Raw genomic sequence first — 122,342 nt, 5'->3', positions numbered from 1 at the left:
AATTTACTTTTAACTTAGTGGTGTACAATGTTCTGCAGGTAGCCTACAGTTGTCATAAGGACTGTGTTGTAAGAGCATGAATGAACATGATGATGTAGCGTCTAGACCAGACCAATCAGACACACACAAATTATTCATTTATTTAATGAATAATCCAGCAAACTCACTCTCCCAACAAAGGTTTATGAAACTTCCCCCAAAACTAACATCCCAAATGAAGCTAACACACTGGCAGAACCCAGTGTCCTGTTACAGGATCATTAAGATTGATAAGACCTTTTACGACCCCAAAAAGGAATTTGCAGAGGGCTGTGACGCTCACTTAATTCTTACTGAGGAAGAGAAATAAACCCTGTTAATCCTATATATTCTATTTATAAACACTTGATAAATGTGTAAACATGTATCTAATTTTCCCATCTAATGATTTTGGCCTTTGTATTCTTGTAAACTTTTGGGATTAATGTTTCAGACTTCGTAGCATACTATGGTTTACCAAAATCATATGTGTGGCATGTTTAGTCTCTATAAACTCCAATCTTCGTCCCCCATTTGTTAATTTACATTACATTTCGCTAACTTTGAGACGCATTAGTATTATAAGCATCTTAAAGATTCTTGTGTTAAACATCCAATCAAATTACATGTTCAAAGGCCTGCTTGAACAATGGGTCGTAAAGAAATTTCCCTCCAAAGGAAAACACTTCTTATTGGCTCACACACCTCCAGAGGGTGTGACATCTTTACACTTTAAAAATCACTGATCACAAGACCAGCCCTTTTTTACTCTCTTAGTCCCTTTCTGAAATCCTCATGTGAAGATGATGCTGAACTAGAAGTTTTCTAAGGACCCCCAAGCTTGTGCCAGGCTGTGGCCTTGTCTTTCCATTCACCAAAGATCCTCTGACTCACACTGGTTCTCTCTCATCAAGACCACATCAGCAAAGATCAACTGGAGCCTCAACAAATTGCATCAGGACAGTTTAACTCAAATGGGCGAGACATGCAAGTATCAAACTTAGTCTCATTATTGAATACATTAAGTATCCTAACCCCTTTTAAAGAAGGGTGTGCTCAAGGCTGTTGACCTGCTGAATTTCAAACAATGCTATAACTTCTTGCTTTCCTGTATTCTGCTTCAGCTCTCTTTCTCTTGGTAAACTGTATGCATGTATGTATGTGTATGCTAGAGTAGTTTAAGTGTTTAGTCTAGTTAATAAAATCTTGTTCATGTCACACGTAAAGTTGTCTGTGTCTCAAGCTCATAACTGGAGTCTCTAATCATAGTTTTTGTCTACTTGCTCTTAGTACTGTAAATTAAGAAAGACATTTCCCATGACATTTCCTCAATTAATCCTGAGTGTTCACGGGACAAACAGGTTAGTTGATTGTAATATTAATTTACGACATTAAGTTAATTATATTAACTGATCCAAATATTCATAATCAATTATAACCAGTTATTATTGATTATTAATATTTCATAGAGCTAATTTGCTACAATGATGAAAGCAAAGGTAATCTTTAATAAATCCACAGGCAGGTAAATCCAAACAGAGAGAATGGCTTTCAACACATGAACAAGACTTGACAACAATGAACAGAAGTAGAGGAACTTAAGTATACATGAAAATGAGGATAATTAACAACACACACCTGGACTAAATGAAAAAATCAAATCAATAACCATGACAACCAACTCAACTCAGGAAAATGGTGAAAACTGAAAAACAATGTCCAATGTACAGTGTGACTGTGACAACAGTATAGGACATTATGTTTTGTAAAAAAAAATATATATATATGCTGCTATGAATCTAAGCAGAACCTATAACCTCTAACCATAGACGCCGATTTAGCTCCGGAAGCCCTCTCTGTGGATGCTTCGCGAGCATATTAAGTGCCGTGTCTAGTTCTGAGGAATTAGATTTGGAGAGAGAGTTGAGGCATCCCCCTCCTCTGCTGCCCCGCAAAAAGTCTGTGAGCCTTTCATTCCTCCCAGATTTCCAGCTCTTGAGCGATTGTAATCGGATTACTAGCACAATCGGAAGTAACCATGTCAATCGGAATGAATTGGCCGAATCCAGTTAAAATTTCATTTGGTTTGTAAGGGGTGGTTTAAACCTTCTGTAATACAATCGAGAGGACATGTGAACACTTGTTCGGACTGCAAACCGAAACTGGAAAAGTTTGCACAAGCATGTGCAATGATGTAGAAATGGCGTAATGACGTATGATGCAAGGACCAAGCTGTTGTTGTTGTTGAATGAAGTGTCATAAATGACTGTCGTGTCATTTTAAATCTGTCCTTCCACTCATCGTCTGTGAAGTGGAGTAGGACAACGTCCCACCAGTCCTTGTTTTGGACTCCCATACACAGATGTTTTGTTTTGGGTGCAGGAATGGGTGTTTACTGCCTGATTAATATAAGCAGCACAACACAACGGTTCATGTGCTCGTTGTCTCCTAATTAGGACCCGAAATTAAAGCAAAGAAGCAATTTAGGAGAATAGTATGCGCAAACAGTGGGAAACTCTGTATATTCGTGCAGTGTGCACATCATAAAAAACAATTCTGATTTGAAGCTTGTGACATATAAATGCGCACAAGTAAACACTATGTTCGGATTCATTGAGTTCATCACATGAATTCTTTCCGACTGAAACAAAAGGTGTCCATGTAAAGGCCCCGATATACTTCATGTAAAATTGAATAACAAACAAAATCAGACCAAACCAAGTTCGTTTGGAGTTCATAACAGCTTGCCAAAGCGAACTCTCCAGAAAAGTTTGCTACGGCTGGTAAACATCTTTGTACAGCCATTGCTCCGTGGCGATTACGTAATAGGTAGGTGTGTGCGGATGCTCCGCCTTCTTTCACGTTGAAATCTTTTCTGGTTCATTTCTTCTGTTGAGTCCCTTGAGGTCAGACGTCCATGCAAAAACATGAACACACTGGAGAGCCGCTTTATAGTAGAAAATTAAGTTGTACTTCTGATGAAACGAGACATTGACACTGTTTTTCATGTTTAATATGGTAAAGCTGCTTGATTTGAAGCCATCTATTGTATAAAGAGCTATATAAATAAACGTGATTTTACTATAGTGCCAAATTGCGGAGCTCATGCAAACATATACACGTTGCTATGATCAAATGCTTTTCTTAAGCTTTATTAAAAGTTTATTAAGTTTATTTTGTTATTGAGAGGAAAGTGAGCGTAACAGGTAGCGCTATGTAGTGCGCCGTAGCTACCCTTTTTCTGTGTGTATCATCTGTATGTCAGGATACACGCTATGGACCAGAACTCTAGGTTCGCTACAGAGGGCAAAAATGAGGTAAGACACTTTAACACAAAAATCAGACAGACCAGGAAAATGACTTTTACGAAGATGGTTTCCTTTTACTTTGCAGACAAATTGAAAATGCATGTAAAATTAAAGCTACAATATGCAAGAATTTTTTGCCGCTAGAGGGCGCTACATTCCAAACAACAACAACGGCGTAGCTTGATGACGATGTGAAGGAGCGTGGAATGATGGGAACTGTCGTTTTAAACTCCACCGTGGATGTAAATCAGTCAGACGGGAATCGAAAAATCATGTTCATGGATGAGGCTAAGTTCTTTTTTTTATAATGACATGCTTTTTGTGGCGAGGGGGGCATGGTTCAGCGCGGTCTGTAATGGGAGAGAGAAGAGACGAGCGTCCCGCAAGTAGGTCAAGAGCAAATGACGAACACCTGTGTCTTATTGCAGTGATCGGCGTGGAGAGACCGCTTATAAGCCGCGCGCTGGAACGAGAGAGAGACTGAAGAGAAAATTGGACGCAGAGAAAGAAAACCGGTGGATCCGAGCTCTCATTTTTGAACTGTTTTGTGCCGTCGCGGTTGCCACGGTGAATGCGCGTTGTGCGCGACTTTTGTTTGTTTTGCTTTATTTTAATAAAGTACGAGTCCCAGTCACGCCGACCCCTGTCTTCTTCCTTCCTGACTCTTGAACCTCATCACACTTTTATTTCATTAAAATTAATTAACCGCAAGAAAAGTAAGGTTTAATACTACATTGGTTATCATAGATGTTAATTCATTGTTGTGATAACGCGGCGCAGTTTTACGTGTTCTAAACAATTGTTGTAAAAGTACATTCGAACATACCCACATCATTTGCCAAAATACTGATTAATCTTTATGTATAACACATGCTATATTTATTTACATGGCCATAAACACCAGACGTGATAAACAATGTCAATAAACCAGGGTTATTATAGTTTTGCATTTTTCATTAGTTTTTATTTTTATTTCGTTTTGACTTTTTGTTTTCAAATTAAGTTTAGTTTTAATTAGTTTTTAAAGTGGGTTTGCTAGTTTAGTTTATTTTTTATTTTTTGAAAATGCTTAGTTTTTGTTTAGTTTTTATTAGTTTTAGTGTTAGTTTTAGTCTTTTTTTGTAATTTGGGTTATTTGTCAGGGGCAAGATTCAAAAAGGCCGGAAAAAGTATTGTGTAATAATAACTCAACAAAAACATCATACAATTTTAGAAAAAAATTCACACCCCATTGAAATTATTTTACCTCTTACAAAATCCACACGCCATACCAAAAATCTACACATCTTCTATACAGAATTCACACACTATACAAATACCACAGCTGTACAATTTTCACACCCTATACACTAAATTTACCCTATACAGCCAGTCATCTGGATTGAAGCAGCAAACATTCAGTGTAAAAGTAAAAAAATGACATAACATTATTTAATATTTGAATCACAGCTTATAGTGTTTTGACATCGACAACCACAACCAAAAAGTGCATTTTACCTCAAACTTGCGACTAGTTAACTTTCTAAAGAAGGTGCAATCGCTTCTTCGACATTAACACACTGACAAAATTATATTCAGAATTTAAAATATTTTTATACCACTTTTTAATGTGTGATTGTGTAAAGGTGTTCACGAGATAGACATACCAACCTTTCGCGAACTTGCTTTCAACGTCGAACGAACACTCGTTCTCAAAGCCGTGCTTTGTCTCTTTTTTTTCTTGTGTGCTGACTGCTGAGGGGGCCGCTGTGTCTTGGTGAAACAGTGTTTGTACATTTGTATTTGATTGTCGTTGCAAGTGTAGTGGGGTTGGTAAAAATGAATGTGCTTAATGTATGTGTATATGTGTAGAGGAAAAAAAGACACCTCTTAAAATGTTGTATGGCATTTGTGCGTTAAAAACATAATTTTTCAGAATATAAATTGGTGTGAATTCATCATTTTCATTTTCATTCAGCAGTTCATTGTGTAGAAAAGAATGCTTTGTTGCTGTTTATGCTTGCTTCCTGTAGAGGGCGCTGAACGCTATTGTTTCAAGCTAATGCACCGGGCGAGTCAGAGTCAATTAAATATTGTCGAAGACTGCAGCCAGTACTCCAGTTTTACAGCGTCTCTTGTTATTATTTTACAGTGCTGGCCAGTGTTGTACATTCAGCTTACTCTCTCAGGCTTCCAAGACTTGAGGAGGGTAACACAAGTAGGGTTGCAAAGGGGCGGAACATTTTCGGTAAATTTCCGGAAAGTTTCCGGTAAATTTCCATGGGAAGTTAAGCTGGGGAATTTGGGAAATATTCATTACCACGGCAACCGCTTGCGCGTCCACTCTGAAAGTAACTGTACACATAAGAGACGGATAGATACATTATTTAAGGTTATTTCTATTCGTTAGAATATTGATACATGAACTTGTTGTCAAGTAAGCCCCGTTGCGAGCAAGAGCAAAGGCTCTCTAAACTTTCAGTGTGCTGCACTGCTCTAGTTGACTTCTGCGCCTTCCCACCCCCGAAAATATCACGTTAATTTTGAAAACATAATTCCTTTTGTGGATCCTCTTGGTCTTTCTTCATGTTTCTTTGACAAATATCAGTGTCTCAGTCTCACGCACGCTGCACGTGAGTTAACCACGCCTACTTATTTACATGTTGCGGTATACACGGAATAAAAAAATCTGTTACGGTTGACATTTTCTTTCGCGGTAACGATATATACCGTCATACCGCCCAGCCCTACTTATGTGGTAAATAGTTATGCTAGCTTATTTAGCATCTAACTTATCAGCTTACTATCTACTAGATGAATACATTTGTATGTGATATTTGCAATTTAAACATTTAATAAATATATTTCACCATAATATCATCAAAACTTACTTCACTTTGTTTAGTCCACAGTCTCAAATGTGTGCCTTCAATAGTCTTGTGCTTTGGGCTTCTGTACATGTGATGGAGGCATGCACAGTGCCAGTAGGGGGTGTGGTCTCAATAGCCATGCAGTAAGCAGTGTGCTATGTGCATGTGATTGAGGAATGGCATGGATATTCAAGTGTATTTGAATGGCATCTGTTTGTTTTAGTCAAGATTATGCTAAAATATACTTTCCTCAACTATATTTAAGTTCCCTATGAGGAGCCAACCTTCAAATTTGAAAATTCCCAGTTTATTCCCGTTTATTCCCATAAATTCCTGTTAATTCCCATTAATTCCCATGGAAAGTTTCCATCTTTGAAAATTCCCAGAATTGTGCAACCCTAAACACAAGCAATCATAAAATACAGCATATTGAAAAAAACAAACAAACAGGTATTTACTGTGAGAAACGGACCTCGGGTTCGGGCTTAAAATATAACTGTAATAGTCAGGTTGGTTCGGGTCTGGTTAAATGATTTCAGGTACGGGCCAGGTTCGGGGTTCTGTTTAAAGTCCGTGCAGACCTCTAATTCTAATGTCCCCATAGCGTCAGCAACTGACACAGCATCGAGTTCCCTCAAAAGGGAACGTCTTGGTTGCGTATGTAACTCGGTTCCTTAAGAAGGGAACAAGACGCTGCGTCACGTTGCCATGCTTTGGACATGCCTGCACGTCTTCCTTCAGAAAATTCAAATATGATGACGTGTAATGCAGACATGTAATAGACACTCGGGTGTTCGGTCCATATGATGTCATCAATCTGCCGTTGGTCAATAAGATTGGTTTGATATCATACGTGTTTCAGACACCAAGTTCCACGGGACGCATCCCCATAGCATCAGCAAATGACGCAGTGTCTTGTTCCTTTCTCAGGGAACATTTATTACTGTGAAGCTGCTTTGAAACAATCTGTATTGTATAAAGCACTATATAAATGAAGGTAACTTGACGTGGCTTGACTGTTCCACTGTGCCTCAGTATCACATATCATTTACTATTTGTCACATCCTGAATGGCAGTTCCTCATTCACACACAGACATTCAATTATAGATACCATGATGAAAACAGCCTCAATATCCAGCAGGTTGAAGTGACTGGAACAGAAGTTATATATTATAATGAAATATTTGAACAAAACAAAAACTTAAAACTTAAAACAATAAACCTTAGTATGGTTAGGTGCCATATACTGAATTTAACACATGAAAACAAGGCTGTGAGGGATGTGGATAGTATTTACAATGACACACTGTAGGTCCTACATCACGTCATTTTCACAACTCGCAGCCTTTAAAACTGCTAGATGGAGTTTTTGTCTACTTAAATTTAGTCAGCCGAACAATTGGATTGTTAAATTAAATTAATTAACATCATTTACAATTACACAAAGGAACTGAACAAGTAAATTGCCACAAGACGATGCAAATGAACTTGGTGTTATTGCATATTTCTAACTGATCAACAGATGGCGTAGTAGTTCCGTTTATGCAGTTGAATGCTATGGAGACAAAAATTGTATTGGGCCAATAAAATGTGTCGTGGACAAACTTAGAAATATAGAAATATATATATATATATATAACAACCTATATAAAACATATATCATTATGGCCTTAAGCTATGACAGTATATAAATACATTTAGAAATAATTCTGAGTGCATCAGAGGATTTATTGATAACTACAGCATGTGGGTATGTAAAAGAGATCCTCTAGCAAATATGCTTTTGAGATTCAGGCTGAACGTGACTTAAGCAATTAAACCATCATTTTAATTATCTCACAATGATCAGCACAAATTTGTAATATGTCCAGCTGCAATGCTTAATTTAAGGATGAGAGCTGCTGCAGAGTTTAATGAGATGATGGGAGAACAGCTGGTTGACTGTAAACACTGTACAGTGAAGAGAAGAGTTCAATGATGAAAGTCATATATGAGATGTGTTGTAGCGACTCACTGGCAGTGAGTTACATAATAACTGCAGTGCTGAGTGTGAGGAAGAAAGAGCAGGCAAACGTTGCAGTCTGACATCAGGGTGTGGTCATGCATGGATTTTACCATGCACACTCAGTGTGTGTGTGTGTGTGTGTGTGTGCATGTGTGTGGGGGGGAAGGGTGTGAATACTCTCAACTGTTTCCTTGAGGATGGACAATCCATTGTTTACACCCATATTCTATTAAAGTTATTATAATATAAGTCCTGATAATTTCCTTCACCATTTCAATACGACACTAATCAGATAAGCATCTTTTCACTCAATCGTTATGCTAAAAATATAGTTTTTGTACAACTTTATAATTACAATTATTTATTTATGTATTTTTCTATTGAACCAGAAACAAAATAGAAGCATTTTCACTAGTTATTTCAGACCTTCAGTTGTGCCTGTGCATGGGTTTGAGTCTCACCACAGACCTCAGGTTATTGGGTTTTAGACCACTTCCTTTGTTTTGATCTTTAATCAATTGTAATTAAAAGAAAGAGTCAGCCTATGGCGATCTGCAGTCATTACTGCTGCATCTTCCACCTGCCCGTTGTCTATTGCTGACCTGAGATCAGTACAGTTCTCTACCTTGCAATACTTCAAACTGCCCTAGCTTAATTACTATGTTTTTCAATCAGATGCTGTGAAAACATGAATGGGAACGCATTTTATTAAGTATTAAATTATTATAAAGGTCCCACCATAAGCAGATCTGAAAGTGTCTGAAAGAAAGTGTCAGACATATCTGAAAGGGAAGGATGTGAAAAATGCTTAATTTAGCACTAGACACAATAATGGTGCAATATTGCACTGTGTTTGTGCAGGCTGGAAAGGTATTTTGGGACTCATATATGCGTTAAGGTTTATATATATACATATGTGTGTGTGTGTGTGTGTGTGTGTGTGTGTGTGTGTGTGTGTGTGTGTGTGTGTGTGTGTGTGTGTGTGTGTGTGTGTGTGTGTGTGTGTGTGTGTGTGTGTGTGTGTGTGTGTGTGTGTGTGTGTGTGTGTCTGTGTGTGTGTGTATTTTTTGTTTGTCACCTCTCTGGGTTATGATGTGTTAGGTGTCAGGGCAAACATCCTCATCCTCCTCTCTCTCTCTCTTTGTCCTTCTGTGAGCAGAGACCTCCTGCTGAGCTTGCAGGGTGTGGCTCCCAGCAGCTCTGAATATTTTTGCTAGACACCATACGTACTCCACAGACAGATCTTCATGCAGCACAAGCTTTCCCCCTTTTATTTTTATTATTGTAATTTGATCATATCTAACTCATTTCGAGCGCAGCCTTTTTTAACTGTAGTTGTGCTGCTTGATACTGTGAACTATGTATTTGTTATGATGTTAGTTTATTTGACAGTTTTTTACAATTGCTAAGACACATTTCTTGAAACCTTCACCCATTTTCTTACAACATTAAACACAAATCCAAATTTATAAACTAAACTCACAAAACCATCGACTCTTCTGGCAAAGTCAAACAATTGCTTCAAAACCATTTCACCTCTATTTAAAATCAAACAATGCTTTCAGATCATACACAATAAAATGAGCTATCATTAATTAGACACTACATCAAAAAATGAAGAACAGCATCCAGAATGTTACAGAAAAAAAAAAAAATTGTGTACAGTAAACAATTTTTGACATTACTTAAAAAATATAGTTATAGTAATTTCAACTGAGTAAGGTGAATATATTACTGTATGCACTACAAGTATAGTATTGTACTGAATATTGAATAGTAGGCCTATTGAATGTCTGTATATTCAGCACTTGCATAGTGTAAAAATACTGTAAGTCCAAATGCAAAAGCCAAAAAGGTCAAATAAAACTCTAAATGCAAATCATGTTACAGTACACTCAAATACTGTATGTTGTGCATCGGCAAAATCAAGGTCAATGAGAGATTGATTCTGCTTCAACATCATGTCTTCCTGCTGGCTCTGGCCTAAGGACTTTGTCCACATCACAGACAATGTTGTCTCTTGCCAGACGAAGGAAAAAACCTTCTAGTGTGACACATCCAGCATTGACAACACTGTCCACACCTTGCTCTTTCTCGTCCTCATCCTCTTCCTCCTCTCCCTCTCAGATTGTTTACATCTATTGTTCATATCATCAGTGCACCTGTGTCACCAGGACACTCTGAACTGGCTCATATTTCATACAGTTGGTGGGATCACATCATTAGAAATAAGTGTGAACAATTTTGAATTGTTGTGTGTTAACGATGACAGTAGTTGTGTTTATCTTTTGCCTCTTGTGTTTAGTGTTTTGCAAAACAAATGTATCACAGTGCGAAATGTGTTTTAATGAGTGAGAATGTTAAGAGTTTTGCAAAAAGAGTGCATGAGATTTGCAAACAGTGTCTAACTGCCTGAACTTGATTAAGGTTTTGCAGAAATATTGATTTATTCGACAAATTGGTTTAGGGTATTGAAAATTCGGTTCAGAGAATGGAGTTTAGTGTTTTAGCAATTAAGAAAAACTGTAATAATCATAAATAAGCTAATCTCCCGCCAATAGGTCGCTGAACGAGTGGTGCCTTGTGGTGCCAACCTTCACCTGAACTGCTGAGAAAGAAGCATTTAGATTATGCATTTATCAGATGCTTTTATCCACAGAGAAGAACAAAAGCAATTAGTCAAGGAGCCAACAATATTCATAATATACAATGCCAGGTTTATTTGACAACTGTGAAGGAACACAATGCTCATTCATTCAGTGACCTTAGCTGACAGGAGGAAGTATAAACTTGAGGTATACTTTACTTTACTTTACTTACTTCGCATACCATTTACTTTCTTTGTTTACCAGTTCTGTCTAACAAAGTATTAAATATGACTGACAGAGCTCGTAAATTAATGAAGACGGAGAATGTGAGTGAGCGCTGTGTGATCTAAAGCCTGTTTTATGCTTCTGCGTCGAACTGCCGCCGTAGCTACGTCGTAGGCTGTGTGTAGCGCGCGTACCCTACGGTGTACCCTGACGTGCACCTCTCCAAAAATGTAACAACGCGTCAATTCTACGCGGACACAAGCGCTGTGATTGGTCTGCCAGAACCCCTCCCTCGGGGTTTCACACGCTCCATAGGTGCGCGTCAACGCGGACAACGACACAGAAGTATAAATTAAAACCAACACGTTGCCTACGGCGTATAGGCTCCGGCGTATGTCCGACGCAGAAGTATAATGAGGCCTTAAGAGCTGCCGTTGCCGTTCTCTTCTGGCGCTGGTGTTCTCAGCGCCGCCCGTCAAAATAAAAGTCCGGAGCGGCGTCGAAATAAAAGTCCCGCTTCCAACACATCGGCCAATCAGAAAAACGTATCGGCCGATGGCGATATTTCAAAAATGCCAAATTATATTGGCGATATATCGGTCGACCACTAGTTTGCATTTTGATTATTTCGAAAACCGTTCATCCAGTCGACTTCACAAGGGAGTGCAGTGTCGCATTTGGTGCAATATGGACACGCGAGACGCGACACATTCAGAATTAATAAACTTTTAGTAAACTACAGAACAGCGCGAGCACGAAGCGGCGCGCCTCACGCGGGCAGGGCTATTATGCTCCGAGAACGGACACTGCACTAGTGATATAAAACGCACACACACAGGTCTGTTAAATTAAGCAATACTTTTAAGGTAGTCTAATATTTTTCTGACTAACAAATTACTGACACAGTAAAGGGTGGATTTAAATAAAGAAAAACGAAATTTAAATAAAGAAAAACGAAATTTAAATAAAGAAAAACGAAATTAAGTTAAATTAAAAACGAGATTAATTTAGATTGATAATGACGGGTAAAAAGGCTAATACATTTTGTTTCTTTTATTCTATTTTCCACAATGTCAAAGCAACGCAGCTTAACCCAAAACACAAGCTCAGGCATGCACTTCGGTCCATAGAAAATCAGCTGTTCTGCGCTCTAGCCAGAGAACACTGTTGCTGGAACACTTAAGCCTTGTTTATACTTTCGCCTGGCTCCGCAGCGCGAGTCTCCGCAGACTGCGCGCGCACCTCCCCAAACGGACGAGGCGTTTATACTTGACGCGCTCGCCGTTGTACTATTCTTTGAAACGACAGGGGGCGACTCGAGTAATTGTCCTCTAGTCTAAACCATCAGGAATCAGCAGTGAGAAGAAGAAAGCTATACACACGTGACAATGTTTATTTTAGTAGACACCACTGTTACCACACTAAAAAAAGAATCGTGTAAAACCCAGTAAACCCTGAGATTATTACTCGTGACAATAAAACAAAATATATGGATATGAGAATGTGTACAATATAAATAAATTAACGATCTCTTACATATTTTCTAATTTCACTAAACATTTCATTGTTTCATGAACATTTTTATTAAACATGGACTTTTATGTTCATTAAAAATACTTTTTATGCTATTGTATGCTCATTTTTTAAATGTAAGCAACTCATTTAGACGTGCAAACTGGGTGCCGGTGTGGTGAGAAGTTCGAGCTCGGCCAGATTCGGCTCTAAGTCGTTCATCTTCGGATGCGGCGCCGCGCGCGTTGTTACAAAAAATGTCGCGCACACCGCCAGGCGAAATTGGGTCTTGCGAACCCAACGCGCACGACCGCCCACACCGCAATGACGTCACTTTTGCCGCGCGCACCTTCGCGCTCGTGCGGACGCGTCGAGTATAAACCAGGCTTTAAGGCTGCTTTATACTTCTGCGTCGGACCTACGCCGGAGCCTCTACGCTGTAGGCAACGCGTTGGTTTTCATTTATACTTCTGCGTCGTTGTCCGCGTTCACACGCGCAGAGGGAGCATGTGAAACCCGAGGGAGCGGTCCTAGCAGACCAATCACAGCGCTTGCGTCCGCGTAGAGTTGACGCGTTGTTACATTTTTGGAGAGGTGCACGTCAGGGTACGCCGAAGGGTACGCGCGCTACACACAGCCTACGACGTAGCTACGGCGTAAATTCGACGCAGAAGTATAAATTGGGCTTTAGGCGTCGGTTCTATTTCTAGCATGCACGCGTTTTCCGCGTGGCTCGAGCCGCGTGTCTCACGCAGGCAGTGTGCAAACTCCAACCTGTTAACATGGGAGCCGAAATAAAAACGGACACACCACGCAGCTGAGACGCACGCTCACGCCACGCAGCCAGTGTGTCGCCGGCGTTATTCAAGCGCGAATGAGAACCGTTTCGCGGGGGATCCCAGGTGTGAAAAAAAAAAAAAAAAAAAAAAAAACTTTTCAAATGTCACATTTTCAAATCGAATACCAACCCACCGAACGGGTCCAGCCCTAAGAGTAATATAAGGTAAATGAAAGCTTATTCACTTATCACCTTATCACGTCACTTATTACCTTCTCATCTATCCAATCATGTTCTAATACTAATCGGTACTTACACATGTCTGAGTTCGCAGATGCTGACACTTTCATTCACCTCCATCCTCCCCACCACCACCAGGATGGTTCCTTCCACTTCATCCTCCCCACCACCACCAGGATGGTCCCATTCTATACCTCCCAGGGGGTCGGCTGCGCCCCTGCCTTCGTCTTCAGGCAGGAAATGCAGATTCCGTACCCTCGGATTACGGGCTACAGACATGCCAAAGAACTTTATATCATAATATTTGCTTGCTGGGCTGTTAATAAATGTATACTTGTTACGGTATTTTGCCTCCCGAGTCTTTCTGGTAGAACTACAAGGGATAAGGTTTGGTTTAGGGGTAGGTTCAAGGTTATTACCTATTACCCAGTTATTGTTATTACTATAATAAGTACATAGTATGTACATGCAGAACAGGACTGTAAAATAAAGTACTACCCAAATTGCTCATGTTCCTCTATTGTCCATAATCACTTTGGTTAACCCTTGTGCATCCTTGAGGACATTTTTGGCTTTTTCAGTTTTGTTTTTTTGATCACTTTGCCTGTGTTAATGCTAACTGCATAAAATTTGGCACGGGTGTGTATTTTTATTGGAATTTTACTATTTCATCATCATTTTCTTTAAAAAATCTATTTTGCACTAGTTACACAAAATACTTCCTCTTAGGACCTTAAGGACAAAAATGTCCCCATTGAAACCCATTAAAACTGCATTTTTTAATCCCTGTGCCGTTTAACTATAAAATGATGCAATCTTTTTTAATAGGCTTTCATTCTGTTGGCAAGGCTTCAAAATTGACATTTTTACAATTTTTTATCAGATGGTGCCATTTTTTCAGGTTAGGCCTATAAAGCAAATACTCGCTTTATTCCTGTTTTCTGCTTCGGCATATTATAGAGCCAACTGGATAAATTATGCAACGATAATTGTGTGGGTTTGTTGGTATGGATGTCTAAGTGTGGTTGGTATGTGTGTTATAAAAAAAAAATGTGTTTGTGTGCATGTGTGTGCTTGTAATATTTGAGAGAGAAAAACTCAACTGCAAATCGAAAATTCAATCACTGTGTTCACCAGTGGAGTTTTGCTGGCATCCAATGGGGAAAGTCTGGTACTGCGCCCAAACAAAATCTTACTGAAAGCTCATTTTTTGAGATATCATCCTCAAATTCGGAACACAACCTGTTTAGATTTATGGCTTTGAATTTATATCAGTTTTAGAGTTCCAAATGTTTCATAAAATATATATTTTATATAAAATATTGATTATAATGTTCATAAATATTTTTCATAAACTTAAACTTCTATAACATTTTTTTGGTTGCACTTTTTTCCAATTGTTTCACTTCAACAACAATCTGCCAAGGGTCTTCTTTAAAATGAGACCAAACTTAAGTATTTGCTCCCAAGCATAACATTTTTATGAGAGTTTTTTGACTTGGACATTTTTGTCCCTTTTGGACCTATGAGTAAGTTTTTTTTTTTTTTTTTATGTTAACTGCATTAATTTTGGCACAGGTGTCTATTTTTATTGTAATTTTACTATTTCACCCCCATTTCATTTGAAAAAAAAATGTTGCACTAGTTACACAAAATACTTATATATATTTTATATAAAATATTGATTATAATGTTCATAAATATTTTTCATAAACTTAAACTTCTATAAAAAAAATTTGGTTGCACGTTTTTCACTTTTTTCACTTCAACAACAATCTGCCAAGGGTCTTCTTTAAAATGAGACCAAACTTAAGTATTTGCTCCCAAGCATAACATTTTTATGAGAGTTTTTTGACTTGGACATTTTTGTCCCTTTTGGACCTATGAGTAAGTTTTTGTTTTTTTGTTACTGTTAACTGCATGAATTTTGAGCTATTATAGAGCCAGTTGGATAAATTATGCAATGATAATTGTGTGGGTGTGCTGGTATGGATGTCAGAGTGTGGTTGGTATGTGTGTTATAAAAAAAAAAAGGTGTTTGTGTGCATGTGTGTGTTTGTAGTATTGAGAGAGAAAAACTCAACTGCAAATAACAAAGCCAATCACTGTGTGACCAGAGGAGTTTTGCTGGGATCCAATGGGGACAGTTTGGTACTGCGCCCAAACAAAATATTACTGAAAGCTCATTTTTTGAGATATCAACCTCAAATTTGGAACACAACTTATTTAGATTTATGGCTTTGATTTTCTAGCCGTTTTAGAGTTCAACTTGTTTCATAAAATATATATTTTATATAAAATAATATTCATAAATAATTTTCATAAACTTAAACCTATATAACTTTTTTTGGGATTTACTTATAAAAAAAATTTAACTTCAGCAATAATCTGGCAAGGGTATTCTTTAAAATGATACCAAAGTTAAGTCTGTGCTCCCAAGCTTCACCTTTTTATGACCGTTTTTTGACATGGACATTTTTGTCCTCTTTGGACCTATGAGTAACTTTTTTAAATTGATGCACAAGGGTTAAAAGCCCTAAACATGGTATAAACATGCATGCTAAATGCATAAATGTAAATGTAATCATAAACACGCTGGAAGTGCAAATAGTTTTATTGTTTACTGCACTTTTTTTTGTTTGATTATTTTTCTTTTTGGGTAGAGCATCCCTTTAAACATTAGCTAACTTAATCTTTGTCAACATTAATATAGTGGATAAGTGTATGTTGTCAAGTCAGATGGACTGGCTGATGATAACATTTTTGATGAAAAGCGTTTTAAATCTGTCAGCATTAAACCTGCTCTTAATCCTGTTCCTGCAGTTTCATTATCTGGAAGTGTTATGGCTTCATTCCATCCAGTGATCTGACATGCACTGGGACATTTTATGACTCTATGTGTGCTAAAACTGTTATGGTGGCATTTTTATTTGTGAAAATAAATTGGACTGCAGGTGGAAGGAGGTGCAAGGCAGGGGTTTGGGTTTTGGTTTTGGGGTGTGTGTGTGTGTGTGTGTGTGTGTGTGCACACGCACTTTTCAGTAACTAGAATGTGTTTGTATGCGTGTTCACGTCTTGTAATGAAGACTTGCTACAAGGCAACAGCAGAGCTGACTGAGTTTAATTACTGTCAGTCTGAACATCCATTAATCTTATGTCAGATCAATAGTGCTTCCTCTACCAATCAAATATTCCCACAATTCACCCTTTTTTTGCCTTTGCCATGTGCACTCTTACAAAGGTCTGTAAAAATAGAGACAAATATACTGTAACTATTATGAATAAATTGTCAGTGTTGTTTTTTTTTTCACAAGGGGGTTTTACCCGTATTTTGAATTGTGCATTATATTGTGTTGTTTTTGGGTTCAAGCCTTTTTAGGGTAACACATAAAGTCCTGTCAGTAAATGATCAGTACCTTTTTATTTATTTTTAACAGTGTGTGTGTCTGAGTGATACATTTGTGTTCTAAAGAATGAATAAATCAAATTAAAAGTATAAGAATTTCCTTTTCCAAATACTGTCATAAGTTATGCAACATGATCCACATGCATTGACAATTACATTATAAAAAAAGACATACAGTTATGTGTCTAAACTGTGAATTACGAGTGAGTTGTGGTTTGCGTGTATTCAATTACCCAGACACATTAAGATGACAAATAGATCCTACTTTAACCATGGATGCATAATTCATTACATCTAGATAAATTGCTGACCTGCCTAAGACTTCACTTGCACCACAAGTAAAGCCACACAGATATAAATCAAAATATACAATCATTTACATTTGTTATTTTGCTGCTGTTATATTCAGAACAGCTTTCAAAAATTGGGTAACATCATCCGGATCAACATTATCATGATCCGAGGTTTCTTGGAATATATGTTCACTTCAAAAGCCTTGAGGAGCTTTAATGTTTCCCCTCCAGAATTTTTTATTTTTTATTTTTTTTGGCAAGAAACAATTTTAGAATGTTTGGAAATTTGAACAATAGAAAACATCTCTCACTGTGGAGGTGTTTTCAGGTTCATATGTTCAACCTAGCACCTTAATTATTCAGATGAGCATAACTACAGAAAGCGAAACTGTTCTACAGTCAAGTCAAGTACAATACTAGTGAGATAAAGGAAATAGACAGAGGGAATGTGGCACTTGAGAAAGATTTTAAGTCTAATAAACAACATGATGTGAAATAATGAATAAATGAAAAAAAGTGAGTGAAAACAAGCCTTGAGGAAAATGGAGGAACATAATCCTATTTCATCTGATGTTAACAGACAAAAGGATTTTTTGATTCACTGGTTTCCACTTACTAATGAGGCATATTAATCCAACAGATACATATTCAACACTGTAACAATGAAACAATACTAGAGACACCATTTGAGTTCCCACAGGTTATTTATTGACATCTGTGAATCCATGGAGCCTTTCCATTGCAAAAAAAAATATTTATAGTGAAAAGAGGTTCTTTAGATTATTCTAAAGAGGTTCTTTAGAGGTTCTTCACATTAAAAAAAAGAAATTGTTATAAATGGTTCTTTGGGGAACCCAAAATAGTAAAAAAAAAAAAAAAAGAAGAAGTTATTAGAACCATTGTGCTAGAACCCTTTGGAGAACTTTAAAGGTAGTTTTTTGAGGAACCTTTTTTTTTTTTTTTTTTTATGTAATGTATAATTTCCTGCAAGAACTCTAAACACTGTCAATGGTTCCTTTGACACTGTCTAAAGTATCCCAAAAGGGTGCCTCAAGTAACTTTTCATTCTGACAGTCAATACTGATCCTAATGCGCTTGTAACATTGTGTTACTGATCATTTAGTACATTGGTTTAAAAAAGTTTGGACTGAAATCATTGTAGGTACTGCATCAACTTCTGGGTTGAAGTAACTTTTGAGTTCAACATTTCTTTTTCTTGTTGACACATGATTATTTATAATTTGTGACTTTATAATTTGCCAGTACAGTAAGTGGAATCACGAGGACTAATGTTGGCAGCATGTACAGTATCTGATGTTTCAACAGTTAGGCAATGCATACCTAATTGTGTATTTTGCTTTTTATGTTATAATTATTAGTTATCTTTCTATGTCATTAGTTTGAGATATTTGTTTGGTTATGGTTTTTTGTATATGTAATCATGGGGGTTGATGATGTTAGGAAATATCTAAGACGGGGTGGGATGTGTTTTAACACACTGTGAAAGGCCTGCATGCCAAAATGTCTGTTGTATAACTTATATATGGTATTATGACACTACTTGTGTAAGGATCATTGTCTACTTAATAATGTCATATGGATATACCATGCTCCTGAACTTAAAGTGCCCCAATTATGCTATTTTAAAGGTTCCTAATTTTGTTGTCTCCTACAACAGGTTTACATCCATTAAAGGTAAAAAAAAACACTTTAATATCCTCATAATATACGTTGCACATCACCTCATTTCTCAAAGACTTTAAAGCCTGCTCTGCTCTGATTGGTTTTGGATTGATTCAGTTCACAGGGTCGCACGGTCGCAGTTTGCACGGTCTCCTCCCCGGAACTGAATCGCATAGCCAAGCCTGAAGGTTCTCGCGACCCAGTGGGACAGGTTGGGAAGCTCTAACCAAGCTCCCAAGAACTGTACCAGCGGGGTCATGCGAACCACAGACGTACCCTCGATGGGGCAGCGAGGTGTAATGACCGGCCCGGACGTGGGTAGTGTAGCGTCCTGGTGTGGGGGCATGGTCATTTGCCGCGTCCTGACAGAGGAGGCCAGGGAAGGACCAGCGTTCCACGGGGGCCTGCTCTGCCAGGGGTCTGGCGACAGAGGGGGACGAGAGTGGCGAGGCGAGGCGCATGAGCGGCGCGCACTGTCATCCAAGACCTCTGATGGCTCGCCGAGGGGCGAGCAGCGGGGAGTGGAGAACAAAAGATTCTACCCTGGCCCTCCACCGGGAGAAGGAGTGGTCCTGCTACCATCTCCTAGAAAGAACTGAGTGCCATCTCTAAGCAGCCCGTCTCAGGGGCGCCGCTTAGCCTGGCGTTTAGCGGGCTGTGGGGCCTTCCTGCGGCTACCTCCACAGTGCGGTCCAGATGAAGGCTGCTGCTGGGGCCGGGCGGGAGGGGCGGGAGCCGCAGGAGGGCGCCCTCGGCGGTGATCAGGCTGAGGATTATGTGCCGATGGCTGGGTGGAGGCAGCAGCAGGCCGTCAGGGCAGAATATGCTTTTTAGCCTCAGTCTGCCTCTGGGCGGTCGAGAACTGTTGGGCGAAGTCCTCGACCGCGCCGCTGAAGAGGCCAGCCTGGAATATGGGAGAGTCGAGGAAACGGGTTCACTCGGCGTCTCTCATATCAGCCAGGTTGAGCCAAAGGTGTCTCTACTGGACCACATTCGTGGACATCACCTGGCCCAAGGACCGTGCATTCATCTTCATTGCCTGGAGAGCGAGGTCGGTGGCGGCACGCAGCTCAAAGAGCCCTGGGTCAGTCCTGCCCTCGTGCATGTCCCTGAGCATCCGTGCCTGGTAAACCTGCAGGATGGTCATGGCATGGAAAGAGGTGTCAGCCTGTCCCGCAGCTCTATAGGATTTCGCAAGAGAGTCGACGAAAACCTACAGGCTTTGGAGGGGTGCTTTGGGTCACCACAAGAAGAAGCGCTCTGAGGACACAGCTGAATCGCAACAGAGCGTTCAACCGGGGAACCCCAGTGTAACCGTTGGCCGCGGACCCATCAAGGGGAAGAAAGGCGGAGAAGGTCTGAGAAAGGCAGAGAAGATCTGACTCAGACAATGCTTGCACGCCCGAAGGCAGCATCACAGCCGAATCATCATCTCCCGAGGACTCCAGCCCATCTTGTGATGCAGCGATGGACATAGTTTTCTCGTCTGGAGCGCCACCGAATGAAACGGAGGACGCCCTCAGGTCACCATTTCTACCAGCCAAAGTACCACCTCTCGAACAGGGGGTAGACCGGGGTGTGGATGAGTGGACTCTCACTCTAGTGAGGTCATTGAGTCTCGACCGCAGTGTCACGATGGTCATGTTCCCGGCATGCAAATTCCACAGACCCAAGGCATTTTCAATGCCATTGGTTCGTTTTCTAAAACTCGTCCAATATCTCATCCTTTGGAAGTGTATACAAAACTAATTTACTTCTGCAGCGCAGAAAACAACGACATTTACACAACATGAACCAGCTACAGTGTGTTTGAGGGAGGGTCAAAGTAGACGATGTTCGCCGGCAGCCAAAGACCATAAGCGGGCATTATGCAAATGTGTTACATCGTTACATATGAATGTAAGGCAAGGCAAGGCAAGGCTCGTTTCGGCAGTTCATAATCAATTCTTTGTTTTGGGAGACAGTAACCCCATTTACCACTTTGACCTTTAAAACTTTGCAGACCTTTTGCATTCAAAAACAGCTATATTACCCACTACATGGTAATATCTGAAAAAGCATAATAGGTGCACTTAAAAAAAAAAAAAAAATTAGAAAGCTTATTGTGAAACAACGTCCCGCATCCACTTCAAACATACAGTTGAAGCTTTCATTTGAGGGGGTGGTGGACTTTCAGCAATGATGTGAGTCTCTCCCTCTCTCTAAGTCCCTTCCTTTCACTCTTGCTCTCCAGTGAGTTGGGGGGTTGGATGCTTGTTACCTTTAGTCCAGTGAGGCGTAATAATGGCAAGCTGATGCTTGCTGGAGCACTAGGATCTTGAATCACTGTGCTCTGAGAAAATGTTAGTCTGAATTATTGAACAAGGCCTTGCCGAATTTACAAAGAAGAGCATCACGCAAGCTCTGTACAACAGCTTTCTTTCCCAAAATGAAGAGGGAGACAGCATGACGGTGCAAAAATGAATCAAAGAACCTACAAAACCTTCAAAGTGTGACACTAGACAGGGTTACAATTTATCAACTAGTCAATAGAATTCAGTTAAATCAATTGCATTTGTCATTTTTATATATTTATACAATTTATTTATACAAACCATTGGTGAGCATGCAGTTTAAGTTGATATTGTTTATGTATATTCTTCAAACCCTATTGACTGTTTCTCTACACATGTGTAAGTGCTACTGAGTAAGAATGATAATCATGTGCTCATCATCAGAATGAGACTTTCTATTAATTTTGCCTTATTGAATAATTCAACAACAACTTGCAGGAGCGTCCATGGGAAACATATTTAGCATAAATCTGAAAGAGATTTTGGCCAAAAACAGGGATGTGTAGACTTTTTATATCCACTTTAGCTACGCCAAATAACAGCAGGACTACAAACGAGGCATTTCAGGCAAGTGCTTTCTGTTGGAGAGATTCACTCTCTTTGGCGTGGACTTATTGCTTTGTATCTTTGCAGATTGTTTATGTTTACAAGCACAAACATCTACATTGCACATTAAAGGAAAGGTAAAAGATTATATATAGATATATAGATATAAAGATTTAATACTATAATTTCATTGTAAAATAAAATAAAAAACAGAACACCCAAAATATTTTTCAACAACTCATGTCAATTACTAATTATAATCACATACATCAAGCGTAGCATCAGTTCTGGCAGGTCATGTTAGTCAAGCTTGCATCAGCTGACTCTCAGCTGATCCAGGTCTACCTATAGGAATACGACACCTATCACATATATACGCTCCTTTAGTATTATCAAAGAGTATAGAAGCCCAAGAGGCGAAACTCTGTTGTGTTATGGGTAACAGTCTGTAGATGGCGCTGTGGAGGCGCGTCCGCCATTATGGACTGAAAGCTGCTGAAATCGTTAGCGCCAGTCAATGGCAAAATCCATTTTAGAACTGTTTATAGTTCATGTGTGCACTTGCTAGATTGCACATCTTTTTTGTACCTTTCCGCCTGTAATAGGACATTCACAGATTGTTTTTTTTCTTGCCATTGAAACGTTCCCGGTGTGCACTTTCACTGAAGATGTTGAAAAAACAAGTTGTTAATATTTTTGTGATATTCTATGTAAAATATTAACTGTCTTTAGAAATGTTCATTTATAATTTTATTTATTTATTTATTTTTCCAAATCATATATATGGTGATGTTCACTAATTTCAAAATCAACATTTGAATAAATATCGTATTACTTATCTTATTACTGTGTGTCTGCCTATAGCCTATATTATTTCATGAATTTCTGTTAGTCATATAACAAGGAAAATGCATAATAGAACATAAATATTGATAGATTAAAGTTTTGCAGTCATTTTATAATTGTATCTTTGCAAACCGTAAGTGGTAGGCTAATGAAGCCGATTCAGTGGGGGACATACCCTTACTAAAAAGTACTATAGGAATCTTATAGTATTTTGGGACAAAATATTATAGTAATCTTATAGGAATACTATAGTAATTTGGGACATACTACAGAAGTACGATAAGACTACTATATAAATACTGTTACAGTGTTAGTTCAGTAAATACATTGTTCGTTACGGTTTTTTTACTAGTATACGTAATGTGTTCTTATTAGCCAATCAGATGTGGCTACGTCATTACGTAGGGATTAGTTGACTGCTTGTTTACGTTTAGCATGAGATGCTCGTAGGCTCCGGTGCGGATGGTTGTAGATAAACCCATCAGCGCTGGGCAAGAGCATAAAACCCCCGTTGATGTAAGTTGTGACTTAATAAGTAAAGTAAAGTTCCTGAACGTACTCTCTTTGTTGTGTGCTTCTCTTCACGCCTCCACGGACACTGAGAAACCAACACGAGAAAGCACAACAAGTGGTGTCAGAAGCTGAGCGTGATTGACAGTTATCAGAGAATCGTGAGTGTTGTGAACTGCTGGGACATCTTTTGTTAATCGATGGACATCATAATCACTGCAAACGCTGTTGTGAAGTAGTATTAAAGACTGATTGATCACGTTTGGTCGTCGCATTGACCATCATAAACTCACGAAAATAAGAGCTGCACGGAGTCTCCCTTCCCCCATCGGAGAGGCGTGGCGCTGGCAGTCTGCCAAAGATAGCGCTGCTGTTGGCTGCTTGCCAACTTTCACAGACACTACAAACAGCCAACTTTCACAGACACTACTAAACAGCCCTGCAAATCTACATCGAAGCTCACAAACCAGAATATATTTCAGTATAATATATATACACAAAAAAAAGCAAAAAAAAAAAAGCAAAAAAAAAAAATAATAATATTTCCAGCTAAATTGTAATATAACATGGATGTGAGTGAGTCAGAAGTCCAACTTGGAGCGTCAGCTGCTCCAGACCCCCCACAGTGGCTACAGGCTGTGCTAGCACAACAAAATAAGCAACTTCAACATGCCATTTCACCTCTGCTCCAAAGATTGGAAGCGACGGAGGCTAATTTGTCTGCCCTCACGCAGCAGTGTCATGCCAGTAAAGTAACACGTGGTCCCCACCAACATGACGACTCTACCACACTTGCAGCTGCCCCTGATAGAACTCTTATGACAGATGGAGATGCTACAGGGCCTTCAGATGCTGAACAGCTTTTTGCGGCTGAGCTCGCGGTCATTGATAGACACGTACGGAGCCCAATTAGTCCAACTTCCTCCACACCTGGCCCCGATGTAAGACCTAGAAGCCGTGCACAGGGACCCAGCCGTTATAATGGCTCTTTCAACTTGGGCCCAAACATGCACACACCTTCAACTGCTGCAGCGCCCACCCATCACCTCACAACCCCTCGTGGTAGAGCTTCAGATGGACCTAAAGCTAAACTTGACACTTACGATGGTAAGGATGACTGGGACTCCTTCATCATTCCTTTTGAGCGCAGAGCTGTCATTTACAGATGGAGTACAGTAGAGAGAGTGGATAAACTCCATGAATGTCTACGAGGAGCTGCTGTCAGATATCTGTGCTCATTACCTGAACACATACGTGAAGATTACTTTCTGCTGAAAGAACAGCTGGCTTTCCGATTTGGCCAGAAAGAACCTCCAACCACAGCACGGAGGAGACTTGGAGAACTGCGCCAGTCTAAAGAAACTGTTTCGGAGTTCGCAGAGGAGGTTCACAGGCTGGTCATTTTAGCTTATCCTGGAGTTGACACTGAGCTCAGGGAGCAAATTGCTGCTGATGCTTTTCTCAAAGGGCTGCGCAACCAGAAAGTGGCATACGAGGTTATGAACCGTGACCCTGTATCACTGGATGAGGCACAACGGCTAGTATCATCTTATGAACACAATTTCAAAGCCACACTCGGACGAGACTTTGATCTGAAGGGGAGGACACGTAGAGTATCCTGGGCTGATCAAGACATGGACTCTGATGATGAGCCACCGGCCTTGCAGTCACGTAGAGTGCAGTCACAGCCGGGTTATGTTACACAGCACCAGTTGCAAACACTCATTGATAAAGTTGATAAGCTCCAACTAGCCATAGCCTGCCTGCCTACTTCCTCTTCTGTTGCTCTTCCTTCTTCCATAAGACCCACCCAACAAATAAATTCCAGTATGGCAGTTCAGTCAGAAAGAGGACGTGCAGCTCAGACCTCTTTCAAGTCAAGCAGATACAGACAGCAAAATACCAGCCCCACCAGAGCTTCTAGCGGGCCATGTTTCCAGTGTGGAGAGGAGGGACATTTCAAACGAAACTGCTCACGGTCCCCCAGTCCATCTACAAGTCCCCCTGCAAATACTGTGGTCAGAATGGAGCCCTCAAATCAAAATCACTCCGAACACGCAGAGCAGAGTCCGTCTATTGTACATGTGAGCAGAGCTGAGAGTCGAGGACCCAGTTTAATGATTTTGCTGACTGTTGATGGCGTACCAGTTAATGCAGTTATAGACACGGGTGCTGAGGCTACAATAATGTCTGAAGAGACGTACAGCAAATTACCCGCTAAATCACCTTCAGGACTGAAAAATGTGTGTCTCCGAAATGCAGAAACTGGAAGGGAGATGTCAGCAACAGGCGGAGTGAAAGTGGAATTCAGAATTGGCACAAAGGTGTTGGAGTGGACAGTTTGCATTGCACCAATTCGTGATGCCCTGCTCTTGGGCTTAGATTTCTTAAAAGCTGCTGATTTCACCATACATGCCTCTGTTAAAGTGTTTATGGGCTCTGAACTCATGCCAGCCTATATATCTGAAGGCAAGGGCCCAGACTATGCCATTTCGAGAGTGATGTTAGAAAGTGATGTCACTGTGCCGCCAGAGTGTGAATGTTTAGTTTGGGGTGTGGTAGACGACCCAAAACCAGAACTCCCGGCTGTTCTAGAGCCTGTTAGCCTGGCTGATGGAGTGTCTTCAGGCAGCATCATGATTAACATGGAACAGAGGATCCCAGTCAGGCTATGCAATGTCACAGCTTCCAGTAGACCCTTATTACGAGGAGTCTGTTTGGGTGTGCTCATCGAAGCATATCCTGATGCTCAAGAGGAGGGAGATAGAGCCTATTTAGTTCCAGGCGATGCTCCATTGTATGCAAAAAGTGGGAACTCAGTGCCACAAGATCCTGACAATGAGCCTCCTGATGAACATGACATAAGAAGGGTGTCGTCACCAAACGCTCTTGACCTTCCAGAGCACCTCAGACAGTTGTTTACTTCTGCAAGCGAAACGCTCACTGAACAGCAACAAGAGATGTTAGTAGCTCTGCTGAGTAAATATCAAGCAGTTTTTGCAGCAACTGATGATGATCATGGGAAGTTTTCTGCTTTGCAGCACAGCATAGACACAGGAATGTCTAAGCCTGTTCGACAGCCAGTACGACGTACCCCTTTAGGGTTCTGGAATGAGGAGGAAACGCATCTCAAGAAAATGCTTGATTCAGGTATTGTTGTCCCCTCAAGCTCAGAATGGGCTTCCCCTATTGTCCTTGTAAGGAAAAAGGATGGGGGGGTCCGCTGGTGCGTAGATTATCGCCAGCTTAATGATCTTACCATCAAGGACGCATATCCCCTACCAAAAATAGAGGAATGCCTGGACGTGCTGGGTGGTGCAAAGACATTTTCAACACTTGACCTTCAGTCAGGATATTGGCAGATTGAAGTGAATAAAAAAGACAGATCCAAGACTGCTTTTGTGACGAGGTATGGACTATATGAGTACACCAGAATGCCATTTGGTCTATGTAACGCACCCAGCACATTTCAGAGGGCCATGGAGCTGGTTCTACGAGGGCTGCAGTGGGACACTTTACTAATATACCTGGATGATATAATCATCTTTGGTGAAGATGTGGAACAGTGTATGGAGCGCCTAGCAGAGGTTTTTCAGAGGTTGCAGGAATATGGACTAAAGCTGAAGCCCTCAAAATGTCAGCTGCTAAGAGACGAAGTTCTGTTTCTTGGTCACGTTGTGAGCAGCGAAGGAATTAAGACCAATCCAGCCCTCATTAGTGACGTTAGGAACTGGAAGATCCCAACCAGTGTCCAGGAACTCCAGTCTTTCCTGGGTCTGTGCAACTATTACAGGAGGTTTGTTGCCAAGTTTGCTGAAATCACTACACCCTTGACAATGCTACTCAAGAAAGGGAGTCCCTTCTCCTGGGAAGAGGAGCAGAACAAGGCCTTTGAACTTCTTAAAAGGAGCCTCACAACTGCACCCATCTTGGTGTTCCCAATTACATCTGGACAGTTTGTCCTGGACACTGATGCGTCCAACCAGAGCATCGGAGCAGTGCTCTCACAGTTACAGTGGGGGGAAGAGAAAGTTATCTCATTTGCCAGCTGTCTCCTCACACCAGCTCACCAGAGGTACTGTGTCACACGTAAAGAACTCTTAGCAGTTGTCAGGTTCACAAGACAGTTCCGCCACTATTTGCTGGGGTCTAACTTCTTACTCAGGACGGATCACAGCAGTCTAACGTGGCTATACCGGTTTAAGAGACCAGAAGGACAACTGGCTAGGTGGCTTGAAGAACTCAGTCAGTACAATTTTGTCATCGAGCATAGGCCAGGTACACACCATTCCAACGCTGACGCTCTGTCCCGAAAGACTCTGAATGAAGAACCTTGTGACTGTTATCAAGCAGGAAGAGAGCTAGATAGCTTGCCATGCAAGGGCTGTCGCTTCTGCCGAAAGCTCCACCATCAGTGGGCCAGATTCGAGGAAGATGTCGATGATGTCATCCCCTTGGCGGTAAGACGCACACACTCCCTTGACCGTCAGAATGAGGGTAGTTGCACTAACACTCCCAGTGATGTTAATGAAGTAGGTGATGACAACCCAAGTCCTTCCTCAAACTGGCTGCAACCGCTGAGTCCCGAAAGTCTCAGGGAAGAACAGTTAGCTGACCCAGACCTTTCAGTTCTCCATAAATGGATGTCTGATGGTTCTTTGCCTGCTAAGGAAGAGGTCATGATGCAGAGCCCTGCGGTTCGCAAGTACTGGCTGTGTTGGTCTCAAGTAGAGATGCGAGATGGGGTCCTCTATTACCGGTGGGATGATGTCAATGGAGGTATGTCATCTCTGCGCTTACTTCTTCCTGTTTCCCTGAAGACTGAGGTTCTCCAATCTTGTCACAATCCAGCACAAGCGGGTCATGCAGGGGAGGAAAAGACGCTTATGCGCCTCCGCAGGTGTTACCTATGGTACAATATGGGGAACGATGTACGCCTTTTCGTCAAGAAGTGCCCACAGTGTAGTTCCTGTAAAACAACCAGTCCAATGGGGAGGGCCAAGCTTCAGAACTACCAGGCTGGAGCGCCAATGGACAGACTACACCTTGATGTCCTAGGACCATTTCCAGAGTCCAAGACAGGCAACAGGTACATCCTCGTTATAATTGACCAGTTTACTCGCTGGGTAGAGGCATTCCCTGTCCCCGAACAAGGAGCTGAGACAACAGCAAAGAGGTTGGTGTTTGACTTCATCTCACGCTTTGGGGCTCCCCTTGAGATTCACACAGACCAAGGACGGAACTTCGAGAGTTTGCTCTTTACAGAGGTTTGTCGTCTGTTACAAGTAACCAAGACCCGGACCACACCATATCATCCGGCTTCGAACGGGCAAGTGGAAAGATTCAATAGAACGCTCTTGCAGATGATACGGTGTTATGTGGACCAAAGTCAGCGGAATTGGGATGAGCATCTTCCCTTACTCACTGCAGCGTACAGGAGCACTGTACATTCAGCGACAGGTTTCACACCAAATCAGCTGATGCTGGGGCGAGAAGTTTTCCAGCCACATGACATCTGGCTAAGGATGGACGAGGTTACCAGAGAAGCTAAAGGTACACCTGAGTTTGTTCAGGAACTGCAAGCTAACCTCCAGCAGGCTCATCAAGTAGCGCGCCAGAACTTACGCTCCGCTCAGACTCGCCAGAAAAAGGTCTATGACTTACGAGCCAGAGAGAAGTCCTACCAAGTAGGTGATCTTGTGTCAGTGAGGGTCAGTAGCAGGAGAAAGGGCTACAGTCCAAAACTCCAACCCCCATGGCAAGGGCCATTGGTCGTCACAGCATGCCTTGGACCAGTGCTCTACCGAGTCAGGGACAGACGAAGTGAGAAGGTACTGCATCATGATCGCTTACAACCCTATCTAAGTGACCACATACCTGCCTGGATGCAGCGTCTGCGACACAAATACACCTGCACCGAGGAAGGCTCCCTGGTTCCAATCACTGCTCAGGTACCTGTTGTCACAGGGGCAGAAGCACCAAATCCATCGTCCTCTGACAACTCTGTGTCGGAAGAACCTCTGACCCTGCTTGGAACGGACTCTAACTGTGACCCTATTCCCTGTGGAAAAGTGGGGACGAAGACAAAAAGGGGGCGACTTGTTCGAGCCCCAAGTCGTTATATGGACTAAAGAAGAAAATAGAAGACAACAAAAAGTTAACTGTTCATCCTCAGTGGTACAGAAGGGACTCTGGAGAGCTAAAAAAAAGGGGGGGTGGTGTTACAGTGTTAGTTCAGTAAATACATTGTTCGTTACGGTTTTTTTACTAGTATACGTAATGTGTTCTTATTAGCCAATCAGATGTGGCTACGTCATTACGTAGGGATTAGTTGACTGCTTGTTTACGTTTAGCATGAGATGCTCGTAGGCTCCGGTGCGGATGGTTGTAGATAAACCCATCAGCGCTGGGCAAGAGCATAAAACCCCCGTTGATGTAAGTTGTGACTTAATAAGTAAAGTAAAGTTCCTGAACGTACTCTCTTTGTTGTGTGCTTCTCTTCACGCCTCCACGGACACTGAGAAACCAACACGAGAAAGCACAACAATACTATAGCAGCTTTAAAATATTATAGAGGTATTACAGAAAATCACAGAAGTATGTTATGTTCTGTAATACCTCTATTATATCCTAGAGCCGCTATAGTATTTCTATAGTAGTCTTATAGTACTTCTATAATAATATTTTGTCCCAAAATATTATTTTCCTAAGGGTAATTAGGCCATGCATAACCAACACATAGACGTAACATTTTCTGTCATTTAGCGTCGGTCATCCTCATTAATGTATTTTAAATTGTTTTCATATTTAGATATGACGGCCAGAAAAAATTAAGTTATGTTAAGTTTTTGTTATGTTAAGTTTTTCAGTGCCATTGACTCCCATTATTTTTCGGCGTTTTCCTTCAGTTTTCAGTCCATAATGGCGGCCGCGCCGTCACGTCATGGGGGCAACTGTTGCTATGGAGCGTTCTTCTATACTCTTTGGTATTATCAGCAGCTATCACGTTTCTCAGGAGTTAATTACCCTCCTCCATCCCCAGCTCCTCCTCTCGTCAGTCAGGATTTGGCATTCTGATTACTCCTGAATCAGAATACAATTCTCTAATTATGTTGTACTTTAAAATCTTGAATTAATGATGTCTGCATACATTCATGTTGGTTCTGTTCTGTTTACCCTAAGTGGGGTTATTGCTGTCCTCCCTGCTCTTATCCATGATAGGCTCTCTCCCAGAACGGAACCATACCACCAATCCAAACTGTATGCTAATTGTCAATCGTATTTGACAATAGTGGTCCTGACCGAATTATATATTATTGATCAATATGTAAATCCGTTGACCACAACTAACTTACATGAGTTGTGGTCTCATTGGCACAAATTCATTTAGATGAGATTAGATAGAACTGTATTGATCCCACACTTGTATGTTACAGACTTTCCGAAGCTTTGTTTGGTCACATGACTTTTCTGCTCTGCTGTGATTTGTTAGATATGGTGGAGAAAACAAATCTGACCACCAGATGTCGCTTGTCTTAAAAGCTTCTAGTAATGAACCGTTTTTCGACACAATTTGATGAAAGCCTCAAACGCTTCAGAAAGCCTTGGTTTCCCATCACTACAATTCACACAATTCGCACAATTCTCAAACGCTAACTCAAAAAAGACCGGACAAACAATGAGTGAAGGTGAGGAACTTACACATGGTGATGAACTAAATGATGAACAGCTGTGATGACAATTAGTGTCCATGGAAACTGATGAGTGGTAGGAAACTCAAACAAGGAACACGTGACTAATGAATACAAACTAAAAGTCCATGAAAATGAAACTAAGATCAAACACAACTGAATAAATGTTATTGCTGCTGAATGACATGCTTTATACTATATTTACTGTTTGGAACATTAGGGCTTTATTTCTGTCATGCTTTGTTTAAGCATTTGTAAATAAGACCAGAAAGATTTAGACATGCGTTAACTGACTGCACATTGTGTGAAAACAAAATTAATTGTGTTATTGGTATAGTCACAACAGATGGATGTTGTGCTAATTGTGTTTAGAGTTTTAAAAAATGTAACTACAGATTGGACAAAAGTATGTTAGCAATTGAAACCAAAAACGTAAACCTGTAAAACGTTAAAACGTATCATATGCAGTTTCACGACTTTTGAATATATAAACCTGTTATGCCTTCACGTGTTATCAGAATTATCGTAAATACTAGTTTCCTAATTAAAACAATAGACATGCACGCCTTCTCAAGCCAAAATTTTAATACAAAGAGCTCATAACCACGACTTCAGAAGAGGGAATTACTAAATTTCCAATAGCACATGAAGGCAGGATTGAAATATAAATCGGTTCTGTCAGTTATAATTTTTTTTTGTTTTTACTAATATATTAAATATATCACATTACAGAAGTGGCTTGCGAACAGCAGTTTACATTGATTTTAAGTTTTAAATGTATTCCTAAATGTTAAATATATATTCCTCAATATTTGGCCAAATAAATAATAATATGAGAAAAAAGTAAGTTGTATTTATTTGTAGTGTTAATCTGATTGACTGAACATGGAGAACTGTTCGTCAAAAAATTTAGTCAGCTTCTTTCAGCTGCAGAAGTAATGTGGGACATACTCAGTGCATAATTGATGGGCGGGAGGAATCTGACAGAGATCGATGGATGTATAATGGATGGTTTAAGCTAAACACAGGCTACATTAACACCAGTGACCTGTGATGGAAGAGTCTTTTCTCACAAAATGATCTGTGGATGTTTATATAACCGTTATATTTAATTTTTATACAATGTATTTTATTCACTTTATGCACCTCATTCTGCAGTAGAACAAAAGAAAATCATCAACAACGAAGATATATAAAAATCACTATTAATTTGTCCAGAAACATCTCAATTATAGACTGTAGCTGGTGATTTATGTTGTGAAAAGCAGCAGCTGAACTCTTTGGAGTATCAGTTAGCAATACATACTGCAGGGAGTGTTTACAAGGGACGTCTGCCAGACTTCAACTTTACTGGCCTGCAGTTGATCCACTATGGTTCAATAGGTACAAACCCAACTAGGGTATCCCGAAGTACATTAAAAAAAACATCATCCTTTATATATCCAATACCTGTACACCAAAGGGTTTAGATGAATCAGTAATAACCTCCTTTGATCCTTTATTATACATTTCATTGAATTCATTTATCTGTTTAATTGAATTCATTTACATTTCATTGAATTAATTTAACCATTTCATCTGATTTGTTGTGACTGTATGGGGAAAGCTCAGCTGTGGGCTCAGATGTATTGGTTAAAAGAGCTCTTTGGTATATGACAGGGAAGTCCTCCCCTGAGACTGTTTTGTCACAGACAGCTCTGAGCACCCTCTGCTTTCTAGACTACTAATGATCACCAGCTTCCTGTAGGACACAATAGCATCGAAATGGCCTCATTTTAGAAAGACATGAGAACAGAACGTGGGTACAATTGCTTGTTATTTTAATTAATAGTCGAGGTAATTTGGAAATAAAAGAACGGATCTGTCAAATTATGTAATTATTTACTCACACTCATGTTGTTCCAAACCTGTGCAACTTTTTTTTTCTAAAGGAACACAAAAGAAGTGCGTAGGCAAAAGTCATGTGACAGTTTTGTATGAGAAACAGATAAGACCATTTTTGCCTGCACAGTGAGAAAACAATTAATAATTTTTTTTTTTTTTATTATTCATAAAAAAATTGGGGGAAAGTACTAGTATTTTTCAAAATTTATGGACATTACCTTTAACCATAAACACAACACAATGTTATGTGTAATTCAAAGTAAGGATAAAACACCTTTGAAAAATCAATACAGACGATTCCTTCATATTAACACCCTATTTTTATGGACATTTCTTAGAGTGTAATATTCTTCACCTGTGCTCATAAAAAACTGGTACATTTCTTAAATGGTACATTACACCAAGACAGTATCGAACATTACACAAAATTATTATTATTATTTTTTATTTTTTTTGGATGAGATTATGGTAAGTAAATAAAGACTGAATTTTCATTTTTATGTATTTCTTCATATCAGGGGTTCCCATGGAGTTCATAAGTTGATTAAAAAGGTAATAATTAATGAAATTATAAAAATGTTAAATAAATAAATGATTATAAATATTTTAAAAATACAAACAATCCGAATTAAAACCTTACTAATATATATATATATATATATATATATATATATATATATAATGTATTTTATTTGTTTATCTGCATGTCATGTGACTATAATCAACAATAAATATGTAAATGTGTTGTTATATATTATTTTAATTACATTATTGTTACAGTACGTGGTGTAGTGAAAAGCACAATGACGAGGAATAACAGTATTTATTATAAAAACTCAGGAGACACTCACTTAAACATAACATTAACGTGAACAGACGAAGACTGAGGGAGAACACATATAAATGCATGGGCAACCAAAGGGAGCTGATGAGTGAATGACAAAGAACAGGTGAATGAAATGACTAATCAAACAGACTGGGGGAAACTAGGTCACAGGACTAAACCAAAATGAAACATAATGAAGGGGGGAACACAGAACATACATGTTACAATTATATTATATGATATTATATTGTATTATATTACATTAAATTATATAAAATTATTACAGTTTTTTCCTTTGCTGACAAGCATTGGTAAACACTGAAGCCACTTTTTCAAAACTCTTCATACAGTCTAGATTACCAAAAAGAATCTTGGCCAAACATTAGGCTGCGTTCCAGTCCAAAATTGTCATGCTCTTCACTCGCTAACTTCCCTCCATCTCGTTCACTCGGATGTACGTCATTGCTTACGTTACATGAGTGCCCACTACTGGCGGAACCTTTACAATAGGCTGAATTGGAACGTGCTAAAGCTCTTGATCTAGAATCCACTATGGGGTTGATTTATTTTATTTTTAAATTCCCTTACGAAATTGTTTAATGCAGCATTCTATATGTATATAGGTGTGTTTTATAAAAAAATAAATAAAATAATAATAATATATCATAGAGTTGTTTGTGGTGGGGTAAATTAAACGCAATATGCGTTGACGTCACAATCGTGTTGCATTGTGGTATATGGAGCTGCCTGAAGTGTACATATGAAGTAGACTTGCTCCCTCGGTCAAAATCGAGAGAGCGAGGGTCTGTCCATATAAACTTCCCTCGTCCACTTCACGAAGTGGAACCCACTTCAAAATGGTGGCAGGGATTCCCCCGAGGGGAAGTGCTTAAGGAAGTTCACAAGTGTGTGTCTAAAAGTGGACTGGAACGCAGCCTTAATCTCACCTCCAAAATTCACTCTGACCAACAAAACACTTCCTATATGTCTCAAAATAAGCTTGTTCCACCATAACACTGGCAAATGAAAAACATACATTGTCATTCATAACACACTGACCTAAAAAATTGGGTCAGTGGAGCATTACAATAAGTTTAAAAAAAACTTTAATTTTTGAAGTTTGAATGATTTTTTCAAATAAATCAGTATTTCATTAGAGACCATGTGTGACAGACAGTGTGTGGTGTGTGTGTGTGTGTGTGTGTGTGTGTGTGTAGGGGTGTGTGTGTGTGTGTGTGTGTGTGTGTGTGTGTGTGTGTGCGTGTGTGTGTGTGTGTGTGTGTGTGTGTGTGTGTGTTTGAGTTTGGACTGAACAATTTAATCATGCTAGCTGTCCTTGACATGTCATTAAAAAAAAGGGCAGGTGGTCCAGACTAGTCATGCTTCTAAAAAGCTGTTTGTGTGTGTGTGTGTGTGTGTGTGTGTGTGTGTGTGTGTGTGTGTGTGTGTGTGTGTGTGTGTGTGTGTGTGTGTGTGTGTGTGTGTGTGTGTGTGTGTGTGTGTGTGTGTGTGTGTGTGTGTGTTTTAAGATGTCTATACAAATCACACCCCCACCATTAAGCTCCAGAAATCTGGCTTTAAGCCAGACCATCTGACCTCTGTAAGCTTATTAAATAGGGGTCAGCTTAAACAATGAAAAGATCACCAGTGGAGAAAACATCAGTACACCCAGGAAATAATAGATTAATGGATTTGCTGAACCATAATCTTTAGTCTTTGCATTCATGTTGTGTTTTTTTATCTTAGAATTTGGGGAATAATGTTACGATATACATTTAACAGAATAAAATGCAATGCATTACCAAACACATGCATCATCATTATGTTGCATGTGCCATTTATGTTCATGTAACATAATGTTCACTTTATAATGTTCCGTTTGTTAACATTTGTTAACTACATTAGTTGAACATGAACATGAACTATCAATGGAAAATACTTCTAAATCATTTATTTATCTTACTTAATGTTAATTTCAACGTTTACTAATACATTAAGTCAAAAGTTGTATCTGTGACCTGAGCTAACACAATCTCAATGAAAAGTTGTATTTTAAGTAAGCTTAATAAATACTGTAACAGAAGTATTGCTCATTTTTAGTTAATGTTAATTAACTAATGTTAATTAATGCTACCAAGAACCTTATTGTAAAGTGTTACATGAGTATGCCTTTTTTTTCTATTAATAAATCTATTTATTTTACCATGTAGCTTTAAATCTTGCTAGGCATTCATGTAAATACATCACAATGAAACATAATAGATAAATATTTATAAATATCTCTGTAAATGTCATCTAATAGACTTTAGTAGCATAATTTACATAGTGTCAGAGATATCTGTCAACTAGTTTGATTTGTTAAATGCCATGACATCTTTTTTCATTCCCTGTGGAAAGTATTTCAAATTGGCACAATATGTGTCAATTTTATACGTGCCTTTTGAAATAAATTCTATAAGCTTTGAAAAGAATCAAATCTTATATTAAATCTCAGTGATAAATATGATGAATACACTCAAATAATTTCACCAAAAGGATGCAGATCCTATCTGAAAATAAGAAATGTTTTGTTAGAACATTTGTTAAATACAAAACTGTTAAAATAATACCCCATCTGTTTGAAAATTTGAATATTCAAGAAGATGTATGTAAGTAATGATTTGTGTGATATCTGGGTGTCGCTCTAAATGTGCCTAGTCACAGTCAATATCATGTAATTTGCATTAGCCAGTCAAGTCAAAGGTGGAAATGTCATGTCTCTATGGAAACAATCAAAGAGAATATAGTGAAAGAATTCTGCTCACCACTTTAAAGACTGCTTCCGTGAAGAGCTGGGTGTAATATCTGATTTCATTGGAATTTCTGTAAGGTCTATGAAAAGGGTGTACACAGATACATAATCTCGGTTATACAAATGAGATCATTAACATGCAATTAACATGCACAGTATTAATGAACTGGAGGTATTCCTTATATGGCAGAGAGACATTTTCATTAAAATAGACAAATCGACTAGCAAAGACAGAACAAAGTTCTACCAACATGCAAATGGCAATGCCATAAAGACATTGACTTGATAAAATACATCAAGGTGCCCTCAACTCTGTTTTTTGTGGGGGATTTTCTCCGTGGTCATATTTTAATATTCATGTATGCATGTATAATGAGTGTGTTGCAGGTCTGTGTTTTATTGGTTATTGTCTCCCCTCTTCCCGCCCCCTACACCCCCACTTTTCCACAGCTTTACACACCCATTTCTGGGTGTGAACGGCCAGGCTAAAACAGGGGGGTTTCATGACACTATCAAAGGACTGTATAAGCTTTAGGGGTAGGGTATGGAAAATATCATTTGCTCAGTCTAAAAAAAACAGTGAATGGTGTCCCTGCATGATAGTAAAACACAGGTGTGTGCTTTTTGGAAGGGCTAGGGCAGATTTATTATGCATTTTGTATGCACAGAAGAAATCATCTCAGGTTACGGCTGTAACCATGGGTCCCTGAGAAGGGGAACAAAACACTGTGCATTGGAGTTTATGCTATATGAGAATGAAATACCCACTATGCCATACTGACCAAATTACTGCTCACTGTGCTGTGAAATTACCAGCAAGCTAATGGCGCTTTTCCACTACACAGTACCAGCTCGCCTCGGCTCGGCTCGGCTCGACTCGACTCGGCTCTGTTTGGTTTTCCACTGTATAAAAGTTGTACCTGTACCTGCTTCCAGGTACTTTTTTTCGTACCACCTCCGGCGAGGTTCTAAGCGGGCTGAGGCGAGCTGAGGCGATACTAAAATGTGACGTGAAAACACGGCAGACTGCTGATTGGTCAGAGAGAATCGTCACTATTCACTGCGTCATCATTGCACGCCCCAGACGGAGTATCCTGAATAAAAAACAGCAAAAACAAAAACAAAAACATCCAAAAACAGCATACACTCGATTTCCTCATTTGCCCTGTGTGTGTGTGTGGGTAGCGGGTGTGTCTCGCGTAAAAGATTAAGTCACGGCAGTTTCCTGCGGCGTCGCTATGACGTCCAGGTACTATTGTGGAGGTACTATCTGCAATGGAAAACGGAGCGAAAAGCGAGCCGAGCCGAGCTGAGTCGAGGCGAGTCGAGCTGGTACTGGTAATGGAAAAGCGCCATAAGTGCTCGCATACTACTCTCTCCCAAGTAGCTCTTGTCGGCTGATGGTTGCCCATTCATACATTTCCAGTGAACGGCAGAGAGTGGGTCGCTAGTTGCAATGAAGTCCACTTCTCACTATTCCTCACGAACCATTAGGAAATCACATTGACAAAGTCCCCCACTATGTCTTAGTCCACTATCACCTCCAGGTATAGACTGGATGGGCGACAAATGAACGAGTGAGACGGAGAAGCAAGAAGCTAATTTTTGCAACCTCCAACTAGAAGAATATCCAACTATTTAAATAACTGCCCTTTTCCTTGCCAAAGGAAGTGCCATAATGTGATTTCCAAAATTAATGTTAATCAATGAGAAGCAGATTAATGCCTCTCCAAGCTCCATGCCATAGAAGGTGACAGCTGTCACAGTCACGTTTAGTTTGTTTTGTTTTCATTCAGTCACATGTTTCCTTTGTCTAGTTTCCTGCCACTTATGAGTTGTCATGGTTACTGATATGATTAGTCCTCTTAGTTCAGCTGTGTCTCCTTATTAACCTTGTTTGTACCACTACTTAAGTTCCTTTGGTCCCTCAGTTCATTGTTGGTAGTTGTCTGTGCACTAGCACACTGTTATGCTCATCTGCTGATTAATCTGTGTTAGTAGTAAATCTTAAATTATATTCTATCTATGTCATCCTTGGATCTCTGTGTGACAGAACAATTGACCAGGATGGATTATGCAGCCAAACTGGCTGTGACTGCTCACGAGAGAAAATATTTTTTTTAACCTACTCCACCAATTTTTTCTGTCTAGCCATCACCTGCCCCTTTGACGATGAGACCCTGAACTCACTGTTCTGGATGGGGGCTAACTTCCATCACCCCATGGACCGCCCTGACACCACTGGACTGAGCTGGAGAGAGGTGATCAACTGGTGTCTGGAGAGCATCGCACCCCGGTCCAGAACACAGCCGGACACAGAGCCCGAATCACCTCCTTCGACCACGGAGAACGTGTGTGCACCCCCTGCAGACGGAGAGCTACCACCCGCCGAAACGAGTCAGCCAGAGCCCAAGGACAAGTGGCTAGCACAGACCCTTGCCCTGGAAGAGGAGCCCCCTAGTGAGTCTGACCAGGGGTGTGAGCCCACAACATCAGGGTCCGAGGGTATTCTGGTGGAAACAGAGACTGAGGACTGGCTGATTGACTTCAGCATGGATGTATCGTCTCCCACCCTATCCAACCCCATTTTTCAACTTTCATCGCTGTTTCTAAACATCACAGAGACCGGCATGGACTATGTATTACAAACATAGTCCTCCAAAATATACAACGGATTTTATTGATGAGTTTGCTGAGCTGTTGTGAACTAGTTACAAAATATGGCAGACTATTAATGATTTTAATATTCACGTTTGCTGTGGTACTGACTCTGTCAAAGGAATTTAAATTTGATGAAATCCTTTGATCTTTCTCAATGGGTGGATGGCCCTTCTCATGTACAGGGCCACACATTAGATTTGATTTTAACGCATGAAATATCTGTGTCTGATACAACAATCTGTGAACTTAATTTTTCTGACCACAAGCCAAAAAAAGTTCTGTACCTCTGGTTTCTCGGTTAATACCAATTCACAAGCCAGTACATTGGTCTCGAGCACTAAACCCTACCTCTGTTATTAACTTCTCTCAGATGTATAAAAACATCTGTGACATTGAATTTTTAGAAAGCCCTTTTCCTAATATTGACTTGGATGAACATTTCAACTGTTTTAGTTCTAGCTGTATTAGTATTTTAGATTATGTTGCCCCATTAAAACCTAAACACCGTAAAGAAAAATTGAGCCATGGTTAAATGAGATTGTACACTCTTTTAGACGGCTATGCAGACAAGCTGAGCGACGATGGAGATTATACAGACCAGGCTTGTGCACAATTCAGAATTGAATTGAGAATGACTCCTTAATTCCAATTCAATTCTTGAATTTGAATTGAATTTGAATTGATGTCAAAAACAGGATCTAGAATTACAATTCGAATTTGAATTAAAGGAAGCAGAATTGCAATTCAACAAAAATTCAAAGAAATTCATATACATATTTTAAGTGAAGTGTTTAACAATGAAGCTTTACAGTATATGTCAGATATGATTGCATTATAAATTATATTAGTTTGTACAGATTACTTTAAAAGGATATGTTTTCCCCTAGCAATGAATGTTAAAAGCACTAGTCACAGAACAAATAATTAAGTTTGATTTATTGTAATTGTAATTTTGTGGAACATGATGGAACATGACTCCATTTCCCAGAATGCTTTACTTTAACCAAATATTTAAAATGGTTGCTAAATAATTTGAGGTGGACATTTGTTTGAAAGCACAATTTGATGGGCAACACTGGACTTTTTAAGTTTCAGAAGTCCCTTACAACTTCACTCTGCACCTGTTGAGAGAATCTTTAGTGTTGCAGGAAAGATATTCAGACCAGAACGGTGCAGACTCAATGAAAAAACATTTGAGGAGCTATTGAGAATGAGATGCAACAGTGTTGCTCAGTAATTTTTTTGCATTTGGAATAAATGATAACTGCATTTACAACAACTTTGTGTTTGTGTGATTACTTTGAAATGAAATGAAAATTACATTGGAACAAAACTAATTAAACAACATTGAGGGGGTAATTTATTTCAAGAATTTGATCAATATCTATTTTAGAACAAAATGTATGCAGGGTTGAGGAGTAAATAGTTACGTGAAATGAAATTTCTGTTATTAAATTACAAAATTAATGTAATTGTATTTAGTTGTATTACTGACGTAAAATGTTTAATTCAATTAGTTACTAATCAACTTAAAACGAAATTGCTTTGCATTGATAAAGTTGTCCAAATAAAGTAATCCAAACCACATCTATAATGGGTAACTAATAACAGTAAGCAATAACATTTCCAAAGTAACCTTCCTAACACTGAATGCATGCAAGACTCAATACATTCTTTCTGTTGTGTGACTGTGTGGAATTGCTTTGAATTGCCATGAATTTAATTCCACTTCCTGTCATTCCAATTCAAATTCAATTCAATGTCCTGTGGGGCGGAGTAAATTCAATTCAAATTCCAATTCATGAATTGAATGGAGGCCAATTCTGAAATTCTGAATTTTGCACAAGCCTGATACAGACTTCAGGTGCACTATGAAGTCCTGAGAGATGCCTTGTCTAATTTTCTAAATGCAGTTAAGGCAAAGTGTCAATATTTATTAAATATCACTGATAAATATAGGCAAAAGCCAAAGCTACTTTTTACTACCATCGACTCAGCTTTAAATCCTAATGCTTGTCCCTTAAAGGCAGGGTAGGCAGGTTTTTTTCTAAACGTTTTCCCAAATTTGTTTAAACTGTCTTTATATACCAATACATAATACTTTTCGAATACTGTCTTCCTTTTTTTTGCCTTGTTTGCCTTTGCTGACTGTATATGCAGGTACTGGGAATTCTGACTGCTCTTTCTCTACCATAATTGTGATTCTTCTGTGCCTCTTCCCCTCCTCGAGTCAAACGGGTGTGCGCATGGGCAGCTCCTGTAGCAGCAGGGATGGTAGCGAGGGAGAGTGACAGTCACCCAGCCAATCATTTCATTCGTTCCGAATGGAAATAAGTAGCTGTGTTTATTGCAGCCCTGAGAGGACTACAGACACTCGATTTTTATACTCTCCTTTTCAGAGTACTTACATTTTAATTATGTATTGGTATATAAAGACAGTTTAAACAAATTTGGGGAAAAGTTTTTTTTGAACACCACTAACCACTCGGTGAGTTGCACAGTTTTGAAAACGAACGTTAAGGGTTGTTTTAAGGACATGTTTGTGCATGGCCATACTCCCATTCTAAAGCGGTCATGGGCAATTCTAAAAGAGTCAAAAAGTCGAGACAGGAACCATTGTCAAAATTTCTGTGTCCACCACTCTAGTTCATCCAAAACAAACTACAAAATAGACTCAATGTGTTAAATACCGGAATTATCCTTTAACAACAGAGGGAACAAACTGTATATATAAAAAGTGGGTCACGAATGTGAACACACCAACTTTACTAAAGAGCGTGATTACAAGGGAGGCACAATAATTGACTGAAAAGGTGAGGCAAATGTAGAGCCAATTATTTCATTTAAAAGTGACTGAGCTTCCGAGGCTCATTAAGATAATCAATACCACTGCGTTAGTTTGATTGTCATTCATGAAATGACAGATATATTCCTTAACCTTAGAGCTTGTGACTCTATTTCTTCAGGAAACTTGTATGATATAGGTCGCATGAGGCCCAACCCCTGCAACAGACTTATTGAATTGTCTCATCCATAACGGAAGGGACAAATATTTGCACAGGAGGGAGTAAAAACTTGACCTTGACCGCTGCTTCACTCATTTGTCCATAAAACATTTTGGACAATGTATCAGTGTCCTCCTTTATTTCCAGACTAATGCATATTACTTCCCTTAGATCCTCTTTTGGTTTCTCAAGACATTGCCTCTGTGGCAGCAAGCAAGTGAGCGGCTGATGGCACTGGCTGCCTGCTTGGTGGCACGGCGGACAAGATCGGTGGTGAGGCAGAGCCCCAGATCGAAATCCTTTAACCCTCTGGGGTCTGAGGTGTTTTCTGGGCTCTGGAGGTGTTCTGACATGCTCTGACATTTGCGCTTATTTCTGTTGCTTGTAAAATTTTCATTGCTAAAGTCTGATTACACTGTATTCAGCACAAACTCTGCTACAATAATATGTGAGCAGCATGAATGTAAATGTCTGTAGATTTGAGAAAAAAAAAAAAAAAAAAAAAAAATGAGTCACTGAAATAAGGCCATAAAACCTATACTGATAATTTGTCACAAGACTTTTGAGAATTGTATCATGTAGCCTAGGATTTTTGCTTCAAAACTATGTGAAAATCATCCTGTCCACTCATTCACATAAAACAAATACATTGATTTAAAATTTGTAAGACGTGTGTATGCGAGGAATCATCATGAATATTGATGTATTTCACGCCTGGGAAGACAAAAACCCTCCCCTAATGGCCCTATCAAGTGGGACTGTGAGGGTACTTGCACAAAGAATGTGAGGAGATGTTAACCATCTGGGGTTGGCGGTTGCGGTTGCACTGGCAAGTTTTTTTTTCTTATCAAAAGAATTTTTTTTTATTTTTAGTATATATAAATGACTTATCAGCTGCGGTACGGTGCAAGTTGCTATTATATGCTGATGATTCTGTTTTACTTGTCCCAGGGTGTAATGTTAAAGACATTGAAAATACTCTTGGCATAGAGCTCAGCCAGTGGCTGGTAGACAATAAGCTCTCTATGCATCTGGGCAAGACTGAATCAATTTTGTTTGGTACAAAAAGGAAACTGGCAAAATCAAATACTTTAAAGGTCATGTGTAATGGGTTTGAAATTGTATCCAAATCAAGTGTTACATATTTGGGTCTAACATTGGATCAATCACTTAAAGGTGAAGCCATAGCAGCCAAGGTTTTAGCCAAATGTGCCTGTAAGTTAAAGTTTTTATATCGCAAGACAAAGCTTTTTGATTCCTCTGTAAAGAAATTATTGGTATTAACTCTGATTCAATGCCATGTAGATTTTGCTTGCTCTGCATGGTTTTCTGAGTTGACTGCGAAATTTAAAAACAAATTCCAAGTGCTGCAAAACAATGTTATTCGGTACCTATTAAAAGTACCCTCCCGTACTCATATAGGTAGGGAGGAGTTTACAAGAGCTGGTCTACTACCTGTACATCTAAGAGTAGAACAACTTAAGTTAAATCATATGTTTAACATTGTTAATGGTCATGCCCCCAAATATTTATGCTCTAACGTAAACATGGTCCATACACAGCATGGCTATAATACTAGGGCCAGCATCCGCTCTTGCATAGTTCCTAGAGCTACAAATGCAATTAAAAATTATTTTTTTTATACTGGTATCATGGCATGGAATAGTTTGCCTACTGCTACAAAACTCCTATCATCAAGAGGGATTTTTAAAAAAAACATTTATGGGACAGGGTAAATTAGTTATTGATCATTTGGAGAGTTTTTATAGTGTTTTAGTTTGTTTTTACGTGATGTTTTTTACCCTCCTCTTCATATTGTATGGGTTTGTTTTTGTTTTTTGTTTATTCTTGTCCATTGTGTTTTCTGTTTATTGTTTTACTGTGTGTAACACCAAGGACCATGCTGGAAATAAGTATTTTTACTTATCCTTTTGGATTACTGTTTCTTTCTTTTTGTACCGGTTTGATCCATAAATAAAATCAATCAATCAATCAATCAATCAGTGCAAAAGAGACTCAAATAACTCCAATGATTTTTGTCATACAGGCAAGTGTTATACATCATTCAAAAAGGTTAAATGTCTACCTTTATTTGTGTACACTCATAATAAAAACTAAATGTTGTGCTTTTCGTAAAATAAAGAAAATAAACATGATGTGCGTTCTGCCGTCTCTCTCAGTTTGAAGTTCATTTTGAAACGCGACAGAAAATGATCTGTAACTCAGCTCTCTAAAGTGCTGGAAAAGAGAGAGTCAATAGCTTTTAATAATACACTGTAAAAAATGTATAACCCTCCCAAATCAAAAATTTCAAGTGACCGATAACATCTAAATTTTTCAATTGGCCCAAGTGAAATTCTGTAAATTTCAATTGGCCCAAGTGAAAATCTGTAAATTTAATTTGATAATTTACAGAATTTCACTTGGGCCAATTGAAAAATTTAGATGTTATCGGTCACTTGAAATTTTTGATTTGGGTGGGTTAGAATTTTTTTACAGTGTAACCAGTATGCGATTTATCACTTACACTAAATATTGTTACAAAAAGCACCATCACTTCAAAGAATTATACTTGAAACTAAACCTCTGAGTAATACCGAAAATATTAAATTACAGCAACACCTCCCCCTTGCCTTTCAGATGAGGCTCATGGCAGTAAAGCAGTTCATAAGTTTTCCACACAGAGCTTTTGTTACCTAGGCAGTTAAAATGTATTATACAGAATATGCAGTATAATTTGTCATGTTTTAAACAAGTCTGTTTGAAACGCTACTATAAAACATATCACAGCTGTTAGATGCAAAAATGTATCATAATATATTATTATTCATCGTATCGAAAAATAAATAAAAAATAAATGTACATCACATTTATGATCTTTAATTACCAATGTTGTGTTGTTTTACTACAGTACTGTGCAACTACTATATAGCCAAATATTGCAACTTATTTGTCATGTGTTTAAGCATTATGGGATGTGTCTGTATGCCTCCACAGTGCCCCACAGAGAATGTTCAAATGTCATGCAAATTTAAAAAACTCAAATTGTGACATGACTGATTGAATAATTAAATTCACAGTGTCGTACATGGTACAGTAACAATATAATTTATCAGATTTTTCCCTATTAGTTTAAATATGGTATATGATGTGTTTCGTCTGTCACATATCAACATAACATACTGCCCACATGTCCACTGCGGCAAATAACGCATGTCTATGTACACCTGTGATGAAGGGCAGTGTAGCATTACCCCTCTCCCCTCCTCCTCTGCAGTATGACATGTATGCAACATGGGTGGGATGTGCCTGTGTGTGCTAACCGCACTGCTCCCTTCATGCATTACATCCCCCCACCACACACACACACACACACACATTTCACAGGGTGTGGCACTCTGACACTTTTATCTCTCACCATCTTAATCCTGTTCCTTATTGCTTTTCCCAACCTTATCTTTTTCTCTGCCATTATTTTCTCACCCTCTTGATATTTAGAAATAGTCCTCACATCAAAATTAAAAATGTATATATAAGTGTGGTACTGCCTATGTTTGGTACCAAACAAAGATAAAATAATTTTGGGGAGTTCACTGTAAAAACAAATATTTAAAATAACGGTAAATTACTGGCAGCACAGTTGCCAGCAATCTACTGTCATTGTACAGTATTCATACTGTGAATTTTGGTAGCGCTTTAGATTACAGCCCAAAAAAGTACTGCGTAAGTCAAAATAATTTACAGCGTACCTTCCAGTAATTATAGTGTACCTATAAAGTACGTACTTGTAGGTATAAGGGAACAATATGTAAAGTTTGGGGAATAAAGGGGTACAGTTTATTGTACAACTTATTTCAAAACATATTTACAACACATCTCATTCATTTAAAAAAGTTTGTTTTTGTTTTTACCATTTTTAAATCCTTAAAGTCCTGACAAAAAGTTGCTTGGCGAAGGAATCTTGGAATCTTGCTTGGCTTCTTCCTCCTCTTGTTCCTCTTCTTATTTTTCTTTCTTTCCACTGATAAATCTGAAGAAGGAATCCCATGTCTCTTGCTATTCTGTATTATGTATTAAAAGAAAATCCAATGCACCCAGAAATGTTTTTATAATGTACTCATCTTTTACCCTCATGAGATGTATTTGACTTTCTTTCTTCAGATGAACACAAACAAAAGTTTTTAGAAAAATAAATCCTCTCTGGGAATACATATAATGCAAGCTCATGCTAAAAGTTGAAGCATCAAACAGGACATACAGGAATAATTATGGTAATCCATATGACCCCAATGGATGAATCAATGTCTTCTGAAGTGAAACAATAAGTGTTTGTAAGTAAAATACCAATATTTTAAACGTTTTAAACTGTATAGACTATCATATCCGACCAACTGGGCGCCAATGAGTGCATGTCTGGCACATTAGCAGGGATGTGTGTAAAGGGTGTCACAGCCACCCTGAAATATGATTGCCACCCCCCACTGGTTCTGCCAACACTATTGGGCTAGAGTACAGTCAATCTGACGATTCCTATATGCCATTGGATCAGAGAACTGTCAATTACTGTCTGACTGTTGCATGTAAAGTTTGCATTTGGAGCACTCAACAACACCATTAGATCACAGAGCTCGGTCAATTCTTTGACATGGTAACAATTTTTTTTAACCACACAATAACGCTAAATTCAAAGGCTAATTTAAAAAACAGGTACAGTAAAAAGTGGACAAATCCTTATTTTGTTAGAGCAGTATTTGTGGTAGTCAAGAAATCATACTGTGAGATGGGCAGATAGCGTAATATTGCTCAGTGTGAATTTTAGAGGCAACATAAACTGCGCCAATGCATTGTTAAAGGATAAGTGTGTTTTGTAATTGTCCTATATAAAACTTGAACAACCATAGTATAATAAAATGTGCTAATTCACAGCATTAATACATCCTTTATTAAACCGCTTTGTCGAATTTAACGCATCTTTACGGATGGTGTTGAAATGTGTTCTAATAGTGCTTAATGTGAGCAGTGTCATACAGAGGGCATAATAGTGTCGCGTTATTTAAAGGTTAATACAAAGTTAATACAAGTAGTCCTGAAATGAATTTGATTTGACTGGGGGGCGCCTATAAGGATTTTGCCTAGAGCGTCAAAATGGCTAGAAACGGCCCTGGACGTAATGGTGATGTAAGCGCGTCCCGAAACGCATTCGAAAAGTCACGCTGAAGTCAGATATCGCTTTTTTTTTTTTTTTTTTTTTTTTTACACAACAAAATACAAACAATAGCTGACAATATTAATGAGAAACAAACAATACAGGACAGAGACACCAGTTCCCTATCAGTCAGTCACTTTCGACGTGAAAGCCCAATCACCTTCGAGTGGTAACAGAACAAGCCAATGCACATAGGCGAGTGAGATCTGCATCGCAAGCCCTCCCCCGCTTCCGGGTATATAAGGCAGCATGCAAACACTCACATTAAGCTTTAGCTTCGGAGCCGAGCTGAAGTTGTTTCACTCTGCTCTTCAATCATCATTCCTGGGTAGCAGAACAAGAGAGATCCTGTACCTGTTCGAGTGTTGGTGTGATGGTGCATTCCAGAGGAGGTCGTGGTTGCTGAGTGTGCATGATCTAGTGCAGTGGCTGTTCCCCAGACCTTGCTTTTCTATGGCCAGGAGTTCCCGACTGTCCAGGCATGTTGTCAACAGTTGCCTCTAGCACGGGCTGGAGTGCTGTATGCATGAGCAAGCAGCCTCAGACTCCTGGACAGGACCTCGTCTGCAGTGGCATATCAATTGCCTCGAGTTGCTAGCAGTACAGTTGGCCTTGTGCCAGTTTCTACCATTGCTGCGGGGCAAACATGTACTGGTCCATACGGACAACACTTTGACCGTTGTGTACATCAAGTGTCAGGTGGTCTGCGTTCCAGTTGAATGAAGCAATTCGCCCTCCATCTCCTCCTATGGACTCAGGTCGCTTCGTGCCATTCACGTTCCTGGCAAGCTAAATCGTGCAGCCGATGAGCTCTAACGACAGCTTACCTCCAGGGAGGAGTGGAGACTACAACCCGGACAGTCACGTTCCCAAATCATAACATGGCTGTTTAAGAAAATTGCAGTTTAAGATTTTATTTACAGAAAATAAACAGAGGTAAATCCAGACAGAGAACACAAAATTCCAGGCAATGAAAAAGATAATCCATACAAGGGAACAACAGGAACTAAAAATAAATGCACACGATACATCCGATACATAACAAGCTAAATAAGGTAATGAGGTGGCGTGGTAAATTGACATGGGAACACACAGTAACCAAGGGAACTAACAAGACACACCTGGGGAGACTTATCAACATGAAAAACTACAAAGAACTTCAAAACATGGCACCAGACAGGAAATAACAAAAGTCCTCACACAAGATAGGGGAACACAGGCTGGGATCATGACAACTATATGGAGGAAAATCCACAAAAATCCTGGAATGTTTTCCTAAAAATCATCTTTCTTTTTTTTTCGACTGAAGAAAGAAAGACATGAACATCTTGGATGACGTGGGGGTAAGTAAATTATCAGGAAATCTTAATTCTAAAGCTAATCCTTTAATGGGGGCCTGATCAAGGGGCTCAAAAGGGGTCCCACAATGGAAGTTCAGAACTGTGGGAAGATCCCATGGTGGTGTTCCAACTAATCAGGGTGGACGTAGCCTCCTCACTCCCTTAACCCTTTCGCACGTACGATCACACAGGTGTGATCAGTCTAGGCTGGTCCCTGGAGCGTACGATCACACTGGTGTGATTAGAACGGTCAGTGCATGACGTGATCAACTGCTAAATTCAAATGTGCTTTCGCGCGTTGGCTGGCACTGAGCCAGAGACAGGCGCGCTCAGAGCTGTCATATATCACAACTTTTCAGTGTTTTCAACCACATAATGTTTATTTTAGGTTTCAGACATATAAGTACTAAAAAAACAATACATTTAGAGTTTGTAAAATACACACTGATGTCAAAGGAAGAGGCAATAGTAATCCTTTTCATTATAATTAGACACGTTTTATTCATATCAGATACACATTGTGTAAGTAACTTTAAAGTTTACTCTATTCTTTTCCCAGTTCACCAGCCACTTACTTTTATGTATTTCGGGAGAAGTGGATGAATTCACGTGTTGTAGATCCAACAGATCCGATTCTCTGAACTGCGTCTGCGGCACAAACTAAGATGGCAGCGCCCATCGCGCATACAGCTCAACTAACGCGATCGTTATAAAGGTGTTTAAACAATAAAACACTTCCATTTGCATATATTTGATAATCGGAATATCAGATATTTCAGGCCATATCTAACAAATTTGTGAATATTTTGAATAAAAAAGGAAAAATTATATAAAAGCAGATCATCATTCATTCAGCCCTGTTGTTGCTGCGGTGTGTCACGTGACAAGCAATGACGCGTCACCATGGAAACCATAAAGCGACACATTCTAAATAACGGTCGCCTTGAAAAACTCACGCTGGGGGGTCAGCCAGAATATTTTAAACTTACGTGTGAAAGGGTTAAGAAAGGCCACAGGTAAGTGGTGTGAGCCCAGTGAGGAACCATCAAGGAAGTCTCGATGACTAGAGATCGCAGCTACATAGACCTTAAGAGTGGATGCTGACCGTCCTGCTTCAAACAGCGACTGTAAGAGTGTGAGTACTGACTCAATTGAACAGGATAGTGGGTTCAGCTGGGGATTTTTACACCAGTCCTGAAATATTTTCCATCAACTATCATACATTGCCCGGGTGGAAGGGGCTCTTGCATTTAATATTGTGTGCCTGACCTCTGGAGTGCATGAAGTCAGCCTAGAACTGGTCCCAAGGGCCACAGCCACAATTGGAGAAACTCCAGCCAAGGGTGCCATATCTGCCCAGCCATCTGTGATAGGAGGTCCTTCCTTGGAGGAATCTCCAGTGGGGTCCCTCGTTTGAGTGACAGCAGAAGGATGAAATCATGTCCATGATGGCCACCGTGGAGCCACCAGGAGAATGCTGCGTTTCTCTCTCTGGACCCTGTCCAGTAGTGCATGGATGAGAGGGATTGGTGGAAAACTGTACAGCCATAGGACTGGCCAGTTGTGTGCAAAAGCATCATGTCCCAATGGGCTGTCCTGGGCGTGTTCCGAGAACCATAGATGGCAGTGAGTCGTATCTGCAGAGGCAAACAGGCCCACGTGTGCCTTGCCAAATGTTTTCCATATGACCCTTACTACCTCCGGGTGCAGCAGTGGGGATTTCTTTAAGACTGCAAGAGAAGCTCGGCTTCCCCTATAATGTCAAAAAATTTATGGTCAAATATGTACTATTGCGTTAACATTTTATTGACTAAAAATGCGTTAGAACACGTTCATCTCAAAGACGAGTCGTTCAGAATCAGTTACATATAGCAGGTCGGCTGACTCGATTTCCTTCTCATTCATTCCCGTAGCGTCACAGTACATTTCCCTGTTGAAGCCCAGCGTCCATTGACTTCAATGGGGCTGCTTTGAACAGTTTTTTTCAGTACTTCGAAACTAGACAGTCATTGGATAAATGCTGCGATTATGTCCCGCCCACGGACGCTCAGTGTCTCTGGGGGTGAATGAGGAGTGGGCTGGCCTGGACTCCGAGCTTCTGCGTGATGATTGGAGGGTCTGTCGAAAGGCTGCATCTCCTTTTGATTGACAGCGATTTCATACAATAAAAAGTCGCTGACGCTGAAGCTATTCGAGCTCAGTCCCATCGCGGATTTTGCAAGTGAAGTCAAAAGACTAACTGCTGCAACCTATTTCTTGGTATTTGCTTGTCGAAATTGCTAGCCAATTTTCATAATACATTTCACACAATTATACATTTATATCTTTATTATTATATTATTACTTATTATACTTTATTATATTATTATTTATACCTTTATTATATTATTACATTTATACAATTATACCTAACTCTGCTGGCCATTGAGAGGACACTGGTCAAGTCACTGGAAAAGATGCCTAGTTGTACGACAGGGTCACAGAGCATTTTCTTGAAAAGGAACATAGAGCAGAATTTACGTATAAATAAATGGACAATTTTTATGATGTAGGCCGAAAATGAGCTTCCCCACTTTGAAAGACCAGCAGTCGCCACTGGGGTGCAGTCTCCAGCGGCCAGGATTCAATGCATTGCGAGACATGGCATTCGCTGTGCTGTTTTTCACACCTGCCAAGTGCATTGAGAAATCTGGGGTGTGCCCATGTCCAGAGCTCCTGTGCTAGAGCAAGTAGCGCTGTTGATCTGGTGCCAGCAAAATGGTTTACATGAAACAAGGTACATAGCTTGTCCATGCGCATAAGTACATGACGACCTTGTAGGACAGGGAGGAAATGTTTTAGTTCATGCAGAACTGCGCGCATCTCGAGCAGGTATATATGCTCCTGTGTCCTCTGCATTGACCACTTGCCCCGGACTCCTCTGTGACTCCAAACTGCACCCTAACCAGTCTGGGAGGCATCTGTTGTTATTTCTTCTCTGCATGATGGAAGCTGTCCCATGGCTATTGCCAGCAGCCATATCTCCCTGTAGCCCAAGACTGGTTGCCCACTGAAGCTAAGCAGGGCTGAGCCTGGTTAGTACCTGGATGGGAGACCTCCTGAGAAAACCAGGTTGCTGCTGGAAGAGGTGTTAGTGAGGCCAGCAGGGGGTGCTCACCCTGTGGTCTGTGTGGGTCCTAACGCCCCAGTGTAGTGACGGGGACACTATACTGTCAAAGAGCACCGTCCTTCGGATGAGACGTTAAACCGAGGTCCTGACTCTCTGTGGTCATTAAAAATCCCATGGCATTTCTCGTAAAGAGTAGGGGTGTAACCCCAGTGTCATGGCCACACACCATTGGCCCTTACCAATCATGGCCTCCTAATAATCCCCTTACATTGAATTGGCTCTATCACTCTCTCTCCTCTCTCCACCTATATCCGGTGTGTGTTGAGCGCACTGGCGCCGTTGTACTGTGGCTGCCGTCGCATCATCCAAGTGGATGCTGCACACTGGTGGTGGTTGAGGAGAGATCCCCTGACATGATTGTAAAGTGCTTTGGGTGTACAGTAGTACATATGAAAGCGCTATATAAATGCCCGATTCTATTCTATTCTATTCTATTCTGGATAGGAGGAAGAGCAGCAGGATACCTCTGAAGAGCAGCAAAGCACTCTTGTGAGATATTTACTAGAAAAAGTCAAGTCACCTTTATTTATATAGCGCTTTTTACAATACAGAATGTATCAAAGCAGCTTCACAGTGATAACGTAAAAATAATACAACAAAGTTTGTTTCAAGAAGAAAATTGCATCATTATCCACCTTAAAGAAGGCAGATCAATAATATTGTTGAATATTAAATGTCCCCAACTAAACAAGCCAAAAGCCATAGCGACAGTGGCAAGGAACCAAAACTCCATCAGGTTACAGAATGGAGAAAAAAACTTAGGAGAAACCAGGCTCAGTCGTGGGCCAGTTCTCCTCTGACCAACGAACGAACAGTGTATGATTATGATTCAGGCAGCATTACAGGTCAGAAGTCAAATTGGATCAGAGCATTCAGAATATTTTTCCAGTTCCATCTGGTTGGAAGTCGGAGTTATCATGCCGGTGTGGAGACGAGTTTGTTGAGGATCAGGCACTTCAGGGATGCGTTGTGGATGGGTCCAGGCACAGGTCCACCATCTGATCTAGATACGGCCCGGATTTTTGAGATCGCAGTAGACGTGGAGGACTATAATGCGTTAAGAGCTCGCTCAAGTACTGGGGAGCTAAACCATGTTGTGCTTTGTAAGTAGTCAGCAATATTTTAAAATGTATACAATGTTTAATAGGGAGCCAATGCAGTGTTGACAGAACGGGGCTAATATGGTCATACTTTCTGGTTCTAGTGAGAACTCCAGCTGCTGCGTTTTGGACCAACTGGACTTTGTTTATTAAGTGTGCACCCAGTAGAGCATTACAATAATCTAACCTTGAGGTCATGAACGCATGAACTAACTGTTCCGTATTTTTCATTGAAAGCATATGTCGTAATTTAGATATATTTTTAAGATGGAAGAATGCGGTTTTACAGATACTTGAAACGTGGCTTTCAAATGAAAGATTGGTATCAAAGAGCACACCCAGGTTCCTAACCAACGATGAAGATTTAACAGAGCAGCCATCAAGTGTTAGACAGTATTCTAGATTATTACGTGAGGACGTTTTTTGTCCAATAATTAGAATCTCTGTTTTTTCAGAATTAAATAGTAGGAAATTACTAGTCATCCAATTTTTTTACATCAGCTATGCATTCCGTTAATTTTGTGAATTGGTAAGTTTCGTCTGGGCGTGAAGAAATATAGAGCTGAGTATCATCAGCATAACAGTGAAAACTAATGCCATGCTTCCTAATGATATCTCCCAAGGGTAGCATGTACAGAATGAACAGCAACGGTCCTAGTACTGAGCCTTGTGGTACGCCATACTGAACTTGTGAACGATAAGACATCTCTTCATTTACTACAAACTGATAATGGTCAGATAAGTATGATTTGAACCATGCTAGTGCAATTCCACTAATGCCAACATCATTTGCGAGTCTATTTAAAAGAATGTTGTGGTCGATGGTATCAAATGCAGCACTAAGATCCAGTAACACTAATAGAGAGATACAACCACGATCGGATGATAAGAGCAAATCATTTGTAACTCTAATGAGAATAGTCTCAGTACTATGATATGGTCTAAATCCTGACTGGAAATCCTCGCAGATACCATTTCTTTCTAAAAAAGGAACATAGTGGTGATGATACTGCCTTTTCTATTAATTTTGACAGAAAAGGTAGAGGGACTCTACAGCCAATTATCCAGGTATGGCAAAATCTTTAATCCCTGGAGCATCAGGGGTGTCAGGGCTGCTTGGATTTTCTTGGAGCAAGTGACAGGCCAAATGGAATGACCTTGAATTGGTATATGGTGCCCTTGAATGAGAACCGAAGAAACCTTCTGTGTTCGGGTGCTATTGGGATATGAAAGTAGGCGTCCCTTAAGTTCACTGAGGTGAACCAAGATCATTGTGTACTACAGTACAGATACGTAATACATAAACACGGTAGATTAGTGTTAAAAATGGGCCATAAATTAACAGAAATTGCCTATCGTCGTTTTTAACACCAATTTCTTACAGTGTTGTGTTTAAGGTTAGGGTTAGAGTTAGGGTTAGGTTCCTGGGGGTAAGGATTTGGGTAGGGTTAAAGGGATAGCCTAGTTCACCTCAAAATGTTTTTTTTTTTTTTTTTTTTTTTTGTCAGAAGAAAGAAATTCATACAAGTTTGGAACAACTTGAGTAAATGTAAATGATGTAAATGAACTCTGTAAATGATGACAGAATAAAAAATGTTGGGGTAAACTAACCCTTTAAAGTTAACAAAGTGATCCCTTTAAAGGAACTAAACTGTAGTATGTTAAGTCATTTACTGACTGGGCAGTGACTGACTTAGGTTTTGGACACAACTGTTGGAGACAACACAGAATGACTTTTGCAGTGTGACATGTCATTTTGAATTAGTGTCATTGTTTTTACTGCACTTTTTTTACTCTACATTTCTGGTGTTTCATAAAGGTGTTACTGTTACATTCTCTGGTTCAGCTGTGCCAACCAAGTCATGATTTGTCACCTACTTGTAAGATCTTATTAGCAGAGGTAAAGGTGCAAACTCTCTACTTATAGCTTAAAATATATACAGCCTGAGGATATGGAGGCCATCTGTTATGAGCAAATTTTCTGTAGAATGTTCACACTAAAGGAAACACCCATCAGTCATAGTGCATTTGAGGAAAAGTCTCAAAGGGAAAGGGTTGTTGTCTGGTGCCACTGCAGCCAAAATAATGAGCCTCCTCTGAATAGACAGGTACCTTTTGAATGCTATTATCTAAAAGGCTTAACAATCAAAAAATAACAACACAATTGTACAACAACTTTCGACGTTGATATACAATTACATCATAATCAGGATTATGAGGATTATCAGTGTAGTTGGACAAACAGTGCATAGAGTGAGCGTGGTGGTTTTTTTTTTTCTAACATGCCATAGGTGCGCAAGTTGTCCAATCACATACCTTAAAAGGTTTGTGCGTCACAGCCTGTGGACTGCCCGTTCTGGTATTTGTCCCCCTTCCGCTTTGCAGGTATGTGTTGTTGGGCTTAATAGTTAACATCGAGATGCGTGGATTGATGTAACCAGTTTATTCATTTGGTTTATAGCTTACTTACGGACAATGGTCATTGTGATTGGTTGGTGGCTGCCTTCCTTTCTCCTTCAGCGTTCTCCTTTTGTAATCTTGTGCTTTATTGGTGTGTTGATGTTCTTTTGTGTTTGTGGGTGCACACAATTACAACTATAGCGACAACATGGATGCATATTCTTTTATGTTTCAGTTCAGTTGTGTCTCGTTAATTAGTCTCATTAGTTCCTCTGTTTGCTATGTGTTTAAACCCTGTGTGTCTTTCAGTTCACTGTCATTTCTATGTCATTACTATGTTGGTTGTTCTGTTCATGTTCCTACGATTCCTGTGTGTTTTGTGAAGATTTGAGTTTGTTCTTGAAATTAAAGTTAAAGCTGCTGCACTTAGATCCTGCCATCATTACTCATTTCAACCAACTGTGACAGAAGAACTGACCTTAAACATGGATCTAGCAGCAGTGAAGATTCTCCCAGGGGGATCTGTCCCACGAGGCCCACACACAGAGGTATTTGGATCTGGTTCCTTTCGTTCATTACGATGACACCAGCCTCTGTGTGTTTTTCTGGGCAGCTCTCAACGCAGAGCCCAGAGCACGCCTGCCAGGAGAAGGGCCTTGGGGGAGATTGCAGGACTATGTGGAGTGGGGGCTGGTCCACAATGGATCCCTATTTAACATCGTGGAGAGTGAGAAGAAAACCAGCGTGCCAGCCATAGCCACCTTTCCAGTGAGGACAAGTCCTGAGTCCGTTCCAGAGAGAGAAATTCCCAAGTATGTTCCAATGAGAACAATTCACAATTGTTCCAGTGAGAGAAATTCCCTTCCACCCCTGTGGATGTAATGTGGTGCGAGGGACACGTCTTCCGGGATGGCGGGGTACTGTCATGTTTGTTTGTTTTCCTGTTCCGTGAATGTCTGCGTTTCTTAGGGGCTGTTTACACAACACAGTTTTCAACTAAAAACGGAAGACGTTTTATGCGTTTTTGCCATTCATTTACATGACAATGGCTTTTTGGGTGCCTGAAAACGCAAACTTTTGAAAACTGGTTTCAAAGTGCAAGTTTTTGAAAACGGTCTCTGTGTAAACAACAAAAATGCGAATATCTGAAGACGATGACGTCTTGCACATGCGTATTACGTGTTCAGTTTATAGTGTTGTAAGGGTGGATTTCCTGCAGTGGTTCAAGCTGCAAGACTGCCAAATGACTAAAGAAACGTTATTAGCAAGATGGTAGAAAACTGCACATTTCTTGTCTATTCCACCCACTGCCACTTATACCAACAATGGAAATAAGCGCATTTACAATAGCTTAATATGTGGGAGAGCATTGCTATAGAGAGTGACGATATTGTATGGCAATTTGGAGCACTTCAAAGTCAATACCAAATCAAAACCAGTTAGCACATTAGTTGTAATTGAAAAGGTTTAATGACAAAATATGGTTATGGTTACTCTTAAAATAGTTACAAAATAGGTGTATGAGATGATGATAACTTATATTAATAATTGTACCCAGCATATATGAAAAATGTTACCTGAGAGAAAAATAGAGAGAGAGAGAGAGAGAGAGAGAGAGAGAGAGAGTAAGAGGAAAGAGGAGGTAAAGGAAGAGAGCCCCAAGAAAGGGACCCAGAGAATCAGAGAGCCAGAGCATAAAAAGAGACAGAGCAACAGTTTCAATCTTCTTTTATCCTTTCCTGACCATGTGACTAAAACCCAGATGTGAGACATTCAAGCTGACCAATCAGATAATTACACTTCCCCCACCGTACTAAAGCTGTGACAATTCATCGACCCCCAAAGTACAAACATATCGGCCTACAGGCCTAGATCACTATCAGAAACCTCTGTGCCTTTAGGAACTCCAAATGGTCCTTGTGGTAGAAAGAGGGGGTGGAAAGAGTAAAGCAAATATCTTTGTTCATTTAAAATATCTTGGATTATTTTCAATCCTACAGTGTCATCGCCATCTAATGGCAGAATACAGCGTTTTTAGTTGTTTCCGCGGGTCCGCTTGACGTCTGCTTGCCGCTTGACGAGTGATCGTGTTGAGATACTAGGATATACTAGATGGAGCTGCGAGCTTGTGTATGCCATGAAATAAATGTGTTAGAAAACACAGAATCTGTCGTTTGTTTAGTAATTGTTTGCAGCGGTTTCAGTATTCACACAGTGGGGTTAACGCAGCTCATAACGGGGTTCATTTCGTTCCCAGGTTGAAAAATACGGAAATCCTTATGAATACTGTTCAGTGTATTGTAGTGTAGTGTAGGCTATGATCCTGAGTCATGTAGTGTATGATGACCAGCTTTTCTCTCTAACCATTTACAAAGTCAGCAAGTGTATGATGCCTGCTGTTTAAAGATCTGTTCAAATTTTAAAAGTAGTGTATTCCAGCCTTTAGTTAGCTTTCTAGCTTGCTATTAGTTCTGTCCTTTGCCTGTTTGTTTACATGTTTGTAACTAATTTGATTTGAGTTTCAGGTCTGGTGTGTCTCTTTAATTAGTCTCTTTAGTTCCTCTGTTTGCTGTGCATTTAAACCCTGAGTGTCTTTCTGTTCACTGTCAGTTCTACGTCATTACTATGTTGGTGGTTCTGTTCATGTTTCTGCAATTTTTGTGAGTGTTTTGTGAAGATTTGAGTTTGTTCTTGAAATTAAAGTTAAAGCTGCTGCACTTAGATCCTGCAATCATTATTAATTTCAACCAACTGTGACGATTAGCTTGTCTATATTGGTTTGCTTGGTCATATTTGTTCTTTAGTTTGTATTTGCTTTGGTTTGCTTTTCTTGTATTTTTGTTTTACTTTGCTTTATCTGTACTTTTGCTTCGATTAAATTGGCTGTTTAGTCTGTATTTACTATGTTTGTATTTATTTTCTCTTTTTGTATTTGTTTGTTTATATAAAAGTGGTTTGAACATCCACCTAGATTTGGTATTAGATTTTGAACCTCATAGCAGGTGGTGTGCCTTCTATTTTCTGGTTTAATACCTAAATATCAACCCTTTGGGCTGTTGTATTTTTCAGTTAAGTGGTAGCTTTAGTATAATTACTATCATTTTGTTTTTGTTGGTTGAAGGCTATCTTGGTTCATTATTATTATTATTATTATTATTATTATTTTCTTATTATTTTTTTGCAGGAGCCGAGGCTTCAGGGCAACTTTTGGCCCTCGTGTGCAGTAGTGGGACTCTGTCACTGAGTGTAGTGTGTTCACACTCTTATTTTGTGTGTGTGTGTGTGTGGTGTAGTGAGACCTGTGCACCTGGTGGTACATTTTTTGCGACGTAGGATCCTTGTGCTTATTAAACTATAGCTTTCCTGCCATGGATAAGCCTTGGTCTCCTTTTCCATGTTTTTTAGTGTCTTCAATGTTTGTATATCTTAGCCCCGGTCCTACAGTCTGTTAATGTTTTAAGATTCATGCTTGATTATTGTTGAAATAAACCTTTTGTATTTTGGTATCCATGTCTCAGGCCCTCCTTTTGAAACCATGCTCTTGTGTGTCCTTGTAGGACTTAACCTAATTATATATATATATATATATATATATATATATATATATATATATATCTTTTATTACAGACACAGGTCCATATAACACAACAACAGCATAAAAAAGGAGATACAAAAATACATAAAAATTCCATAATAGCCTATAGAATATACAGGCTATTACACCAGTGTCGTCTAAGCCTCGAAAAATATCTATAACAGCTTTTCAGAGGATTGACTAGGGCTTCAATTATATGGTTCACTGAATTGTCCAGTCGACACATAAAACCAAACATCAGTTGCCTTAAGAGTGCCTCACAGGTTGGCACTCTATTAGCCACAAACAAATGACTGGCACTATGCCACCTAGAGACACGGAGCAGCAACCTCATTGCATCATTGTATGCTACCTTTAGCCGCTGCATACTCTTTTTCTTATAGTTAGACCACAATTGAGCAGTATATAGCGGTGTAATATAGGTTCTAAACAGAGAGCACTTCACAGAGTCTGAACACATATAAAACTTCTTTATGAGCATATTTGCTTGAGCATAAATTTTACAGCGCTGACGATATAGGTCTTTGTCATCTGTCCAGTCATTAGATATAACATGACCTAAATATTTGACTACCTCACACACAGCAAGAGGGCTGTCTGACAAATAAAAAGTTGGAAAAGTTGATTTATTGTCCTCATTGCTTCTAACTACCATTATGTGGCTTTTCTTAGTGTTATATTTAATATCATAATCTAAGCCATATTGCGAGCAGACTTTCAGCATCTGCTGCAGCCCAACGCTGTATGGACAGAGCAGGACAAGATCGTCTGCATACATTAAATGATTAACAACAATGTTGCCCACAAGACAGCCAGTTTTTAACCTATTTAACTGGTCTGACAGATCATCCATATAAACATTAAATAAAATAGGAGACATAATTCCTCCTTGTCTCACTCCATTACTGACATGAAACGGAGCAGATACAACATTATCCCATTTAACCTGAAACGTTTGATGGGCATACCAAAACACAAAAATTCTCACTAAAAATGTAGGAGCACCTCTATCAAGCAATTTTACAAACAGTCGTTCATGATTGATTCTATCAAATGCCTTTGACGCATCAATAAAACATAAAAACATGGACGAATTCAGGCTGTTATACCTGGACACAATCTCTTTAAGAGCATAGATACACAAATCGGTTCCATGCTTTCTTTTAAACCCAAACTGATTGTCAGTAGTAAGAACATACATTTCTAACTTTGTTAGCAGTATTCTCTCCAGTACTTTCAAGACAAGATACTGGCTAATGCAATTGGTCGATAATTGTCAATACTGTTGAGCTTACCAGCCTTGTCTTTAAGCACAGGTAGTAACAAAACAGACATAATAGCGTTGGGCAGGACACCATGAACCAAACAACCATTAAAACACATGGAAAGCAAAGGACAGAGCCTATGGCTGGCATATTTTAGATGTTCAGCATTAATGTAGTCCATACCACAGGCTTTGTTATTCTCCAACATATTAATGGCATCATAGATATCTACTACCCTAACCATCATATCTGCTGAGAAATCAGTATGTTCATGATTGATTCTAACTGAGTTACTTTTGACACAATTAAATAGGTCACAGTAATGCTCTCGCCAGAGCTCAGCTATTTTTTCTTTTTTTCTTTTTGTAATTTTCTAATTATTAACATGTCCCTGTTTAACAGGTTGGTGTAATCAGCTGTAGTGTTTCCCATTCCGATTTTTCTCCCGCTACATCAGGATTATAAATATGGTATATGAGATCAGTTGATCTATTGACTCATATTAACTATTATGAGATCGGTTAATCTATTATCAGTTTTTTTAGATTGATTGATTAATTGATCTGTTAATCAATTTGTGCTTCTTTTTTTTTTTCATTGAACAAAAACAATTCATCAAAAATCAATTGCTCAATAAGAATATTCCTTATTAAGGAATTTGTGTACGGTTATGGGCATTCCTTATTATTAATAATAATCAATGATATACATTTGTATTGCATTTTTGGACTAAAATAACATTATAATAGCCCTAAACATGAATCATATTTAAATGTTGTATTATAAAAATGAATTTTAAAAGACCTATGAAACATTGATGACAGATGGTTGTGACAGGATGAGGGAAGACGGACTGAAGACAGGGTTATAAAATATCAACAAGGTTTTATTAACTAGAAGGCAGGCAGAAGTAACAGTGTGCACGAGAGCATAAACATAACACTAACACATACAACTAAAGACTGAACAAATACACAGAGGTAACAAGCTAAATGATGTGCAGGTGTGGTGGAAGATAAGTATCCATGGGAACAGATGAGTGGCGGGAAACAAAGACCAAGAAACATGTGACTGATGAAAAAAAACTGAAAGTGAAACTAAAGATGAAGGAGTCCAGATAACCATGACAATGATTGAGTAATGAATGAAATCCCATATACCTTAACACTCACGTAATAAAGTGTAACATCTCTTGTGACCATTCTTTTGTATTTTGATGTGTGTGTGTGTGTGTGTGTGTGTGTGTGTGTGTGTGTGTGTGTGTGTGTGTGTGTGTGTGTGTGTGTGTGTGTGTGTGTGTGTGTGTGTGTGTGTGTGTGTGTGTGTGTGTGTGTGTGTGTGTGTGTGTGTGTGTTTGGGGATGGTGTAGTAGTTTGTCAAGTTAAATAGTGACAGTGTCTCTCTGTATACAGAGCTTAATAACTGTCTCTCTCGCTCTGTTGTGTCTGTTTGTACTATTTTTAGCTCAGTTTCTTACTCTCTCGCACCCACACACACATACAGACAACCCAGAAAAAGACTTGAGAAGCTAGTGTGAAGCTAGCTTGAAAAGCACACTAGATAGGATCCAACGCTATCTCACACATTCCCAACACTTTCCTTTTGTAACTCCCATTATCAATGAACTATAGCTTTGCTTCTTCTTAATTTCCTCAGTTGTTTTGCATACGTCAGATATATCTGTTCAAGAACTCTTTCTCATTCCCTCTCTCCCCAGGATACCCATAAACTGATGACTCATTGTAGACTCTATGCAGTCTCATTACACAGTATCTAGTGATTTCCCTCAGGAAAGCCCCTGCAGGTTAGTAATGTTGATGAGAACTCAGTTCAGCTGCATCATGGGGGCTGTATTATTTATCATCCACATGGAAATGCCATCTAATCCAGCTATATTTGAGGACTGAGCTGTTTTCTCCATTTGAACTTGTTCACTTAAATCGACAAACGATTGTTTAATGTACAGTAATAGCAATAGCATCCATTCTGTGGATGATTGAAATGGCTCTCATCCTATTTTTAACATCTGGATAAACATTTCCAACCACATATGAAACAGTTTTTGTGGAACACATCATTAGAAGCATAATACTTTAAGAGACTTATTGAGGACATTAAAAGTCTCTTTTTTTTTTTTTTTTTTTTTTTCAGATCTTCAGGTTTCATCTTCATCTGTCTCCTTATAAATCCATTTTCTCTTGATTATTCACCATCTGAAGGGTGGGCTTCTGAAGTGTGCGTGCAGCTTCCCACAAGCATCTCTCAGTGCTGCAAGGGCACAGTGGGATGGGGCTTGGCAACAGTATCCACGGCAACAGTTGCTGCAGCAGGCTGGTTAACACTTTGCTGACAGGTAACTCCACAGCCCTGTCCTCTTCACTGATTTTCTGTTCAATCTCTCTGTCATTTTGATGGGCATTTGTGATGATCAAACTGATTGGCTCATTGTGCCTTGGGCATGACTAAAGAACTGATAGAGTAAGCATTTGTTAGTGACTGATGATTTAGAGTGTGTCTTATCATAATAGTTAGGCTACTTCTTTTTACTACTTTTTTCACCAAAGGTGATTATATTAAACGACATCAGCTGAATTATCAGTATTTTTCTCAAGACCCTTAAGAATGGATTGCCATTTTGTGCATAATGTACGGTAATAATAAGATCCCTTTTGTTTCAGAAAAGGACTCTCTCATCATCCTTCCACTCCTCTTCTGCCCATGTGCAAGATGACCGCTGTCTGAGAGGAGAAGGTCAGGGTGAGGACACTTTGAGGTGAGATTTCCCCTCTCTTGCCTCATCCAGTCATTCCAGTCTTCACACCAGCTCCAACACACCAGGAGAAAAACATGAATAATTCAGTATAGCTTCTGTGTGCATATGCATGTTTGATTATGTTAAAGGGATAGCTCACCCAAAAATGAAAATTCTGTCATCATTTTCTCACCCACGTGTTGTTCTGCGGAACACAAAAGAAGATTTAGTTTCCCACTGACTTCAGTTGTCCATAAAATGGAAGTTAACGGGAGCTGAAACTCCATGTAATTCCAAACCTTGCATTTTATTTTCTTTGGAACACAAACACAGTGATGGTTCATAATGAAAAAGGACAAAAAAAACATCATAAAAGATTAACTTTTATGCCACTTTAGAAACTATATTCCAGGTTTTCTAAACAATAGTTTAGAGCAGGAGTAGCCAGATGGTGGCCGTAAGGACGAGGGTCCCAGGTGGGGCAGAGGGAGGGAGGAGCCAAGGTGTAGCTGACAAGTCTATGAGCCGAGGTGGAGTGATGGGCTCAGCGGCTGGTGTTCGGAGCCGGGGATCCTCCTGCCAGGGCCTATCCACGCAGCATTATAAACAAAGGAGGAGCTGAAGGGAACCAGCAGAGGTGGGGCCGACGAACTGGCTGATTTTGGAAGAGGAGGCGGGAGAGGGAGTGTCTATGACAACTTGGTGCTGGGTGACGAAACGAAGAAGACTTTGAATTGGGTGGTACCACCGGCAACAGAGAAGAGTCTGAGCTGGGCAGAACCAGCGGAAACTGGAAACTCATGAAATGCCCATTTCTTAATCCTCATAAAAATTATAATTCACACAGGCCAGTCTTAGCTCACCCACAGCAGCAGGATTGTGGGCTTTCTTGCATACCCTCGAACTCCACTAGCAGTCCCACGGCGAAACATAATCAGACAGACCATAATCTGGTCAGACATTTTTGGGGGTTTGGGTTGCAGGGCGATGGTGGGCTCAGTCCTTTTTTTCCTGGCATACTCATAGAGGCAGGCTCTGGCTCTCTATCATTGGTGGGCTCTGGCATCATGTCTGTGCACCAGGGCCATGGCTGGCTGGGCTCTGGGTCTGGAGTGGTGGCAGGTGTGAGGTCGGGCTGGATGATGGAGATTATTGAAAAATAAAAATAACGGCCGCTTTTGGCCTGTGAAAACTTTTCTTCTGGGGCTATAATAATTGTGTATATATATAATAATTATTATACATGCATACTGTATATACATAGTTAAAAGTCCGTTCTTCTGTTGCACGTGTACATATAGAAGTGTTTTGTGTGAACTACAATAAAATTTCAGTCACTAATTTTAATTTAAACTTTAATTGTGTATTATATGCTCAGTAGTGAAAATGAGTTCTTAGCTTTGTTGGTTTGCAGGAGCTATTTTTTTTTTTTCCAATGGTGTCTTATCAAACTTATTTTAGTTGGGCTTTGTTTTATAATTGTATTATTTATATATTATGTAAAACAAATAATTTAAAACAAAATTGTCATTAAAAATGTCATGCATCATACATGTCACAATCTGTCTTGCACCGTAATGGCCATGTGACATGAAAGTGGATAGCTAAACATTTCAGACGCCATCTATTCCCAACTGCTATAATTTTCCTGGGTGACCTGTTGTTAATTTAACCTAATAGGTTTAACACATTCACATGCAATTAAACAGTGTCTATCATTCTGACATTAGGGTACATCTCTAAACTCTCTTTTCTCTTGAAATGCCAGTCTGCTCCGACTGGTCTATACAGAATAGCTGAAGAGGTAATTTAGAGTCTATGTGCACTGAGGTGTGGATAACACATCCAAGTAACTCCAAGTAAGTCCATTTCTATACGTTGTCACTGGAAGGAAAGGAGATACAGAGAAAGAGATATTTGTGTATAAGATAAACAACCATACAACGTATGTGTATGTCTGTCCATACTACAGAGAAATGCTGACACTATACAGTAGGAAGTTAGTCATCGATGTACAAATTACACAGTCTTTGATGATGTTAGTTGGGTGGGAACAGATGTAACAGATAATACAAAGAATGGCAAAGGAGAATAAGTCAAATAAGGTCTCTGTTTAAGCCTGGTATGTGTGAGGTGGGTCATGGTGAGCGTTTGTCACAATGGGACATTCATAGCTTGTTGGCAGCATTGCAGGGATATAAATCTTTGAAGAGCTGCAGTGTATGTAAGAGCCCACACAGCTCTCTACATCAGCTAACAGTGCAGAGGTGCATTCATGAGTGTGTTACAACACGGTATGTGGGATTGATAAAGGCAAAGGTTGTGTGTGCTTGTGTATGTGTTCACATAGCAGAGATGTAGCTTGATTCTGTGTGTCCTTTGTACAATAAATATGTTTAATTTCTGAATGCATTTCATATCCATTGCTTTTTACTAGGTGAAAAATCCACAATGGACCTGGATTTGTCCTTCCACTCCTGATCCAAAGACTCAAATAAACCAGAATATGATGGATTGTGGGGTCACTGGATCTCAAAAGGCACAAAGTTGAAGGTGGAATTCCTGCTTTGTTCTTACTCACATTGTCTGTGGATAAATCTGTGACACATTGTTTTTTATATATGTACTTTACTGTTAATATTTAATAAAATTGCATTTGTTCAGTAATGAACACAGTTCTGAGATTTTGAATTGCTTTCACATAATTTGACAATTTTACATATATAGAGTAGGCTATATAGGCATGTATAAGTCAGGATTATTATAGTTAAACAAACTTATTGATATATTTAGTAATAATAAAACAAAACAGAAAATATAAAGACAAAAACGTTCAGAATATTATTAAAAATTATAATAGTATCTCAAAATAAAGCTTAAGTGTCATACTTAGCATTAATTGCTCCTTCCTCCACACTTAGAAAATAATATATTTATATATATATAAAACAAAATCTTCAAATATGATCAATATTGACAAGCTGTAAAAAGTGATCATGATGACTCAACTTAAAAAAAGTGAGTGAGAATTGCCTTAAAATTATTAAGTAAATAAACTTAATGCGTAATTGAAAAAAAATAAGTCACGTGGAATTGTCAAGTTCACAACTTAATTTTTCAATTACGCATGAAGTTTATTAATTAATACTTTTAAGGCAAGGGGTTTCCTCACTTTTTTTTAGTTGTCAACTGATCACTGCATGTAATGCCTTGAGTTCTACTGCAACAGTGAATTATAAGTACTAAATAAGTGCAATGAAACAAAATCCCATTAAATTACCAACAACAGACACATTAAGATGGGCTTCATAATGTCAAGTCTTTATTGGTCATGTGCCATATAGCAATAAGATAATGATTAATAAATGACATTAACTACATTCGGCTTCTAAAGTTTTCAGTCATCCAGTACACAGTGGCTCCTACACACTACTAGATAGCAAACAAGGTCACATTCTTAACAGAAATCAAATATTAATGCACACCCTGCCAGATTGAGAAAGCTGCTGGTGGCTTAAGGCATTTTTTAAAAACCTAGAGCATTCATACATAAACAGTAGCATTTTAGATGGATTGTTATATATTGGTGTAAAAGTGGGTTGCCTTTTTATGGAGGAATGTTGATCGCACATGCATTACAAAAGTTTGGCAGTGCAGGTTTGAAATTCTTCTTCTTCAAACTGCATTGTGTCGTTACGCTTTCTGCAATGACCTTTGGCCCTCCCAAAAATAATGGAACAATTCCTAAAACGTTCAAATCTGATGCTGATTTTTGTGACTGGGTTACCAGGTCTAGTTAATGAGCATCTGAGAATGGAAAGACAAATTTCCAGATTTGCCTGACACTCCCTCGCAGCTAAGTATGCCAATGTCACAGTGTTTATCGGAAAAATGACATTCGACAGAAAAAGTAGTCCATTCACTTTGCTTTCTATAATACAATTCTTCAATTGAATTAAGCCCAACTATATAAATCCGTTCAAACTATCCATTGAAAGGGTGCAGCAAGTCAGGCTTAACAAAGCATGGCATAGAGGCAAGAGGTAAGTGGTATCAAAACCTGGCAGTGTAGCAGAAGTGTTATGCGGATATTTCACTAGCATTTACATTTAATATGTTATACGTTTACCAAAGGGATTTATTGTTGAGCTATGGTTTCACTATGACAGTGGCGTCTTTGCATGAGAGTACACTGAGTGTAGAGAACTAGATTCAAGTATGAAGTTTAGGTGTTCGAGATGCACTGTGATAAGTTGTGTTAGTGACGGCGTTTCCACGCTGTCGATGTGCTTCAGGCATCCATAAGTATAGAAAGATAATGTTGAGATGTTTATATATATTCTAACTTCTAAAGATAGTTAGATTTCTTAACAATTTCAAAACATTTGTTTCATCCGGCCAAACACAACCAATTCTGGACAAACTCAGAAGCAGCAGGGTATACTGAACTTAAAAAAATTCGCCATTTTTTGTTTCCCATTCAAACTTACACTTTCTTTTCACAATACCTATCTGCCTATTTCTCAAATAATTCTGACAGTTGATATGGATGAGATGCTGTTTACATACATTTAAGTGCCCTGACTTGATTGGCTTTACAGTATTTGTCAAAATGTTTATTAATCACAAGCATTTAGCAGCATGTGAAAGGCTTCAGCAGTGTTGTGTAACATTCTCGCTCCCAGTATTGCCCATTGGCTGGTGAACTAATGCAGCCTTAAGTACTGAGAGGGATGGCAGGCACACTGCTATGAAAGTATTGGTAAACTGCTATTGGACCTACATACAGTCACCATGCAAACAGCAGACACACCTCATGCAGTGAGGACTTGCTATTAGGCTCAAATCCTTGTCATTTTAAAGGGTAAGTGGGTGTGGGTTGGAAGAAATGTTTAAAAAGGAGTCTTGGAGAGGAATTTGGCTGAGTGGAGTTTGTATATTTGTATAGTTCTGGATTTTTATTTATTTATTGGCAGGAACGTATGAGCATGCCGAGAAGTTAACTGGAGTCAAGAAACAGATGCAATTGTTACAAGGGCTGGCATGATGCAAAGACTACAATAATTGCTTTGTCATTTCTTATGCTTACATTATAAGACAAGTTTTGTGATGGCTTTTGGAAAAACTGCAGCACAAAAAGCTACCTTCACTGAAGCTAAACACTTAAACATTTCCTTAACGGAGTGTGCTGAGAGAAACCCATTACAGTGCAGTTTACAGGAGCGATATGACTCTGAAACAGTGCATCCACAGAAATATATGCATCAAACAATGTGACACCTGGGGTGTCTTGAGTAGTTAATGGTTTGCTACAAAGGGACTGCTGCCCTGTGACTGAGTGTGAGGCTAATTAGTGGAGAATAAGTTGAAATACACTAGATTCCTCTCTGAGACCCACTTTGTGGAGGGGATCTGAGTTATTTGGGAAAAGGAAAGAGAGTAATGGAGAAGGCAGAGGGAGGAGAGGATGAAAGTAAGAGGGGTGAGACATTTAGTTTTTCTGGTTGGTGGGATTCAAGTCTCCAGAGTCGATCTTGTCACCCTTCTTGGAGTCGTCAGACTGGGAGGAGCCTTTGACGGATTTGCTGCTCTGCTGATGTTTGTCGTCATCATCCTTGTCCTCTTTCTTTCTGCTCACGCTAGTGCTGCTATACATACGGGACTGGTAGCTGTAGCCAGACATCGAGCCGGGGGTGGGATAGTTGATCCCAGTGCTGATACGTGTCTCCTCCCCTTCCAGCAGTTTCCTGAGACGGGCGATAAAGGAGAGGGTGAACAAAGAGAAGGTGGTGAGGCAGGGTGTGATGGAAAAGGTGGGATGAAAGAGCAATACATTTCTGTATGAAAATCACATCAGTAGGTGTCATAAGAGGAATTCTCACAATTTTCATTTTAGGTATGTTGATAAAAATAGATCAAATGACACTAGCATTCATCTACACGTCAATTGTCACATGTCACATGTCAGTTGTTTATACCTGTAAGCAGCAATTTCTATGTCAAGAGCCATCTTGACATTCAGCAAGTCTTGGTACTCCCTAAGGTGACGGGCCATCTCATTCTTAGTGCCCCTCAGCTCATTCTCCAGATGCCCAATTGAATCCTGTGTGATGTTACATGATATAGTTATAATAAAAAAGACTTAATGATTTGATTGGATGATAGACATAAATATTTACACTTAAAAAATAGAGTTTTTTTTCGCAGTGATGCCATAGAAGAACCATTTTTGAGTTCCCCAAACAACCTTTCAGTAAACAATTGTTCTTAGTGTGAAGAGCATTTTAATAATCTAAAGAACACTTTATCCACTATTAAGAATGTTTTGTGCAATGGAAAGGTTCCATGAATTTTAAAGGATCTTTATGGAACCTTCAATGCAAAGAAAGAAAGAAAGAAAGAAAGAAAGAAAGAAAGAAAGAAAGAAAGAAAGAAAGAAAGAAAGAAAGAAAGAAAGAAAGAAAGAAAGAAAGAAAGAAAGAAAGAAAGATTTTACTGGGTTCCTTTTACATAAATGAAAATGTGCTGCTTGTGGAAAAGCTTTTAGATTTTTTTTTCATGGGCTAAAGCACTCATTATTTGCATTAGTTAATAACACTTTGTTATCTTTATTTTATGATAGGCCTTTGGAAAACCTTATAAATAAAAGATCTAATACGGGCTTTTGATTTAGTTATGTCTGGGAAGTAGCTAATTTTAGCACCATGGACAGAGCAGTAACATTCACAGTCTGTGGTCACGCCCATTTCACAGGGATCTTTTGTCTGCTGTTTGGTTAACAGAAGCACAAGTTTCAAGCGCTGATATTTAATTTTTTTAAACATTTGTTTGGCTATTTATTTGTTTTGGGTTGTTTTAAGCAAGCGCCGATATCCTCAGTATTTTAATCATTTAAAAAAAGTTAAACTCTTTACATGTTTGCCTTAACTCAGACGAACACGGGTTAAATCAAAATTGAGGAAACCAACCTGGTAACCCATGACCTCAGCGTTGTGACTGTCCTCCATCTCACGAATCTGCCTTTCCATTGATTCGTTGGTTCCCTTTAAACTCTCGATTTCAATGGTCTTGGACTGCACCTGTCTCCTGAACTCGTTGAGCTCTTCCCTACTCGCGCGAATGACCTCGTTGCTCTTGTTGGCCTGTTCGCTAAGATCGGCGAACTTGGACTTGTACCACTCTTCAGCGGACTGCAAGTTCTTACTCGCAATCACCTCGTACTGGCCGCGAATCTCCTTAAGGGCGGAGGTAAGGTCGGGTTTAGCCACTTCCATCTCAACGGACACCTGGGCAGCCTGGATCATGTTCATGAGCTCAGCCACCTCCTCCTCATGCAACTTTCTCGTGAAGTTGATCTCGTCCAGGAGGGATTCGATCTTTTTCTCCAGGTCGAGGCGCACCATGGTGGCGTTGTCCACGTCCTTTTTGAAAGCTCTAAGCGTTTGCTCAGCTTCCTCGCGCATTCTCATCTCCTCCTCGAACTTCTCCTGGAGTTTCTGAAGTTCGTCCTCAATGCTGTCGCGCTCGAACATCATCTGATTCTTCTCTGCGTTGAGTTCCTCGAGTTGGGACCTCAGTTCCCGGATCTCCTGCTGGTAGAGTTCGGCCAAACGGGACGGTTCTGTCTGGCGCTGGCGCAGGGTCACGAGTTCGGCTTCCAGCACTTGGTTGTGCTGCTCCAAATTGCGAACTTTATCAATGAACATCGCGAAACGGTCATTGAGACCTTGCATCTGCTCCTTCTCGTTGGTACGGATGATTTTGAACTCATTGTTAAGCGCTGTGCTCTGGGTGAAGTCTAAGCTTTCCAGCGTCAAAGATGGATAGGCAGATCGGGTGGAGCGCTTATAGGAGCTTGGGATATTGGTGCGGGTCACGGACTGGTTCTTAAACCCGCTTCGGGAGCTGCTCATCCGGGATGGAGAGGCTGAGAAGCGGGTGGAGTCCCCGAAGATCTTCCGGTAGGAAGAGGCAGAGTAGATGTCGGATCCGTAGCTCATCTTGGCGTTTGAAGACAAGAGAGCAGAACACAGGCGGCGCCTCCTTTTATACCAGGACCGTCCCAATCAATAATTTACGGGTCCGTGCTACTCTTCGCATTCAACCTTCCCCACTGCAGATGTTTTAGATGGACAGACCCCGAATAAATCCGACAAATTAGCTGATCTATTGGTTAATTTTAACTTTTAAAAGCGCAAAGAGTGCTTTCTGCCCGTGTTCTGCTAAGTCCTTCGCTGGAAACAGGTCGGCAGCAGCGAGCGGATGGAACTGTCCGTTTTGGCGCAGTGCTGATGTCAACAAAATACCTAAATCTAGCCTATCGTTTATTTACTCACTCACACATCATAACGTCACATATGTGGAAAATACCTTATGCCATCCCATCTGTGAAAATAATCACACAGACCATACACATATCATTGTGATAAGAGCACTAACTTTTATTATTATTATCATTAGGCTTTTATTATTATTATTATTATTATTATTATTAGCCTATTTATTGTTAAAAATAATAATAATAAAATAATAATAATAATAATAATAATAATAATTGCTCAATTGTATTATGTTAATTCACAAATGTATTATAATTATGCTATTAAGAACTGTTCGTAAAATATGTTTGTATGGAAGGTCAAATAGGTCTATTAACGAGTTCATTGAGTTCAGCTTCTGCTACCTACTTCCATGGTTGGTGCTGAGACTTCTGGGAATATAGTAATAATATAAAACGATGATTTATTGCTAATGAAAACCATCACTTTTGTATGGCCAATACGTTTGATCTTTCTATTTAAATTTGTTGGTAGGCTAATTCATATTGTAGATCCAGTTTTTCACTGTGGCATTTTTATTTTTAAATTATTGTAACAAAATTATTAACATTTGTACAGTGTAGATTATAGTAAAAAAAATAAAAAATAAAAAATAAAAGTTTCCTTTTGTCCATTTTGAACCGAGTTATAAAAATATTAATGCAACAGGAAGTCGACATAAACGTAGTGCCTAGGGTTCCTCACATATCAACCAATAATTCACAGATAGCCTGTCACAGATTTAACGTGTCAGTGAGTGCCATTATGTTAAACTCGAAACGACTGTAAGTGTAAAAGTAAGATCGGACTAAACAGCCATCTCACAGCAGTTATACACTGCTGCCATCTGTTGGCTGCTTCGAGATCTCAACAGATTGAAGACAAACGAACAAGGTTAATTTTGGCAAACGTTCCATGTCTTGTGTGGCCTTCATATTTAGACAGTATTTTTTTATTTATTTTTTTTATTGTAAATTTGGGTTGACAGGAATTTTGTTTTTAATGCACCACATGAACTCACGAACTCCACAGTAAGAGTATTTTGGGGCATATATTTATTAATATAATTCAAATTAATCTTTATTAAATAACACCATACAAGATACATTTTTAGGTTATTTACAGTTTTTCTCAGTCGCTTTGGTACATTCCTTGAATCATCCTTAAGATTTGCAAACCAGTAGGTGCATTTCTCAAAACAATTTGTACAAACAGAAGCACACAATGGTTTACCTGCAAAAGCCTGTAACTTGCTCAAAATCTTTAGTCCATCTCTTAAAAGTAAGTATTTATTATGTCAATAAACATATCAGTGGCCTCAGAATGCCAAGTCCTTGTGTCATTGCTCACAAATAAGATGCTTAGTCATGTTGTCAATATAACTGTACTCATCAGTATTTTCAGATGAGAAAACTATATTGATTGCAAGAGACTGGACAGGATTCACAGTTACATTTGCATTGTTGGTCTGCCAATAAATTACCGTACAATGTCATTGCGATATAAAGAAAAAGACAATACATATATGTGACCCTGGATCACAAAACCAGTAGCACGGGTGTATTTGTGGAAATATGCCAACAATACATTGTATGGGTCAAAATTATTGATTTTTCTTTTATGCCAAAAATCATTAGGATGTTACAGTTTTTCTCAGTCACTTTGGTGCATTTCTCAGATTAGAAATGTTCTCTGAAATATTCTCAGATCAGTTCTCTGAAATAGCTCAAAGTTGCATCTCATGAACCTTCAATTGGCGAGCATATATACAGTGCTGCATGCAAAAGCAAGATCTGCCTAAGAGGTCTTTTTTTGCCTTTCTAATGTTGTATTTTCGCCTTTGTGCCCCTATTTCTTTTTCTTTTCTATCACAATAATACTGTAATGTTTTGTTTTTTTTAGACCACTAGTAAAAGTGTAACTGTGATTCCTATCCAGTCTCTTTCAATCAATAACTCACATACAGTAGTGTGTAAATTTGTACTTTTGAAATGGATATATGGCATAAAGATGAAGCGCAGCTTTGTACATTTCAATACAGTAACTGTCATCCAAACTGTTGCGTTTACATCAGGTAATACTAACAGGGTGCAGTGTTTTATTGACAACATGACTAAGCATTTTGACTATCTTGTTTGTGAACAATGACACAAGGACTTTTCATTCCGATGGCACTGATACGTTCATTGGCATAAATACTTACTTTTGAGAGATGTTGAGTAAGTTAAAGGCTTTTGCAGGTAATCCATTGTGTGGTGCTGTTTATGCGAATTGTTTTGAGAATGCACATACTTCTTTGCAAATATTAAGAATGATTTGAGAAATGCACCAAAGTGACTGAGAAAAACTGTAAGTATAAGACCATGTTCCATGAAGATATTTTGTACATTTCCTACCGTAAATATATAAAACATGTATTTCTGTGAGTGAATGCAGCACAATCGTGAGCATAAATGGACAACTTTAAAGGCGATTTTTTTGCACCCTCAGATTCCAGATTTTCAAATAGTTGTGTATCGGCCAAATATTGTCCTATCCTAACAAAGCATACATCAATGGAAATCTTATTTATGCAGCTTTCAGATGATGTATAAATCTCACTTTTAGACAATTCATGGTCCAGGGTCACATGGGTGCTGTATACTGTATATATAGTATATGTATTCTGTATATATATATATATATATACTGTACACACACACACACACTGCACACACACATATATATACTGTATATGTATGTGTGTGTGTTTGTGTGTTTCATTATGTCTCTATAAAGTATATTTACTGTATAATGTAAAATGCAATTGGACTAGTGTAATATAGCATTACAGTAAGTATACAGTGTTACAGTATAGTGAACATTGTCTGATTACATGTTCTGTCTACAAACGTTTGAATGATTGAGGAGACGGTTGTTCTCCCAACATTCAGCTGCACCTTTCAACCCGCCTCGGCCGTAAGGTCATGATTGAGAACATGGTCCACAATAGGACAATAGAAACATCTCTACAATCTTGGCCTCTTCTACCTCTTCCTCTGTTTTGCCTCCACACCCTTCCACCACACTTACTTACTCCTCTTCTTTTCCCCGACTGTTGACCCTGTTTGTTTCATTGTTGTTCTTCCATTGTCAGAATTTGTAACACTAAGTTGTCCACTGTATATATACTTGCCAAATAAAGCTTCATGAGATGCACCTCTGAGCTATTTTAGAAAACTGGTTGATCATTGGTTGATCTAATGCTTTACATTTCCCTTCATTAGTGAAATTCAAGATTCACCTGTGCAATTCATCACTTTAGGACAAAAAAGTCTGATAGAGATAGAAAATATGTATGACAGTTAATGAAAACTAGTTCAACCATTTTGCATTTAATGACTTATGCAAGGAAGTGGTACCAAGATGTCTTGAGGGGTAAGACTAAACAGAGAACCAGTATAATATATTTTGATCAACATGACATAAGCATTATTGCTAATGTAGGAAACAGCAGACAATTGTACATAATCAGTTGCATGAATGTACCAAAGCATTTGAAATTTGTTCAAAAGAATGAGAAATTGCTTTTATCATGATGTGGAGGTTCAACACAAAGTTTTGAGAATTTCAATTGTGATCTGAGAAATGTACCAAAGCAACTGAGAAAAACGTAATAAAATCTAAAACATATATATAGCATATTTCTAACAAAATTTGTTTTATAATACTATATAATAATGAATATGATTGAATCTACCTGACTAAATAGCTACACGAATAAAAAAAGTAATCATTAAATCAGATTACTCTTAAACTTTTGTTCTCCATTTTTTTCCAACTTTTATAACAGTGAGAGGTTAAAGATGATAAAGCAATTAACCCAATTAACCACCAATGTACTTAAAGGCACACTATGCAGTTTCTGTTTTTCTTAAACAGCGACCCCTAGAGTCGCTGTGGAGTACTTGTATTTACCTTTACTGTCGTAAATACCACTCACGCGGAGCACTCGTTTTCTTTTCCTTGACTCTTCCGACCGCACTTTCTTCGTCGACTGCCATGATTCACGTCTGAAATGCGTGCTAGTGTCTTTCATAGACGCTGCTTCATATGTTGTTGATGTATGTGACGTCGTGCCGTAAAGCAAGTCGTGATTCTCGCGAGATTTTTCGGGGCGCCACCTCTCAAACCTGCATTGCTGGTTTTGCCAGCGTGCCTTTAACCCTGGCTGCTCCAGGGGGTTATCAGCAGGGTCAAATCACACAATGGCCTTCAGTGGGGTCAGACTGGGGTGGGATGTGCACATTAGTAGCCTATTTCTGTAGTAATGAACGGAACTTTCAAGCACAATTGATTGATAGATATACAGTACTGTTCCCTCCATATTTCAGTGTTGTTGTTGAGGATAATTTCAGCAAACAGTTTTCATTGTACAATCAGATTGACAGCATTAAAGAGGGCAAATGTTATCATTCAACTGAACTCGTCCCCTTGGAATTATAAGGTTCTATCTGCGTTCTGAGCAGTTTTGAGATATTGAGCTTTAAAGTTTTTGCATTCCATTCGACTGTGTAGAAAGAACCTTTTTATTTTCTAAATAAAAAGTTCCAAAATGTACACAACTTAAAAAACAACATTACATAATGTAAAGAAGTGGTCACAGAATAAGAATATGTGAATAACAAAATTTTGACAAAAATGTCAGATAGAACCTTAGAATTCCAAGGGGACGAACTGTGTACACTGTAAAAAAAAGATTTTTTGGTGAAGTAAATACTACTGAAAAAAAACAATGTAATTTACATGAAAAAGTTAGTTCAGGCAAGAATTTAAAAAACGAAGTAAATTCCATATCAGTACTTAATTCAAGCGAGTAGAAATTAAAGCGTACATATCAACTCAATAAAATTAAGTAAAAATTACTCAACTTTTCTGATACTGGGGTTCCCATCATGCACTGGACCTTGAATAATTAATGAGGTAAATTTTTCACTGGTTTCCAGCTGTATTTACACTGTTTTATCATTGCTTCTGTTGTTAGGATTAGTAACTTGCCATTTTGTGACATTTTGAGTACATTTTCTGCTCAAAATGACACATTCAAACACAAAAACGATCCATCAAATGTTATCGTCATTGTGTATTGTCTACCAAGTATTGAGGTCTTTGCATTCACACGATGCTTAACATCTGACATGCTATAGTATAAATTACTTAGATAATCTAAGTAAAGCACATACTATAAATGACAGTTATAATTCAATATTATTGTTTGAGTGAAATGTAATGTAAAGGAAATTTCAACTAAATCGATATTAATCAACCTTTTACTAGCCAAGTTAAAGTTACTTATTTTCTTTGTTATGTTCACTTAACTAGGTTAAGTAAAGTTTACTTAATTCAATATTCCAAGTAAATTTTACTTAAAGATTTCTAATTAAAGCTACTGATAAATATGTTTAGGTTTTTACTTGGCAAAGCTTTGTAAATTTACTAGCATTTTCTGAGTGGAAAAAGTTGCCTAGCTTTTTTTAAGTAAATATCACTCCAAATTTTTTCCAGTGTATATGCAATTTAAACACATTATGTTATCTATGTAATAAATGCACGTCTTGAATGATCACGGTTTTAGCGTATTTAATTCCACTGCTCAGGGGTGGCCAAAATTATGATTTAAAAGACGGACGGACGGACGGACGGACGGACGGACGGACAGACACAGATAGATAGATAGATAGATAGATAGATAGATAGATAGATAGATAGATAGATAGATAGACAGACAGATAGATTGATCGATCGATCGATCCCTGGAGGGAAAGTTTTGTCTAACAACAACATTGAACAGAGACAGCACAGTATAATGACAAACAGTGTCATCATATACAATACACAGGAGACCATTTGGGAAAACATCTGACAGGTGCTGTGTGACGATAAAACACATATATAAATATATATGTGGTGAACATATGTGAAAAAGAAAGGACACTCTTTAGAACTGTATGGTTTTGCGTATCAAAACATAATAAAAATCATCTTGATGTTGTTGTTATATGGTTTGTGTTTGTTTGTTTGTTCACTTTAGAGTTTGTTTTTTATCTGTTCTGCTCATGTCTGTTTCTAGGTTGGTTTTCAGTCTGTTAATTGGTTCAGTTCTCTCCTTGTTTGTCACTATGGTTTCTAATTGATTGTTAGTTCTGTCCAGGTGAGTCTTGGTAATTAGCTCCTCAGTTTGTGTCTATTTAAGCCCTGTGTCTCGGTTCTTTGTCAGTTCTGCGTTGTGTCAAGTTGCTTGTTCTGTTCATGAGACTTTGTTTTTGAATAAAACAGCTGCACTTAGATCCTGTTTCATCTCTGCTGCAACCAGCCCGTGACAGTTAGCAGTTCTTAAATACAACCTCAGATGAACAACACATGACATATTACACAGTGTCATTATTTATTTAACAAAATTAAAAACAAAAAGACAAACTAAGTAAACCATACGATTCAATTGCTTGTAGAGTCACTTTTAGCAGCAATAAGTTGAACGAATAATTTTCTGTATGACAGTATCACTCTCTCGCATCGTTCTGGAGGAATTTTGGCCCGCTCTTCTTTACAACGGTGCTTCAGTTCAGTGAGGTTTGTGGGCAGTTGGGTTGAGGTCTGGACTTTGACTGGGTCATTGCAACAACTTGATTCTTTTCTTTTTCAGCCATTCTGTTGTAGATTTGCTTGTGATCATTGTTCTGTTGCATGACCCAATTTTGGCCAAGCTTTAGCTGTCGGACAGATGGCCTCACATTTGACTCTAAAATACATTGGTATAAAGAGTTTAATTTAGTTTAGTTTAGTTTAATTTTATTTGCACAAATGTTAAATTAGAGCAAGAAAATACAATCCAAATACTGTACAGGGAGAGGCAGAAAATCCAAAAGGGCTTATTTAAAGCCTCCCCTTAAAGGGTTAGTTCACCCAAAAATGAAAATTCTGTCAGTAATTACTCACCCTCATGTTGTTCCAATCTTCGGAACACAAATTAAGATATTTTTGATTAAATCTCCATAGGAGGAGACGGCCTCAACATATAATGACAATGCCATTCTATATTGATCAGTGAGTGTAACAGCGCAGCGCTTCTGTGTTGTACGTCACCACGTAGGCTCACGCATCACACACATGACCAGGGTCAGCCAATAGTGAGCCGACGCTGGTCATGTGTTTGATGCGTGAGCCTACGTGGTGACATACAAGTACAACACAGAAGCGCTGCGCTGTTACACTACGTGAACTCACTCAGGCCCACACGGAAGAAAATGAATAGTTGAATAAATGTAAAAAAAAATAAAAAATTGTTGCACACAAAAATTATTCTCGTCGCTTGATAAACTTATGGTTGAGCCACTGTAGTCACTTGGACTATTTTATCGATTTTTTATTTACGTCGATTTTAACGTTTCTGGGCAACACCGGCAAATTTCGATCCCATAGATATGAAGGAGTGAGACAGCTCTCAGATTTCATCAAAAGTATCTTAATTTGTGTTCCCTAAGATGAACGGAAGTCTTACGGGGTTGGAACAACATGAGGGTGAGTAATTACTGACAGAATTTTCATTTTTGGGTGAACTAACCCTTTAAACAACAAGGAAAAAAAAGAAACTTTTAAATTAAAGAAAGAGCTCAACTATAATAACAATATATAAATGTATATGACAGAATCAAATGAATTCAAACATATATCGAAACCCCCCCAAAAAATATACATACCAAAAACAAACCCTGTATGGCTCATAAATGCATAAACAACAACAACGGAAAATATAGGCTATAAGACACAATTAGGCTACAAAGCAACAATGAAATGATCCTTTATACATCTTTTATAATATATTGAAGATGAACATTTTCTTGCTAGATGGGATAAACCATTCCATAATTTAATACCCCTAAATCGTATTGAGTATTGACCTCTACAACTGAGAAATTCTGGAAGATGAAAATCTGTAGATTGATGAGTTAAGTGACAGTGAACCTGTGAATTTACTTTAAAATACATCTTAAATTGCTCTGGAATGTTACCTTCACTTGAATATATCTTATAAATAAAAAAAACATATTTGAGAAATATTGTTATCATAAATAGTAAGAAGTTGAAGTTTCTGAAATAAAGGCGCAGATTAAGTATATGCATTTGATCGGGTTGCAGTCCTAACAAAATGTTTCTGAAGGATTTTTTTTTTTTTTTGAAGAGTAGTAGGAAAAGTGCTTGCCCAAACAATATTACAATATGAGATATATGGATAAATTAAACTATAGTAAAGAGTAAGAAGACATTATGTAGTAACAAGATGCCTAACTCTCCTTATTATACCAGTAGATTTATGTATTTTTCCGCTTAGTCAGCGTGTTCCCTCCAACTCACGCTCTCGTCAACAAAAACTCCTTGGAATTTTGTAGTTGACACTTGAGGCACCTCAATGGACTCAATTGTAATTTTTGATAAATCCTTAGGATATAATTTTTTACCACTAAAAATAATAAAATTAGATTTATTAAAATTTAAAGATAATTTATTTAAATTAAACAAATTAGCATAATCAATTAAACTATAATTTACATTCTTAATCAATAAATTAAAATTTGAATGAGAGAAAACTTACGTTGTATTGTCAGCGAAATTTATTGGAGTAAGAATATTTGAAACATTTGACAAATCATTTATATAAATGAGAAATAGGAAGGGTCCAAGAATGGACCCCTGAGGAACCCCACAGAGTAATCTTTCTTTGCTAGAATAGCAAGCCTTAAAGCAAACAAACTGTCTTCTATTAAAATGTAATTTTTCAGCCATTTATATCATGAAAACCATATTTATACAGATTTTCCAATAAAATTAAATAATTAACTGTATCAAAAGCTTTTGACAGATCTATACTACATGTAAATTCATGGTTTTCAAGTGCTTGTCAATCAGGTGAAGCAAAGCCATATAAGTAGAGTGATTTTTACGGAAACCATATGAAGATATATTTAAAAACTAAAACTAAAACTTAAATTAAAACAGAAAGCATAGATATTAATGCTAATACAAACTTTAGTAGTATCTCAATGATACTAACAAAAATAAAAATATTACAAAAATTTGATAAATAAAAACAACATACCCTTTGGCAAATTTGGAAACACTTATAAGGTCTCATTTCTAGTTAAGTTAACAGGAACTAACACTATTTCAGCAGGCAGCATTTATTAGTCTTAGTTAATGTTCATTTCAACATTTACTAATTCATTTTAAAATCAAAAGTTGTAGGCCTAGGCCTATCTGTTAACCCTAGTTAATGTCCTGTGAACTAATGATAACATAAACAACCCCATAACCCTAACAGTTGTATTTTTATTAACCAACATTAACAAAGATTAGCCTGATAAATGCTGTAAAATATATTGCTCATTGTTAGTTCATATTAGATAATGCATTAACTAATATTAACATATTGTTAAGTGTTATCCAAATTTCTAATTGGCTAGTTCATTCTAATAACGATGAACAATATTTTTTATACAATTTATTAATCTTGGCTAATAAAAAATATGGGAACACTTTATTTGACTTATTTACAGATTTTTACATATTTAACATGTATTCTTGTTAATATGTTGCATGAATTTTACCATAGTAATTACAGTAAATTATGCTTAATTACATGCAACTAACCCTCAACCAAACCCTAATCCTACCCTAACCCTATAGTAATTAATATGTTAGCTGGGTACACTTTAACAATGACACCTTAAACTAATGTGTAACCAAGATTATAAATATGGTTCATAATAGGCCTATTTCTTAAAGAAATAATTGATGCTATCGTTCACAACAATTTAGGTGAGTATATAAAATATGATCATCCTTTCATGTAAAAAAAATTATTAAAGCTATGTGAAAATGATAGTTTCAATTTGAATTAATATACAAATATAGAAAATATTTAGTTTCTACTATAATTGTTTTTTTCCAAGTATAGTACTAGGTTTATTTAAATCCATTTTTTTTTAAATGTAATCAATTTTTATTTATTTAGTCAGTTCAATCTTACTTGTTGTTGTTGTGTTTTTTATTTATTTATTTATTTGTTTACATTTTGACACAGCTTTTCCTCTGACCCCCAGCACTCCCTTTTGTGGCCTCCTTTTGAAAACACCTACACATGTTTACTAGATTTAGTTAGCTCATTTAAACTATTGCGTTACACCTTAAAGTATTACCGTAAGCAATCAGGTAAACAATGATCTGCCAGTAGACCAACCATCTTCAAGAGTCTGCCTGTCCCGCCTTCGCATTTCGCCGTCTCTGATGTGTTGACAGGTTTCGCTCCTCCTCCTCTTCTGGATGTAGCACAGCGCAAGCACCGCCTCGTCCTGCCCCTCAACAACTGCTTACAACACGGTTATGAAAAGACGAGCTTTTGATTCACATTATCAGTAAGACTTGCAGCTTCACTTTGAGTAGCTACTGCAGCGATTTCTGTCTTATTTATAGGTTATTTCCTGAAGCGTTCGCGGTTTACAGCGCTGCCGGTGTGCACTTGAGCTTTTTGTGCATTGACGGAAGGTGAGTGAGCGAATCGGGTTGAACTTACAGTTGTTGATGTCAACGGTCTGTTTGTAGGCTTTGTGTGAATGTCTATTCGCTACTGTTAAAAAGATCGGTGATGTTTGATGCTCTGCGCGAAGCTCATAATGCTGTTTAGCACTGCGCTGTGTGTGCTTCAGTCAGGATTTGACGAACTCCAGTCAAAATATATTTTACCACAGCGTAAATAAACACGATACCAGACGCGATACCGAATATTATGAATGCTCAACGTTAATACATCCTTTACACATCAATACTGGTTGATTGTCAAGCTCTATTTCAGCCATTTTCGTGGGAAATTCTATAGCTGCTTGGCCTTAGCCAGCCCATAACGTCCTCGGGGGCTTTGTTCTTGTTTTTAGCTGCTGAATGTAACTTTTTGTGGTTATGATTGTGCAAAAAAGCATCTAAATAGGGCAAGCAACAAATTGGTTCAGGTTAGTTGCTTAAATTAGTAAGTTTTCATCTCCAGTGTTTTACTGCTGCTGTAAGATTGTGTAAGGAGGTAATGACTTGGCATTATAACATTTCAAAACTAAATCTGGGTCAAACTATTAGAGTTTTGGGAATACCTAAACTGTACTATTTGTGAAAAAGAGTTTAATATTGCGAAATATAGAGCTACCCGCTGCAAGGTTACCAAAACCCATCAACCTCCAACTTCTCCCATGACAGCTGAACATCCTTGCCAATATAAACAACTTTCAGAAAAAAAGGGTTTTCTTTTTTTGTGTGTGTCTATTTGGTGTTCAAGGACCAAAAGCTCTCCAAAAAGAAGAAAAACCTTCTTTCTTTTTCTGGTTTTCCCAAATATTCTTATGCAAATCCGCCTGATAGACCACACAAAGGTAGCCTACGTTTTTGCTTAATAAATGTAAGAGTTTTAACATACTTGTTTTGTAAGGAGGACTTTTTTGCATGTCTAAATATTTAAAAAAGAGAAAGAATGATAAAATGCATTTCTAAAAAGCAAGCTTTCAGCACCGCCTGGAGCTCTTTTCAAACTCTACAGTCTCAATGACATCCCCTTTTCCCTCAACATTAGGATCATAATATAGACGGCTGGTGGGAAAATCTCCTTCCTTTGCCCTTAAGGTCTCCAGCTTGTTTGTGCAAGTCAGCCTTTGTGAAGGCCACTGGCCCCAGTTTGCTGACTCAAGCTTCTATGCTGCATGTCATTCATCTTGCTTCAATAGTTTGGATGGTGCTTAATTTTCTTTTCTGAAGTGTAATTTAACGTCTTTCAAGAGAAAGAGGGTAGAACATATTAGGTTGTCTGTGTTCTGCTTGCTTGCTTGCCTTTTGCTCGCATACTTAAACTGTTTCCATACCGAAAATGAAGTATTTTAGACACATATTGTCAAACTAATTAGGAAGACACTTCTTTACCAGAAGTTGTTTAAATATAATACAAGACGTACGCTACTACCTGTCAAGCAGTAAACAAAAAAAATCGATTTCACAATGACTCTTGCTGGGTTTTTTTTTATACTTTTTTTTTAGTATGTGAGAAACAGTCAGACAAAGCATTTCAAGGCTTAATGCTTTTTATTTAAATTCCTCATATAATTAAATCAGTCAGCTGTTATTCTTGTCTTTCTTGGTTCTGATGCAATTAGATTAGAAGTTGGCACATAAGCGGGCCCAGAAGTTGTGTATTGGCTTGCTTAATAGGTGATAGAATCTACAGATAATAACTAATCCAATCAAAGAAATCTAAGTGCATTCATTCTTTAATGGAATCTTTTGGTGCCTAAGACAGATAAGAACAGAGAATCACTTAAAATGCATTGCTTGAGGTTTTTCAAATTTTCTTTTATTTTAATAGGTCTTTTAAATCTCTTTACAGACTCAGAACTGACAAATTTAATGATGACGACATCATGGAGTGATCGACTTCAGGACTATGCTGACCTTCCGGCAAACATGGATGGCCTGGCAATGAAGAAATACAGGAGAGAGGCCTACCATAGGTATGAAAGAAGAACAGACAGACTTCAAAATTGGAAGCCTAGCCTTAGTCATTATACAATACAGTATAATGACTAAGGCTAGGCTTCCAATTTTGAAGGAAATAGCATTTTGAATATTTACACAGATTTCACTTTAATTCTTTCTATTTAGAGTGTCATTTGTTTGCAATCCACTCATTTTAGAAGAGCCCATTGAGTCTCAGAGTGTATACTAGTTATATTTGTATACTGAGCATTCCATTAGCACATCCTCTATGATTTGTGTGCTGCTTTAAGAATGTAAGCAACTCTTTCAAGAAAGGATACTAGTATTTAGGCAGCAGCTCCACTGGTAATTTGGGAAATTCAGCTAAAATAAGAAAAAAGCGACCTAATTATAGGCCAAACCCTGCATCTATATTTCAAACTACATATTGGAAATGGGCATGGCGGAACACGTGACTGAGAAACATAGAGGAGCTTGCAACCCCACAAACATCCCATGCAGTGGAGTTATGCAATCTTCAATATATAAAAGGTGGGTCATTCGGTTCTTCGCAAAAAACTGCCTCTTTAATACATGACGTCACACTTGTGGCATTATTAATCCAACCAAAGGTCATGTCTGTAAGTGTAGTTTACTCTTCCTACTTAACATGAACTTTGACTTTACGTTTCTCCGTAGTGAAGCCAAAAGTTCACCGTCTTTTTCCATTACCCAGATAAGTGGGTTGAGATAAGGAAAAGTAAATGTGAGTGTCAAGGCAAGGAATCCACTGTCTGTACAGTCTATTTGAGGTCCAAAGGCAGTGGTGTTATCTGGTGTGTGTGATGAGCAGTGAAACATTTGTCAACTCTCTGAAACTTAGTGGTGGAGCTGTTGAATATATTACAAAATAGAAACAAGGTTATAGTCCATCTATATTGTAGAATGACTAAATCTGTGACCCTTAGTACAGTCAAAGTCTTTTTAAGGTAACTCAGTTCATGCAGCGACCATCTTTTGTAAACACTCCCAGGCTATTTATATAGGTAATAGGCACACAATAACCTGAAAACCATCCATGGGCGGATTAAGTTCTACACAGGCCTCTAGGCTCAGGGATTTTCTCAGTGATGCACCAAAATGTCAGCAACCATCCTGAAATATTCAGTCAGAACCGGAATTTTTTTTGTCTGGAATGTTTTGGAATATTTTCAAACGGTTGCCAAAATTTTGGTGTATCACTTGTTGAAATGTCATCATTAAAGGGTTACTTCAGGATTTAGCATTAAGCTTTGTATTAGTAGAAAACCTGTAGTATTTTCGAATTACCGTGCTTTCCACCCTCATATCCCCCTGAGACAAGAGATTTATGTATTTTTTGTCTGGAAAAAATCCTCCGATGACGCAAAAATCGTCATTTTGCGTCATCGGAGGATTTTCTGGTCAGAGGCTAAAGACTACAGCCAGTAGATGGCGTTGTTCCGCATGTTTTCAGCCCGCCCATACAGGGTGGGATCTCACTCACAGAATGTACACACAGTGTCAGCTGTCTTTCTTTGGAAGCTAAGCTAGTAGGCTCTTGTTCTGTGGAGAAAGCTGAGTTGTAGGAGAAAGCTGAGTAAGTAGGGGTAAACAACAACATCCTCCTTTTCCCGGACTTGTCCGACGGGCGAGATTGTTCAAAATGTCCGGGATTCAGCTTTTGCGTTCTGCGGTCGCCATTCATTGTTTACATGCACCTTTTGTTTCAATCTAACTGAATTCATTCCGATTGGTGAATTTGAATGTAGTGTTTACATGAACGCTAAACAAGTGATCGGTTGATGTGCGTTTTACCATTGCTAAGAAAATTCCCGCTCCTCCGTGAGAGATGCGAGACCCGGCGCGTCTCAGCAATGACGCCACCGGCCTCGCGCTGTTCTCCCGCGGCCGTCAGCCTCGTCCTGCTCGCCACAGTAAACATGATGAATGGCGACTGTAGAACGCAAAAGCTGAATCCAGGACATTTTGGCCCATCTCTAAATCACTGGCAAACTCATCACGTAGGCTAGCCTTATTGTTTTCAACTACGCACTCTTACCGGTAGGCGTGGCCTCCTAAGGCAGCGAAGCAAGTGCATTCTGGGAGTTGTTGTCTTTCATCCACATAAGACAAAAATGCATTTTCTGGCTTTTCTCGGTCTAGAAAGCTCCAAATTCCAAAATTTCTTCACATTTCTTCTACTTAAATGACCTATTTTAAATACACATTCATCTTCCCAGAGGTGAAGTATCCCTTTAAGAAATAGAGATCATTGACGTTGACTAAAACAGGTAATGTTTCTCCGATAACATGTCAGGGGTCTATTTCGTGCAAACAACTTGAATAAGCTACAAATATTATGCTAAAGCAGCAATATGTAAAATTTGTCCAGCTGAAATATCAAGAGACAACTCGTTACCAAAGAACTTAACTACAACTGATTTCATTTATCACCTGAGAACACAACACCCTGAACAGCGTAACGAGTTCAATTTCCCAATTGTCCAAATTTTATTTTTGTTTTGTTTTTGGGCTAATTGTAAACTTGAATTTTGGTTTCGTAAACAAAAATAATTGTGGTGCATCACTAATTTCAACAAAATATTACTAAACTAAAAAAATCTGACAACAATGCTGAAATCACAAGTCCCCGTGTAGTCAATCATTTCATCCCTTAAAAACTCACATTTGATCACCAAAATGACACATTTTTAAAAAATTCCAACCTATTTAAAAGTTTTTCGCAGATCCATGAATGTGCAAATTAGCTCCGCCTCCACTCACTCATACAGGCTCTCTACAAGTCGATGTATCAGAAAGAATGATAATGCGTTTAATGTATCGCTCTCCACAACGTTGGACACTACAGTAATTAATATGATTAGCCTTTTGCTTGACTACGTTATTAAACAGTAGGGCTGTAATCAACCAAAGAAAATCTTGGTCGACTGAAGTCCTGAAATTTTCGACTAAAAATCGGCTAAAAATTTACTTTTAATTAATTAGCTGCGCACTGTGCGCAGTACTTGGTAGCCTTGTTGTCCGCCTAAATGACTTATAAATAAACATAAAAAACTAGTAGGCTATTTGCAGTATATTAAATCGTTTTTGACCTAATTATTTTGCGCTGAAATGAGTCTGATACACGAGTCTGTCGGCTCTGACAGCGTTGCATCACGTGCACCTGCGCAATATCATAGCCTATGATTTACGAAAATAGTACTATGTTGTCAACTAGTGATATCATCACAAGACCTTTTGAGGAATATGCAACATAATTTAGACAATTGTTTTTGTCATATGTATTATAATAACTGACAGACACTGTCATTTCAGCCGCTCTGTGCAGCCGCTCTGTGGAGCTCAGCTTCGCGGCTGAGACATGAATAGACTAGTATTAACTCTAAGAAAAAATGCTGCCACACTGCCGATGTCTTTGTTGACATGGTAGAAGAGGACTGACTGACTATGAATTAAACGCTCTCACAATTAAATAAATAATATTCAGCAAACCTTCTAGTAGCCTAATCTGTCTCTCTTCTCCAGTGGGTTGGGCTAATCCAAAAGAAGTGAAAACAAGGGGGGTGTTCTGAAGACAGACTGTTACCTGTGAAACAGCAGTGCTCTGAAAACACCCCCATTAGCAATTAGTGCTTTCCACCTGATGAAATGAACGCGGCAAAAAATCGACCAATCAGAATTTTGGTCGAGCCATAACGTATAGACCAAATAATCGACTAATCGACTGAGAGATTACAGCCCTATTAAACAGCTAATAATGTGTCGCTATTTTTACACAAACCATGTTCCCCTTTGCCATCTCATAGTCAGACTGCTGCCTTCTAAAAAGCAGCATCCTTAGAAACACTTTGAACAACTCAGAACATCAGTGGAGAAAGGCATATAGTAACATCGCAATACACATCATACACACAGTTCACCCTCTAAATTGCTCAATGTACCCGATTTTTCATATCAACAGAAAAACACGCCGGGATAACCTGGCTTCTCTTGAGACTCCCCTGCTTCAGAGCATAGTAATGATATGATGAAGCCCACCCACATGCTTACAAGGTAGTTAAGTTAACATAACATGAACACTGCAGTTTTAAGGAGAAACCAGTCAGCAATGGTGTTGACTTATGAATTTGTCTTAAAGCATATTAACACCACATAGGCATAGACATATAAACAACATTAAAAACTTGATTTTCATCACTTTTAAAGCTTTCATTTTCACATGCAAGTTCGTGAGTAAACAAACTCGAAAAGGCGGGACTTCCCAGTTTACAAGTGCTATATTTTTTCCATTCATTTCTATACTAGTGATCCGCCTCCTCCCCATTATAATGTCTCTGGTACAGTATAAGTAGCCTATTACAGAAAAGGGCAACAATGAGGATCCATTTGAGATACAAGAGTAATCTGTTTACCAGCTGTCTCTAACTAGTGATGCACACTCTGTTGTCTGAGCCGCTGCGCCTGCCTGGTTCTTCCTGCTGTTGTTGATTGTTCTAGATGTCTTTGAAGGGAAGCAAACAACCCCTAACTCAACAACTGGCACAACAACAGAGAATGCTATAGAACTGGCACAATCATTTTTGCAACAAGTCAGAAATTCAATGACAAGAAAGCAGAGAGAGGGGGCTATTGTTTGAACTGTGGGGGTAACAGGGTGAACAGGGAAATGGGCTTGACAGACCAGATAGAGCAGTGACATCCACTCAGAATGCAGCGCACAGGTTGTACCTGGAAAAGTGAATCATGGGATGTAGTCCAATGTTATGCCACCACAAGGTAGGTTTGATAAATAAACAAAAATTGGTTGTGATAATTATTTTTATTTTTTATTTATTTTTATCGGGTTGAAAAATCGTTAAGCGTTAAGTCTCTAATGATCTTTTCTTTTTTGTAGTGAAAATATACTAAACATATATTCAGCTGCTGTGTGACAATTTTTAATTTGTTATTTCATATCATTGAAATCGCTTCCAGATGCAATAGAAACTTTAACACTTTTGTAAAACTATGGATGCAATGGCAGTGCATACACAAATATATGTCTGTTGTTATCTGTGATTTATCTCTGTCAGTATCAGATTATATGCATGCACAGAGAGTGATTCAGAATTTCCTTTGTGTTCATATCTTGGCATTAAATATCATGACTTTGTCAGTGTGCACTTGCATATTGTTGTCCTACTGTTAGTTTAACTGCCTCTATTCTCATTTGTAAGTCGCTTTGGATAAAAGCGTCTGCTAAATGAATAAATGTAAATGTATTTTATTTTATTATGAAATGATTTAGCATCTGACTGGAGTTTGTCTTAGTCCTGCAGAGATTGACTGATTGATATAAATCCTTCACTTCAAGAATGTTTGGAGGTCCTTAGGTGCTAAATCGTTTGTTTTATAGACCTGAATTCTTACAAAATTCTGGAAAATCACGGTCTTGTTTTTAAACTTTTTAAATTGGTTCCTAATCCTTGCAGAATATTGCGACCAAACATTCCTCTGACTGTTTCCCCCTTCTTCCCCAGAGTGTTCGTGAACAGAAGTCTGGCCATGGAAAAGATTAAATGCTTTGGCTTTGACATGGACTACACTTTAGCAGGTGAGGTGTTTCCTACTTTAATTGATGATCACGCATAATTGTTTACAGTCAAACGTCTATTTTGATAGATCCGTCCCTATGTTTATGTCCCTCGAATGGATCCAGTAACACTCTTGCTTAGAATCTCAGGGTAAACATACAGTAGGATTCTTGGGTATATTTAGCTACCCCTCGTCTGGTTTTGGAATCTGGAAAACTGAGGTGATGTCTCTTATACACAAAGGGCCAGATTTACTAACAGCTTGCGCCAGCGCAAACCCTCTTTTGGCGTTAAAAACGACTGTCAGAATTTGCCTTTCAGACGCAAACTTTATGGGAGAAGAGTATTTAAATAAATCATACAAGGTGATTTACTATTATCAATAGTTTGCGCTAGTCAATTTACTGGTATTTGCACCATTATTTACTGGCCCAAAAAAGCATGTCTTAAACCAGATGCTAATTTGCGCTGCACTTGGTAATTACGACAGTAATTATGGAAATGATCCTGCTGCGTCTCTGTTCTTTAAAGGAGAACTCCGGTCAATTTTAACATTGAGCTCATTTTTTTTTACATTTGGAGTGCTGTCAATACAGAGAACAACGACAAAAATCGGTGTTGCCTACACCGAGTTATTCTATTTTTAAAATTTGCACCCTATTGACTTCAATGGGGCAAGTAGTAAGCCTGCTTTTTAGCCTCTTAACATCCTTTAAGTGTCATTACAAGTGCACAGAAAATGTGAGTGATTCCTTCCGAGTGAACACGAGTGGATCTGACTGCAGTAGATGTTAGAGATATTAATAAAAATGAAGTTAATTCAGCCAGCGCTCATACCTTTGTTTACATCCTGTTTTCGGTGGAAGGCCATAGTAATCGATTGTCGAGTTCACGCGCGTGATCATAGGTACTAAACCTATGTGCGTGAACTCGACAATCGATTACTATGGCCTTCCACCGAAAACAGGATGTAAACAAAGGTATGAGCGCTGGCTGAATTAACTTCATTTTTATTAATATCTCTAACATCTACTGCAGTCAGATCCACTCGTGTTCACTCGGAAGGAATCACTCACATTTTCTGTGCACTTGTAATGACACTTAAAGGATGTTAAGAGGCTAAAAAGCAGGCTTACTACTTGCCCCATTGAAGTCAATAGGGTGCAAATTTTAAAAATAGAATAACTCGGTGTAGGCAACACCGATTTTTGTCGTTGTTCTCTGTATTGACAGCACTCCAAATGTACAAAAAAATGAGCTCAATGTTAAAATTGACCGGAGTTCTCCTTTAATTTGTGCGTCGTCAGTAGATCAAATGCAGAACTGTCCAGTACCATCTGCACTTTTTTGGAATTGCGCTCTCATACTAATTTGCCCTGTTTTGGGCATTTTATGTGATCTAAACCATAGTTTGTCTTGTTGGCTAGGGGCTTAGTTTGTTTAAATGACTATCAACATAAACAAGCCAATTATTTACAGCTTAATATATTTATGTCAGTTAGGTGATCCAAGAACCAGAAATAAGAGAGGGTTTGTTTTTTATGGTGCAGCAGTTTAACATGGATCAGATGCATTGGGTTTCCGAAACCCCTTTGCTTTCTGTTATTGGTCTCAGGGACTCAGCTGCTGGTGGCGGATAAAGTCCTCACTAAATCCGGGCTGTGGGCCATGAGAGAGCGGATCAGTTCTTTGACAGTTAGAATTGATGGCTCTTAAGAGGTGGATAGCGTGTATCGTAGCCAACTGGCTAATGTGGCCTGAGCTGAAGGCTTCTCAGCTGTTGACATCCTCCAAATTACAGCTGGCTGTAACCAAGTGCAAATGTTTACAAGTTCAAACCCTATGTTGTTTCTTATACTCTGATCAGGTTGCAACCACAGTTCAGAGGTCCTCAACAATCAATATCAGTCATTAACAGCAAATTCTTTGGCACACATAACATACTGTTGTCTTACAATCTTGAGATGTGCTTTTTAGCCATCTAACTTTTAATACGTCACTCTTGATAGTTAACCAAAAAATGTGCAAAAAGGAAATCGTTTACTCACCCTGATGTCGTTCAAAACCTGTATGACTTGATTTATTCCGCAAACACAAAAGATGATATTTAAAAGAAAGTTTTAACTGGTTTTGTCCGTACAATGAAAGTTTTGTGTTCAAAACAACAATGGGCCGCATTGACTTCATTTAAAAACATGACATTTGAAACAAGAAATACATATTTTGAAAAAATTTCTCAGTGTTAAACAAAATAATGAAAGTCATACAGGTTTGGAACATAATGGTAAATAATGATGATACTATCGCTTTAAAATTCTGTAATTACCAGTCTATCTTTTATTTATACCGTTAAAATATTATACTCTCTCAAGAAAAAAAATCACTTTTCACTCTTGGTGGAGACAAATTTTCTTTTGACATTACAATGGAATATTAATAGATGTTAGTATTCGTTGTTGATCTCAAATCCAGGCTACAAAGAAGCATTGTACCAAACCATACAGGGTTTTAGGACCACTTTCCAACACAATGCTAGATCCAAGCCCTGTTTAATATTTCCTGTCGCTTATTGAGTCCATTGCCCAACTAAATCCCCTTTGTGATTGGGAACAGCGTGCAAGATAATACCCTGCACGTGTACAGAGCTGTGGAACAAACTCTCCATCTAAGCTTGGTGTTGACAGCTCTTCAACCTGGCAGTCCATTAAATCACAGAGGAAGCCCATCACCTCTGCATTCTTTGTATAGACTAAAGTCTTTTTCACAGGACAGAGAAATAAAACCTTGTTTAAATAGCAGAGAAACATTTATTTCAGAACTTTTAATTAATTTAGTAAATGAAAGACACATTCAGTACAGTCTATATGCTGTTGTTTAAGAACCTGACAGCAGTCCAAGGTCAACCAGAGGCTTAATGCAGCCGGAACGTGTTAATGAGGGAGAGCTTGATGGACGGACTGAAAGGTTGGGGGAGTTTGTTTATCCTGTACAACGAATATAAATTACATTTTCTTACGAAAGGTAACATGAGCTATGAACTCCAGCCTGACATCATACCCTCATGCTGATCACGTATGCATGTGTAATAATCTGTCCAGGAGTGTATTCGATGTATGGAGGAAGAAACATGAATCTTCATGGCCTGAGTGGACCTATAGGGTGATGCACAGCACAGGCTGTAGGATCTGGAAGGACAAATATAAGATGTTGTAAATGGAAGCATGGGGACTTTGGGGTGCTTAGCAAAATACAAAAAGTGTTTTGAATTTCATGTTTTCTGTCAACTGTTACTAATCAGTTTACCTAAAAGTAATAGAGTGGACGTATTTATCATATATTATACAGAAGTCTACGGCATTATTTATCTGGCATCGTCTTACTGTCATCAGTCATGGAAGTGAAAGCTCTCTGGGGACAGCTTAAATTAGTTATGATGAAGATTTGATCTTGCCCATTAAAACTCATATCCCCATTAAAAAGGGGGCTTACTGGTCTTTACTGGGTTTGCTGATCAGTGATGACCAGGCAAGGTTTTGGCCACAGACCATATAAACCAGCTGAACATCAAGCTTTGTCATGTTAGGAGACTAGCAAGCCATCTTTGGTTGGGTTTGGCAAACAGGGGTTTGTGAGTTTCTGAAAAGCTAATAATTCAATAAATGAATCTAACTTCATTCCTGCCAGCTAGGGCTGCACAATATATCGAAATATTGCACATGTATATATCGTGATATGCATATCGCAACGGCTTGCAATAACTAGGGTCATGAACAAAAGACGAAGAGAAAATCACTCACTGCTCTTGGCTAAATAACTTTTGTAGCTTTAATAAGAATCAGCATATATTTCATTCATACAGTGAAAACTAAGCAGCGTTTTATTTTTATATTTGATTATTCAGTTTCTGTTGTTAAATAACCCTAATGTAGGCCTACCTGAAACCCTAGGCTAAACCCCGTGGTTTACACTGATGTTAAAATAACACTTCTTATGCTACAGTAAAACACTGCTGTTTGCTTTCAGAAGTTGTAGGGATGTTTTCTTGTCACAAAAAGAATGTGAAACACTCATGTAGGTTATATAATTATAAATATATTTAAAGTTTATTTTACTCACTTTAAGCATTATCGTATTGCATATCGAATATCGCATTATTTAATGAGTTATCGCATATCTCAATTTTCTTCAATATCGTGCAGCCCTACTGCAAGCGCTGTGAGTTTAAAGGAGACATATGCTTTTAAATTGTTCCTTTTTACATATAAATCATACATTTGTAGTCTATATAAAGCGGAACTGCAATGCTTGGGTCTGAATTCCTCATTATTATAGCTCCACAAGCCCCCTTTTTACCCCTTTTCTGATGTGCGTCTGAGAGCAACTCGTTTTGGTGCGGTCTCTTTAAAAAACATTGAGACACTTCATACCCCGCCCCCTCTCCAGGATGCAGAGGTTCAACTCCACCCCATTCGGCCATTTTTGTAGTTTGATAGCAGAGATACGATTATCTAGCGGCACAGAAACTTTTTATTCACACATTATTAACAAAATGTCAACAACGGAAGACTTGTCCAGCCAGCCTTACATGTTCGAGCCAGAGTCGGAGCCGGAGCGAGATGAAAATGTAGACGACAAACCTGTAGAACAACGTCTTCATATGGATGTATCGCAATGGTATGTTACTGTATTTACACATGAAACTTTGGTCTTCCGACCTTTTACCACCGTGTCGATTTATTTTGATTAATATGTGCGAGAGCGAGCAAGACAGCGTCTTTTGGAGACGGTGAAGTCATGTTTACACCATAGACTGTAGGGCTCCGAGAGATAGAGAGAGTGCCCGCGCGACCGGGTCTCTCTCTCTCTCTCTCTCTCTCTTTGCTCGTTCTTTCAGTCAAACATGCGCCACAAGCGCGGCAGTTCATCTACATTAGACGGTGTAATGAAGCGTGTGGGTTACTACATCCAACAACCGAACATTTTAACTTACCCTCTCGTAACTTCTGCATCCTTTAGCTTGGACTACAAAATTGCAGCGATAAATAATAATGGCGGATTGCTCGAAGTGTTGGGCCGGAAGCCAATGTCCTTATTTGGCAGTTCCGCTGCAAATACTGTGACGTATTAGTTCGCAAAACGTCATAGATAACAGAAAAATCTGAACCGGTTGAAAAATATGACCAAAACAGAATATAAAGATATCAACGAAGCACCTGAAGAGAATAATTTCATCTTTTCTGTACTTCTAAACACTCCAAATATACAACAAAATGCATTTAAGGGCTAAAAAAGTGCATTTAGCATGATATGTCCCCTTTAACGTCATTTGGGAATGAAATGTGCACTATAGGTTCACTTTATTTGCATTCACATTTGCATAATTTCCAACATTTTTGTGGACAGAAGTTTACAGCATTTTTCACCAATATTTACAGGGTAGCCGCGGGGTCTTAAAAGTCTTAAAAAGGTCTTAAATATCATGTTCCTAAATTAAGGCCTTAAAAAGTCTTAAATTCCGTTGTCCAAGTCTTAATTTTTTTAATGGAGGTCTTAAATTTCATTATAGCCTACTAGCCTATTTATTCAAAGTCAACCTGGCTGCAAACGCAACGTGAAAATTCAACAGGGTTTAGCGTAACGTCAGAGAACGTCTAATTTCTAGTATGCACAAACAATAGTTTGGGTTTTCGCGCCGGCGGCAATTGATCAACATTCTAATCAATCAGTCGAGAGGAGAGACATCATGGGTAAGTGTCGTTCGGTTCGGTGTACGCATTTTCAAACCGAACGGTTCGTTGGACCATTTTTCCTGCCGACCAAAATTTCATTATTTCAAATGTAGGCGCGTTGCGCGTGGCAAGCACGCTCATAATGTAAGAGACGCCGGCGCGACCACAACATTGTCCAACATCAAATGTGCAAACGTAATGTAAGCGGAACGAAACTGGGCTACTCGTTATTGTGTGGTTGAAGGACCGCTTATCAGTTTGGACCAGTGCAGCGCGAGCGATCTTGATCAAGCGACACTGTTACACAGCGCCACAGAAGTAATAACATCGCTGCGAGATCTAGTGAGAAACATTCACATTTCTCTGTTATTAACGGATCAAACAGCGCGTGGAAGCCAGGAAGAAACATTGTGCCATGAATGAACTATCCAGTGTCCACAGATCAGCAACATTCACCATGGATTTACTGTAGTAACACTAACTGCAACCATGGAAGTTTGGCAGGAATACTGGGCAATAATGCTTTCAAGTAACATTACGTTGGTTTTATTTTGACATTATGAATACAATTGCTGCCCTCAAATGTTAATCTGAACTAAAAATAGACCTTTGTTTATAACTACTACAATATTAGGTTACATTTCATTTTTTTCCAAGGAGCTGTTTTGTTTATGCTCCTAAGAAGAGTCTATTATAGCTCCATCATTGGTCAAAGTGTGTTAGTTTTAATAAATAAAATAATAATAAAATAATTTTTTATCTGGCATTTATTTCTTTTTGCTGTATCGAAAACGTACCAAACCGTGACACAAGTGTATCGTATTGAACCGAACCGTGAATTTTGTGAACCGTTACACCCCTACTATCTATATCTCTCTTACCTATCTGTCTACCCCTCTGAAGCAATGGTTGAAGCAATTTGAATGCTGAGAAACTTTACTAAGACGATTTGAAAAGTTAGTTTATCTGTTTATTGTTATGAATGTTTGATATTTACCAAAAACATCACTTTGCAGTGTGTTGTTGAATGAGTTTTTTTTATAATAAATGTTTTTTTAATTAAAACATTTGTTAGTAATAGTCATTATTGGGATTTGATCTGGTGTTTTACGACTGCATAATGGGTGCGATGTAGGTCTTAATTTTCATTAAAGTGGTCTTAAAAAGGTCTTAAAAAAGTCTTAAATTTGGGGTGATAAAACCTGGGGAAACCCTGATTTAAGATTTGACGTGTTAAAAACTCAAAGGTTCGAACCTTTGAAAGTAAAGAATTTAAGACAAATATTTGTATTGTAACTTGTAGTATTAGTTGTTCTTGTAAAGAGTGAACCCAAGTATAAACACTCTTAAAAGTAACTGTTTCCATTAGCAGTCTTTGTTCTTTGATCTCAGCGTCAGATGAGGGAGAAAGTCACACAAGTTCAAGTCCCAAGTCCCTACCAACTTCTCGGGTCAAATCTCAAGTTGCAGTACACACAAACCAAGCAAGTCAAGTCAAGTTTTTTTAGTAACTCATATGTTTAACTTTGCTTTTATATTTTCTATGATTTCGGTCTATAGACTTGAGAAAATAACTTTCCCATTAAGTGCCGATATTTGCCCCCTTCAATTGATTTCCAACCTTTTAAAATCATCTTAGTGGTAGCATGAATGGCATTTGCACTAAAATTACAACTGCATAAACAATGTTATGAGATTAATGTTTTAAATAAAACAATTCTGAATACAGAAATATGAAATTATGTAAAAAAAAAAAGAAAAGAAAAAAAGGTGGTGGCATGGCATTGTCTTAATGAGTATAGAAGCATAGAAGCATTCATGTACGTTTATTTTAAAGTGGCTGATTCATTCTGGAACGTTTTTTCAAAACCCTGGATCGAAACCCTTTGTGCTGGCAGAAAGCGATGCATTTTTTATTTATTTTTCCGAATTGTTAACTTGATTGACAAGTTGACTGTTGATTTGAAGAGGCAAATGTCAGCGAATTACGTTAACAAATTATACTATGAATTGCATGTTAACTACAAAACGTTAATAATTTACTTCTTGAAAGGCCCTATCTTACACCCGGCGCAATGCAGCGCCAAGCGCGACGCAAGTGTTTTTTGCTAGTTTCAGTCCAACGCAGTTATCATTTTCACGTCCTGCGCCATGTTGTTTAAATAGCAAGCGCATTTGCGGCCATTTGTGCGCCCATGGGCGTGCTGGTCTGAAAACGAGGTGTGTTCTGGCGCATTGTTGGCGCATTGCTATTTTGAGGCAACAGAAATAGACTGCGAAATAGAACTTTTTTTTTGTTATTTAATGAGCGCGTTAGTAATGTGCGCCTATGGGCGGGTCCACAACGTGTGTACACTCTGCTTATTAAACACACAGGGACGCACAGCAGCACACAAACATGCCAAATATTTAAAATAAAAGGATTACAATGTAAAAGATTATTATTGTGTACATAAATATATGGTGGAATCCGGCTTGTCCCGTAGATGGTCTGCTTCCGCACTTTTACCTCACGCACGAGCAGTTCCGGTTGCGCTCTCGAGACGCGTTTGGTCTTTCCACTATCAAATTCCGTCATGTAAATAGCGAATCTGCCATGGCACGAGCGCAACTGGCATTTAAAGGGAATGGGAGATGAGACTCTAATTGGTTTAACGCACGTAAATCCCAAAACACACCCATTAATCATTATGAGAATAGGGACAACCCTTTTAGACCATGCGTCTGGCGCGCCGACCATTTTTCCCGTCGTTAAACATAATTTTGTATGCTTTTGTTATATTCTCTAGATATTAGTATTAACTATAAGAAACAGGTTAGCGTATACCTTTCCATTTTGAAGTGGAGAATGAAGTTCAAGTTTGTGGATACAGCAAATCTCCTTTTATGGATCTGGTCCAAGCATTTATATATCCAAAATAAATGATCTCGATTATCTTCTCCCTTCTGTATTTGGCGCTCTGCATTTTTGTCTGTGCAATCGCACAGACTCTGATTAGTGGTGCCGGTGGTTCCGTATATTGATGTAATATTGCCGAGGCTTCAATTGAACAGTATGGTTCATGTTAGGTTTGAGGTTCTGAGTTTTTTCTGTATTTCACAGCAATGTATACCTCATAACCTTTCTTTTTTATTAATAATCATAAACTAATGTCACCCTTCAAACCTTTTATGTAGGCCACATATAATGAGGTATAGATATTCTGTTTGCAGACAGACCTCAGTAAATCTGCCAAAAATGTTTTCCTTTCACCCTAATAGTAGTGTGCTAGCTCAGGGACAAAATTGTCCAAGGTCAACACTGGTATGCAGTTAAGCAAAGAGTGATGATGGGAATAGTGACTGAGGAGGGAAAAGAGGCTCAAAATAGGTTTCGCTGTAGCTTCGTGGAACATAGTGAAGAGGAGAGAGAAAAACAGAAAGGGAAGGGGCAGCTGGGTTTATGTACAGCTGCTATATGGGTGGAAGAATCTGGCCTGAGTTAGTGACTCTGTTGGGGTTTGCTTGCCTATGTGCGCCAGTACTTCTGCCGTGGCTCTGTGGGGGATTGAGTTTTATCCACCTCCCCCTGAACAGCCTGTCTATCATACATCTGTAAAGATACAATGCCTGGAACAGACCTGAAACTCACTGGATGCAATTCTACAAATAACTTGGTCTCATTTAAACCCGTAAGACCTTCGTTCATCTTCGGAACACAAATGAAGATCTTTTTGATGAAATCTCAGAGCTTTCTGACCCCTCCATTGACAGCAACGCAACTACCATTTTCAAGGCCCAGAAAGGTAGTAAAGACATAGTTAAAATAGTCCATGTGACTCCAGTGACTCAAGTTATTCAACAAAAGGTGTTCTCGTTTCATAACATTAAAGGGGGGGTGAAACACTCAGTTTCAGTCAATCTCATGTTAATCTTGAGTACCTATAGAGTAGTATTGCATCCTTCATATCTCCAAAAAGTCTTTAGGTTTATTATATTTATAAAAGAAAGATTGGCTGTACCGAGTCTTTCCGGAAAAAACCGAGTGGCTGGAGGCGTGCCGTGTGGGCGGTGCTCACGCGCCGATAGCTAACAACACACAGACATTTGAAGCAGTTTTACTCACCGCCTGCAGTTCCAATGCACGACCGTGAACCTTTATCGTTGGGACTACTCCATCCTTAAGCATTAGATGATCTACAAATCCGGCGTCGAACTGGGCCTTGTTTATAAAACAATCATCGTCGAAATGTAGGGAACAAACAAAGTCCTGTGACTGCAGCGAGCACAGCGCTTTGATGGGCTTACTGCTTTCGGTCTCTCGCTCTGGTCTACGGGTGCGCGCCGCCCTTCCGGGAGAAGTGCCCTTAGGACCCGTATAAGGAAATTCCGCTGCATCTGACGTCACACATGCCCATACTCGAAAAAAGCGTTCCGAAACTTGTGACAAACCGGAAGGAGTATTTTTGGCACAGAAATACTCCATCAAACGTACAACTTAATTTTTTTAACTTTGTCCATGTTTAGCATGGGAATCCAACTCTTTTAACAGTGTAAAAAACTCAGTATGCATGAAATAGCATTTCACCCCCCCTTTAAGGTTGAACCACTGGAGTCACATGGACTATTTTAACGATGTCTTTACTACCTTTCTGGGCCTTGAAAATGGTAGTTGCGTTGCTGTCTATGTAGGCGTCAGAAAGCTCTCGGATTTCATAAAAAAAAAAAAAAAAGTTATTAATGACATCATTTTTTTTTTGGGTGAACTAACCCTTTAACTCACAGATTGGTAAATTGTGGTTGGTTAAAGTCAGTTTGATTGAACTGGAAAAAAAATTGGTTATGACCAATGTTATATTAAATGTTATATTAAAATTAGATTGCCATAGCTTGTAAATATTTTTAAACAACAGTCAAAGCTCAACAACGGTTTACGACAGAGTGTAGAACCTTTTTTTAATTAAAAAAAAAATATATATATTGAATGTGTCACCTGTCAATGACCGAGTGGAACTTATGTATTTGTTTGTTAACAATATTAGCTTTGAAAGACAAAATTCACATAATAGAACAGCTGCAAATACAAATGTGTTCTTAAGTAACAACAGAATAATGCTTCATCTTCAGACAAGCACAAACACAAGCCGATTGTAGAAAAACAGAAATCTTGCACAAACCCCCCCCCCCCAAAAAAAAACAAGCAGGTTGTTGTGGTCAAACGTGTCCGTCTTCTGTATCAACGGACCCAGGAGTTCACCCCTGAGGCACTCCTCTGATTCTCATTCCTCACTCTCAAGAGATCCTTCTGGGTTTCTGCCCTTTGACCTGCCATCTCATCAACAACAAGCCTAACACATTTCCAGCTCTTTCATAACAAAATGTAACATGAGCTGAAGTGTCTGTGTACAGTACAGTACCAACCAGCTTTGCTGAAGCTGTTGTTCTAGACATGTCTTATTTCAGTTTCTCCTTCATGCAGTTGTGAGGTTGGCACAACAAATATAGGAGTTAGAGTCACGCAAAATGCCTTTTGTTGCTTAAATACCACCCAAATCCCTCTGCACTGGCTTGGGGTCTAATTGGGTTTAAAACTTTTAGGGCAAGTGGGTTTGGTTTCATACTGGATTAGATCACAGAGCATACATGGCCCTGCTAAGCCTCTGTAATATGAATGTTCTGGTACCCTCTGCTTGCTCTGCGAAAGGACAAGGTTGAGGTCGACACGTATCACAGGTGCTGTTCCAAAGAGCGCTCCCAGAGAGTGTCTTTAAATACAACACTTACGCTGCCATCCATGCATCTTTCTGTTTTATTTTTGGTCAGTGGTTATTGAGCTCCCTCCTTTCCCTTTAAATTTTTAAATTTACAGAAATTTCAGCCAAAAATCTTCAAAAATGTTAATGTGGGGAAGTGACAGTGGTTGTAAGGCATCATACTAAAAGGCATAGTTCACACAAAAGTGAAAATTCTGTCCTAATTTACTCACCATGTCATTGAAAAACTGTATGGCATTCTTTCTATCGTGGAACACAAAAAAAATAAAAAATAAAAAAAATAATTCTATTCAATGTTGAAAACAGCAAATACCTTGGTGTGTGTTCCACAGCATAAAGAAAGTAATGCAGATTTTGAACAACATGAGGGTGAGTAAATGAAGAATTTTCGTGAACTATGAACTAAGGAATGAACTATTCCTCTATGGTACATTAATACTTATTACAGGACTATACTGGATGTAACCAGTGGAATTATCTAGTAGTCTGTTGATTTTTATTTATGTTGTCCAATGTGTCTCACTGAATGCCTCTCTATCTGTAGTATACAAATCACCTGAATATGAATCTTTGGGCTTTGATCTGACTGTGGAACGGCTGGTCTCCATTGGCTACCCACAGGAACTGCTCGGTTTTGTTTACGACCCCACTTTCCCTACAAGGTAATGAACTCTCATTGGCAGACCATATTTGTTATCAGTACCAAGATTATCTTATGATAATTAGCACATCTAACCCATTATTGTCCTTTTTTACAGAGGCCTTGTGTTTGACACCATGTATGGCAACCTCCTGAAGGTTGATGCTTACGGAAACATCCTGGTCTGTGTCCATGGCTTTAACTTCCTGCGAGGGTGAGTAATCCCGGCCCCCGATGGATGGGCTTGGTTACAGATCTCTGTTGAAGCCTGTGGAGTATGTGCTCAAAATGTTTCTGTGTCCCATGCCAGCCCTGACATCCGAGAGCTCTATTCCAACAAGTTTATCCAGCGTGATGACACAGAACGCTTCTACATCCTCAACACACTTTTTAACCTTCCAGGTAGGCACTTCATCACTGTCCTACATATCTCTGTCACTAGCTGCCATTCAGAGACACATTAACAGTGTCTTTTTTACCTCTTAATACTTGTGTGTGTGTGAGGAGTGTGTATTTGAAATTCCTCAGTTGAAAAGTGTCTGACCACCTGCTGCCATATTGTATATAATAATAAGGAACAGGTTCTATGAGGGTGAATCCACCATTCTCCTTCTCCAGTCACCAGAAGTTAGTGAAATCCTGTATTATTGTCTGGTGTATTACAGCCAGGTTACAGCAAGGTTACAGAAACACAAAAATATTCCTGCTCAATCGAAATTATCCAGAATGCAATAAAAATTACGGTATTTTACTGCAATGTAGAAATGTGTTATTGTACTGTAGGTTTTTACAGTACTGTGCTGCTAAATCTACAGCAACATCTACCACCGTGTCTACACCGGACGCAACCATTGCACATCTAATCAACAGCTAGAAGCTGTCTAGACACTGGACGCGACAAAGCAACCGTTGCAAATTTGTCCTTCATATGAGAAGTATCGTGAGTGCTTGGAGCACGTCATAAATAGAACGAGGCATCAGTTAACTGTCAGGGATTTGTCGTGTCGCGCTTCGCCGTGTCACATCCGCATCACTGATTTTAATGTGTAATAATAAATATGATATATAATAATCCATTGTCTTTGGACGCGAGCGACGTAATGCAACATGACAAGTGTAGACATGGTGTAACAGTGTGGAGTTGCTGCAAGTGACTCCATAGTTTACCTGTTGACTGGTTTGGCTGCTGGATTGTTGTGCTATGGACTTAGCTGAGGCTATGTCTGTAGTCTCCCCTGATAGCTCTGCTCTTTGGGGCTCTGGGCTCTCCTGTAGCGGTAGCTCGGACTGGTTTGGGCAAGAGTAACCATGTCAGGAAAGGTTGAGCAAGGAAGCTTCAGGGCTTTTTTTCTTAGTCCCTATAACACTAGCTTTCTCAGGATCAAGGCTATGGTGAGACTGATTGCTTCCTTATTTGTTATTGACGCATTTAAGCCTGACAAAATTGTGCTTGGTAACCTTCATTAGTCAGCATGGCGTAGTGGCATAGTGTCGCTGTGTTGACTTCCCTACGAAAGGGAACATCTCTGGTTACTTATGTAACCCCCGGTTCCCTGAGAGGGGAATGAGAAGCTGCACTGCCATGCTTCGGGCTTGTCTACGCGTCTTCCTTCCTTCAGATAATGCACACACAGTTTAATGGCTGATAAAAATGATTTATGCCCAGTGTAAGCCCATCTAAATCAGTCCAATGGCTGTTTCCGATAGAACGGGTGAAGGTGTCTGCGTGTTACTGTCTTTCCGCGTGGCAAAGTAATTTAATTCCATTTAAGCTTTTATCTGACTCCATTTTATATCTGACTCCATTTTATCACGATCTCGAATTTAAGTTAAATTATATAATAGTTTAACAATACATTTGATTGTTCTATTTAACTCTTTACCTAAATTTTACCCATTCATATTAGGAAGCTATGTCGCTCAGAGGTCCTCACGCCTTGTTTAACGTGGGTCTCACGATCACAATCTCGCCAGCTTCGGTCACTAAACAGAGGTAATTGCTATATACATGAGATCGGTCGCATTCACGCTTACACAATCAAAGATACTTTGGTATTGCCCCTGTGATTGCATACACTTCAAATTAAAGTTAAACATTTACTTCAGTAGAGGTATGGCCACTACCATAGATATGTCAACCAACTTTACTTGTCTTATAATAGCTTTGGATTGGCTATGCCGTGGTTTCCCACGTACACTTATCTAAAGTAACATTAAATTAAAACAGAGGTAAGACACACCCAGATTTAGGTTTCAAGAATTCACTTCTTGTCTTTGCAAAACACGTACACTTGAATTAGTGCCTAATATTAGTCGTCACTTATGAAAAAGTGCGGTAACTTGCGGTAACATAAAAATCTGTTCAATCTACTTGGGAAAACAATTTCAGAGTCATTCGGAATAAAATCAAATGTAACAATTAATTATGTCAGGTAAATGTATCATGCCAATTTCATGATCAGTTCAAAGATAATAAATACAAAACATCAAATGCTCTGGAATAAAGAGAAAAGATGCGAACCTGACATTAGAAAATACATGATGCTGTCTTGGCCACTCTCAGCATCACGGGCTAATTTGAGCTACAAATCGCCCTGAGCCTCTTGTTGCATTTCTTTATATAGACGGAAACTTCTTTCACATGGAAACATTTGCTAACAATGGGAATTTGCATTTAGAGTTTACACCTTTTGGGAGCAGGATGCCATTTGCCAGGAAGACACACCCTCTTCTGTGTGCGAGTTCTCTCTAAACTCTTAAATACCTTATTACCTTTTGGTTTACTTCTTTGGGAATGAGACATTTGTACCAGTCGCACAGAGACATTTCAAATGATACCAAACATGTGTAATACTGTATGATAATTATTCACATTAAACCATATAGATTCTTGGGTGAATTTTGGTGATCTCAGCATGAGAGAGAAGGAATGGGGGAAGAGATGTAGATTAGGATGATTCTGAGGTGAGACAAGAGTAAGTTCAAATGTTAATTTCCTTTGTTCTCTCAGAGAGTTGCCCCCCTCTCTTCCAGTTTTTCCAGTCTTACAGCCAGTAAATTTTCTCAAGTCATTGGTAGGTGTGGCAAAATGTTACTTTTACACCCACTACCATTCAAAAGTTTGGGGTCAGTGGGAGTTTTTAGACAGTGGTCTCTTGTCCTCAACAAGTCTGCAATTATTTAATCAAACATACAGTTAAAACAGTAATATTGTAAAATATGATTGCAATTTAAAAGTACTTTTTACTCTAGTCTTCAGTGTCACATGATCCTTTAGTGTTGAAAATGGTTGCGCTGCTTAATATTTTTATGGAAACTGTGATAATTTTTTTTTCAGGATTCTTTGATGAATAGAAAGTTCAAATGAATATAATTTTTTTGAAATAATTGAAATTACTTGTAACATCATAAATGTCTTAACTGTAACTTTTAATCAATGTAATGCATTCTTGCTGAATAAAATTTATTTCTTAAAAAAAAAAAAATCTTATTGACTCCAAACTTACGGTTAGCCTGGGTTTCCCCATGCTGCCTTGCGCAGCGCGATTTTATTCACGCTGCTAGGCAGCCTGGACACCATGGACCAGATTTTCCCCTCAAAAAGGGAACCAATCACAGAACGGGGAGGGAGCAGCAAGACGATGACGACGTCTATGCGACACACCGAAGCAATTTGTTTATATCTATGGATCCAACATGGCAGCAGACGCGAAGTTACCTTTCGATGCAGCCTTAGATAGTGTTCTAAGTAGTTTAGTCGCTGAACGCCATCGTGTACACATAAATCTTCTTCCTCGTCGAATTTCTGTCGCTCTACATACGTCATCTGGTATAATTGAAACGATTGGCTATGAGCTACGTACAGGTGCATTTGATAGACATTCGTAGCGCCCAATAAACGGCTCTGGGCATTCGTAAACCACGCCTCAAATACGAGAAAATGAACATGTGGTTCCCAGACCACGTCTCAATGAGACGAGGTCTGACGTTAGCCAGGCTAACTTACGGTAGTGTATAATTTAAATTATGTGCAAAAAAATTGTAAGTTGTTCATGCTTAAATTTGAGAACAACTTTCACTCTCTCTGTCTTTCTATATCTTGTACTCTCTCTCTCTCCGCACAGAAACATACCTCTTAGCCTGCCTGGTTGACTTCTTCTCAAACTGTGATCGATATTCCAGGTAGGAGTTCGAGTGACTATGATTCTATTACTCTGTTGCCATGGACACTGCATACAGCCATACCAGTGATTGATAATCAGTATCATTTACTGTGGGTGAGGACTGTTTGACGCTCTATATTAGTCCACCAGAAAGCACGCTACAACTTGATAAGAAAATCTTAAAACAATTTTACAACTATGCTATAAAACATGCTGACACAAGCAGATTGTTGTCTGTGATTCAACTATGATTCATGTTCATGCATGAAATAATTTATCATCAGTTTACTGTAACTTACTAATGACTAATCACAGTGCATGTAAAGTAGGTCAAATAGAAATATACATTTTAAACGGCATGGAAATAACTTTATTCATGCTCTGGGGGGAAAAAAGCAGCCAGACCTATGTAGATAAAATCTGTTAAAACGTAGTAGTCTGTGATTTGTGTTTTGGTATGGATGCATGTCCTCTGAAACACCTGTTGGTCCTTTTAGGGGGAGAGAGCTTTCCTGTTTGGCTCGGACAACCTCAAACAAGGGAAGACTGTCCCATTTAAACATGTCTGACTGTCGATAAAATGTGTCATGGCTGGCGCTCGGCGTCTTACTCTGCTGTCCCTTTGTTCTTCTAAACCTTTAGCTGTGAAACAGGCTTCAAGGATGGAGACCTCTTCATGTCCTTCAAGAGCATGTTCCAAGATATCCGAGATGCTGTAGACTGGGTACATTTTAAGGTACAAATGTTTTCTGTTTGTCTTTCTTTCTTTCTGAAGTCAATTCACCTTTATTCTAATAGCACTTTATACACAGATAAAGCAAATATGATCAGTGATGCACACAGAGTTCAGTTCTGCTGTAAAGCAGCTCTAAAAAGACAATAGTGTCAGTTCGGTTCAAGAACTGTCTGAAGTTCATCAATTATGAAATGAGTTGAATTCAGCTATAAGCAGCTCTACAGAAAAACAGTGATGTCATCATCCAGCTCAGTTCAGTTCTTATCCAGTTCTCATCATCATGTTAGTGCAATCAAATCAACAATATTGTTGAATATTAGTTGTCAGAGTCAGAGTAATCTGCCAGGGTAACATTGTTTTGAACATTTAATAGCAAGCAGTTAGGATTAATAGTAAAATGAATATAAACAGCAGCTGTTTATTGCAAGTGTTTTAGATGCATGTCATAAACTTGCTCCATTGCTGATTTACTCAGGGAACATTGAAGGAGAAAACAGTGGAAAACCTGGAGAAGTATGTTGTGAAAGATGTAAGTTTGTCTTTTAATTTTTTTAAGTTACTGATTTGCCTTTTTGTGCTACAGTTTTTGCAAGGGAAGTGTAATTCTAAAAAAAAAACTTTTTTTTTCCATTTAAAGGCAAAGTTGCCATTGCTGCTGAGCCGCATGACTGAAGTCGCAAAAGTTTTCTTAGCCACCAACAGTGACTACAAATATACAGAAGTGAGTTTACTGATGCAAACACATTCATAAGCTCTCTTTCAGAACCTAGTGAGCTGCCTTGCTGCATACAGGCAACACAGCAGCATGCTATCTATAAGCATGCTATCTATCTATGGCAGTATGCTATCTACAAGGAAAGATTTGGAATGCTTTACATTGGCAGCTTTATGTAAGCTAACAGCTCAGTAACATAGCACACACAAATGTTGGGAAAAATATACAATTTTAAATGAACTTCGGCAGGGTAGACTCACAAATAGCAATCTCTCATCAATTTCTAACCAATAAAATATTTTAAAGCTTTACATAACTAGAAAAAATGATATTCATTATAAAAATTGTCATTAGTCTACATATATATTCCATGACTTTTTATGGTCTAGTAAAGACACTTTTAAAATTCCCTCATATCTCTGGATTTTCCAAGACTGGGAGAACCCTGGTTCAAATGACGGTTGTTGAGGGAATTAATTAAAAAAGCTTTTCAAACAGCTTTGCGTTAGAACTGTGCCCATGATTCCTTACAAATCCCTCTGTATGCAGCTCTTTAGGTGTTGGATCAGAGCAACAAACAACCACACATGCAACTGGTTTGTTTCATATTTGGACGCACATAATATCTGCCTCATGAAGCTATTTGTTTAAGCCATCATCATCTTTTGTTTTGATTTGTTTTACAGAAAATTATGACATACTTGTTTGACTTCCCCCATGGCCCAAAGGTATTTTCAACCTCTCTTTGAACTTTTCTAAAGAGTTTCCTGCCATATATTGTTGCTCATAGTAATGTTTTTTGTTGTTGTAGCATGGCACTCCACACCGTCCTTGGCAGTCGTACTTTGACCTCATCCTAGTGGATGCTCGAAAGCCTTTATTTTTTGGAGAGGGAACGGTTTTGAGACAGGTGGATACGGTGAGTAAATAACACCAAAACCCCAACTTTCCAAGTCAGCAGGTGTAGAATTGCATATTCTGGAACATTGTATCCTGCTGAACACAATCACAAAGAGGGTTGTCAGCACTGAGTATAGAGCGTTTATACTGAAGTCTGCTGAGCACAATACAAGCTGAAAGCTGAGCACTGTCCTGTCTTCCCTTTGCAATATTAAGGGGCTAAACAGCTCACAGCATCAATAACTGGCCGGCAAGAGCCAATCTGAGCAGTGCAAAAAGTTCTTATTTTGTGGGTGTATTTGCACTATTACCTGATTTGCATAATTCGTTGCTTGCGTTGCATGCTAAACAACACAGACAGTCCACATGTGTGTGTGCACTTCAAGCAGGCACAATTGATTCTTTGTGATTCTTTGTTATTTATATGTGCTGAGAAAATGTAACATTAAAAAAGGTAAAAATTAACAGTAATACCTCTGCAATACCTCTCATCTTCCAAGAAAATATTCAAAGGCCAACCAAGATATTTCTGGTACTTCTGATGTAATGGCAAAACTGCTTGATGTACAGTAACTAATAGTGGCAATATTTTCAAATAAAGTAATTATACATAATTAAAATAGCTAAATAACTGATTGTTCTTTATTGTTTACACATTACCAATGAATGTTTAGTTTAAAAAAAGATTGTCATGACATATTTCCCGATTTTCCGAGACTGTGAGAACCGTGGTTCATAAATAAAAATGACAGTCATTGAGGGAACAAATTAAAATAGGAAATACAATAGCTACGTTTACATGGACACTTTTTGTTTCAATCAGAATTAAATCATTCCGATTGATGAATCCAAACATGGTGTTTACATGAACGCTAAATAAAGTCATCGGGTTTATATGTCACAAGCTTCAATTTGGATTTGATCTTTTGGCATGCGCACCACTGCATGAATATACAGAGTTTCCTGCTGTTGGCGTGTACTAACCATCAACCTACCATCACTTCGTTTCTTTGTAATAAAAAGCAGACTTAATATTTATCTATTTCGTGGTCCTGATTGGTGGACAGTGGTCAGATGACTCTTTGTGCCATGCTGCTTAAATTTATCAAGCAGAAAAACGCACCCCTCCTGCGCCCAAAACAAGGTGTCTGTGGTTGAAGCAAGTACTGATGGGACAACGCTGTCCTGCAGCACTTCACAGACAATGCATGGAATAAGAATTTATACTATATTCAACAACATTGGCTCGTTTCGTGCATCACATGTGTTTACGCCATTTCTACGTCATTGCACATTTCGCAGCGCTTTCCAGTTTCTGTTTTTAATCTGATCATGTCCTATCGAACAGTTTAGAAAAGGTTTAAACCACCCCTTACAATCCAAATTAAATTTGAATTGGATTTGATACGTGTGACTTTTTTATTCTGACTGTGCTAGTAGTCTGATTACAAATGGATTATTAGGGTCCATGTAAGCGCAACTAATGTCTGCTTAGATTTAGATTTTAAGCTTTAGCTTATTTTAAAGCTTGTTTGTCTTATTTTAAGTCATCTTACGGCCCCCTTTGAAGTGTGCTGAGGCTCCCTAGTGGGCTCCAACCCCTTTTGTTTATAGCCACTGAAGTACATTGAATGAATATTCAGACAGTTTGGACATCTAAATATTAATCGGTCTGTTCTCTATCCCAGACCACAGGGCGGCTGAAAATAGGAACATACACTGGACCTTTACAACATGGCATTGTTTACTCTGGAGGTACTGGAAATTCTTGGATAAAGATGCAAACAACACACTCACAGATGTATCTCCCTGAAGGCCCTGAAACATATTCCGCTGATGACTAACATTTAGACCATAAGTCTATTACAGATCCACACTTTATCACATGATTTTTTAACTGCATGTGTAGTCACTTAGTTTGGTTTGGTTTTGGTTTCATGTGTTGACATTAGTTAACTACATTAAATGCTTCTAAAGCATTTATTCATCTTAGGTAATGTTCATTTTAATATTTACTAATACATTATTAATATCAGAAGTTTTATTTGTTAATAGTATTTAATGGACCTGAGCTTGCATAACTAACAATGAACAGGTGGTTTTTATTAACTTGAATATTAACAAAGATTGATAAATACTGTACAAATATACATGTATTGCTCATTGTTAGTTAATGTTAGTTAAGGCATTAACTAATAGGGACGTAGTGTAAAGTGTTATCCTTAGTTCTGATTCACTGAAGGCAAAACCTGTGAGAGCATTGATTGGCTGAGATATTCATGATAAAGTCATATTGAGATTATTTTGGCAAATATAGTGCTTGTGGTTTAAATTCATATCGCCATTTCTAGGCTATCAAGGCTGAAAGAACAAAGGCAAAAAATCACACTTCGTCAGAGAACATATTGGAATGAAATAATTTCAAATTGATTCATTGTGCAACCTTTCTCTGGCCATTGAATATGCCATATAAATTATATGGGTAACACTTTATATTAAGGGTCCAGAATAATGCATTAGTTAAGCATTAATTAATGAATAACTTGTTCACAATTAAGCATGAACACACTAGTAATTAATTTGTATCTTTACATTTTAAGGGTCCTTAATTATGCGCTAGTTAAGTATAAATAAACTAGTAATTAATGATTTACTTGTTCACAATTATGCATTAGTTAAGCATGGACACAATAGTAATTAATGATTAATTGAATGTACAGTAAACACCCTTTAGCCATTATTTACAACTTAATAAGCCATTTATTATTTTTTGTGTATTTTTTGTCCCATTATATTAAGTTAATTGAACAATAAGATAAGGTTTTGCAGTTATAAATTGCTAAAATAGTGTAATAAAGACAATGTGACCCCCTATTCTAAAGTGAAAGTTATATCCTCAATTCTGGCACTTATTGGGTGGTCTCATTGTTATATAAGTATTAATACGTAACTTTTACAGACACAAAACAATTTTTTGTACATTTGGATCAATGGTGAAAGGTAGGCTACAACATGGACGTATCAGCAACATTTAAACATGAACATATTGCACTTTTACAGCAAAAATACTTTATATATTATATACGAATCTTTTATATCATAAAGATATCTGTATAATTTCCCTTTTTACCATTTTATAGAAATGTTTTAACCCTAAACCCTATATGAAAGAATATAAAATGATACACAGCGTAATTGACAGAAATGATTAGGATTATTTAGGAAAAGGACAATTTTAGTAACAATATAGTATTAAAAATATATTTTGAGCCACTAATCCCACTCAAATCTCTAAACCTACCCATACACATTTCTTGAAAATATAGAGTTATAAAGAAAAACATAACAGACAGAAAAATGTAGTCACAATAATTTCTTTATAAGGAAAATGTCAAAAGCGGTACCAATAGTAGTCCGAATGACGACGTGTTGCAGTCGCAGTCCTCTCTGGTGATTATATAATAGTTTTGTTTCAGGTACAGAGCAGGATTTAAGTTATTAATCCATGAATAGGGTATCCCACTTCACTTCACGGCATGTCGCAATCTGTGACGAAGCAGGCGAGAACCAATGAGCGTTTGATATCTGCCGTAAAACTTGTTGTGTCTAGCTTTTCTTTTACTGTCTGGTTTTTTGAAGCGGCAATTTTTTAATTCATAACAAGCTCGAGATTTGTACTACAAGATAAATAATGGTTAAACGATTACAAAATGTTATTCATTTTAAGGTTTTAAAGTGCAGTTTTGTTTAACGTAATCCTTTGAAACGAGTCTGCAGCAGAAGTCACAAACAGAGCGAAATGTAGTGTTTTTGGCGGCCTGTTTTAATTTTAGTTTTAGTCTAGTCTTTGTGTCAAGCTGTCATTTTAGTTTGTATTAGTTTTAGTCACGTTCATACTCTTTTTAGTCTAGTCAAGTTTCAGTCGACTAAAAGTCTGAGCATTTTAGTCTTATTTTAGTCGAATTTTTATTTACTATTTTCGTCTAGTTTTAGTCGACGAAAACTGATGACATTTTAGTCTAGTTTTAGTCAGTGAAAAATGTATTTTAGTCTCTTTTTAGTAATGCAATTCTATTTAACCCAGTCAATATAGCATTTCAAACAAGGTTATCTTATTATATTTAGGGCTGTGACGAGGCAGTTTTTTTACCACCAACCACGATTGTAAAAAAACTGCCTCGTCACAGCCCTAAATATAATAAGATAACCTTGTTATCTTGGGGGGGTTATGAAAAAAAAAAAAAAGTGTTTATTTGAGCAATTCCGTCAAAGAAACAACACACATTTTTATGCATGTAAAGCATTGAAATAAATATCAGTAAATAATGGTAACTTAAATAATATAATAAAGTTAAATCTATTTAAAAGAAAAAAGAGAAATTCGTTTTATACTTCCACACAAAGACGCGTCATACTTAGCCTACCGCTCTGCGCTTTGAGAGGGATGTGGGACACGAGCAGGAAAGAGACAATCGATCTCTTTTCTGATATCTTCATGTTTTCTACTTGATGTACAGTGGGTACGGAAAGTATTCAGACCCCCTTAAATTTTTCACTCTTTGTTAAATTGCAGCCATTTGCTAAAATCATTTGTTCATTTTTTTCCTCATTATTATACACACAGCACTCCATATTGACAGAAAAACACAGAATTGTTGACATTTTTGCACATTTATTAAAAAAGAAAAACTGAAATATCACATGGTCCTAACCAGGGCTTGACATTAACTTTTTTGCTCACTAGCCAATGTGGCTAGTGGTTCTCCAAAGTTACTAGCCACACAGCATTTTTACTAGCCACATTTTTGTGAAACTACCTGATAAAAGTGGACTATGGTGTGCTAAAATTTACTTGAACTAGATTTACAACCCTTTTAAATGTAAAACCACTGTACACACCCAAATCAAGACTACATAAATATATAACAATACAGGTCATTATCATTAGCTCTGATAAGGTTGTGTGTAAAGCTCCTTTTTTTAAATAAAACCATGTATTATGTATTATATGTCGCCACATAGCTCCACCGGCATACGACGTAACTCCAGCAGGGCAGCTAGCTGTCTCTTCGTTTCTGTGTTGTCGGTCACTAGCGCGCAAGCGCAAGACAACACTGTGTGCATGTACTGTAATACTCATTAGGGCTGTCAAAATTGCTCAAAAATGACGTTCAAATATTCCCTAAAAAAAAAACACATAGCCTATATTCGAACTATTCGAACATCTGGTTGCGCATTACGTCAATAACAGGACAAATTAATACCAAAGAGACATAACTACTTGTATAGGTAGTTTATTTAAGTTTAAACATATTTGACAACAAAAACAAGTAAATCAACTAATGGCCAAGACCGCAGACCTCACTCTTTCTCTCTCTCACCCTCACCCTCATGCTGCGTTCACACCAAATGCGAATAGAGCGTCTGGCGCGAGGGATTTCAATGTAAAGACGCGTTTACACGCGTCTGGAGGTCTTGCGGCGCGAATGAGGCGTCACGCTCTCAGCGCATAACGGTTTAAATGAACAACAGCAAAACAAATGTTGAGTGCTGATCAAGAGTTTTGTGCAAGCAATTTAAGGTTGCGACTCTTATAGCAGGCTTCATTCAGTGATTGAAACAAATATTATTAACATTAATTGAAGGTTTACAGTATATAGAACCGACATTGAACGCTCCGAGCGAGCTGTGCTGTGGTAAACATGGAACTTTTCCTTGACATGAAACGGTAAATAATCAAACCAGTGGAAGCCTGCAGTGCATGAAACTGCTGTATCTAACCTACCTTATTCATGCAATATCGTCAGTACAGTAGGCTACACTTTAGTAATGTTTCTGTTTAACGCTAACGCTTCTTCCTGTTACCTGTCCCTGACCCCTCAGGCAGCGCGCCCACTCGCAAAGCAGACAGCCGCGCCTCTGCTACCGCGGGCGTTTTTCCACATTCGAATATTCATTTTCACCTTCGAAATTCTGTTTTTTAAAACTATTCGAATATATATTCGCATTTAGAATATTCGTTGACAGCCCTAATACTCATGGGAGTTGTAGTGTCGTAGTGTCACACTTATTTCAGATGCCTTTTGAAAAGACTACAATTATTCAACCCGCCAAAGTGGCTAGTTGGAGTGACTATGTTACCCGCCACGAGCAAAATCCACCAGCATTTGGCGGGTTGGCGGGTGTTAATGTCAAGCCCTGGTCCTAAGTATTCAGACCCTTTGCTCAGTATTTAGTAGAAGCACCCTTTTGATCTAATACAGCCATGAGTCATTCCTCCTTGCAGATCCTCTCCAGTTCTGTCAGGTTGGATGGTAAACGTTGGTGGACAGCCATTTTCAGGTCTCTCCAGAGATGCTCAATTGGGTTTAAGTCAGGGCTCTGGCTGGGCCATTCAAGAACAGTCACGGAGTTGTTGTGAAGCCACTCCTTCCATAAAGCCCCGACTGGTGGATGGCTGCAGTGATGGTTGACTTACTACAACTTTCTCCCATCTCCCGACTGCATCTCTGGAGCTCAGCCACAGTGATCTTTGGGCTCTTCTTTACCTCTCTCACCAAGGCTCTTCTCCCCCGATAGCTCAGTTTGGCCGGACGGCCAGCTCTAGGAAGGGTTCTGGTCGTCCCAAACGTCTTCCATTTAAGGATTATGGAGGCCACTGTGCTCTTAGGAACCTTAAGTGCAGCAGAATTTTTTTGTAACCTTGGCCAGATCTGTGCCTTGCCACAATTCTGTCTCTGAGCTCTTCAGGCAGTTCCTTTGACCTCATGATTCTCATTTGCTCTGACATGCACTGTGAGCTGTAAGGTCTTATATAGACAGGTGTGTGGCTTTCCTAATCAAGTCCAATCAGTATAATCAAACACAGCTGGACTCAAATGAAGGTGTAGAACCATCTCAAGGATGATCAGAAGAAATGGACAGCACCTGAGTTAAATATATGAGTGTCACAGCAAAGGGTCTGAATACTTAGGACCATGTGATGTTTCAGTTTTTCTTTTTTAATAAATGTGCAAAAATGTCAACAATTCTGTGTTTTTCTGTCAATGTGGGGTGCTGTGTGTACAATAATGAGAAAAAAAAAAAAGAACTTAAATGATTTTAGCAAATGGCTGCAATATAACAAAGAGTGAAAAATTTAAGGGGGTCTGAATACTTTCCGTACCCACTGTAAATGGTCTGAAGACCGAATTTTATCCTCCACAAGGGCAAGACATTTTGGCTATGTTTGATATTGTACTGCCAGAGAAAGGGAAACTAAAATCACCCGCGCGTGTGAAACGCGGTTTACAAATAAACTTGACGCGCCTTACCAAGTCTAATAACAAGCACAAACTGTGTTAAAAAGAATTTGACATGCAAGTACAAATGTAGGCTTTGTCCTACAGCGTAAAGTTTTCTACTTTACCACAGTAAAATAAAATCTAAATAAAATCTAAAATAAAATCTCCATGTTTTCGGTGCTGATGCGGTGGTGACGCGTTCATGTAACCAGAGGGTGACGCTGCCAATAACGCACATGACAGCTGTCACAAAGAACCGGCAAAAGTAATGAATATGAATGTGTCAAATATAGCAAGGAGACATTTTAATTGTTTATTAATAAACTAGTGTTTTCTGTGCAGTGTCGGCTGCAAAGATGAAGTTGACGATGCTGACTCGTCATCTTCGCAGTGAACGCGCCTATAGAGAGAACTGCACAATTCATATGGATTAGCCTACATAAGCAGAGAGTATAGTCGTAGACAATTCAAGCTTTCTATATGAAAAAAACTAATAGAATATTGTTAAATTCGCTGATAATCGGGTGACCAGATCGGAAACAAGAATTCAAAGCCGACAAAGCTTAAATTTATGGGCTCACTCGCACAACTCTCTCATTCGTCGTGACGTTATAACATTTCGTCTAGTCTCGTTTTGGTCAACGAAAATGAAGAGACATTTTAGCATAGGTTTTATTTTGCAAACCACGTCTCGTTTTTATTCGTCAACAATATTGCATTATACATTTAATTATAGTCATCGTGACATGACCAGCATTTACGTTGCGTCTCGTCTCGTTTTCGTCAGGTGATAAAGGTTCGTTGACGACAATATTTAGTCATAATTTTCGTTGACGAAAGCAACACTAGTGAAATGTGCTGTCAATATTGTACGTTTCAGTGTATGAGAACATACAACAAGTGTTGTAGAACCACTCTTTACATAAAAATACACATTCTTGTGAGATCACGTTGCAGAATAACTTTACTGTAAATTACAACCTATCTTTAGAACAAAGGGTAAAATTGTCTTTAGTACTGTATTAGTGACAGTTGAGCCTTAATTATTGGCTAATTCTGGTTAATAAACTTAAATATCACTCAATAAGTGCCATAACTAATGAGGATATACTTTTCACTTTAGAATAGGGAGTCAAATTGTCTTTTACAATATTTTAGCAATTTATAACTGCAAAACCAGCAGTAATTAAACGTAATTACTATCGTATTGTTAACTATTGTTAACGTTATACTTAACAGAATGGCACAGAAATATATTACATCACTACACAAAAATAATAAATGGCTAAAAGGTGTTTACTTACATTCAATTAATCATTAATTACTATTGTGTCCATGCTTAACTAACACATAATTCAGGAGCCTTAAAATTTAAAGTTAATCATTAATTACTAGTGTGTTCCTGCTTAACTAATGCTTAATTGTGAACAAGTCAGTTATTAATTATTGCTTAACTAATGCATTATTCTGGACCTCTAAAGTAAAGTGTTACCATTATATGTGAAAATGTCAATCTATTTAAAAAATGTATGTTGTCGTCTCTGCCCAGGTTCCTCTGACACTGTGTGTGATTTACTCGGAGTGAAAGGGAAGGATATTGTGTACATTGGGGATCATATTTTTGGAGATATTCTTAAGTCCAAAAAGCGACAGGGTTGGCGGACGTTCCTGGTGATTCCTGAATTGGCGCAGGAGCTGCACGTGTGGACAGACAAAAGCTGTGAGTGTCGCCATATTTCAGTAAATAAGCCCGTTTGACCTGTTTCACACAGCACGCAAGCAGCACACATTTATTTGGGGTGCCCATTATTAATAGGTTACAGCATGGTTGGCATAGGCACATTGGCGATGAATAGCTGCAAGTAGAGTTTTGGTGCTGAACTACATATCCTATGTAAACCTATCTTTTGCAATATAGGATTTAGAGCATTTGGGTTCCAATCCATGAAGTTTCATTACCATTTTGTAGTAAATGTAATCCCTCTTTGCGTATTTAGATTTGTTGACTATCAATTCTGTAATAATTATATTATGATCATTACTAAATTAATTACGTAGTCGTAACCTAGAAACTACTTAAAGTTTTGTATACATTTTTTGCAGCAGTTCTATTACAACGCAAACACTGTCACGAAACAGACCTTCTTGTGAGAAACTCAATAAAGAAAGGAATGCTCAGAAAGAGAAAGACGAAAAAGAGTGTCAGATAATATGTTAACACTTGAAAGGCTAAGGAAGAGATGTGAAACCCAGTCATGACAGGGTTCTGCTCTCTCATTCACAGCTCTGTTCGAGGAACTGCAGGGCTTGGACATTTTCTTGGCAGAACTATACAAGTGAGTAAAGCTGCCTCTGTCCCTCAACACGTGTGTCCCTCAACACAGGGAGGGGGGGGGGGGGTATGTTATGGGGACAAAATGTTCCCACAAAGATGGCAATATCCTAAATCCTTGTCCTTGTGGAGAAATGTTTTGGTCCCCATGAGGAAAACAGCTTATAAATCATAATAAATTATGTAAAATAGGTTGGTTTAGGAGTAGGTTTAAGATTAGGGGATAGAATATTCAGTTTGTCTATATAATGTCCTCATAATGATAGGAATATGATAGGAATGATCGGGTGAGGATATATGTTTTTAGATCACTTTTATGAAAATAAAATGTTGACATTTGAAACTAGTGAAGGCGTTCGTGCCATTTCTGAATTATTGTAATTGTGAGATTCCTACTTAAGCGCTTTTAATTACAAATTACTAACTAGAATTTTCTGAGCTCCGACTTGTACCGCTTCATCAGTAAAATGTAGTTAAGTGTTTTATTGATCTCATAATATTTCTGTTTAATAATTCCTCTATTTGTCTTTTGTTGGTATTTTATTAAGGCCAGATTAATCTGAATAAAAGACATGCAATACAGTTTAATGTTGATAACTAATGACTAATGTCCTGCTAAATAAACTAGTTTATCAATAAGGCATTTGCATAAAAACTGTTGTTGTATTGTAGTTTTGTCTGTTGAATACTCAAAATACGCATTTTCATATTCATATTCATTTCATATTTCATATTCATTTTGGAATTTTGGCCATAGAAATGCATAATTCCAAGTCCGGGTAGCCTATGTGAACCGCTCCGAGTAGAACATCCAGGCTGACATTATGGTAATTACACACCATAATCTCTCTGGCTGTCCTTATTCGACCTTCTAGGGTCATAGGGCTGGAGCCTATCCCAGTTTCTTAGGCCAGAGGCAGAGGAAAGCACCCTGACTGTACTTTTCTCTCGCTCACGTTCTTTCTTTCTCTAGGCATTTGGACAGCAGCAGCAATGAGAGGCCAGATATCAGTGCCATCCAGAGAAGAATGAAGGTACACACAGACACACACTGAATCACACACGCACATTCCACATATTTCAATTATGATCTGATTTTACTAGATGTGAAACAGCTCAAGTTTCATCTTAGTTTACAGTATCTATCCAACGATCGGATTTGTATTTAACTACTATGTACTAACGTTTAAATGACTCATTTGATTAAATGCACTTAATGTGTTCATACATGTATGTCTTTACATTGTACTTAAATTTATAATACTTTATACCAGTAATTTCTGTAATTACATCTATTATTACAATGTTGACCTTTCCCTTACACCTTAACCCACCCTTAAACCTAACCATACCACTAAACCTGTCCCTAACTTTGCCCGTATCCCACCTCAATAGCAGCAAAAGTGTTTTGCAATACAGCATGAACACAATAAGTACATTGTACTTAACAATATTTATTTATTTATTTATTTATGCAAGTACATTTAAAGTGCCCTAATAACTTTTAAAGAGTTTAGATATAGTATGGGTTATTTTCATGAAGAGTATCTGTGGAATGCTCTTGAGACAATAATTTAGACTCGTTCCTCAGTTTGCATAAACGAACAGGAAATGTGTTTACATCAATGCTTGTAATGGCAGCTTATAAGTCTTGTAAGTTTAATTATTGCCCATGGTAATCAACAGCCTGTCACATATGCCGTCCATAAATATTTGGATGGAATTAATTAGCTACAAGTGTGACGTTATATATATCATGTTGATTCACAAATTCTCTCTGTGCGTCTTGGCTCATCAGAGAGTGACTCATGACATGGACATGTGCTACGGGATGATGGGAAGCCTGTTTCGCAGTGGCTCTCGGCAGACTCTGTTTGCTTCTCAGGTGATGCGTTATGCTGATCTGTATGCTGCCTCTTTCATCAACCTGCTCTACTACCCCTTCAGCTACCTGTTCAGAGCCGCCCATGTTCTGGTGAGAACACACCCATAAACATTGGCTTGAATTAGTGTTACAAACACCCATAAACACACTCACACCCATAAACATTGGCTTGAATTAGTGATACAAATACCAATACAATAGCTGGTACCAATTCCTATGACCCAGACTAATAATAATAATAATATCATTATTTAAGGTTAACTGTTCATATCAATACAAAAAAAATAAAATAATTGTATGTTGCCTTAATATAATATTTGTCAGTTAAACATGCTTAGATACGTGTTTTTAAGTAATTCTTGAAATGTAGTGTCAGTAATAAAAGCTAATAAAGAAATAAATTAAAGTGAGTGTCTGGGTTTTTCTTGTTCTTGTAAAAGTTGTTGTTTGATTAATATGCAATGCAATGATTTTACTATATTTGCACGTGTCAAAATATTGGATTTGTGTCCATATATTAAAAATCATTGCATTGCATGTTAATCAAACAAATGTTTGAACATTTGTGTACTGTATGAACTATCAAATGCACTTTTCATTGTCAAAATGGCCATCTTGGCAAAATATGAATGAAAAGACAGTTGGTCTGGTGAATGTAAACTGGAGAAATAAAACACTGCACATGTGTCAAAATACTGAATTTGTGTCCAGTGTTTTATTTCTCCAGTTTACATTAACCAGACCAACTGTCTCTTAGGGTTAGTTCACCCAAAAATGAAAATTCTGTCAGTAATTACTCACCCTCATGTTGTTCCAACCCCGTAAGACCTTCGTTCATCTTCGGATCACAAATTAAGATATTTTTGATGAAATCTGAGCGCTGGCTCACTCCTTCATAGACTTCTAGGTGACCGAAACTTGCTGGCCCAGAAAAGTTATTAAAGAGATCGTTAATATAGTCCAAGTGACTCCAGTGGCTCAATCTTAAGTTTATCAAGCGACGAGAATACATTTTGTGCGCAAAAACAAACAAAAATAACGACTTTATTCCACTATTCATTTCATTCTATTCTCTCTGTGCCTCGAGTTAGTTCACGTAGTGTTTTTGCGCAGCGCGTCTGTGTTACACGTCACCACGTAGGCTCACTATTGGCCGACGCTGGTCATGTGTGTGATGCGTGTGACGTACAACACAGACGCGCTGCGCAAAAACACTACGTGAACTAACTCGAGGCACAGAGAGAATAGAATGAAATGAATAGTGGAATAAAGTCGTTATTTTTGTTTGTTTTTGCGCACAAAAAGTCAGTGAGTAATTACTGACAGAATTTTCATTTTTGGGTGAACTAACCCTTTAATATTTGGCCAAGATGGCCATTTTGACAATGAAAAGTGCATTTGATAGTTCATACAGTACACAAATGTTCAAACATGTTTTTATTATGTGATTAATTCTTTTATTCAGCAAGGATGCATTCAATTGATCAACAGTGACAGTAGAGACTGCTCTTATGAACTTTCTATTCTTCATAGAATTCTGAAAAAATGCATCACTGCTTCCACAAAAATGATAAGCAGCACAACTGTTTTCAACATTGATAATAATAATAAATGTTTCTTTGAGCACCAAATCAGCATATTAGAAAGATTTCTGAAGAATCATAGAACACTGAAGACTGGAGTATGGCTGCTGAAAATGCTGGAATAAATTACATTTGGAAACATATTTAAATAGAAAACAAACTTATTTTAAACTGTAATAATATTTTGCAATATTATTGTTTTTACTGTATTTCTGATCAAATGAATGCAGGCTTGGTGAGCATAAAAGACTTACCAACCCCAAACGTTTGAATGGTAGTTCAAAAGGTGCTAGGCATAAGCGCAAGTTCTCCAAGTCATGCTGTACTAAAAATAGAAAAACCTGGAATGAAAAACTAATATGGTTACATTTTTCTAACTCGAGTATCGACTGGTACTGAAATACCGGCTCTGCCTACACAAACACACCCACTTTTTTCCCTGTTCACTTGGTTCTCTCTTCTGTGCCTGGTGACCTATTTAACGTACCTGTTAAACATGCTTCTTTTTTTTTCTCTCTCTCTTTCCCAGATGCCCCATGAGTCCACAGTGGAGCACGCCCATGTAGACACAGAGACCGAGTCTCCTCTGGCCACACGCAACCGCCACTGTGTGGACTGCAAGGACATCGACTGCAAAAGAAACCAGCTCACACGCTCTATTAGCGAAATCAAACCGCCCCATCTGTTCGCTCAGCCGCCACAGGAAATCACACACTGCCACGATGAGGACGACGATGAAGAGGAGGAGGAAGAAGAGGAGGAAGAGTAGATGTTTTGGCCTATTCTAGGGTAAAGATACATAGGACGATGATGAGAGAGTGATGATGATGATGATATCGAGTGAGGTAGAAAAGGAGGAGTGGATGTATGAAGTAGACTAATTGCCAAATCAAGCTCTTCAAAGCTGATGTTCATAGTAGAGTTCAGTTCACCCTCCAGTAAAGATGACTAAAAAGAATGGACGAAAGTTTGTTCAGAAATACGTTGGATGTTATCTGGAATCGTTTATCAGTCACTATATATAAGCACATGTGATAGACATCCAATGGAAACACTGTGGAAGGACACTCATGAGTTTACATGAGACAGTCATGTATGTATCATACATGTAGCATGTTGGCTAAATCTCGCATTAACTTTCATACAAAGAGTAAGTCAGTTATTGGATCCTTACAGGTACACAACTTAGTTTATAGGTATGTTATAATCAGATTTGTACTATTATTTTATAGTTTTTATCAGTTTAGACAACTTTTGAGTTGCCAGTCCATCCAGTCAGATTAACTTGGTTACTACCTCCTGCAAAGGCTGTATACAATAATTG

The 122,342-nt window shown here is 38.5% G+C and overlaps 2 protein-coding genes across 3 annotated transcripts; one reads left to right on the top strand and one right to left on the bottom strand.

The window, feature by feature from the left end:
* Positions 1 to 66,127: 66,127 nt before the first annotated feature.
* Positions 66,128 to 71,125, bottom strand: inab (internexin neuronal intermediate filament protein, alpha b). Its single transcript, XM_084402839.1, has 3 exons — positions 69,795 to 71,125; positions 68,805 to 68,929; positions 66,128 to 68,573 (listed from the first exon to the last, which is right to left on the bottom strand). Exons 1-3 carry the CDS (start codon positions 70,824 to 70,826, stop codon positions 68,318 to 68,320), a joined length of 1,413 nt encoding a protein of 470 aa, XP_084258965.1. The 5' UTR covers positions 70,827 to 71,125; the 3' UTR covers positions 66,128 to 68,317.
* Positions 71,126 to 81,488: 10,363 nt separating this feature from the next.
* Positions 81,489 to 121,915, top strand: nt5c2b (5'-nucleotidase, cytosolic IIb). 2 transcript variants are annotated; one of them, XM_084402836.1, is made up of 18 exons: positions 81,489 to 81,722; positions 83,596 to 83,719; positions 89,246 to 89,319; positions 101,326 to 101,443; positions 101,540 to 101,635; positions 101,732 to 101,823; positions 105,546 to 105,603; positions 106,227 to 106,320; positions 106,796 to 106,849; positions 106,958 to 107,041; positions 107,722 to 107,763; positions 107,847 to 107,954; positions 109,624 to 109,690; positions 116,768 to 116,938; positions 117,503 to 117,554; positions 118,524 to 118,584; positions 119,349 to 119,525; positions 121,548 to 121,915. In XM_084402836.1, the coding sequence occupies exons 2-18, from the start codon at positions 83,616 to 83,618 to the stop codon at positions 121,785 to 121,787; spliced, it is 1,692 nt and encodes a 563-aa protein (XP_084258962.1). In that variant the 5' UTR covers positions 81,489 to 81,722; positions 83,596 to 83,615; the 3' UTR covers positions 121,788 to 121,915. The 2 variants fall into 2 exon arrangements, with proteins under 2 accessions (XP_084258962.1, XP_084258963.1); XM_084402837.1 differs by lacking the exons at positions 81,489 to 81,722; positions 83,596 to 83,719; positions 89,246 to 89,319; ... (1 more) ...; positions 101,540 to 101,635; positions 101,732 to 101,823 and adding an exon at positions 106,082 to 106,124 and having other exon boundaries at positions 105,588 to 105,603.
* The last annotated feature ends 427 nt before the right edge of the window (positions 121,916 to 122,342 follow it).

Source organism: Rutilus rutilus, assembly GCF_951802725.1.
Source record: "Rutilus rutilus genome assembly, chromosome: 2".
NCBI classification, from domain to species: domain Eukaryota; kingdom Metazoa; phylum Chordata; class Actinopteri; order Cypriniformes; family Leuciscidae; genus Rutilus; species Rutilus rutilus.
The sequence above is the reverse complement of the archived record's forward strand: the minus strand, read 5'-3'. Positions and strand labels throughout refer to the sequence as shown.

Excerpts from the sequence above, each read along its gene's own strand:
- inab (XM_084402839.1), bottom strand. The coding sequence starts at position 70,826 with ATGAGCTACGGATCCGACATCTACTCTGCCTCTTCCTACCGGAAGATC. Across the intron at positions 68,930-69,794 it reads CTGAGGTCATGGGTTACCAG|GATTCAATTGGGCATCTGGA; the intron begins GTTGGTTTCCTC and ends AACATCACACAG. Across the intron at positions 68,574-68,804 it reads ATAGAAATTGCTGCTTACAG|GAAACTGCTGGAAGGGGAGG; the intron begins GTATAAACAACT and ends CGCCCGTCTCAG.
- nt5c2b (XM_084402836.1), top strand. The coding sequence starts at position 83,616 with ATGATGACGACATCATGGAGTGATCGACTTCAGGACTATGCTGACCTT. Across the intron at positions 89,320-101,325 it reads CATGGACTACACTTTAGCAG|TATACAAATCACCTGAATAT; the intron begins GTGAGGTGTTTC and ends CTCTATCTGTAG. Across the intron at positions 117,555-118,523 it reads TTCTTGGCAGAACTATACAA|GCATTTGGACAGCAGCAGCA; the intron begins GTGAGTAAAGCT and ends TTCTTTCTCTAG.